The sequence below is a fragment of the Cynocephalus volans genome, chromosome 6 (assembly GCF_027409185.1).
Source record: "Cynocephalus volans isolate mCynVol1 chromosome 6, mCynVol1.pri, whole genome shotgun sequence".
In the NCBI taxonomy this organism is placed as follows: domain Eukaryota; kingdom Metazoa; phylum Chordata; class Mammalia; order Dermoptera; family Cynocephalidae; genus Cynocephalus; species Cynocephalus volans.
The window spans coordinates 134,795,241-134,939,419 of NC_084465.1; the positions used below are offsets into that span (position 1 = coordinate 134,795,241).

At 38.1% G+C, this 144,179-nt stretch overlaps 5 protein-coding genes across 10 annotated transcripts; 3 read left to right on the forward strand and 2 right to left on the reverse strand.

The window, feature by feature from the left end:
- Window positions 1–2,672: 2,672 nt before the first annotated feature.
- CDNF (cerebral dopamine neurotrophic factor) lies at window positions 2,673–27,952 on the reverse strand. Of its 3 annotated transcripts, none has more exons than XR_010023894.1 (5): window positions 27,725–27,952; window positions 12,761–12,888; window positions 11,390–11,531; window positions 8,342–8,573; window positions 2,673–2,838 (listed from the first exon to the last, which is right to left on the reverse strand). XR_010023894.1 is itself a non-coding variant. In XM_063100615.1 (4 exons), exons 1-4 carry the CDS (start codon window positions 27,819–27,821, stop codon window positions 8,395–8,397), a joined length of 546 nt encoding a protein of 181 aa, XP_062956685.1. In that variant the 5' UTR covers window positions 27,822–27,952; the 3' UTR covers window positions 7,932–8,394. The 3 variants fall into 3 exon arrangements, 1 of the variants encoding a protein (XP_062956685.1); XR_010023895.1 differs by lacking the exon at window positions 2,673–2,838 and adding an exon at window positions 7,932–8,202; XM_063100615.1 differs by lacking the exon at window positions 2,673–2,838 and having other exon boundaries at window positions 7,932–8,573.
- Window positions 27,953–28,197: 245 nt separating this feature from the next.
- HSPA14 (heat shock protein family A (Hsp70) member 14) lies at window positions 28,198–58,411 on the forward strand. 2 transcript variants are annotated; one of them, XM_063100166.1, is made up of 14 exons: window positions 28,198–28,360; window positions 29,640–29,720; window positions 29,795–29,877; window positions 38,500–38,548; window positions 38,683–38,788; window positions 39,610–39,700; window positions 40,917–41,021; window positions 42,430–42,591; window positions 43,844–43,999; window positions 46,333–46,435; window positions 54,479–54,691; window positions 55,029–55,202; window positions 57,275–57,345; window positions 58,195–58,411. In XM_063100166.1, exons 1-14 carry the CDS (start codon window positions 28,304–28,306, stop codon window positions 58,271–58,273), a joined length of 1,530 nt encoding a protein of 509 aa, XP_062956236.1. In that variant the 5' UTR covers window positions 28,198–28,303; the 3' UTR covers window positions 58,274–58,411. The 2 variants fall into 2 exon arrangements, with proteins under 2 accessions (XP_062956236.1, XP_062956237.1); XM_063100167.1 differs by lacking the exon at window positions 57,275–57,345.
- MSANTD7 (Myb/SANT DNA binding domain containing 7) lies at window positions 29,808–38,700 on the forward strand. Of its 2 annotated transcripts, XM_063100168.1 has the most exons (5): window positions 29,808–29,877; window positions 31,993–32,720; window positions 33,231–34,594; window positions 38,500–38,548; window positions 38,683–38,700. In XM_063100168.1, exons 2-3 carry the CDS (start codon window positions 32,159–32,161, stop codon window positions 33,752–33,754), a joined length of 1,086 nt encoding a protein of 361 aa, XP_062956238.1. In that variant the 5' UTR covers window positions 29,808–29,877; window positions 31,993–32,158; the 3' UTR covers window positions 33,755–34,594; window positions 38,500–38,548; window positions 38,683–38,700. The 2 variants fall into 2 exon arrangements, with proteins under 2 accessions (XP_062956238.1, XP_062956239.1); XM_063100169.1 differs by lacking the exon at window positions 31,993–32,720 and having other exon boundaries at window positions 29,810–29,877.
- A 4,799-nt stretch (window positions 58,412–63,210) lies between the features above and the next one.
- On the forward strand, window positions 63,211–85,448 carry SUV39H2 (SUV39H2 histone lysine methyltransferase). 2 transcript variants are annotated; one of them, XM_063100301.1, is made up of 6 exons: window positions 63,211–63,357; window positions 65,916–66,061; window positions 80,033–80,704; window positions 82,068–82,214; window positions 83,699–83,828; window positions 84,890–85,448. In XM_063100301.1, the coding sequence occupies exons 1-6, from the start codon at window positions 63,333–63,335 to the stop codon at window positions 84,994–84,996; spliced, it is 1,227 nt and encodes a 408-aa protein (XP_062956371.1). In that variant the 5' UTR covers window positions 63,211–63,332; the 3' UTR covers window positions 84,997–85,448. The 2 variants fall into 2 exon arrangements, with proteins under 2 accessions (XP_062956371.1, XP_062956372.1); XM_063100302.1 differs by lacking the exon at window positions 65,916–66,061.
- Window positions 85,449–89,495: 4,047 nt separating this feature from the next.
- DCLRE1C (DNA cross-link repair 1C) lies at window positions 89,496–135,764 on the reverse strand. The gene is made up of 14 exons (XM_063099122.1): window positions 135,641–135,764; window positions 130,978–131,029; window positions 128,675–128,759; window positions 124,714–124,773; window positions 122,313–122,368; window positions 121,671–121,772; window positions 121,187–121,259; window positions 120,878–121,018; window positions 118,144–118,245; window positions 115,650–115,786; window positions 115,064–115,118; window positions 112,374–112,462; window positions 109,997–110,091; window positions 89,496–90,666 (listed from the first exon to the last, which is right to left on the reverse strand). Exons 1-14 carry the CDS (start codon window positions 135,747–135,749, stop codon window positions 89,741–89,743), a joined length of 2,082 nt encoding a protein of 693 aa, XP_062955192.1. The 5' UTR covers window positions 135,750–135,764; the 3' UTR covers window positions 89,496–89,740.
- Window positions 135,765–144,179: the final 8,415 nt, after the last annotated feature.

Consider the following 144,179-nt stretch of genomic DNA (forward strand, 5'->3'; position numbering starts at 1 on the left):
TTGGAAAATTTACCCTTCTCCTATGGCTATGTATGTTTTACAGACTGCATGCACATGTAAAATTTTTCAGGCATATTCATAATCAGTAAAAACAGAATCAGAGGAAACAACTTTGTCCGTTGTACTTGCTGCTAAAGAACAATTCTCCCTTGACATCTCTATGGGACATAATTTTTAAATGTGTAAAACATAGTTGACATATTGGGAATAGCAAAGTTTCTGCATGTATGTTATTATTCTGTAATTAAAAGCTGGGAGTGGGAGAAGCATCCATAGAGAATTTAAGCGTTCCAAAGCAAGATAGGGCTGGGTCAGAGGTACAAGTGGCACCATCACCTGCCAACATCTCAGGCAGACATAAAGTGCAGAAGAAGCTGGGGCAGGACTCAAAGCCCTGGACATTTCTCTTGCAAAACTGACCTCCAAATCACCTGAGAATCACTGGAAATAGAAGGTATAATTTACAGGCATAAACAGAAAGTAAGCTTGTGTGTAGTTATTTTTTGTAAAGTTTTTGATTTTCTACAATGGGGCCAGTGAGGCTAAGAAAAAAGGTGTCCCAGGAGTCCTTCCTGAATATTTTCATATCCAGGAAAGTAACACAGTCACCAAAGTGTCAAGATCTTTGGAATGAAAAATTTATAAACGCCACGGCCACAATCATCCTTCCACGTAAACCATACGTGATGGTCACATTAAAAATACTAAATCATCAACTCATCATTATTCTTATAGCTGAGAAAAATTTCTGTTTGAGTTAACTACAATGATTAGTAAAATCATTTAAGTGGACTTTTGTTTTTTCAACATGGTATTTACTCATGAAGGCCTATGTTTAAAATTAATGTGTTAAGTAAGCTTTTAACCAAAGTATATCCATAGATACTCATTGATTTTTCCAAGCACTATATTACACATTTTCTCTTGTTCCAGAAGGGAGATTTATAATTTAGGGCATGTGCCAATAAGTATAGGTTAGATAAAAATGTTTGATAATACTATGAAAACAGGAAAAGAAAATCAACCCTTATATTTTTTAACAATTTAAACAAGTGAAAATGAACTCTTCAAAAAATGAACAATAGAGTAGCACATTCTAGTATATCACATTTTTTGCCTAATAGAAAAAGGAAGACAGATGGGAAAATTACTAATAGTCAAACTAGTTCAAACAAACCACAACTCACAAAGTGCTTCATTTTAGATTACTGAGTTTCAAGCATTTTCATAGGCATTCTAGAGACATGTGCTCTAGAATAAATAGAGGAATAAATGTCCCAGGTGTTTCCAGAGAACTGGTATATGGCTGTAATAAAAAGATCCATAAACATATTTATCGCTCTTTGTGTTGCTGAACCAAGCATTTGACCTCATTCTCCTGCACCTCACATGATGCAATAGCATCGTGGCGGTGTGTAGAATTAAAGGATGCACCAGAAATATTGAGTCACCCCAAATATAAGACCTAGCTCACTGCTAATCACAGCTGCCATTCCAGAACACATTATATTCACTCTTTATTGAATTCCAATCACCTTAGGTCATTTCTATTTGACTACTTTTTGAAGTCCCTTTAAGAACTCAAAAGCACGAAGTGGGAATGTGCCTGCCTCCCAAAGATCATTTTAACGTCCTAATTTCCAAATCATCCGACTGTCATCCTTGAATTTCTCAGTCTAAAAATTACATGTAATCCAGAAGTCAGGTGATCTGAATTCATTTCCTGGCCTTGGTGGACAAAGTACGAAATATGGCCTGCGCCTTACCATGTCATCTATATAAAGGGCTGTACTCTTCATGCCTTCGCTTAGAATGCTGTGCAAATAAATGAAATCTTTAAAAGTGTCATTCAGATTTACCTAGTATCTACTGACGGGTCTGCTGTATGCGAGGTGCTCTTTTACATACTTTACTTACATTTTTCCATTTAATCCTCATGGTAACCCTATTCGGTAGACATGAGCTACATTTTAAGGTGAAACACCAAGGGCCAGGAAAGTTGAATGATGCTTCTCCTCTGATAATACAACTAACCATAGGCAAACCTAGGATTCAAATATCAAATTCAGTGCTACTTTTGTCTTATTATTTCTACTTCAATCTTTACATATTTGAGATCCTATTAATGATTTTCCAATAAACTGAAACTTCTGGGAATAACCACCAACAAACCGTATTAGAAAAAGCAGACTACAAATGTAATTTTCAAAGTCTGGGTCTGAACCAGGCTTTGGAATACTTACTGTCCAACACCAAGGTGCCATGGCACTGTAAACATTCCAGGGAAGCAAAAATAGATACATGTATACATAATCTGGAAAGGAGAAAACTCTGGATTCCTTTCTGAAAGAAACGAGGAACCTCCTGCTAATTTAGGATTGAAGAAGAATAGAGATATCTGAGAAGTAAATGTTTAGCTGACAGTGGAAGACTTGAGAAGTGAAGGGAACAACTGAATTCCTGGGATATAAACACCTTTCTTAGACTATATTTAGCAGGCGAGCAAGTTTACTGCCTGCTAGAAACCGCACAGCCCAAGATCCCTTAGAATGTATTTATAGCTGCTCCATCACTAAGGAGCCAACGTTTGATCTGTTCTTTCCAAAATAAGTTTTAAAAAATTCAAAAGGAAAAAAGCCAAGGGCCCTGTAAACAACGTCTTCTGCAGCTGATTGTAAACATTGCAGCCTGAGACACTGACAGTCAGTTGCAAAATCTCAACAGAGTGGACTTTATTCTGCTGAGAGAGAAGTCTTGAGAGTGGGAGTTGCAGAAGGTGGGAGGGGGAGGAGATGCTCCTTTGGACTTCTTGGCTCTGCTGATCCCAAGAAGACGCACCTGTTTGAGGAAGAAAAACGCAGTGAGCGCGTTTCCTCGGTGGAGACCTACCTAATGCTTATCCCGCTCCATGCTCCGGGAAGGCAAGCAGGGCACCTTGAGTCCTGGTTTTTGGAGCCTGCTGGGTGCCAAGCTAATTCAGTCTAAATTTAAAAATTTTTAGTGGAATGTGGGTTACAGATTATCCAAACCCAAATGAAGAGCGACAACTTTTAAGTTGTGTTCTAAATGTTATATCTGGTCTCCCATGTTTATGTATGAACCAAATTAGAGAGTCTTCTGCTTGGAATTTTTGAAATCTACACAAGATCAGTAGTAATGTCTGTCCCCGGGTACTACTGTCTAGATGGAAGATTTTGGGCCCAGAGTTTTGTCACTTTTGTCAGAATATCTGATTTCTAAATCTTGTGTGCTTATGGATTTGGGGTAAAAACACACACGAGAAAATACGTACACACACGAACACATGCTCAATGAGAGAAGCAATTTAAGCCAAAAGTAAAATAGAAAAATAGTAGCCACTTCTTGTCAACCCCCCAAAAAGAAGGAAACACATAACTACCTACGTCTATGAAAGATGTAAATAGCAAGGGGGAAGAAGAGTTACTCAAGGTATGGTAACAAGAATTATGACTAAAATTCATGGTAAGAAAAAATGTACGCTGCTGGCAGAGATGGCGAGCATATTATATAGGAATAAGCAAAGTGTTTTTACTGTGTTATTACTCAGCAACAATCAACACAGAAGACTTCTGTGACCAAATGTCTGAGGATTTTTCTCCGCACCAGCAAGCAGGCAATTAATTCTGCAGCAGACACTAGTTGGGTGTCCTGCAATTAGATTCCGACTGTATCTACCTGGAGATAGCATCCGATCCCGCAGGGTGAGGGCTTAGTCCCCAAGACTGCCCCCCATTTCAGATGCCAGTTGCAAGTCCAGGCCTCTGGAACTTCTGACCAACCAGCTCTAAATGAGATTCCCTCAACCCCTACTTGGGTTTGATTAATTTGCTAGAGCAGCTCACAGAACTCAGGGAAACATGTTTACAAGTTTATTATTAAGGACTTTACAAAGGCCACAGATGAGATGAACAGGGCAAGGTACGGGGAAGGAGCACAGAGCTTCCATGCCCTCCTGGGGGGACCATTCTCCAAGAAACCACCATGTGTTCAGCTATCCAGGAGCTCTCTGAACCCGGTTCTTTTGAGTTTTTCTGGTGGCTTCATTTCATAGATGACCAATTAAATCATTGGCCACTAGTGATTAATGTAAACTTCAGCCTTTCTCCCTTCCCTGGAAGTTGGGGGAGTGGAGCCAAAAGTCCCAACCCTCTAATCTTTCCTTGGTCTTTCCTGTGACCAGACCCCCAATTCAGAAGCTACCTAGGGGCTGCCAGCCATCAGTCAACTCCTTAGCATACATAAAGATATATAAAAAGATACTCATCACATTGGAGATTCCAAGGATTTTAGGAATTGTATGCCAGGAGACAGGGACAAGACCAAATATATTTATTACATTTGTATATTTGGTCTTCTCATCCCTGTCTCCTGGTATAAAAACTATCTTCCCTTCTTCCTCAGTAAAAAAAAAATCCTTATCATATTTGGGCAGCAATGAACACAATGAAAGGTTATTTCCCAAACTCCCTTGCAGCCAAGTTTGGCACGTGATTAAGTTCTGGTCAATGGCACATAAGCAGAGTATTAAGTGGAGCACTGGGATCAGGATGAGGAGAGGAGAGGGAAGGGGAGGGAGGGGAGGGGAGACCGCTTTAAGGAAGCCGGCTCAGGTTAGAGACTGGTTCTTTCACGCCGTCCAGCAGCCAACTTGGATCATGGGTTAAGAATGGAACCCACCCTAGGATGTGAAGAAAAGGATTAGAGCTGAGTCTTAACCTGGTGGAGATTTCATATTTACTCTGGACTAGCTACCTCTGGAGTTCTCTTACATGAGAGAATACTTGCGTTTTTGTTGTTATTGTTATATTCAACTCTATCAGAAACCTAACTGATTGAGACTGGCAAAAGGAAAAAATACATTGTAGGGTAGATGCTGGACATAGCCCTAATCCCCCCTCCTTTGCATATCAGAGTTCCCCTCCCTCCTCCCTGTGGTGGGCTGCCCCTGGCCAAGGTGGTTACCCAAGGAAAGGCACATCTCCTTTAGATAAATAGGACGCTGAAAGAAGCAGGATGTTGAGTATGTGAAAATGATTTACATTAGCTTGTTGAGGGCCTGCACTTGATAGTGATTTACTTTGATCTGTTGGCTTTATAATTGCTCTGTGCACTCTGTGGTGAGGTGGACGTTTTACCTACCAGCCGCCATTGGGGTCTCTCATAAGTCTAACAAACCAATGTCTCTACCTGCTGGACCTCTGGGTGATTTCTTCGGAATAGGTAAACACTACACAAGTGTCCTCTCTGGTTTGGGGCTCCCACGTTACACACATTAATCGCAGGATCTGTAAAGTAGGCCCTTGCTAATCAAAGTGTGGTTCCTGGAAGAGCAGTGTGGAACTCCCCTAGGAGCTTGTTAGAAATGCAGACTCTCTGGCCCCACCCCAAACCTACTGGATCAGAACCACATTCAAACAAGACCTTCAGGTGATTTGTATGCAGTTTGAGAAGCTTGAGAAGCACTGACAGGGTAAATTCTCCTTTAAAAAAAACATACTAGGGCTGGCCCATGGCTCACTTGGGAGAGTGTGGTGCTGATAACACCAAGGCCACGGGTTCGGATCCCTATATAGGGATGGCCGGTTAGCTCACTTGGGAGAGCGTGGTGCTGACAGCACTAAGTCAAGGGTTAAGATCCCCTTACCGGTCATCTTCTTAAAAACAAACAAACAAAATAAAAAAACTAGACACCACTGATTTGAATAACCTGCCAAGCAGTGTTCCTGTTACCTAGATTTATATCCTGAAGAAATGACACAGAAATATGACCTATTTTGGGATCAGGCATCAAGCATACTATTTTTAGATGACAAGTTTCTTAAGGTTCAAAATGCAGAAAGAAAAACAGGTTATAAAAATTAAAAACAAAAAAAAGCCTTTGGGCTTTTTACACATATAATTCAAAATAAATGATGATCAAGCTGCCAAAACCCAGAAACAATAACCACTTTGAGCATTTATTACTGTCAAGCTAGGGCTAGGGCTCACAGATCCTTCTAGCCCATTGTACAGATTGGGTCACAAACCCTTCACATATGCAGGTCCACAAGCTAGGTAATAGAAAAAGATCCTGGGCACTGTGGGTAAAAAACTAGTAGACTTTATTCAGAGCTTGGAGCAGCCACCCTAGTAGCCTCCCAGAGCAGCTCCAAGAAGTGGAGGGGCAGCGGTGGCTTATATCAGAGCCGTTAGTCCTTTATACTCAAGTCCATAACCCAGGACACCTGAGTGCACATACGCAATTACATTAGATGATAACCAAGGAACAGCTGGGCGCATGTGGATATTTACATCAAAAGCTTGGCAAGATTCTGGACATCTGAAGGGCCCTGACCATTTCCCTATATTTTCTCTACAATTACACCAACCAAGGCTTTTTTATTCTTATTTTTAAGTTATATAATATACATATCTCTTTAGGAACCACTAATTCTCTGACAAATTTGGTCACATTCAAACTGCCCAGCTGAAAATTCACTTACTTAGTATTTAAGAGTGAAAATTATATTTTCGATGTATACTTCGGAAAATTTCTCTTCCACTCCCCAAAAGGACTCTCAGTCAGTAAATGCAACTTTTAAATGAACAAGGTGTTTTGAATCAATTAATTTTACTTAATTTTCAAATAATTTTTCTACAGTGTTTTTTATTTTTTATTTTCAGGTAATAAAGCCAAGAGAATCTACAGCACTTTTTTAGAAATAATTTACATACAATTAAATGCCCAGATCTTAATTGTACTACTGGATGAGCTTGATAATCACATTCACACATGTAACCACCACCTCAATCAAGATATAGGACACTCCCATCACCCCAGAAAGTTCCAAGGGAACACTGCTTCTCAATCATCCCCCACCTCCACCTTCCACACAGAGGCAACCACTTCTACTCTGGACTTATTATGTGCCCAGAAAATGGTACCAAAAATGAGGTTACAATTTAAAGCTGGTAAAATAGCATTAAGAACTATAAAGCTCTATATTGCCTGCAGGTGTTCTTCATATGCTTTAATTCTATATCAAGATCTTGTCTGATGTGTGATAGTGAAGAATAAAAAAAGACCTTGAGCTTGGTTCAGTAATCAATGAGAGTTTGGGGCTGTCCAGTTGGGTCAGTCAGTTAAAGCATGGTGTTCTAACAGCAAGGTCAAGGGTTTGGATTCCTGTACCGGCCAGCTGCTGAAAAAAGTGTTTATACAATTTGCCAAAACATTGGCTATGCAGTTGTCCATCAGTATGCTCAGAGGATTGGTTCCAGGACCTCCCATGGATACCCAAATCCAAGAATGTTCAGGTCCTTGATATAAAATTGTGTAGTATCTGCCTATAACCTATGCACACCCTTCCATATAGTTTTTAAATCCTATTTCTCTTTGTTTAATTGAAATGTATTGGTTCTACATATTTATGAGGTTATATTTCAATACATTTATACAATGTGTGATGAACAAGTCAGGGTAATTAGTGTATTCGTCATTGCAAAACTTATTTGTGATGTGACCATTTGATCTCTATTCTCGTCGTTTGATAACACCATATACTTTAAGTCATCTCTAGATTACTTGTAATACCTAATACAATGTGAATGCTGTGTTAATAGGTGTTGTATTGTTTAGGGAATAAACAAGAAAAAGAGACAAGACAATAAACAAGAAAAGTCTGTACATGTTCAGTACAGATTTTTTTTTCCAAATATTTTCTATAAGTTTGGCTTAACCCACGGATGGTGTGGAACTCATTGATATGGATGGCCAAATGTACGTATGTGGATTCTTGCTGTATTTCCTTTAAATATGTTTCCTTCAGATGGGAAACCACTAACTTCCAGTACACCTGACCATTTCTGATACTAAAGAGAGTAGAATGTAAAGTGATTTGCAGTTGAAAATAGAAATTTTTTTTCTAAAAAAAAAAAAAAAAAAAAAACGCTTTTGATTATGTTAGGTTATTATGTAGGGTTGAAGTTGTGCATTAGATAAGCTAACTACTGTTTTTGTCCTAATCCAATGTATTTCATTTAAAAACCATGTACAGAGAGGAGCCTCTGAACCCTCTTCCCTCGCAGAATCCACTTCATCAATTTTCAGTAGTTCACTTTTCCCAATTTTAGGAGACAGGCAATAACTTACATAGTCCTTCCAAGAAAACTACAGGAAAGGCACTTTATGGTTTTCGTACACTGCAAATATAAGATATCAGTAATATTAGTAGTTTTGCTCATAAACCCAGGTAACAGAATTCTGAAGTATATACCGGGACAAATGGATGGGACCAAACACATTGCAATTCCTGGTTTTCCTCAACCAGCGTGTCCATACCCCAGAGCGTCACTTCTTCTCCGGGCACAGCGCCGGTGGGCCCGCGCCCGCGGTCACAGCTCGGTGTTGGGGAGCGCGGCGGCATGCTGGGGGGCCAGCTCCCTGATCAGACGGACGAAGTCGGTTTTCTCCGCGCACGCCCTGCACTCTTCGCCCCAGCTCTGCAGGATCTGTTTCAGCTCCGCGACCCTCATCTTCGACAGGTCGACAGAGGCCAAGTCCAGTTTCTTTTCTAAACACCAGAACGGAAAAGCACGATTAAAAAAAAAAAAAAAAAAAAACCAAAACCCTAGGGAACACTTACGAGTTGCTTCTCTCGGTGCTGACTACTCTATGATCCAAAGCGAGCAAAAGTTCCAGTTTGCATGAAAAACAAGACAAACCTAAGGAAAATGTAGCGAACTCGTGCACAAAAGCTGCTGGGATCATTGGTGATCCATCTAACTTTCTCTCCGGGGGGTTATATTTGCTTCACAATGGATTCTCGAGATCAGCTTTCCCACAGCAAGTGGCACCGCATCATAATTGCTGCCCCTACAGGAGATTTATACAAGGCCGTGGCCTTGGCTGTGGACAACTGAAAGCCATAGATAGTAATTAACCAGCAAGTGACGGTTCACTTTATATATGAAGATATATCTTCAGTAAAACAGATGAGCATAACATTACAAAACACTATCAAGTTTTAAATAAAAATGTAAAGAAGCTTAAGCAGGTGAATAAAATTAGGAGCATTCTCACCGATCCTTAATTGTTTGGGATTTCTGCTTAAACTCAGATGCTCTGCTCCTACTGGGATTGCTAAATTATAGCAGGGTTCATTTAGAGCCCTTCCTGGTATGCCCACTTCTCTAATGCTAGTGCTTCAGTGCCAGCCAACCTGGCTCCTAAAATTCTTGCCAATAATACTTGTTACCAACATTTAATTCCTCCAGCAAGACTACTGATTCCCTGTTTACAGATTATCTGCAGAAAATATCAAGAACTCAGCTATTTCTCTATTGCCAAGCTCAAAAATAGAAAGAAAAAAAAAATAGCTCTTCTACAATACACTCATGGTTATAATTTTCCTTTCAGGAAGGGGTAATTTTCCTCTTTGAAAGGAAAGTCTCCCTTGTCCCTCCCCCACTGCCAGGTGTTTGCTTTGAACACGGATACAACATTTAAGTTTACTTATCAAACAACTAGTGGCAGCCAAGGACTTTTTCAGCTTGTCTTTAAAAGTCCTTTCCTTTTCCCCCCTGTGTAATAGAACATAACATTTAAAAACATTAAAAACCAAATAGTTGTCTAATGATTTGTCAAAACCTTTTAATTACTTTGTACTAATTAAAAAGTTGAATTTTAAAGACTTTTTATTTGGAGGGTCAGCTACATCCTGTGTTCCAGAGGACCCGTATATTTTTATAGTGATCCCATCCTTTTAAAAAACACCACCAGTAAATGAAAATATTCTTTCAAGTCAAAAAGAAAATGACACCTTTCTAATTGAAAACATACTACAACTTCACACTAACCTTATTTGATAATTTCATGGCTGGCTTGAAGAATACCTTCTAAAGTAGAAACGTTGATAGCCCAAATTAATATCCCACAGCACAAAGGCCCCTGTTCACAATAAGCTGAGGATTTAGAACTATTGAACTATTCAAGATAAGCGGTTGAAGGAGAAAAATACCTTCTTGCAAGTGTAAGTAGTTTCTCTGAGTTTTTCTAGAGAACTTGGCATCTGGTGTTAATTTTAAGAAGGGGAAAACCTCTGTGACACCCTAAAGCTATAAAGGAAAGGTCAATACAAAAATTAAAACTAGTTCATGGCTCCCCAGGGGCCTCTAGTGGCTAATGTTGCCAAAACATTAGTATTTATTTCTTCTCAATATCTGGTTAATTTTTCTATTCTTTAAGGAGCACTGTAAGATCCTTTGCATATAGCAGAAAGTATTCAAAATAAATTGTTGAATGAAAGAATCAGCACAGGTTTATCCCCTTTGTGAATACTGTTTATGGGGTCTCTGTGATTCCTGCCTCTTCCTCATTACTTTGAAGCCAATAAAAAGAAATGCCTACTCATAATAACTACCCTGGAAGTGAAGGCCTACACTTGGCAAATTGAGAAATAGGTTGTCCTTGGTACCTTCCAACCTTAAACCTATTTAAAGCTAGCTATGTAGCTGTGGCACGTAGGCATGTTGCCCAGCTGTGTTGGAAAACAAGACTAAAATAATTTAGTTAGATGCTTATCACTTAAGTAGTTTAAAATACTATACTGGGTATGTAACAAAACAATGACTGAAGCAAAAGGAAGGAGTCTCTGCTGGTAGAATTTCAGATCTCAAGGACAGATTGAGGAAGGAATTCCCAAGCCTTTTATCTTACCTTCTCAGTCTTCCCAAAAGGCTGGCCCAGATACAACAAATTCTCAGTGTAAGAACAGATCTGTCTATGTGAAACTTATAAGGCCAGGGATAAAGTTTTAAATAGGACCTTTCTTTCCTTTCCTTGTTACTTATTTTAGGCACCCTCTGATAAGATATTTCATCAGGCAAATCAGGCAAACCCTGATTTAATGTGTATAACCTATTTCCTAAAATTTAAAGCTGGCGGAATGGTATACATGCCTAGGAAGAAAGATATAGTCACATTTACAACTTCAAAGTCCTTGTATCATCTTTGAATAGAGACAACTTTTGTCTTAAATAGGTAAATCATCTAACACCTTCACAGCTAAATCACCATGAGTAGCTGCTCTCTTTACATTTTGAAGTTTTCCATGACCTATATAGCTGACATTGCCTTTAGTAAATGAGGAGTTTAAGCTTTGCAGTTTGGGTTGGTAGCTTTAACCTAACACTGATTATGCCAGTACTATTTATTTCTCTTCCCTCAAAGAAGCTCAGATGACAGGAGACACTGTTCTCAGTTCATAACCTACTGGTAAGTAGAGAATTCCTTTCCTTCTAGCGCTGACTTTTCAGAAAACATGGCCCTGCGTTTAGAGGTTTGGCAATATGCTAACCATATTGGGGAAAGCACTGGAGTATGTTATACCATATTTCAGTTCACAGATCTGGTTGTCTATCTTCTTCAGCTTCTCACAAATCTTTATTACAGGCATATGCACACTCATGGGACGAGTGACTTCACTTAGGATCTTTGTGGCTGCATCTTTTGTGGCTCCTAGATAATAGCACTGAAGGAAAATGAACAGAATTCAGTGTCTCAGACGGTGGAAAAAAACAAGGAATTATAGTATCGAGACATGACATTGAGGTTAACCTAGTTTTCATGGTCCAGCTATTAAATTTTAACCCCTGCTGACTAAGACATCAGCAAACAAGTGACTGCATTCTCTTGATCATCCTAATTAGAAGTGCCCTGCAACTCACATGATGTTAAAAGACTAATGAGAAGAGCAAGACTTACCGTTTTCTCTGTGCCAGGTGCTGCTCTCAATGCTTTAAAGGTATTAACTTATTTGGTTCTCACAAAAATCCCGTGAAGTAAGTACTATTATTATTCCCCCTTTCCCACCTAAGCCACCTGAAGGTCACCAGCTCGCAGGTAGGAGAGACGGAATTACAAAATCCAGCATTCAGGCTCTAGAGGCTATGCCCTTTTCCATCATGCAGTACTTACTGTACTGCCTTTCAAGCTACCTGATATAAGAATTTTAAATTTAAAAATGTAAAACTGAATGGCACAAATAAATGGCAAGAATTTTACAACGTGTCTGTGGTGAACAGTCTACAATGCAGATTTATCTGACAAATTCAACAGGACAATTTTAGGCAAAAAGGAATTGGCCTGAAATTGTTCTTCAGTGATGTAAAACAGTGTATTGAAACAAGCCATATATGCATACCCAGGAAACACCATGTAAATGCCATTATAAGAAAATACAAATGCTTTATTAGTTATGTTTCAATAAAATGTTTTGATAGGTTTGACTAATTGTCTTGATAATAAATGAAAAAGTCTATCCACTCTTAACTCAGGACAGTAAATTCTTTTTTTTTTTTTTTTTTTGTCGTTTTTTCGTGACCGGCACTCAGCCAGTGAGTGCACTGGTCAGTCCTATATAGGATCTGAACCCGCGGCGGGAGCGTCACTGTGCTGCTAGCACAGCACTCTACCAAGTGCGCCACAGGCTCGGCCCAGGACAGTAAATTCTTATTAAGAATTCAGTTTTATAATCTTATTTAAGAAAACATCGAATTGGTTGACTGTGGTTTACTCAGAAAGCAAAATGAAACTGGGTGTATTCTGGATGAAAATACATAGGACTGCATTTTACTGGAAGATTGATTTCTGCTTGCTGTCCGCAGTAAGCAGGAGAACATCAAGTCCAAGATGAGAAATAAAACTCTGGCAGTTTTCTTCAAGCACACAGGGAAAGTGAAAGGTAAAAATTTACCGTACCAGGCGGTTTTCTTTTCCTTTGACATCCAAGCAAAAGCTGATCAATTCTTTTTCTATGGTGTCCAGCGAAAAGTTAACTCCTCTGGCTACCAAGGAATTGTAGAATCGGCTCAAGAATTCTCTACACACTAGGAGGAATGAAGAAATATGTGTGTATACACAACTTAACCACTTCCACACCTATGTACATGACCCACTCACCAAATAAAAAAGCAGGTATGGTTCAATACATTGTGCCAATGGAATCAAATTCTAAGTAACAAAGATTTCAGGACAATTCCTCTTAGCTTTGTATGGGCCTTGAATGTAGCAGACACTTAATATGAGCTATTGAATCAATCAATCAATCAATCAATCTTTGTTCAACCTAAAATGAAAACTTTTCCACAAAATTTGGCTAACTGTAGAAGAAAATATAGCTTTCTCAATGAAATATCATCTCCCTCCAGTTAGTATGGCTATTATCAAAATTACAAAAAAATAAGTGCTGGCAAGGATGTAAAGAAAAGGGAACTCATATACTATTGGTGGTAATGTAAATTAGTGCAGCCATTATGAAAAACCATACGGAGGTTCCTCAAAAAACTAAAAATAGAACTAGCATATAGTCCAACAATCCCAGTTCTGGGCATATATACAAAGGAAAGAAAATTAGCATTACTAGAGAGATATCTTCACCCCCATGTTTATTCCAGCATTATTCAACATAGCCAAGATATGAAATCAATTTAGGTGTCCATCAATAGATGAATGGATAAAGAAAATGTGGTAATATACAGTGGAATACTACTCAGCCGTAAAAAAGAATGAAATTCTGCCATTTGCAGCAATGGGATGAGCCCAGAATACGTTATATTAAGAGAAAAAAGTCAGGCACAAAAAGATAAATACCACATGTTCTCACTCATATGTGAGGGCTAAAGAAAGGAAAGTTGAGTTTATAGAAGTAGAGAGTAGAACTGTGGTTACTAAAGGCTGGAAAGTGGGGAGGAAGGGAAGGAAGGAAGAGTGTGTTTAACAGACACAAAACACAGCTAGACAGGAAATACATATATATATTATATGTATTATATATATATATGTATATAGCTTTCTATAGGATATAATCTTGGGATGGCTTGGTTTTACGCACAGAGAAAAACCTAAATAAGCATCTTTTTTATTTTATTTTATTTTATTTTTTGCAGCTGGCCAGTGTGGGGTTCTAAACCCATGACCTTAGAGTTATAAGGCTGCACTCTAACTGAGTAAGTATCTTGAATGAAGCCCCTGGTAGTCTGCATAGGTTTTTATGTTGCATCGTCATGAGCCTGAGATGAAACCCCAATTTGAACAATCATAGTCAATCCCGGAGTCCAGAGGTGGTGGAAGAGATGGAGCTCAGAAGAGGTACAAGCAGCAAGAACCACATTTGTCAGTTGCTAACAGGTGCTGGCCCTGTTCTGAGCACTTTCTGTATTTAACTCATTCAACTCCTATAACAAAGCTGTGATGTAGATACCTTACTATCCTCATTTAATAGATAAAGAAACTGAGCCAAAGAGAGGTCAACTAACTTGCTCAGCAAGTGATAGAGAGGGCATTAGATCCCAGCTGGTCTGACTCTAGGCCCACACATGTATCCATCAGGTTATCCTGCTGTGGGAGAAGGCTGCCTTGCTTGGCTGTCTGGGCCAAGTAAGCCAAGAAGGAAACTAAGGCCAGAAGCTTATGCTGGAAAACAGTGGCCTTAATATTAGAGAGAGAATTCTGGGGAAACAGTAAGGAAGAGTGGAGAGTGCATAGGCCCTTTGTTCTCTCTATCCTTCCTCTTGATACAAGGTGCTAAAACCAGGTAACGTGCTCTGTCCCCCATGCCCCAGAGACCAGGTGTCTTATCTTAAATGAGGCAAGAGCTAATACACAAACTAGATGCCTCAAGTAGTTTTAACTGTGTTCATTCAATCAAATTTATTAATTCACTTAATAAACACACTGGGCACTTCCTATGTGTAAAGCACAATGGGAGAACTACTTCGGGAAGAAGGAGACAGAATCCAGAAAAAAGAATCAGGTTGTAAGAAGTAATGATGACAAAAGAAAATAGCAAACATAAGAAGAGATAAATAAAGATTAACCATATAAACAAAAATAATAAATATATAGGAGTATAAACATAAGGTAAAACCCAAATACAGTATAATCATAGCACATAAAATGAGAAATAGAGGAGAATTCAATTTAAACTTCTTGCGGTCTTTTATTATCTAGAAGAAAGGTAGAGAACTACTATTAGGTCATATTGATGTTTAGCCAACTAAGCATGCTAAAAATGTAAGGATAATAACTTTAAAAAATGAATAGATTACTTCTAAATCAGTATTGGTGTAGGGGACTGGGAAGGAATTTTTAAAAATTTGTCAGTCCAGTAGAAGACAGGAAAGAGAAAAAATAAAGAGAAAGCAAAATACTTTTAAAGAAAAAAAAACTTACAAAAAATTTTTTTAAATTTTATTAATATTATTTTTTTACATTCTATGATGTTGCAGAGCAGTTGGGAGGGAGAGGAAGAAGGGAAAGGGGAAGGAAATGGGATGGAAGAAGGAGGAAGTAGGAGGGGCAGGATTGAGACCTGTGGCACCCCCCACATTCCCACAGGGGACACAGAGGGCTTCCAGCAGTGGCTTGGTCATTGCCAGGCTAGGTGCAGATGTCAGGGGGGTGGGCCAAAAGCCCTCACCTCCTACCTCCCCAGCTTGGGAATCCAGGGCCCTTCTTACTACAGCTTGGTGGTCATTGCTGGGCTGGTTGCTTGTGTTGGGGGGGTGTGACTGAGGCCCTTGGCCTCCCACTGCCTCTGCTTGGGAGAGCCTGGGGCACTTCCTGTGGCAGCTCAGTGGTTGTCAACTGGGCTGGCTGTGGGTGTTGGGGGGTGTGTGGCCAAGGCCCTCGGCCCCCTACTGCCCTGGCTTGGGAGAGCCTGGGGTGCTTCCTACGGTGGCTCAGTGGTCATTGCTGGGCTGGTTGCTCATGTTGAAGGGGTGTGACTGAGGCCCTTGGCCCCCCATCACCCCAGCTTGAGAGAGCCCAGGGCACTTCCTGCAGCAGCTTGGTGGTCATCACTGGGGTGGTTGAGCTTGTTGGGGGGTGTGGCTGAGGCCTGAGTCCCCCATCCTGAGGACTGGTTGTAGGTGTCAGGGGGCATGGCTAAGGCCTCTGGCCCTCTCCATTTTCTAACTTGGTAGCTCAGGGGACTTCCAGTCCTTCTAGGTGTTAGAGGTGTTCTTTGGTGAAATGAGACCTTTACTAGTTAATAGCAAACTTTGTCTCTGGTTGTGGGTACTTTGTCTTTTCTTTCAGTTCTGTGTTGGATTATTTGCAGTTCCCAACACTTAAACTCTGTGCTGGAACTAACTTGTCCTTTGCTTAATTCTAAAAAGCGGGAACTTCCTGTGGGAACCAGTACTTGAGCTCTGTGGCTGAGGTAAAATGCTACTTTGCTACTGGTTCCATAGGGAAGGCTTTTTGTGCAGCTCAGATTTTAATGGTTGACTTTATAGATACTTCTGGATCTAGTGAAATCTGGTCCACCTGGATTGTGTAGAAACACTGGTCTGGGCCTGAATCTTTTCATCAAACTGTACCCCATGCAATTCTATATTCCTGACCATCTCCTCTGAGTGGTCCTGCACTGATTGAGGGGCAGATCAGTTGTCCTTTCTGTGCCCCAATGTTCTCCTAGTGGGCCTGTCTCTTCCACTGCCCATGCTCCAAACACTTCCCATGGGACGGGCCATGCTCCCATTCCTTGCAATCACTTACTGGCCTCTGAATGGCTCCTTTTCTTCAGTTGTTGTGGCTCTTTGGTCCTATGTGGTTCCACAGGAACCCTATTAATGGTATCGCTGGCCTTGTGGCCACCACCAAGGCCCTCTTCTCCCCTGCCACCTCCAAGCAACTTCATCCGAAAGGCACAGCTGTGGCTTTTTGCCAGCTCCTGCTCTGTGCACTCGGCAGCTCCAGCCTGGAAGTGGCTGAGATTCGAAATGGTCAGAGCAATTTTTTTTTTTCTCTCATCTTGGTTTCTCCCACCTTCATGTACTCCATAGGTCTCTCCTCCTTTTCCCCTGAGCTCCAGCAGCCCCAGCTTGGCTGTCATTGCTTTTTCATAGTTGTAAATTGGTTGATTTGTGGGAGAGAATGACGCTGGGGACGATCTATTCTGCTATCTTGACTGGAAGTTCAGGAGAGAAAATTGTTAAAGAAGCAATATGACAAATATTTCCATTACTGGAGGATGTGATGTCTCAATTGACAGACCCCAATAACTGAAAAAAATCTATACCAAGGTACAAAAATCAAGAAACTTTAGTACATTGCTGAAAAAGAAAGGATTCTACAATTCTGCAGGAAAATAAAAAAAAAACAGTTTTAATAACAATACTCGTAACATAGAGTGTCATTAGATTTCTTAACTCTGGAAACTAGAAAAAAATGGTCACCAAAGTTTTTAATTCTTTCACTTTTAAAATTCTACTTTTATGTTTCTTCTTTTACTTGAAAATGTCTTTTTTTCACTATTAATCTTTTACTGGCAGTTTTCTTTGAGCACATCGGAGATACCATTTCACTCTCTTCAGTCTTCCATTATTTTTATTGAGAAATAAGTTATCAACCTAAGCCATTTATTTATTTATTTTTCTCTAGTGTATTAACTTTTCTTTGTCTTTGGTTTTCTGTAGTTTCAATATAATATCTAGGTGTGGATGTTTCTGTTTTTTGTTTTAATCTGTCATTAGACCTGTTGAATCTACATTGGTGTCTTTCATCAGTTCTGACAAATCCTTAGTGTCTCTTCAAACGTTGCTTCTTCACCATTCTCTTTTTTCCTCTCCTTACAGAATTCCAATTAAACATATGTTGGATTTTCTCATTCTATTCTCCAGGTCTATTAATCGCTCTTCTTTATTTTTCATCTTTTTTTTTGCTCTGTGCTGCATTATGTATAATTTTTCTGCCCTATCTCATAGTTCTTTGGTACTCAGATGGTGGTTCTTGGCCCAACAGCATCAGCATCACCTAGGAGTTTGTTAAGAATGAGTTAATCTCATCCTTAGTTCAACTTTAATGTGCATATAAATTACCTAGAGATTTGTTAAAATTCAGATTCTAATTTGTAGTTCTGGGGTAGGACCCAAGAGTCTGCATTTTTGACAACTTATAAGGAAATGCCAATGCTGCTGATATAAGGACCACACTCTGAAGAGTAAGGTTCTAGTTCACCAACCCCATCATTAGCTTTCTACATTCTACTATTAAATCCATGCCTTAAATTTTCAATTTTGATTACTTTTTATTTCTAGAAGTTCTCTTTAGTTCTTCAAGTCTGCTAGGCCATTTCTTATAGCTTCCTATTTTCTGAAGATATTCAAGCTTGTCTTTTATATCTTTAATTATACTGAACGTATTTTATTTCTATTAGCTGTGTCTGATAATTCCATTAACTAAAGTCTTCATGAATGTGTTTCTATTTGTTGTTGTTTCTATAGGTTCTTATTTATGATGCCTCGTTTCTTTGTGTGCTTGCTTATTTTGTACTGCATGATACTCATAGTCCTTGAAACTTATTTGTGGAGATTGTTTGAGGCCTAAGATGAAAGTATCTTATTTCCAGAAAGAATTTGTGTTTGTATTTATCAGGGCCCTGGGGACTGCTTTAAACTAAATCCATAGCTTGAAGTTTTTTGGACCCCTGATGTAAATTTTGGCTGCAAGTCCAAGTGAGGGACATCTTGTGGTTATAGTCTCTTGGAGATCTTTTATTCTATTTTCTACCCTGCTGAGTGTCAAGGAAATTTCCCTATAGTTCTCTTTGGGTAGTGATGGGTTAGGTTTATTCCTTGTTAAACCTTACTCTAAGGGAGTAAAGCTTGGGAATCCCAGATTAATGAGGAAGAGTCTTCTAGTAGACAGACTCTCCCACTCCTCACCCCAATTAAAGCAAGTCCTAGACTTGATTTCTGTCTCCCTCATACCAATGGTCACCTACACTCTGATTGGTAAATGTCCTCAAGGCAAAAAGACTCTAAATTCAGTTTAACTCTCAGGATTGCTGCTTTCCTTTCATTTTTTCCCTGTTAAATCATCTTATCAGTTCTTAGATTCTTTTATGATGTTTTTATTGTTTTCCCCTGAATTTGTAGTATAATCTGATGCACTAAATTTCTAAAACTCTAACTAGTATGATTCTTTGAAAATGAAATTCAGATCATGCTACTTTATCTGCTCAAAAGCTTCCTGTGGTTTACCTTATCACTCACACTATAGTTCAAAGTCTTTACAGTGTTCTGCAAGGCCCTGAGTGACCTGGTTCTCCACTGCCTTTCTGACCTCAGCTTCTGTCATTCTCTCCCACTTCAGCCATACTGCTCTGTCCCCAGCTTGGCACCTAGATTAGGTGTGAAGATGTGGGGTTTTTTGTTTTTGTTTTTGATGAATTAACAAACTCCTGCATATATTTAAGAAAAACACGGTCCAACTTTTTAAAAAGTTCAGTTGAAAATGCACATATCCTATGACTAAGCAATTCCTGTTCTGTGACCTAGAGAAAATGTCACATACATATTCAAGGAGACAGGTATGAGAATATCCAGAGCAGCATTGTTTAAAATTACGCAAAAGTGGGAAAAATCTAAGTGCCCCCTCAAGGCAGAATGGATTAAAAAAAACTGTGCGTGGGGCGGGGGGGTGTCTTCAAAATGTTCATGGAAGGATGCGTATTATCTTTTATTTCAATTTTTCCACAAACCTTTTGAAGTACTCTTGTATATAATTCATAAAGTGGAATTCTGTAGACAAGTTGAAAAGAATGAACTATGTCTATATATACATCAATGTGCATAAATCCTCTAAACATAATGTAGAGTGAAAACAGTTGCAAATGAATATGAACAGTGTTCAGTTTATATACATCTAAGATCACAAAACAAATGCACACCTATGTATGAATACACACATTTATAGTAAAAGTTCTTAAAAATGGATGGGAATCACACATTAACATTAGAACTGAAATAGTCTCTGAAAACTGTGGGAAGGATAAGGAAAAAGAATTGGACTTAGCTGCAGCTGAGTCCATTTTAAGAGACAGAGAACTGCAGTAACTATAGAAAAATATTAACGTTTAATCTAGATGCTAGGTATATTTTATATTAACCTTTTCTGTATGTTTAAAATATTTTCTAATTTATTTTAAAAACTCGCCATATCTTTGATTATTACAAAAATCTCCAACATACTCAATAAAATACTTGGTAATATTAATGAAATTGAATTTAAAATTTTAAAGTAAAATCACAGTTCAACTAAGCAATTATTAGCCAGAGCCCAAAAGGAGAAAGTAGTATTTGAAAAATATAATAATGCCACCTGCAGGAAAAGAGCTATAATTTTGTCAAAAATATGATAAAATGCTTAAAATCAGGCTCTTGGAATTATTAAAACTATCAGTGTGGGCCAGGAACATTATGTTCAACGTTCCATTCCCACCTTCTAGAACTAGTCAGTCCCCCTTTATTTGCTCCAGTTTGATTTTGGGAAAACGAACAATCAAACAAACAAAAATACCAGATCAGTCTTTGTGGTACCAGGACTAGGGGCAGATTGCTTCCTAGAAATGTAACGTATAATGAGTTAAGATTTTAAGAACACTCAGAACTTCTTGAATAATTTGTATAACACTTCATTGTTCCAATTTCATTTTTAAGGTTTCTCTACATAAGTTAGTTCCCAACACAGCACTCAGAAGGCAGTATAGTTACTGATTCAGTGCTTGGGCTCTGAAGTCAAACTCTCTGGATACAAATCCTGGTTTTACTACTGACTAGCTGTGTTACTTTGGGTCTTGCATTGTTGTTTTAAAAAAATCCCCTGTTGGTTTAATTGCCATTTCTTTGAAGGTAATCAGTCTTTTTTCCTCTGGCTGTTTTTAAGATTTTTCTCTTTTTATCCCTTGTGTTCCACAATTTTTTAATGATATGATTAGGTGTGGAATTTTTTTTATTTATATTGTTTGGAAAATATTGGCCTTCCAAAGCTGTGGATTGATAACTTTCATCGGTTTTAAAAAGTGAGTTATTGTCTCTTTTGCTCTGCCATATCCTCTCTCCTTTCCTAGAAATCCAGTTAACATACATTGGAATTTTCTCTTTATCCTCATTATGCCTTTATCTCTTTTTTATTTTATCTCTTAATTTCTCAGTGATTCATTCTTGATAATTTCTTCAGATATTTTAATTCACAAATTTTTCTCAACTGTATCTAATCTACTGTTAATCTGACAAATTTTTATTTATAGAAGTTTATTTGGTTCTTTTCCAAATATGCTTGGACATTCTTAGTAGACACCTGCCCTTTATTCTTATTTTCAATCCCTTCCTATTTCTTTAAACATAAAAAAACATGTCTTATATTCTATGCCTGATAATTACAAAACATGTAGCCTTTGCAGGTATGCTTCTTTTGTCTCTTGTTCAACTGGCTGTCACCTATGGTGCCCTTCTTCCCTGGGGTTTGTGACTTTTTTGGGCAGGAGTTTTATTTCTTAGAACTTTGCTTGAAGTTTTTGAGGACTAGGTTGAATGTAGATTCCTTAGGTAAGATTGACATTTGCTGACACCTGAGGGTCCTGTCTACTTAAAATCACTTTAAACTAAATTCTCAGTTCAAGATATCTTGTATCATCAAAGTAGTGTGAATTTGGTCTTCAATCTATATTTGGGCTAGCTTGTAATTATGAATTATCAAAAAATATTTTTTTATTCTTAGTAAAAATTTCAAGTTATACAATTTCTTTTAGTCTCTAAAGATATAAGTAGGTTGTGGCTATTTCCAGTTCACTCTTATAACAAAGGGCTAGCTCTTTGGGGCTCCAAATGAATTGGGGGAGGATCTCCTATTATATCCCTACCTTGGGAATTCCTGGGCTTTGTCTTTATTCTCTTCATTTTGCCAAAGCCATGAAAGCCTAAGTTCAGATCACCTGGCTAGGAAATGCTCTCAAGCAAAAGCCAACATCAGTGCTTCTTTTACTCCTTTTGGCTCCCATTTAGTCTTTGTCTTTGTCTTCTACCTTCCAACTTACACTGGAAAATATTTTTAATTTTTATTTTATGCAGCATTTTTAGTTGTTTTCGGATGGAGGGCCAGTCATCTTATAGAGCTTGAAGTCATATACATTTATTTCTAATGTTTTAATAGAAACAGAACACTAACTATAATAGCCAGTCACTCATTTTTTAAAACAAATATTTATTGAGCAACTAGTAAGTACAAGACAGTATTCAATGTTCTTGAGATTCAGCAATGAAGAAAACAAAGTCCTTGCTGTCGAGGGTCACAGTCTACTGAATAAATAAAAATACCTGTGCTAAAAAGAAAAATAAACATGGTAAGGGAGATGGAAGGTGACAAGGTAGTAGTGTTATTCTAAATGGGGTGGTCAGGGAAGGCCTCTTGGATAAAGTGCTACTTGAGCAGACACCTGAAGGAAGTGAGAGGACAACCTAAGTGAATTGCTTGGGGAAGAATTCTCCAGGCAGAATAAACAGCAAGTGCAAAGGCTCTAATGCAGGAGTGGCCTTGGTGGGTCCAAGAAACAGTAAAGGGGTCAGCATGGCTAAAGTAGAGTAAGCAAGAGGAAGAAGAGTAGAAAATGAGGTCAACTGGCAGCAGTGTGCCAGGCTATGTAGGACCCTCAAACCATGATAAGGACTTTGGATATTACCCTGAGAAGGGAAGCCATTAAAGATTTTGAGTAGAGAAGTGCTATGGTCTGACATTATTTTGAAAGTATGCCTCTGAAGGCTGGGAGGAGAACGGACTACAAGGGAGCAAGAAGGAAAGCCAGGAGACCAGTTTGGAGGTTCTCAAATTAGCTGCATCTCTAATACCAGGGTGGTAGCACTGGAGAACTGGTTGGACTCTGGACATATTTTGAAGGAAGAGTCAAAAGAATTTGTTAATGGGTTCTATGTGTTGAGAGAGAGAGAGAGAGAAGTCAAGGATGATCCTAAGGATTTGGACCTAAAAAGCTGGAACTGTGGAGTTGCCATTTGCTGAAATGGGGAAGAATGCAGGAGAAATAAGCATGTGGACACAAGCAGGAATTCAGTCTTGACATATGAAGTTCGAGATACTTCTAGACACCTGTGATGGCTAATTTTATGTGTCAACTTGGAGGATGGTTTCAGATAAAATTAACGCTTAAATTGATAAACTTTGGATAAAGCAGATTACCCTCCCATGGATGGGCCTTATGCAATCGGTTGAAGGTCTGGATAGAACAAAATAGACCAGCTTCCCTGGCAAGAGGAAATTCTCCAGCAAACTGCCTTCAGATGTTATCTGCACTATCGGCTCTCCTGGACCTCCAGCCTGCTGGCCTACCCTCCAGATTTTGGACTTCCCAGACTTCATAATCATGTGAGCCAATTCCTTATGATAAATCTCTTTATATACATTATGGGGATCAAGGATTGATCTATCTGTCAATAGATATCCTGTTGATTCTGTTTCTCTGGAGAATCCTAACCAATACAACATCCACCTGGAAACAGCTGGATATAACAATCTGAAGATCAAGGATAAGGTCTAAAATACATAAATTTGCAAGTCATCAACATTCAAATTGTATTTATGAGATGAGACCACAGTGTAAGGAGAGATGGAGAAAAGACACTGTCCCAGTCTTAGCTTTGAGAAACTCCAATGTTTAGAAATTGGGAATATGGAAAAGAGCCAGAAAACACTGAAAGTAGCAGCCAGTGAGGTAGGATGAGAACAAAAGATAAGTGTTGTCTCAAAAGGCAAGTAAAGAAAGCATTAAAGGGAATGTCTAACTGATCAGTCATGTTAAATGCTACTGAGAGAAGGTGAAAAATGAGATCTTTCTCAACATGTATTATACATATTATATGTATTAGTCCATTTCTGTTGCTTATGACAAAATACCTGAAATTGGATGATTTATAAAGAAAAACAAAATTTATTGCTTATAGTTTTGGAGTTTGGGAAGTCCAAAGTCCAGGGAACACATCTGGTGAGGGTCTTGGTGGTGGCGACAGTGACACAGGATATCACATTGTGAAATGGTGGAGCAGAGGCAGCAGAGAGAGTAGAAAGAGATAGATTATCTTCTCTTTTTAAAGCCCTCAGAACCACGCCCCTGACCACCATTTTTAATCCATTCACTACTGCATGGTCCTACAGTCTAACCACCTCTTCAAGGTTCTGCCTTTCAATTACCATAATAGGATTTCCCACCCTCTTAACAGTCACAGTGGGAGCCAAGTTTCTAATACATAAAACTTGGGGGACACAATTCAAGCTTCAATGAGTTTGGGGGGAACATAATCCAATCCACTACATTACATTAAATATATATATCTTTCCCAACATGTAAGCATACTGAGTTTAATAGCAAATATATCAAGTATGCAAGGAAGACACGTGTTGTAATGATGAATGCTACAAGTCAGCAGAAACTATCGTAAAAGTCTCCCAGTGACCTAATTGTTGTCTTCCTACAAAGGAAACCCCATATTCCCAAGCCTCATAGCTCTTACCCTATTTTTCACAGTAGATGAGAAGATCTTTGTATGATTCGTATATTTCAACTATCATTCTGCCAATGTATCATCAAGATGATGAGTTAGGAATTCAATCTTGTACTTTTAGAGATATATATTTGACTCACTAAAAGATACAATATTTTTTCTTTTTTTTTTCTTGAATCATAATTGATTATACATATTTTTGGGATTCAATGTTGACATATGTTGATCAAATCAATATTATTAGTATGTATATGGTTACGAATTGTACTTATTCTTTATGCCCCTTGTCCAATCTCTCCCCATTCCCCTCTGTCTCCCCCCTCTCACCACTGATATCCCTAGATTTCTTCTCTCCCTCTGAAAGAGTAATGGTTACTCTGTTGGGTTTTTGCCTAGATAATCTGTCCAACAGGTCTCACATTATTTAATTGTTCTGCTCTCCATTGCAACTGTGCACTCATTGAAAGTTCCTCTCACCAGATCATTTCTAGTGGCTACACTATACAGTATATGGTACACACTCAAATTGTTGAACAAATGTATGCATATATGCTGATAAAAATTGTGTGTATTATCTGCTCTATGAGTGTACACAATTTTTATCACAGCATATAAAATATGGAGGTAGAAGCAATGGGAACAGTGATTGATTGGCTGCAAGGGATAAGGCAGAAAAAGAAGTCTAGAACCCATGCTGACACCATAAGCGTAACCATAAGCGTAACAGGTTTGGAGGACTGAGATATGATGACTTTGGTTTTTGACTGTGTTGAGTTGAAGGTACAGTATCTAAGAGAGGATGTTCAGTAGTCAATTGGATGCAAGGTCTGGAACTCTAGAAAGGAGATGGGTTGGATATAAAGGTTTGGGACTTATCAGACTGTAGGTAGGTTGATTTTAATTACACCAAAGAGTGTGTAGACAGAGATGAGAGAAGGGCAGAAGACAGAACCCTGGAAAATCTAATATTTAAGCCATGGCTAGAGAATGAGAAGCCCACAAAGATACTTTGAACAAGTGGGCACAGAGACAGGAAGCAAAGGCAAGGGAAAAAGCAGTATCACAGTCATCAATGGAAGAAAGTCATCGAAAGGAAAAGAAGTCAGTGGTGTCACATGCCACAGAGAAGTCAAGGTAAGAATACAAATTCATTCCTTGGACTTACACAAAGAGAATAATCTCACTGTAAATCACCTAACAAATTAATAACTTATGGTTCCTGGTATGTATTTATTGCTATAATAACCTCAGATAACCATATTCCTTTTATTTATGTTGCAGTTTTTGGTTTATTAATGATAGTCCCAAAGACAGTGAGAGGTTGATAAATGTACACAAAACAGCTAGATAGGAAAAATAAATAGTATTGGTGTACAGTGGAGCTAGGCACCTATAATTACCAATAATTTACTGCATGTTATTAAATGGCTAGGAGATCAAATGTCCTCATACCAAAGAAATGATTAAGTTTTGTAGTGATGAATATGCTAATCATCCTGATTTAATCATCACACATTGTATACATGTATTGAAATATAACTCTGTACATGACAAATATGTATAATCAATACATTTCAATAAAAATTTTAAAGTTAAAAAAAGTTCCAAAATGACTCTATAATTATAGTCCCATACCACACCAGCCAGCCTCCAAAATAACTAAATAAAGTAAAATAAAATAGTTCCATAATACAATCCTTTTAGAGATCTGAAAACCTTTACATTTTTGCAGTAAGCCTTATATTATCTAACACAAGGCTCACAAACTTAAATATCCACAGAGGCCAGGCAAGTAAAACAAGAATAAAGCAATTTGAGACTAGGGGGAAAAAAACACCCCAAAACCTGGAGAACACATGGTCTTTCTAAAAAGAGCAGCCATAGCCAATTCTCATCACATGGCCATATGGGCCAGTCTTGCCAGGTCATCTGGTTTTTCAAGAAAAGACAGAAATCTGAAATGTTTACAGGACATCTCCCAATTCTAAACTGTATCTGATTAATTTTTTAAAAAATTTCAAAATACTTTGTGAACTTAACAAGATGCATCAGTAGGTCCAAGGTGAACTATTGGTTTCTTATCTTTGCTCTAGAGTCTATAAAATATAGCATTTTAATCTTACACATCAAGGAGAATTTAAGTGGCTAATAAAGGCTCATGAACAGTAACAGAGCCAGATCTAGAATCTAGTTCTTATTGTTCCAAAACTAGTATTTCCTCCCTCTGTGATGATACAGTCTCTTTACCTAACAAATGAAATACATACACAGATTAGTCAGACATGCAAGTTAATAATCACAACATGCTGTAATAAATTTAGGAAAGATGGCATATGCTTCATATTTAATTAATCCACATCGTGTCTCATCTTAAATGTTTTTAGGTGAAAGATCCAGAAAGTAAATTACTGATGACTCATCAAATCAATTATCCGTACCTCACAAATTTTTGCTTTAAATGTATAGGACACAGTTCTCAGGGTTGATAGAAAGCTGGACTCCAATTATTAAGACTTTATTTATAGTACAGACTATACTCATGCATTCATTCAATATATATTGTGAGCCTACAATTTCCTGTTCGGTAGAGAGAGATTTTCAGGCTCGGGGGATATACGTTTAAACGATTTCAATGAATCATGGAGGTTAATGCCACAGTAGTCCAAGAGGAAGGGGCTAGCATCGCTATTATCTTCTTGGCTCTTGGTAACAGTCCTCTCCAGTGAAGAACGCTGATTTTGCAAGAACCAGGTACGACAGCCTCAGAGCTGGTGGACTTGGCGGGACAGATCCACGAGTTCTGACTCAAGTCCACAGCTGAAACACTGTGAACAAAAATGGAATCATTCTTTTGTATCCCCTTCCTTCCTAAGGAATTAATGTACTCCTCCGTAAAGGAACTTTTACCTGTAAAGTCCTAACAAATGTTAGCTATATCCTCTGATTTGAGCCACCCCAACTCAGTGTCATGTTTTATTTGCCTTTTGAGAGTCACAAACTAGTTTGAACTCGAAAGATGTCTTCTGTGCAAGGAGAGGCAAGTCTCGCCGGTTAGAAGCAGCAGAATCATCGTGGAGCCAGGGTCACCTAAGTCTAGCAGAGTTTGCACAAAATCTAATCCAAATCCAAATCCACCAGCTTTTACTGCAGCAGTTAAATATTCACAGCAAACCAGAACTTGGCCTCAAAGTGTCACTGGGCTTGGCTCGAGCTTTTGCCTAAGCTTGGGCAAAGGTGATCTACAACTAGGGACAGGGCCCGCATTTCCTGAGTGAACTGTTATTTATAGGCCGGATCCGGAGAAGCCAAAGCCGACAACAGCTGCACTGCCGCGCGGTGCCGCCACCATGCAAGGTCTCACACCGCTCACCTTCACAGTCGGCCCCCTCGCCCCGCGCTGGCACCGGGTTAGAGACCCAAAACCCGGCGCAAAAGGCCACCAAGGCAGCCGGGCTCGCGCACCACATGCTGAGCCAGCAGCTCCAATCGCCTGGGCCACCCTCACGCACACACAGCCGCGCTGCTACCGCCCTGGGCCGCTGCAGACGCAGGAGCACCAAGCGCAAGGTTGGAGTGAATCTGCCCGGAGTTGCTAGGATACATGACGCAAATCAACTGAGAGTTCCCATTGGTTCTCACGAAAGGAGGATTCGGAAGGGGGCGGAGCGAAGGAGCCTCTTCCTTTCCCTTCCAGGCTGGCGCATGCGCACTATCGCACGCGCGTACAGCTCGCGCGGAGCGAGGACAGGCTCACTAAAGCTATTCGCCGACTGCTCGGGACCTTCACGCTGATTGGTGGCGACGCTGGAGGCAGACGCGCGGAGTCGGCGCAGTGGGCGGTAGGAACGTGTTCTCCGCTGTGCCTGATGGGGCCAATCGGCTGCCAGTAGCTGTTGCCGCTGGGGGAATCTCTCGTTACCGCCGGCGCCGCTGTCGTCCCTGCCGCCTCATGGCGGCCATCGGAGTTCACCTGGGCTGCACATCAGCCTGTGTGGCCGTCTATAAGGTGAGGGACTGCTTCATGCCGGCCACCTAGTTCTCTGGGCGCATGGTCATCTACAGGCTTGAGAATGGCGTGTCGCCGGCCTAGGGATGTCGCGCGAGTGGCGTTGCTGCGGGGACATTTTCAGGCGAACGGCCGAGCTTCGTCCCCCGCGACTCCTCAGGAAAGCCCGCTGCGCCCCGATGGAGGCGTGTGGTCACCCCGGCGCGCGGCGTCCCGGGATGTCGTGACCTCAGGATGCCCAGAGTTGTCCCGAGGACGTCATGTCGCGAGGATTCACGGAGGTGTCTCGGGGACGTCAGGGCTGTAGGATGCCCGGAGGGGTTAGGAGGTCAAGGCCGCAGAATGCCCGGAGGGGTCCCGGGACGTCATGATCGTAGGATGCCGGGAGGGGTAACGGAGACGTCAGGGCCTCAGGATGCCCAGAGGGGTCCCGGGACGTCGTGGTCATAGGATGCCGGGAGGGGTCACGAGGACGTCTGGGCCGCAGTATGCCTGGAGGGGTCCCGGGGACTTCGTGGTCGCAGGATGTACGGAGGGATCCCGGGATGTCAGGGCCGCAGGATGCCCGGAGGGGTCCCAGAGGCTAGTACCCCAGGATACCCAGAGGCGGGCAGTCTCAGGGACGTCAGGGCTACAGGACGCGCTGAGCTGGGCCCAAACGTGCTATACCTGGAGGGGCGGGGTGGCCGAGATCGGGAAATGAAGCTGCTGATCCCGCGAAGCGTGGCTGGCTGTGAAGCCAGGTGATTGTGCCTGCTATACAGACTTGGCCGTTCTGGAAGTGAGAGAGCTTGACGAGGAGTTGTGGCCTTCCTCTCGTCGGTGGGAAGGCTGAAGGAACAATAGTAATGAACTCGCACGCTACTAACCCAGTGTTTAAATGTTAAATGATTTGTGAGGAAAAACCAAAGGGATTAGTGCCAGAAAAGGGAAGAAAGATGTATTTGTGGAGGAGGGAATAGAAGTAGAAAGGGTGATGTGCTAATAAATTTGTATTATTGTGTATAGAAAGATTGTTATGTTTGATCAAATTGTTGACTACGCAGAGCAGCCTGAAAAAGTGAGGCGGTTCTTCATTTTTCTACAGAAGGACTGGCCTTTTATAAAAACTAGGAAATTAGTGTTGGTAGTTAAATCTACAAGTTTAAAATATTGCCATAGCAATTTTTGTTTCTACATAGACGGCAAAGAAACACTGGCCCACATATGTCTGAATATGTCTAATGAGACTATATATTTTATTTCAAAAGAACTAATACAGTTGTGTGTTTTTCTCTAGGATGGCCGGGCTGATGTGGTTGCAAATGACGCAGGTGATAGAGTTACTCCAGCTGTTGTTGCTTACTCAGAAAATGAAGAGGTAGTGTTCCCCTCATTTTTGTACTTCGAAATAATTATGGGTTACGTGCATTGTAATGTGTTGCTTTTTTTCAGGTTGTTGGACTGGCAGCAAAACAAAGTAGAATAAGAAATATTTCAAATACCGTGATGAAAGTAAAGCAGATCCTTGGCAGAAGGTATGGAATAAAATGATACTTTTAAGTATGGTAATAAAAATGTGTTTATAAATTCTAAGCATAATATGAAATGAAACTAGAAACATCACAGTTTATTTTTGTTGTTGCTTTTTATACTGAGTCATTTGGAGAGTATCCCAGTAGGCTGTTACTTTTGATTATTAACGTTGGATCTTCTCAAGAATGGGATTCACTCACACATTCGCTTCTTGCTAAGAACTCTGTTAGTATTGATCAATGTCAACTTTCACTAATTTTGATAATTTGTGTCATTCCGAGGTAGTGATGGACTTTTCACATTTTTGTATTACCTTTTTAACTGAGGGAATGTGAAAGATTTTTTGGAAATTTGAAGACTTCTTTGCACTGTGGTTGAATTTTGCAAAATCTATTACAATTGGTCATAATTTATGTAGACCCTATCGATTTTCTTCCTCAGTGTCTTTTGTGACACTTTCTGGGAACTAACTTTTCCAGTAGGCTTACAAATTTAATCATTAGAGAAACAGCTTAATTACTGTCTTATGTAAGAATCAGGTTAATCATCTATTGTAACTTTAATTAGAAGATTAAAGAGGCTTGCTTCCCCAGACTTCCCCAGACTTCTGTCTCCTCAAATTATAGATTACCATAATAATTAGGGGTTTTAATTTTCACTAGAGAAGTAATACTTGATAGAGTGTTTTTAAATGTTCAAAGTGCTTTCACATCTATTATTTTATTTAATCCTCTCAACATCCCTGTAAAATTGGTAGGGCAGGTACTGTCCCTACCATTATAGATGAGAAAATCAAGACACATGGAAGTTGTGGCATTTCCAAATAAGGGGAGTGAACTAGATAAGACTGAAGTTCAGGTCTCCTAATTTTTAGCCCCAGGTTCTTTCTTTTCTACTTTGTTTAGTGAGAATTTAAGTAGAAATTTCCTTGTGTTGATTTTAAGATTTCAAGATTATTGATTAAATTTAATATTTATTTATTTTATACATAAAGGTTTTTTTTTTTTTTTTTTTTTTTTTTTATCTCTTACCTGTGTTTAGTTAAATTGAGCTTGATATTTTTCTCCTTGGGATATCTATGCACTAAGCTGAGAATTATTGTATTTTGCAGAGAATTCAAATTTTTGTTGTAATGTACATATTCCCATTTCCTTTTACCTGTTGACACAACTTAGTACTAGATGTATTAAAAATAAATTAGTGGTGTCAAATATTTTCAAATCATAAACTCTGGAAAAAAACAGGGAGTTGTAGATGGATCTGGAAGCCAGAATCACTGAGCAGCCAACAGTATGATTATTTGTTTGTTTCTTAATTAAGCCTTTTGTGTTGAGATAATTGTAGTTTCACATGCTGTTGTAAGATATAATACAGAGACATCAGTTATATTTATTGGAATTACCACTTCCCTGATGGTAACATCTTGCAAAACTGTAGTACAGTATCCCAACCAGGCTATTGACTTTGATACAGTCAAGATACAGAACATTTCCATAGATCTGTCCCCTGGTTGCCAGCAATATGCTTTTGCTCGTTTGTTTTATGCTGCTATTTGGGGACAGATGATCATGGTATTGATGTGGCTGTATTCTACTGTGTTATGCAAAAAGCTTTGCATTAGCAGAGAAACTTAAGTTCTCTTTTCTGGCCCTGGAAGTTACCTTTTAGCAAAGGAGTGCAATAATGACAGTCAGGTGGATAACTCATACGTACAGCATGTTACTTAGGGGGAGGTTAGTAAAGGAAGAGCGTCCTTCAGACATATTGCTACACCATCGTCCTGCTAGCACTTCTCCACAGTTAGATGCCTCGTAGTCCAGCTTATTTCCCCCCTAAGCCTGTCTACTCACCAGAAAATGGTGATTTTCACAGATGCATAGTTATACCAGGTCTCAGCCTTGGAAGCACTTGGCCCTTTGTGGAGTAGCCAGTCCTTTTGTTACGAAGCCAATGAGTCCCCATTCCAGTACACATCCTGGATGAACTCCGAAAGCTGGGCGTTCTCAGTCTTCGCCTCACTCCTATTTATGACCTACTCACAGGTAGCACCACTTAACTTGCTGCCGAAATTGTCCTTACACCCTCCCTGTAACTCTCATTCCCCTGTGGCCTTCCAGCCAGAAATGCGGTCCTTGGACCTGGCTTCTCAACAATTAGTCCTGAGCGGGAAGAATCGGCGGGCTTCTGGAAATACACTGAGAGCACACAGAGCTTCCCCACACCTTCAAACTTACACCTTGCTGCCTAGGAGCTTGCTTCCTTAGCCTTCCTTTTCAATCCACTATGGCCAGTACTAATAGCAGTGCCGGCATCCGGTGGTCCAGACAGGAGACACGAACTCTTCTCTCCATATTAGGAGAGGCAGAGTATATTCAGCGCCTCCAGACTGTGCATCATAATGCAGATGTCTACCAGGCTGTGTCTAAGCGAATGCAGCAGGAAGGCTTCCGCCGCACCGAACGTCAGTGCCGCTCCAAGTTTAAAGTCCTGAAGGCACTATATTTAAAGGCCTATGTTGCCCATGCCACAAGCATGGGTGATCCACCACATTGTCCATTTTATGATACGTTGGATCAACTTCTCCGAAATCAGATAGTGACTGACCCAGACAACTTAATGGAGGATACTGGTTGGGCCGAGCACTGTGATCAGAACTTAGTGGCCTCTGACACCCCAGGGAAAGAGGGAACCAGCATTCTGAAAGCAAAAAGGACTCAGGCAGCTGATCATCAGCCTATCTTGAAAACAGTTAAGGAATCAGATGAGGATTGTCACCTGAGAATCAGTGACCGGATACAAGAAACCAGTGACCTCGAGGACTCCTGGGATGAATCCTCGGGTGCAGGTAACTCCCAGGCATGTGAAAGATTGGGGTCACAGAGTCACTTGGCTCTAAACAGCAGTATATGTTGGATAGTGTCTTCTTCAGTATAGTCCCTAATTCTCCCCCACCCGGTTTTTAAAAACTTAATAGTAAGATAAAGGGCTCCAGATTTTAAAAAGCTATGACCCTAGGTATATGAGATGTTAGAACTCCTTAAACCTAGACGTGCTCTTTAGAGCCAAACTAGTTTTGGCCTTATTTATAATGGATACTTAGGAGTGTGTGGGTATAGAGCGTGTTGGATAGCTATGTGGGAACGGGTTAAGGAAGGCAAGAGGGAAGTTGTGGAGGAATGATTACAACAGGCCAAAATGTCCAGATTAAGAAAGTGAATTCTTCCCAGTCCCTTGTGGAAAGAGGCCTTCCCAGGAATTGCTGTAGTTTTATAATTGTCTCTCAACTCTGCTGCTGGCTCCAAGCATTTCCTTAGCAGGAATGTCCTCTTTGCAACATTGTTGCTTTGTTTTTCAGGGTGCTCTCAAGGGACCCCCAGCTACAGCAACTCCCACAACCTTTTCAGAGGTGCAGTTGCTCCATGTCAGAGCAGCCCCATGACCAGACTGGGTGTGTCCAGTGAGCCCAGTCCCTGCACCAGCAGCGGCCGAAACACTCCTGGTATAGCCTCCACACTGCGGCCTCCAGTCTCCTCCTCCAGAGCTGGTTTTGTTTCTGGTGGGGATAGGCCTGTGACCAGTGAGCCCCCTCCAAGGTGGGCAAGGCGAAGAAGGCGGTCAGTGGCCAGGACTATTGCAGCTGAGTTGGCAGAAAACAGGAGATTGGCACGAGAGCTTTCAAAGAGAGAGGAAGAAAAACTGGACAGGCTGATTGCTATTGGTGAGGAGGCCAGTGCTCAGCAGGACACTGCCAATGAGCTTCGCAGGGATGCTGTCATCGCGGTCAGACGATTGGCGACAGCAGTGGAAGAGGCAACTGGTGCTTTTCAGCTAGGGCTTGAGAAATTGCTTCAGAGGTTGATTTCAAATACCAAAAGCTAGGAACTGATTACAAAAGAGTATATTTCCTAAACTGGTACAAGTCTAGTTCCAACACCTGCCTTCTGGTACCCTGGCTCCTTTTCTGTGTCTACAGAGAAGAAAGAGTGGATGAACCATTAATATGCGGAGTAGTAGGAACATACTTGCTGGTTCCTTTTCCCAAGATTTTCCACTAATCGAAAGACCTTTCAGAAGTGTGAGGGGTGTCTTAGAATAGAGCCAAGTCCAAGAGAGCTAGTTTGTCCTGGCTTTATCACTGATGTAAGGCAATTTCATTTACCTCTCTACAACAATTTCCTCATCTGTAAAATGGGGATATAGATAATAATTCCTGCCCTGCCTACCTCACAGGGTTGTTGTGAGGATTAAATAGCTAATAGATGTGAAAGAGTTTAAAAGCACTATACACATTTAAGTTATTAATGCACACAACCTTGGCTGAAGTAAGGCTAGGGTGAGGCACATTAGTTTACAAGATATAGAAGTATGGTTGTATACCATGACCTCATTGCTTGAATCTTTCCTTTACTAGTTTAACTTGACTGTTTCATGGAGTTGGAGATCTTAAGTTTTTAAATCATTCTGTGGCTCGTTAGACTAGTATAAGCACAACATGTATTTGTACCTTTGTCTCTTAATATTTTCACTGCTGTGTCTCTGACTTATCCACTAGTAAGCACACCTAATAGTCAAACCATCTTTCTTTCCTTCACTTTACCAGCTCTTAATACTCCTACCAAATATAAGGATATAATTAAGAGGAGCCACAATAGTATGTTATGGCTCATATTGACAGTCTTTGATATAGTGAAATATTGGCTGTTTTATAAAATATTAAATGTGAGTACATTTTTTACATTTTATATTATTTGGGTCCCTTTATAGGCTTAAATTATGTCTTTAAATTTTGGTTGCCATTTGAACATTGTGGAAACAATTTCGATTATATCAGTTTCTGATGTGCTTTAAGCTAATTTCATTCCTTTTCTGTTAGTGTCTTTTTTTTGTTTTTTCTTGTCTAGTATATTATAGAGGACAAGCCCTAGAAAACATTCTTTCTAAGGAACTTTCCAAGGTCACTTTTTCTCATATGGTGTAGACAAAAGTTCACGGAGTTAATGGCATATGGTGGAAGAAAACAGCTTTGTTTTCCCTTCAGCTTTGAGGGCACTGGAGGATGGTGTGGATAAAGACAGTCTTCAGTGGTGAACTCCTTTTAAGCACAAGTCCTCAACAAATACACTCCCTGCACACACACAGACACAGTTCTTTGGGAGAGATGAAGGCAATAAGCCACACTTCCAATTTACTTTAGAAGGGAAGTCATTACTGGCTACTGCTAAACTAACTTAAACCTTCTAATGGTTTACTTAGTGCTTTCAGGAAATACAGATAGGAATCTTTGGGATTTAAAAAGCTTTCCTTCAATCTAGAAGCTGGGGGAAAAAAGTGGGCGTGTTGGGAAAGGTTTTGTTTTATATTTTGCAGGCATGGGTGCTTCATTAGCTACATGCTAGAATTACAAATGGGTGGAGCTGTGGTCAAAACAGCAGTGGGACCATACCTGGAACCCTGAATAGATGCACGCAAGCTGCTCTGATGAATGAGTGAGGGATGTGGGAGGCAGGTGGCGTGGTAGAATACACTGGAATCTAGTTATAACTCCGGGATTCTAATCCTGTCACAGTTGGTTTCATTAGGCAAATCACTTGTCCTTTTCATGCCTTAGTTTCTTTATTTCTAAATTCAGAGATTTGGTTTTTTTGTTGTTTGTTTTGGAGGCTGGTCAGTATGCAGATCTGAACCCTTGACCTTGGTGTTTAAATTGAGGGATTTGTGCTAGATGATTTTTTTCTAGTACTTTCCAGTTTTAAAATATTTTAAATAGCATAATTTAAAAAGGCAAAATGAAAATGGAAGTTTAATTGTAATATTTTCAATCACAGCAGCATATTAATGTATGTTTGAAATACTGGTAACAATTATAAGGAAGCATTCTATGGTATTAGTTTTATTAACATACTTACAAACTGAGTACCACACCAGACATACAGATTTCTTGCTTTAAAGGAGCAGATATTAAGACATTGAAATGGATACATATATATACGTTGTCGCAATTGTTTTAGGCCATTATATGGAAGGATATGTATCAGTTATTACTGGATAATGCTAATGTAGATAGTAGATTTTCTGGAAAAACAGAGAAGTACTTGAAGGAGAGTTAGACCTGTACTATATAAATCTATTAATGGTAGCAAAATACATAGGCAGGGATTTATTTGAGATGAGAGAAGTGCTAAGGAACAGAAGTTTGGAGGTAGTATTGTGAAAATCTAATGTGTAAAGTTACCTTAATATGGGGATAGAACTCCAGGGAAAGGTTCTGAAGAAGTGAACAGAAAAACAAGCCAAAAACATTAAGGGGAGGGAAGTTGCAACAAGTAGAGACTGTGTGCAAGAAAGCAAACCAGGAATCCTGCCTACGCCCAAGGTCCCACCGCTACTACCTGCACCACCTGAGACAAGTCTCGCCATTCTGTAACTCAGGCTCTTTATCTCTGCAGTGGGAAGCTGACCATTGTCCTACCTACCTCACAGGGCTGTTGTGAGGATCAAATGAGCAGGTGAATGTTAAAGTGCTTGTAGATGTGTAAGGCTCTATCATGTAACAGGAGTGGGGAAGAAGACCCTGTAGCACATGAGTACTGGCGTGTGCCAGGCACATGGGCCCGCTGACTGTGAGAGAGATTTGAGGAGGAGGAGAAAATGGCATTGCTGGCAAAGGTTGTGATACAGTCAACTCTGCCTCCTGAGGACCATGATGTAAATGAGGTGCTGTGTGTATCAGCCTCCCACCACCATCGTTTTTCTGTTAACTAATTTAATCCCTGTGTGGACAAATAAAGTTTCTATTTGTATGTAGTTGTGGGTCAGTTCACTACTTTCTGATGATATCTGTGATCCTTTGTTGCCTCCATACTCTGCTTCCTACTTCTCTGCTAACTACTCTCCAGTGTCTTCCCTATATGTGGCCCTAAGAGCTACATATGCTTTCTGTCCTCACATGAGAGAGGCCCTCTTTGCACGGCAATTGAGAAATAATTTTCTATTTCTATGAATTCTATAAATTCTGTACAACATCCTTCCTAGCAAATTACCTTGCCTGAGTGGTAAATAACCTACACATAATAGGATAAATTACCCTGGTTGACTTAAGTTCTATTCTAAAGAAAACTGAACCAGTAACTGTCATGCTGAAATCATAATATTGATGCAAAACCCACTATGGGCGTATGTTATCTTTTTTTCCTACTCTTAAAATATTTGTCTGGGATGTAGTCCAAATATTGGGTTTAGGAAAAGGTAGGAATGGAGGGTTTAGTAGAAAGGATAGTAAACTGTATGGAAGATCTGGATGCCAGCCAATTATGCCATTGACTGTGTGCCCTGGCATGTGACTTTGGACAAGCTGCTTACCTGTTTCTTCCGTTAATTGATTTTTTAAGTGGTAGAGGAAGAAGTTTGAAGAACCTGCAAGTATTCTAGAGTTCTAAACCAGAATTGAAACCCCTTTTGTCTTCTGCTTATTTACACAGGGTTAGGTCCTCAGCTGTTCTGTAACCCTTCAGCAATTAGCCACTGTTAATTTTCAGTTCCTCACATTAAACATTTAAGGCTGGTTTCTGAACCTAATAGCCACAATCCTTTGGAAGAAGGGTTTACTGGAAGGATACTAGTCGATTTCATCTTAATTTCTAGATGAAATTAAGCCAGGGATCAGAAATTCTTATCCCTGTTCAAGGGCAGAAGTACTATGGTCATTTACAGTTTTCCTGGGAAGCAGTATGGTAAAGTATAAACAATAGTAGCCTGATGGAGAAGACCTGGCTCTACCTCATATTAGCTTATTAGTCATTACCCCTCTCTGAACCTGTTTATCTTTAAAATAATACCTGCCAAACATATTCCACTTAGGTGTCGTGAGGATCAAGTCAGGTAATACCAGGGTACTTCAGAAAGTTCATGGAAAAATAGAATTGAAAGATAATACAAATCTTTCCTTGAATTTTTTGAAGTACCCTCGTATATGTGAAAACATTTGTAGTCACATAAATTGGTATTACTATTTTGAGCAGCATAACACCCATTGTTTTAACTTCTTCATTGCCACACACATTTATTTAGTACTTACTTTGTGTGGGACCTTATAGTTCTGTCTATATATGCTTATCTATAGTACTCTGCACCTTTCCATATACAACATTCATACTTTTGCTCAATCTTTTGGTTTTTGGTGTTGATTTATATTTAGAAACCAAGCAACAAAGATAGTGTTAGGTATTCTGGTTTGCCCTTAGTTTTGCAATCTTATGTCCTTTTCATCTCAGTGATTGGGTCTTCAGGATCATAGATGTGAAAAGATGTGATATCAAATAATTGATATGAAAAATCATCCCAAAATGTATAACATCTGTTAATAGCAAAGTCAAAACAAGAAAGAGCTGTTTACTTTCAAATGCGAAGATTAACACATTAGTAGAATTATTCTAACCATGGTAAATACTCCATTTAATTCTGTCTTCTGGAACATTTGAAGACTTTTTTAGTATTAAGCAGTTAATAATTTGGTTTATATTTTAATATTTGTTCAGTGGTATTGAAAAGTGCAGTCATCTTTAAACCTTATAAATCTGCAATACTGATTTTAATACTTAGCTCTCTTTATCTTTCTTTATGGACAGCTCCGATGATCCACAAGCTCAGAAATACATTACGGAAAGTAAATGTTTAGTGAGTATGGTTCTATTATTGCTTCCCTATTACACAAAGTAATTACCAAGGTCATGACATTTAATGTTGATTTGAAGCCTTGCATTTTAATTAAAATTATTCCTTATTTAGCACAATTATAATTTCTTTTATAGGTCATTGAAAAAAATGGGAAATTACGATTCAAAATAGATACTGGAGAAGAAACAAAATTTGTTAATCCAGAAGATGTTGCCAGACTGATATTTAGTAAAATGAAAGGTATTGAGCAAAAGAAATAACAATTAACTTTTAAAAAACTGACCTTAAAAAAAATGTTAGTGTTTTTGGATCTTGGGAGAAGCAGAGTTATTGAGTGGATAGCAGTAAGGAGACCTAAATTTTAGATCTGGATTGGCCGCTAATCGGCTGTGAGACCTTGGTTAAATGACTTACCTTCCTGACTTTGATTTCCCTATAAATAACATAAATGGATTGGGCCAGATTAGCATTTTCAAAACTTCTTAAGATTCAGCAGCCAAATAAATTTGGTAAATAGTGAATATTATATATATATATGTCTTCAAGGTTTACAGTGCACTCTCAATAGTAATTTAGGCAGATTAAGTAGGTCTGATTTTGTCATCACTTCATACAAAGGCTCTTGAGCTGATCAGTATTCTATGGAACAATTTGGGAAATTCCAAAGTAGATTATTTATGAGGCTTACTTCAATTTCCAGAATTACGTTATAAGTTTGTAGGATGGAAGGCAGACTTTTAATGTATTGAATTAACGTGATGTTGTGTCTTCCCATTGATGCGTTAGAAGCTCATTCTCTTTGGAACCAGTCTAATTTGGAAGGTGGTTGAAACTTTGAAGCCTAAGAACTACTTCTGTGTCTACAAGCTATCACCAAAACCACAAAAACTACTGCTTGATTTAAGAGCACAACAGAAGAAAATTGACAGGGTGGGGCAATCAAGCAAATTGGAAATTTTTTTTAGTGAAATCTTTGGCATAAATTAATAAACCTCAGAAGGTATCACTTGACATTTTTTCCTGTCATCAGAATTTATTTATTTATTTTTTTTAATATACAGAAACGGCACATTCTGTCTTGGGCTCAGATGCAAATGATGTAGTTATTACTGTTCCATTTGATTTTGGAGATAAGCAAAAACATGCTCTTGGGTAAGTATAATAAGGGGTTTATCTTATTTGCTTAATTAAAGGAAATACAAATTTCACAATATCACTAAATAATAAAAGGCAAAATTGTATTTGAAAATACCTTAGGCAATAAAATTGTATTTGTACATAACTTAGTATGGTAATGATCATTAACATTTCCTTTTATGAAATGTTTTGAGAACATAAAATTAGATGGGGTATAGCCTCTTAGCTGTTTTGATTGGAAGCATTTTTAATTTCAAGGTTAAATTTCTATGTATGAATCACTTTACCTTAGTTTTCTGTAATTACGTTTATGTGGGAACTGAATAAGAATATGCAATTTTAGAAAATATTTGTGATTATTTCTTCATCTTAGATCTTAACATCTAAACAATAAAAGTTGTATTTAGTTGTACAAGTTATTATGTCCATGTAATTGGTGAGCATGCAAGCCTTTGCTTTGCTGCATAGAGTTCCATACGGGGCTTTGGCCAAGCATCAAAGTTGTTTCTGAGGCAGAGAATTACCTTATTTACTTTTCTTTCTTTCTTTTTTTTTTTTTGCTACTGTAATAGTGAAATATATTGCCATATTTACTTTTTAAAATTGTGACTCTAGATTAAAGAAATTGAAAATTTCAAATTCCATATGTTTTATAAATTTGTCTTAATCTCTTTCTAAAGTATGTAAGCATGGACATTTTTTTTTTTCATTCAACAAATGTTTATTGATTACCTTTACTATTTAAGCCACACTGTATTCAGGGTTGAGTATATAGAGATAAGTAAGATATGGTTTCTGACCTCACAGAGTTAACAGGACAGTTAAGATAGAGTGTGGTAAGTGTTTTGAATGGGGAAGTTCTGGGCAGCATGAATGCAAGGGACTTCTCCTTGACTTTGAGAGCCCAAAAAGATTTCCCAGAGAAAACAAACTTTTTTTTTTTTAGCCTGGACATTTTTAAGTACTTTATTTTCCTTGTTCAGTATAAGCACATATTGTTTTCTTTGTCAACAAAATGGGCTCTGAAATTATACTTTTAATCAGAGTGTGAACTCTTATAGAGTCACATCTATTTCTTGTCTTCTATTTTTCTTGCTTCTAAAGATCATTACCATTCATGTTCTACTTGTGAAATCTTATTTTCTATTGCATAAAATCTTTAACAGAGCATTTCTAAAACTGTAGAATTGAACATGTGATATTAGATTCATTAAAAGCAAATTGTTCACAGAGAAGCAGCTGGAGCTGCTGGATTTAATGTTTTGCGGTTAATACATGAGCCATCTGCAGCTCTTCTTGCATATGGAATTGGACAAGATTCCCCTACTGGAAAAAGGTAAAAACCTTATTTGCAGTTTTAAGTTTTTTTAGTACAGACAACATTTTAGATTATAGCACTTATATGAATAGGGGTGGTTAAATAGTGCAGTGGTTCCCAACTTTATGGATGAAAAGACACTGAAGTTCTCACCCAGAGTTTTTCAAGTTGTTGAGCAAGAGGTCCTAGTAAAGCAGAGAAAAGACATAACAGGAGGGAAGATTGAGCTTTTCTTTCCTTCTCTTATCACCCTCATTTTATCCCTTTATTGGAAGAAGATTTGAAAATTATAGGCCCAGCTAAGTTCTAGCTCATGCTAGGGTACTGTTGATTTTACTACCTATTCCAATTACTGAACATATTTAGAAACAGTGGGTACTTCTATATAAATTTGACTTGGCAGGAGATGGGGAGAAATCCAGCATGAAGATTACAGACTTCTCTTGATGGTTCAGTAATAAGACATACTTACTCCTAACTTGGCTGTCAACACATTTTAATGGACCTGATGGTCTCATGCAATTTAGAGAAATTAATTAATTCAGATATAGTGTTAACTTTCCCTAATTGTTTCACTTCATTCACACCTCATAGTTAAGGAATAAATCACTAGGAAATTATTTTTAGGTAAACTAGATAAATGTAGAAATATCAAAAATTATGAATTTTGATACATGGGAAGTAGGGAATTAGCCCTTAGTCTTGCATAAGTTTTATATGTACAAAACATGTTATTGTAGTAGTAACCTGTGTAATATTAACACATAAATCATTCTACATTCAATCCACTTAAAATTCCCTATACAGTTGTCCCTTTGTATCCTCAGGTTCTGTATCCACAGATTCAACTAACTACAGATTGAAGACATTTGGAAAAAAATAAAATAAAACATAATACAACAATAAAAATTAATAAAGCTTAAAAAGCACAGTACAACAACTATTTATACAGTATTTACATTGTATTAGGTACTATAAGTAATCTAGAGATGATTTGTAGTATACAAGAGGATATGTGTAGGTTATATGCCAGTATTGTGCCATTTTATATCAGAGACTTGAGCATCCTTGGATTTTGGTATTTGCCGGGGGGAGGGGGGCACCTGGAACCAATCCCCCAAGGATACTGAGGGATGATTGTGATAACAAATCTCTTCTTGATTTACTTTAAAAAGTTAGTGTATTGAATTAAAAATATGGTTTTTACCATCATGACTAGGTAAAAAAGAACTTTGACTTGGATTCAGAAGATTTGTGTTCTAGACTAGATTCATCACTAAATGACTACAGACAATTTAATTTCTCATCTGAGATTTTCAATTTCCTTTTGTAATTTAAAGGGATTAAACTAAGTGACTTCTAATGTCCAACCTAGCTTTAAAATGTGATTCTCTGATAAGCTACTCACTGTACCTTTCTCTTGAAGCAATATTTTGGTATTTAAGCTTGGAGGAACATCCTTATCTCTCAGTGTCATGGAAGTTAACAGTGGAATATATCGGGTTCTTTCAACAAACACTGATGATAATATTGGTGGTGCACATTTCACGGAAACCTTAGCACAGTTTCTAGCTTCTGAGTTCCAGAGGTAAGTATTAATGGCCTGGATAGTACATTTTGATTGAGATTTCTCTTCAAGTTTTTTGAATTATTTCCTAACTTATTTTAAATTCCCTTGCTGCAAAGGAGGATGTGTTTTGTTTTTGTTTTTCATTGCTTGGAAACTGGATATTTCCTTATCTGGGGTTATTTCCTATTCAGCAATAGCAAGGAAGCAGACCAAGCTGCCCAGTGCACTGTGCTTGGATTTTTCACTTAGTGTAAAGGGACCACCAGACACTGAACTGCATGAATGTGTATCCCAGTTTCATTTTTTTAATTCTTCATGTGCTGCTCTTCTGTCTGGTTAAAGGAGGGTATAGGCAGTGAGGCCTCACTGCCTTCTGAACAGTTTTTAAAAGTTTAGATCTGGTGAAGATCGCATTATGTTATTGTCATATTCCAGTGAGTTAATGTCTTATGGAGTATTTATTTTAATTACTAATCTACCACAAGGTATATTTTAGTTTTAATACTGGATGTGATTACTCCATTCAAAGTTCTAATCCTATTTGGACATATCAAGAGTCAAATATATAAAGATTATCTTTTGGACATTGCTGCTCTTTAAAAAACTGTAATTGAAACAGTTACATTCACCAGTTTGACCAACTCATTCGTTGAAAAGACTTGAAAAAGTGGTAATTTCTCACATGTTTAGTAAAGACTTATACGGCTTTTTGTTATAATGGTGTTGTTTAGACAAAGCCATTGATCACTGCTTAGAAAACAATTTTAAAAAATTAACTCATGTTCGGAATAGAGGAACTGTAATTTTACATATTTGTGTATGTCAAATTTCTTTGAAGAAGCACTTTTATGTTTTTTTTTAATGCTTGACAGATAATTTTGTACCATTAAACAATGATTATGCTGTGATTATAAGGATGAGATAGGAGACTTTGACCCAGTTACATAAATCTTAAACCTCAGTTTCACCTGTAAAAAGATGATGTTTACTTTACTCTCATCAAAGTACAGTCTGCTATTATGGTTATATAATGGAGCAATTCAACATATTAGGTAAATGGGTTATTAATATTTTTTGAAGAGACTCCTTTTAATTGCAGAGAATGTTCTTAGGAAAGTTTAGAAGATTAGAAACCAAATACTAAAATCTGGTATGTAGTATTGATTCATGAATTTGTTATTGTTCTCATAGAGATTATCCAGATTTTAGTTACAATAAATTCTAAATGACCCAGTAATCTTAAACTTCAAAGGCTGTGTTTTTAATTTAGATCCTTCAAACATGATGTGAGAGGAAATGCCCGAGCCATGATGAAATTGATGAACAGTGCTGAAATTGCAAAACATTCCTTGTCAACCTTGGGGAGTGCCAACTGTTTTGTTGACTCATTGTATGAAGGTCAAGATTTTGATTGCAATGTGTCCAGGTAAAACTGAACTTCAAAAAGCAAAAATTTCCAAGAGCATTCTTATTTAGGTGTAATTTTTCTCACCTTGGGCTTTATCTTTGTTTGTTTGAGATTTATTAGCTGTCTATGTCTTTCTGTTTTTACTTTTGGGGTTTAATTTTTGTCAGACTAAATTGCTGTTCCCACAGTAATTACCTCCGTTGTGATTGCTTGTTCTGTTAATTTATAGCTACCATTAGCACTGTGTGAAAAAGGCATCCTAGAGCTTTTAAATAAAGAAAGGTGGAATGGGATTTGAAATTTGAGATATTTAGATTTCTCTTTCTAAATTGTGGTGCCACCTTCCTAGTCCCTAGTTTTTTGTTGCTTAAGTTTGATGTGGGGTGTGCTTATGTTTCAATATAACTTAATAGTTGACACATGTGGCAGGCTATATTCTAAGTACTTTATTTGTATTAACTCATTAAATCCACATAGCACCCCTATGAGGTAGATAATATGATTATCCTCACTTTACACATGAAGAAGCTGAAATTGGAGAGTTTCATTTTTGCCCATGGTCACACAGCTAGTAAGTGATGGACCTGGCATTCAACCCAAGAAGTTTGGCTCCCAAGTTCATACTCTAACAATTAAACTGCATCTACTGAAGATTGACATCTATCTGATTTGTATTTGCTCTGTCATCCTTCATCAGTATTTTACATTTTCATATTTTATGAAGTTTAGTAAGCACAGACTTAATGTGCATAAAATAGTTTTTAATATCCATGTCTTTTACATAATCCAAGACATTGGTTACAAGTGATTGCACCTTTACCTGGAAAGCACAGAGGGAGGATGTTGCGCTGGCCTTTCCTGTTGCATACAAGGGCACTTCCAGAAGCTCACAGAAAAATAGAATTGAAAAATTATGTGAATCTTTCCATGATCTCTTTGAAGTACACTCATGTTTACTGACAGTAATAATAGCTACCATTTGGTTAGCCTATTTAAACCTCTCAACAACCTGAGAAGTGACTTTGAAACAACAGTAAAAATGTTCAGAATTGCTGTACTATATTATTTTGGGGATTCTACTGACTGTATTTGCTTAAATTCTCTTTTCATCTGTAGCTTCCTCACTTTCCCTGGGTTTTCCTGAAGAATCTAGATCTGCCCTGCCCAAAACAATTGCCACTAGCCACCTATGGCTATTTACATTTAAATAAATTAGAATAACATTAAAAATTCATTTCCTCAGGTGCCCGTGGCTCACTCGGGAGAGTGTGGTGCTGATAACACTTCGGATCCCTATATAGGGATGGCCAGTTCGCTCACTTGGGTGAGCGTGCTGCTGACAACAGCAAGTCAAGGGTTAAGATCCCCTTACCGGTCATCGTTTAAGGAAAAGAAAAAAAAAAAAAAATTCATTTCCTTGGTAGCACTAGCTGCTGTTCAAGTGCTCAATAGTCTTATGTGGCTAGTGCCTAGCAGAAAGTTCTACTGGACAGCACTGCTCTAGGTATCTGAAGAAGGATTTTAAGCTACAACTCAAAAGGTAGAAAAGGTGTTGAATTGAAATGTCTTTGTGGGCAGAATATCTTTATATTTTTCTATTTCCAAAATTCCATAGTGCTAAGTTTGTCCAAGTATTTGCGCATGTTTGCTTATTACTGTTAGCAATTAAGACAGAAATGGAATTTGTAATTTTTCATTAAGGAAATTTTACCTTTATCACAAAGATTTTAACCATGAAAGTATGTTTTAATGTCTATAGACAACACAAATAAATTTTACAAGTACTCATCTGCATTTAAGAAGTTCAGTATGAAATTAAGGAGTACATTTTTCATGAACCTAAATCCTTCCTAAAACTTAGATGCCAGCATTAAAGCTTCTCAGGCAATGCAAAAGGACTAAACTTATGTACAACATAGTCTCAAACTGTCAAGAAAAATAATTAGAAATAATTTTTAAAGTTTTAACATATAAAAATAGCAAGAAGTTCCAAATTATGATTTGATTAAGGTCAATAGGTTTATTATTGGGAATGCCATATATTGGAAATATATTCTTAGATTTTTTTGAAAGCTTGTAAGTTGCCATGGGCAAACTAGGCTTCCACTCGAATTTGATATTAAATATCTCTGTACATGTGTAGATGAATAACTTAGACTCCTGTCCCCTGCCGTGATATTATACTGCTGATATTTAACACTCTGTTCTGATCATAAACCTATCATGCACAGAACTATCACATTAAGTTTTGGCATTACTCTTCGTAAGAAAAAGAAGTTTGTTTGTACTAAGCTTTTTCTCTATGCTTTTCTCTTCTGTGTATGTGTGTTTGTGTTTGTGGGTGTGTACAGAGCAAGATTTGAACTTCTTTGTTCTCCACTTTTTCATAAATGTATAGAAGCAATCAGAGAACTCTTAGATCAAAGTGGATTTACAGCAGATGATATCAACAAGGTAATGCTCTTATATTTTTCTTATTTTAGGAGTAGTTTCAGACTTGGAATATAGGAAATAGGTCTTGATACTGAAAGAATATTTTTATGCATTTAAGTATTTGCTGAGCTCGTATGAGTGAATAATGAAAAATGCTTAAGTTTTGATTAGTGGCTCTGGTGAACTCATATATATATATATATATATATATATATATATATATATATACACACACACACACACACACATATAAGTATACATATATATATATAAATATTCAGTTTCCTAGCAAAAAAGAATAATTCTTTTCCAGCATATTTTTTATATGTTAGCAAAGATGGACAGATATTTGAAGGCTTCCTACGTGCCAGGCATTGTTTTAAGTGCTTTATATGTATTAACTCATTGGATACTCATCAACACTCTTTGAGGTAGGCACTATTATTTATCCCTGTTTTATAAGTTAAGGCACCCAGGTACAGAGATCAAGTAACTCCCTGAAGATCACATGTTTCGTAGGTAGGAGAGCCAAGATTCAACTCAGTATCCTTCCCAAGTCTACCCTTAACCAGTATACCATACCACTTTTCTCTACTTGCTTAGGAAAGTATTCTGAGACTTTCAAAAATATTCAAATTCTTTAATGTTTCTTCTCCCCGCCAAAATTATTTCTACTCGTCGAATATACTCTTTTTACAAATTTAAAATATATATGATTCTTTTCATTTTCATTATTAAAGTAATAAGTATTCATATAAGAAAATTCAGAAAATATCAGAAGGCAAACAGTGTTATAGTCAAATTATTTCTAACTAGTCTAATTTATATGCATAGGTTCGTTTGCTAGCTGTAGTTTTATGGAGTTTTTTTAATAACAGTTCTAATTTTGTGTGTACAATTTTTAATTTTACTTTCTTTTATATTATAATAACCAATTCCTTTCGCCATATTACTGTATAGTTTTGGTAAGCACAGTTTTAAATAGATTATTAATATCCTAGAAAAGGAAAGGCACCATAGATTATTTCACTGTTCTGCTGTGGACACCCAGGTTGGGTTTTTTTCCTTTCCTATAACAGAATGATGCCTGTCTTTGGACATTGGCTTTTACCATACTTAGAATTGTTCCTTAGGGTAGATTCCCATAGTAAAATTACTGTCAAGAGTATAAATAGCTTAAGATTATTTTTACCTAAAAATACTTTACAAAAGAATTGAATTAACTAATACTCTCATTAGCAATACATGGGAGTATACATTTTAATATAACCTTGCTGACACTAAGTTTTATCGTTTAAAAGCAAATTTCCAATTGACTATTTAAAAAAAGATATTTTTCACTTTATATATCATTGGTTACTAGAGGATTATTTCTTAAGTGTTCAATTTTGTACTTCCTTGTGAATAAATATTTATTTCATATTGTTTGCCTATTTAATCATTTAAATCTGGTGTGAATACATCCTATAATCAGAATATTAACTGTCATTTACTATAATCTTCTTTTGAGGCATGTACTTTACTGTTTAATTTTGGTTCTGTTGGGGAAGAGGGTATTTGACATACAGAAGTTTCATTTAGTTATCTATTTAAATCTATTGAACTATCACTTTGATTTCTTCAGCTGCTTTGTCCAGATGTATGACAAGTGTTAAATACTACTTTTAACTTGTCTATAGCTTAGAAGTTTTTATATTTTTAACATTTTGGGTATACGCTATGTGACAGAAATAATTTTGAAGGTTTCTTTTGCAATTTAGTTCAATAAGTTTTTTCTTTTTTTTTTTTGACACTTGCAGTGTGCCAGGCATGGTGCTTAGTGCTTGAGTGCTAGGGGGTGGATCATGAAGAATGAGGCAGGTAGTATAAAGCAGTGGTGGAAAGTGAATGCACTCAGAGACAGACCCAACTGCATAGGAAGCCTTGCAGTGCTAATAGTTCCAGACTAGGCACATCGTTTAATTTCCTGACCCATACTTTTCTCATCTATAAGGGGGTGATAACACTTGCCTTGTAAGTAAGTATTATGATTATAACTTACTCTGTAGGTTTGTTCCAAGGATTAAGTGAAATATCATCTATGGCACAGTGTGTGGCATACTGTAGGTGATCACTTAGTTCCCTACCTTCATTCGCTGGTCATGGAGCCCTGACATTTAATTATCACTAACAGTACAACTCCCAGTTGTTTGAACTAAGGTGGAATATTCTTAGGACTAAGAATGTTGTTAAAGATTCCCTCTCCAGGTATTCCTAAAATATAGACTTTTGAGAACTTGAAAATGATTGTCTCTTTTAGTTTGTTGACCCTGCTGCAGTAACAAAACCACCGTCGGATCTCAGTGATTTTCTACAGCAAGCATTTTTTCCTCACTTATGCTGTGTGTGGCAGCTGCAGGTGGCTGTAGGTCTGCTGCTGTGGCTCTGTTCCTCTAGCTTCTCTTTCTAGGACCAGGTTGAAGGAGCTGTCTGAGACAGGCAGTTCTCATGGCAGAGGGAGAGGAGGAAGAAGAGCGCCTACAGAACATGCATGGCTTTTAGAGCTTCTGCTTAGATATGGTGTTCGTCAGTGTGTTCACGTTCAGTGTCATGGCCAGGCCTGACAGTGGGGCAGGGAAATACACTCCACTTACGAAGCCTGGGTGGTGGGTAGGGGTGGGTGATCCTCTTAATGAGAATGGAGAGTGAATGATTAGGATTTACATACATTAAGTCATTCAATCCCCACAAAAGCACCAGGAGGTAGATGCTATTATCTGCCTTTTCAGATGAGGAAACTAAGAGATGTCCAGAGAAATTAAGTAATTTGCTCACAGTCATAAGGCTGGCACGTAAGTGATGGAGCCAGCACTGGAACTCTGGCTCTTTAAGCTTGTGCCCACTCCCTTTCTAATTTTAATATCTGGAGGTCTAGGCTTAGGAGTATCTGGTTTTTATGGAAGAATCCTCAGTTCTTGCTGAGAAGGATAAGTCTGGTTTCTGGTCTTCTGAGAGCAGGGGGCTTCAGGGTTCCTACTCCTCAATATGCAGACTTTCCCTTGTTTTCAGCACCAAGTCCCATCCTGCCCCTGCTATGCGTGGGTATTTAAGTCCCATAACTCTGTGGCTTAACCTCCCTCCCTGAGAAGAGAGAAGGTGCATGGAGTCACCTGTCTGGGTCAGTGGAGGGGTCCCGGAGGGCCAGTCTCTATGTGTGCATTGATAAACCATAATTTATGACCTATTTTTTTATGTTGGATATGTAGGTTATTTTGGTTTATAAACAGCAGTATTTGTGACTTTGTGAATATTCTTAACTTCCTTAGAATAAAATTTAGGAGTAAAATCCAAGATTTTAAGACTTCTAATATTTACTATCAAATTGCTCACCAAAAAACAATTTGCTGTCTGGGTAGATGCGAACTTTCATTGCTAACATTGCAATTTTTAAATTCTCTTTATTACACTTCTCTTTTCAGAGATCTTTAGAATTGTTTTTTTGACTTTTTACCTAAAATCTCATTGTGATTTTGATACAAGTACATTAAGTCTACAAAATAATTTGGGATGATGTAAATAATTTTACAATATTTAGTTTTCCTAGCCAAGAAGTTTGTATCTCTCTCTATTCACATCTTCTTTAACACTTTTTAAAACTATGTGTTTTCTTAATATTTACCATTAAATTATTGCTAAGAGTAGAGTACTATGGGACTTATTGCCATTGTGAATGACATTTTTAAAATACTTTTATTTTCTAATTTGATTTTGCTGATAAATGGATTACCTATTGATTTCGCTTTCTTTAACATTTTGCCACTTTGTGAACTCTTTGAGTTAATGTTTTTTAATGCCTTCTTCTGAATTTCCTAGGCATACATTCAAATTTATTTACTAATTAACCCACAAGTAATTATTGAGCACAGCTGTTCTATGCTAGGCAGGTTCTAGACACCTGGGATACAGTAGTAAATATAACAAAGTCTTCGCCTTCATAGAACTGACATTCTAGTAAGATTATACAGGTAATAAACAGATAAAGAAAATAATTCCCGTTGTGACAAGTTTTATGAAGAAAGTAAAGCAGGAGAAGGACAAGCTAGTGACAGAGGGTGATTTTTCAGGTGAGATTCCCCTCTGAGGAGGTGGCTTTTGATCAGAGACCTGATTGAAGTGAAGGAACAAGCCGTGTGAAAATCTGCTGGTGTTCCCAGCAGAGGAACCATGGGAGCATGTGTCCTGTGTTTGAAGAGCAGCGGGGAGGGAGTGTGGGCAGACCTGAGTCAGCCACGCAGAGAATGGCAAGAGATGAGCTTGGCAGGGGAGCTGGGGACCAGATCACCCTAAGAAGGACTCAGCTGCAGTGTGAAGAGTACACTGTAGTTGCACAGTTGGATTTGGGGATAGAGAGAAATATTTGTTAGCACCTGTATGCTACTTCAAGCCATGAGACTGGTCAAGATCACCCAAGGAGTAAGTAGAGACACAATAGAGAAGAGACCCAGGACAAAGCTCAGGGACTTGGGACAATTACAAGCCAAAAGGGGAACTGGCAGAGGGGATCTAGGACCAGTGAGTGATAAGGAAAACCAGGAAGACAAGAAACAATGTGTCAGTAAGGGAAGGGAAGAGCGACTGTCCTATAGTGCTGGAGGTCCAGTCAGGTGAGGCTTGAGGATTGCCCCTTGGGCATGGCCATGTGCAGTGACTGGTAAGAGCAGTGGGGTGGAGCTGTGGAGATAAACGCCTTGCTGAAGCCAGTTTTATATGGACTAGATGGTAAGACTGTGGAGACAATGAGAACAGACAACTCTCTTAGAAGTTGTGTTCTAAGGGCAGCAGGAAAATGGGTGGCCTGGGAGTGCTGGGAGTGGGTTATGTTATATTGTACATTATGTCTGTACAATACATTCTGTATCTCTCAGTCTTCCTGTCACTGCGGCTAGATTGAGAGATGGGTTTAAGAGTTTAAGTAGTTTCATGTTTAACTCTGTGCTGTAAGACATGCAAGAGCACAAGTGTGATTATAAATGGCAAGTTACCACGAGCTGGTGCGAAGTTCCCAAGAGGTAGTGGGGGGCTTGTCCCAGACAGACAGGAGTGGTCCTCGTCCAAAAGGAACAGCTGCTGTCTATCCACCTGCAGATTACACCATTGAGGGAGGCAAGTCAGCGCTGCTGGAGTTCTGGACCTTTTAAGAGACTCTCTAAATAAGGACTTTATAGTAAAACTTTTTAATGTTTAAATGACAGTAACTAATTTTGAGCTTTTGAAAACAGTATATGGAAAGATAAAACATATCTTGCCTGATATAGTTTACAACTTACTACTTTGCAACCTCTGGTCCAGAAGTTTTGTTTTATTGCTATTTATTTTTATTTGTTTGTTGTTCCCTGTGTTGTCAGATGCTTAAAAACTTAATTAAACACCTTTTTATCTTTTTAAGTGTTCTAGATTAGTGCAAAATGCATGGGTGTTCTCAGTTCCTCAAAAATTCTAAAGATCTTACCTGTAAACCTGTTTTGTCTGAAACTGGTTTTTGAAGTATTTTTGCTAACTTCACAATTTCTCTATTTTTTATTGCTTATGTATTTTATAGATGTATTTCACAAAGATTTCTTAAATTTTTATCAAAACTTTGCATAATGTTCTTAAAAGTTTTAATTTTACGTATCTTTTGATCCTAACTTTGGAAGTTTAAAAAAGTTGTTTAAAACTGGCCAATTTCTCTCTCTTTTTTTTTTCTTTTTTTGAGTTCTTCTGGTTTTCCTTACCAAGATTTGGCAAGTATTTTTCTGTTTTATGGTTTGCTCCACTCCTGACACCACTATCTTGTACCCAAAAATTCTTAGATTTTTTTCAAGTTGTGTTTTTCTGTTCTAATTGTTTTTTTTTTTTTTTTTTTTTTTTCTGATTTTCTCTGTATTTTCTTCTTTTCAGTCTTTTCAGGACATTACTATTTTCTTTTTTTTTTTTTCTTTGTCATTTTTTCGTGACCGGCACTCAGCCAGTGAGTGCACCTGTCAGTCCTATATAGGATCCGAACCCGCGGCGGGAGCGTTGCTGCGCTCCCAGCGCAGCACTCTACCAAGTGCGCCCCGGGCTCGGCCCAGGACATTACTATTTTCTAATTTTTTTTTTTTGAATGCTAATTCATTAATTTTTTTCCTAATTAAAAAACAAAAAACAAAAAACCCTACAGTTATACCTTATTCGTAGCTTTGGTTTTATTCCAGAAGCTTTGATAAACTGTGTTCTCATTTTCTTTATTTTCAGAATTATCTGTGATATTTTTTATTTCCAAGTGGTTAAGGTAGTATTATGGACTGAATATTTGTGTCCTCCTGCACCAATTCGTATGTTCAAGCCCTAACCCCTAGTACGGCTGTATTTGGAAATGAGGCCTCTAAGGAAGTAATTAAGGTTAAATGGAGTCATAAGGGTGGGCTCCTGATCTGATAGAATTTGTGTCCTCATAAGAGACACCAAGAAAGCTGGCTCTTATTGCCTCCCTCACCCACCCAACCCTCCCAACACACAAAGAAAAAGTCATGTGAGGACACAGCAAGATGGTGGCCACCTACAAGCCAAAAGAAGAGGCCTCGGAATGTAACCTACCTTTCTGGCACCTTGACCTTGGACTTCCCAGTGTCCAGAACTGGGAGAAATGTTTCTGTTGTTTAAGCCACCCAGTCTATGGTATTTTGTTGTAGCTACCTGAGCAGACCAATCAGGTGGTTTGAATTTTTTTTTAATAGCAGTTTTGTTTATGAAATACTGTGAAAATTATATTTGAAAGACCTTGGTAAGAAAAGTTACTTATATTTGAAATAGGTACTTTCTAGTAAAATTTAAGTTTCTATAAGAAATCTTATACCGCAGACTAGATTTATTTAAATTAAAGAATTTATTTAAATTAAAACTTACTGGTTACTGTCAGCATTAACAGTAACACATGCTTTGTCCTTTTTGCCCTAAAATGAAAATACCTAAAGCCAAGATTTTCCAGGGTTTTTGTTTTTTTTGTTTTGCACAGTGCCACTTACTATTTGCTAATAAAGATTTTTTGATCTTGAATATGAGAAATTTGAAAAGGCATATTCTAGATTTTTGTTCTCTTGGTATTTACCTTGGATGATGATATATTAGAAAAGACTTTTCTTTTTACTTAATTCAAAACAGACCTTTTGAGGATCTCTGTCAAGGCAAACACACTTTTTTTTTCTAGATCCTTCAGCTGACATTCCTCATTCTTTCGAGAACCTGAAGGTTAATGTAATATTTCTCATCATTTCACACTGACTGTTAAAGAGGCCTAGTTTTCATCAGTTAGTCCTCTTCTCTGCCACACTGAGCTTTGAGAATATCCACAAAAAGACTGTGAAATAAGAAATGGTTATTGATGATTTCCCCTCTTGGGCTGTGTATTTATTCAGTATTCTGAATGCCTATGGAGTCATAAGTGCAAAAATGGATGAATCAGTGTAGAACTTAAGGGATTTATAAAGGAGCAATTTTATATGAAACTCTTCAGAGACAACAGATTTAATTAGGTGCTACCAAGAGCTTAAAATGTAGTTTTATAAAACATCTTTTCCTCGGGAAACTTAATATTCTTCCCATGGGGAAGGCTAAAAATCCTATGGCATTGTTTTCACATAGAGAAATTCGCAATATTTATTTTGTCACAAAATCCTGTAAGATTATTTCAACCTTTCTTTTAAAAGTGTGCAAACAGTACAAAATATTAATATATTTTCTATTCAAACAAATATTTGAGGCTAAGCCTCATGCACAGTATTATATGAGCCATGTATGAAGCTATATTGTATTTTTAAAAATGTGGTAAGATTTTCTCATTTTAAATTTTGTTGTGAGGAAAAAATGTTAAATATGTAGACTATATTAAATTTACATGTTTATATATTTACATGTTTCATAGAACATAAAATAATGTTAAAATATAGGGATTTTTTAATTTTTACAATTACATGTGATAAAGATGACTCAGCCTATTACACTTACTTGTGAGAAACAACCATTCTTCTAAAAGTAAAAAAACTGATCGTTATTTTTAATCTCTAGGTTGTCCTTTGTGGAGGGTCTTCTCGAATCCCAAGGCTACAGCAGCAGATTAAAGATCTTTTCCCGGCTGTTGAACTTCTCAATTCCATCCCTCCTGATGAGGTTATCCCTATTGGTGCAGCTATAGAAGCAGGAATTCTTATTGGGAAAGAAAACCTGTTAGTGGAAGACTCTCTTATGATAGAATGTTCAGCCAAAGATATTTTAGTTAAGGTATGTTTAGCTTTTCTATACTTTTCCATAAAAACAGTACAAATTAATTGCCATAAGTTTTCATACATACTATGATTTTACAATAAAACTTTGTGTACTGGTTAAAATTTTAAAATTAGGTTGGAAAACGAAAATGAACTATAATTTTAATCATAAACTTCTAATATAGATAGAGGTATGTTTCAATATATTTTAAAATAAAGTGGGGTGGGATTAAGGATCATTTCTATTTTCTTCTCTTTGTGTAGTTTCCAGATTATCCACAAAGACTGGGGTAATTTTTTTAATTGTGAAGATAAATGTCAAAGGATATGCATCTTATTTTCCTGCTTACTAGGGAGTGGATGAATCAGGGGTCAGCAGATTCACTGTACTATTTCCATCGGGCACTCCTTTACCAGCTCGAAGACAACACACATTACAAGCCCCTGGAAGTATTTCTTCAGTGTGCCTTGAACTCTATGAGTCTGAGGGGAAAAATTCTGCAAAAGAGGAAACCAAGTTTGCACAGGTGAATATGTAAAATTGGACTATGGTTTAGTCACATGAAACTAAATGTTTAGCTTTCTTCTGGATTAGATTCAGTTTAATGTCTCAATTAATACAGAATGGATATGGGACACCTACCACATTTTTATGAATGGGTCACTTCTACTCATTCATTTTTGAAAGAGGTAAGAAATTGGCAATTTTATTTTGAAAGCGTTATGGGAAAATAAAAACAAAATACAGTTTGTGTTAATACTGCTGCTCTTGGCCCGCCTTGGTAATTAGGTAAGTGGAAGCTAAGGAGAATACATTTTTTGTGTTTGCTAAATGCCAGATGCCTGGTATAGGCAATTTACAAACATAATTTCTAAATGTTGTGAGGTAAGACATTATTATGTGCATTTTATAGGTGATTAAGAAATTGGCTCATGGTAGTAAATAGCCTGTTATTTTCTTGGTCAAGCTAGGATTTCTCCTCATGTTATTTTTATTCCTGAGTCCATGCTCTTTCTATTACACCATGCTTCCTCTGACACCAGATAGGTTTACTTTTTCAAAATACCACATGCATATTTCATACTCTATGATCCTCTGCATCCTTTACAAACAGTGAGGAGGAGCCATGTTATTTACTTAGAAACATGTCCAACTACATGTATGTAAGCCATATTCCAGAAACATAACAGTGGTGGGTTGATAGGTTTGAGGGTAACAGGAAGGCTTTTTGGTTTTTTTTTTTTTTCACTTTTTAAGCTTTATACTGAAGTTTTTACCAACAGCACAGGATATGAGCATCAATTACTTTTATAGTAAAAATAAAATGTGTGTAAATAACAAGAGAATATATGATTGTATTTTTTTTTAAATATACACATTTAAAGAAAAGTCTAGAACCACACTCAGATGTCTAGTTATTTTGAGAATAGGGGTGTTTCTTAGTGACAAAACATATATTTGAGGGGTCTTCAAAAAGTTCATGGAAAAATTCATATTATCTTTTAATTCTATTTATCCATGAGCTTTTTGAAGGTGTGTGTGTGTGTGTGTGTGTGTGTGTGTGTGTGTGTGTGTGTGTGTGTGTGTTTCTCTTTAGCTTGATAATTTATTTTCTAATTCCAACAAAAGAATAATGAAAGCACACACATGCTTGGGCTGCACCTCACACTTACCAACTTGAAATCTGTTGGTGAAGTTTTAAAAGCTCCTCGAGATAATTCTTCTGTGTATATATTAGTATTTCCCATGCACCAGGTTTCTAAGCTCAGATGGCAGTCTTAGCATTCCCTTCGCTGCCCTCTCCCACATTTGTTGCCTTTTCTCTTTATACCCTACTCTGAAACTCCACAGCTGCTGCCACCATATCCTAATGTAAAGATGCCAGAGGAAGAGTTAGTCACATTACAGGAATTCGAAGAGAATCTTTCAGTGTTCCCATCCGTTCTAACTTCCTCATTTTACAAATGAGTAAATCAAGATACTTAGTGACTTGCTGAAGGTCATCCAACTTGATCTTGGCAAAGTGACTTTGAAAAGTCACTGCCAAACTCCAAATTTGGTTTATTGGTATATCTTTCTTTAGGAAACTGAGGGATTTTTATAGTAAATTCATTAACATCTATTACTTAGAAATATAATCTTAATTGTACAAAAAAGATTTCTACATGTTTCTTTTAAATAAGTGATCTTCCAAGTGTATTTAAAATACTTGACTTTTTAAAAGTATATATAGAAGACTTGTGAAAATATAATTTGCATGTTACTGGTAATGGCTTAATTACCAAAAATGAAAAGTAGTCTATTTTCTGAGACAAACAGTACTTCTCAGGAACAATCATTTAAATCTGGAACATGACATTTAAGAGGGACAAATACATTAGTTATCTTATATGCCCTCCTTCTAGAGGAGACATTTTCAGTTAATAAAGCTTAACACCTATTATCTGAATTCTGTTTAAATGGCAGGAGAACTGAAAACTGCCCTATTCTAAAAGGTTTATTTCAGTAATAAGTAAGACTTGGTCCTTAGCAATAATTGATACATCATTTCATATGTCAAAGTACTGAATTGTCTTTGTATTATTTTTGCATAAACAGGTTGTTCTCCAGGATTTAGATAAAAAAGAAAATGGATTACGTGATATATTAGCTGTTCTTACTATGAAAAGGTACAAAGTAAAACTACTTCTGATATTAAGAAAATTCACTTTGAAACTTGACCCTTTTTGTGAGTTTGATTTTTTACCCATAGTTATTCTAGGCAAGTCATTTGTTAAAAACTTACAAAGATTTTATCAGCAAATTATACTTTTTGCCCCGAAAAATTAGTATATTTTATAAAGAAGAGTATATCTCAAGTCACTTACATTCTGAATATTTTATAAACTCTTTATTTTGGGTATAGTCAACCTAAAAAACTGTTCCATGCTAACTAGAGATGTAATTTTTACCAATTTTCATTATAATTTTCTAAGGTTTATATAATTGATAATTGCCCTATGAAAGGGTAATTAATTACTGCTACAGAAAATCTCTAGGAAATAAATTACCAATTAAATTCAATGATTACCATTTCCCTAACAACAGGCCATCCATACCACTATGTATAGCAAGTAAATCCTTTCTGAAAAAACATTAGGGACAACTTACTCCATGAAACATACTTAGCAAGAATATCAAATTCATCAGGGTGGGTTTGCCTTGGCCTGGGCATGAAAACAGCCTGATGCATCTTGAGCTTACATAAAGTCTTAAACTTAAGATGTTTGTCATCATGAGTTTTCAAGGAATACAGCTATTGTCTCTGAGGTCTAGGAGGAAATTTCTAAGAACTACCTAAATATAGCATATGATACTAAATTTAAAGACTTTAAAATTGTGTTTATTCTTTATCTTAATACTCTTTTCAGAAATTAAAATTAACTCTTGTTTACTCAAAGTCCTCAAGTAATTTCTTAAAGACTTCCTGTGTTTATAAAATGAGCTTATGAAATATTATTTATTTTTTGTTTGTTTAGGGATGGATCCTTACATGTGACATGCACAGATCAAGAGTCTGGAAAATGTGAAGCAATCACTATTGAGGTGGCATCTTAGTGTTTTGGAGAAACCAAGAATGTTTTACAAATATAATGTCAACATTATTGGGTCTTGTGTATAAGTGGTGTTTATGTTAAAATACTTTTTCAATGAATTATATAAGCTATGTTTTATTAAACTACAATATATTGCTAAGTATTGCAGTCTTTTTTGTTCTTCATGTAAGTGGGAAATATAAGGAGTATTTTGTCATGAGGCTGTTTAGAATTAAATTGAGTTGGTTGAAGGAAATTTTACTGGAAACTTTACGTGTTTTAAATTTTTTCTGCTTCTATAATTCCCAATTTTAAAAAGTCTTTTATTGAGTCATGTTAGATAATTAACTAAGAGAATACTTAAAAGTCCTTGATATTAATTGAAAAAAATGCAGAACGTTATGCAAAGAAAGATACCATTTTTGTTTTTAAAAAAGTTCATAAGGTCCAGCCGTGGCTCACTTGGGAGAGTGTGGTGCTGATAATACCAAGGCCACCAGTTCAGATCCCTATATGGGGATAGCTGGTTAGCTCACTTGGGAGAGCGTGGTGCTGACAACACCAAGTCAACGGTTAAGATCCCCTTACCAGTCATCTTTAAAAAACAAACAAACAAAAAACTCATAAACTCAACAGCTGTGTATGTATGTGTGTATACAGGTGTGTGTATATCCAAATATGCATCCATCTACACATACACACATATAAAAAAGCCTAGAAGGCTAAACACCGTATTCTTAATGTGGCTTCTTTTCTGGAGGGAAATATGGAGGAGGGGCTTTTACAATTTTGCTTAGTTTGATTTTTTTTCCATCCAACAAACATGTTTTTCTTTTGAAATGAAGTGATATTTTTTTATTTTGAAGAGAAGGCTAGCCATATTCTGTTCATCAGAGAACATTCACTAGAACACAGATATCCTCAGTAGGCTCCCAGTGAAAAAGCTTATTCTCTAAGCAAAACAAGAGAACATATCTGCCTATTTTGGGGGAAGAGCTGGAAGATGAGCAGTGTACAGCAGATCTTGATTTTGTTCTCAAGACAGAATTTTCCATTCATTCCTTGGTTCCCAAAAGAACTGAGAAGATGAAAATACCTTCACTCAGATTAAAAAAATGAAATCTGTGCTGTTTTAATCTATTCAATCTTTATGGTTGTGCCTTATTATTAAAGGTGGTTTTTATGGAGATAGGTTGCAAGACTCTTCTAGAAGTTTCTAAAGATACAGAAACCAAACTTAAATTTTTCTTGATTATTCTGCATCAAATTATTGACAGAACCATGAAGATAATTCAGATGTTTCTAAATCCACAAAGTCTTTAAATACAGAAGCAGTCTCAAAGGTATGCTCTTTTGACTTAGGCTGAGTACTTAGTTACTTCTTAGGATCTTTTCCAAAGTTATAAAAAATTTGAAATAAAATTAATATATGTAATAAGCCATTAAGTGTCCTTAGAAAATAGGAAAATATCAACTGTTAAGTCTAAATGTTTTCAGTTATGCTTTGGAAAAGTGCTGTAGGATTTGGTATTGTTAGCTTTATAAAATAGACCCAAGGTTGGTAAACTGTGGCCAGTGGGTCAAATCTCTCCCATACCTGTTTTTGTAAAGTTGTATTAGAACATAGCCACACTTAATTGTATATGTATTGTCTATGGTTCTTTTCACATTACAATGGCAGAGTTGATAAATTCCCTCTTATCCCCAGGGGAAACGTTCTAAGGCTCCCAGTGGATGCCTGAAACCATGGATAGTAGCAAACCCTATATGAACTATGTTTTTTCCTGTACATACATATCTATGATAAAGTTTAATTTATAAATTAGGCATAGTGAGAGATTAACAACAATAATAAAATAGAACAGTTATAACAATATGCTGCATCACTACTCTTGCACTTTGGGTCCATTATTAAGTACAGTAAGGGTTTCTTGAACGCAGGCACTACAATATCACTACAGTTGATCTGATAACTTAGCTGGCTACTAAGTGACTAGAGGGCAGGAGCATCTACAGTGTAGGCACTCCACAAAGCCATGATTCTCATTGCCAGCAGGACAGAGCGGATGACGTGAGATTTTATCACGCTACTCAGCATAGGGCACAATTTAAAACTTATGAATTGTTTATTTCTGGAATTTCCCACATAATATTTTTGGACTGTGGTTGACCACAGGTAACTAAAATCATGGAAAGTGAAACCGTGGATAAGGAGGGACTACTGTAGTTGCAACAGAGACTATGTAATCCACAAAGCAAGAAATATTTATTTTCTGGCCCTTTACAGGAAAAATTTGTCAACCTCTGAAGTAGATTATTGAAACTTACAGAATAAAATCTTAGAGATGCCTTCAGTTATTTATTTACTTGCTTGTTTGTTATATGATCCTCCCACTGGGAAATAGGCTCCACGAATATAGGGTATTTGTCTTTCTTGTCCACTGTTATGTTCCCAGCACCTGGGAACATAATGATGCCTGGCACACAGGAGATGCACAATAAAAGATTTCTGAGAGTTGAAAAAATGTCCCAGAGAATAATGAGCAAAGGGGAAAGTGGCACAATGCGAGATTAGAGAGACAGGCTTCCAATCACAGGAGGCCCTGCAGGCTGTCAGAACGCTTGGACTAGTTGAGGTGTATTGGGACTTATTTAAAGCAGGAGAAGGGCATGTTCCACCTTAAGTTTTAAGGTCACTTTTTCAACTGCATGGAAAATGAGTTGGAGGGGAGCTACAGTGGAAGTGAAATCAGCTGGGCTTTTGCAGGACTTTAGTTGAGAAATGATGGCCTGGACTAAGGCAATAGCAGTGAAGATGGAAAGAAGAGGACAGAATACTTTGGGGATAGCATTAACACAACTTGCTAATGGAATTAATTTTCAGAACAAGGAGACGGAGAATCAAGACGATACCTAGATTTTCTTGAAAACCTGCGTGGATGACAGTCCAAAGTATTGAGATGAGAAAGGCTGTATGGCTTGGAGTAGAGGGGATGGGGTCTGGAGGCAAAAAACAAGAGTCCTTTTTTTAATACAGATGCTTCTTGACTTATGGTGGGGTTACATCCAATAAACGCGTAAATTGAAAATATAAGCCAAAAATGCATTTAATAACACCCACCAAACATTAGCCTAGCCTAGCCTTAGCCTACCCTACCTTAAATATGCTCAGAACACTTAGCCTACAGTTAGGCAAAATCATCTAACACAAAGCCCACTTTGTGTTGAATATCTCAATTTATTGAATGCTGTAGTGAAAATGAAAAGCAGAATGGTTGGGTACTCGAGGTATGGTTTCTACCGAAAGCTATTGCTTTTGCACCATTGTAAAGTGAAAAAATCGTAAGTAGAACCATCATAAGTTGGGGATCATCGATATGTTCAATTTGAGATGTTTGTGCAGCACCTAAGTGGCTATGTTGATTAGGCTCTGTGGGTATTCAAGTCTGAAATCCAGGCAGAGGTCAGGGCTGGAGACAAAATGTTGGGAATCTTCTGTGTCATAATACAAAGGCATGGTAATTAAGGCAGTCACACAGAGAGAGAGCATAAGAGAAATGTGGTTCCAGGGCCATGCTCTGAGGAACCCCGTTTAGGTTGGAGAGCAGAAAGGGAGCTAAAAGGGGAGTGAAGAGTGACCAGTGAGGTAGGAGGAAAACCAAGAAACAAACTGAGTAGCAATGGATGCCCGTGGTGTTCTGTGAGAGCATGCAGGAGGGACAATGGGTACACTTAGGGAGGAGAGAGGGAGAGAAGCCCTGGGAAGGTAGTGAGGCTCTATCCAAGTCTTAAAGGGCCTATAGGAGTAATCCTAGGAAAGATGTAAAAATGAAAAGTCAAAAAGAAAATTACTTCAAAAAGATATTTTTTATCTTCCTATATTTTTCTTACACAGTTGAAATTATATTTTAGAGGGATTTGTTTTGTTTTTGCTTAACATATTAAACATTTCCCACGATACTAAGAGCTTCATAAACGTCTTTTTTAGATGATTAGTATTTCATAGTGGAACCAAATAACCATTACTTTACTGTTCGGCATTTATGTCCAGTACTTCAAATTCGTACATGATGCTTTGAAACATGTACTTTTTTACATGAATCTTAGAATTCCTTGGTAGATGTCAAAGGGCTTCTTACCAAAGTTTTCGCAATTTGCTCTTCTAAGATTTATATTTTAGATTATTTAGGACAATCTCCATGGATGCGGTGTGACGAATGGATTGGGTGGGGAGTGGAGATCAGTTTGGAGGCCCCTGGAGTGGTCCTGCTCACAGGACTAGGGCGTCTTGTAGCCTTACTACCAAAGTGTGGCCCCTCAGGAGCAGGAGCAGCAGCAGCAGCAGGTAGAGCCAGGGATCTTGTCAGACAAGCAGCACCTCAGCTCCTGTCCCAGACTTACCTTATTCGAATCTGCATTTTAACAAGCTCCTTCCCCTTTAAAGTGTGGGAAGCACTGAATGAGACCGCTCATTTCAACCTGTGCGGAACATTAGAATCCCTGGGGAGCTTTAAAATGCCCACTGCCCGGGCCACACCCCATACCCAATAATCAGAATTAAACAAAACCTCTCCAGGTGATCCCAACGCGCGGCCAGTTTTGAGGACCTGTGCTGTAGAGGAGTCGTGGGAAAGGAAACGTAATGATGGCTAGTCGGGCTCAGGTGGCCGAGGGATAGGACTGGGAGGGAATCTTCCTCTGCACCGTACATCCCCGCCGCCCGTTCTGGATTTTGCCGAATGCACGTAGTGCCTACGGAAACAGACTGGAAGGCGCAGCGGGAAAAGGCCCGGCGGACATTCTCCTGAATGAAGACGCGGAGCTGCCAGGCGAGGGAGGGAGCCGCCAGCCTAGCGGAGAGCCCTTGAACCCGCGCCAGCCCCGCCCCGCCCCCTGCCCCGCCCCCGCCCGCCTGCTCCGTAGGGCGCAGGCGCACTGGCCGCCGCAGACGTCAGAGCGCCTCGTGGGTTCCAGCCCCCGGCCCCGGCCCCCGAGTCCCGCGCGGGCCGGGCAGGGGCGGGGCGTCGGGCCAGCTGAGCTATCCCGTCAGACCGCGCCAGTTTGAATGAAAGCTCCTCAAGATGGCGGCGGCCGAGGAGCGAGGAGGTGAGGCTGGAGCGCGGCCGCCCTCCGCCCTCCCCGTCCCCAGGCACACGCCCGAGGCCCCGGCCGCGGGGCTGGCCCGACGGCGACGTGGCGGGACGCCCCACGCCGCCCCGCTGACGCCCCCGACCCCCGCGATGCGCGCAGCGGGCCGCTGTCCCTCGCCCGGCCCGCTGCCCCCGCCGTCTCCCCTGCCCGCGCCCCGTGTCGCAGGTGGGCGCCCGCGCGAGTCCCGGATGCGCGGGGCTGCGGAGCGTCGCCTCCCCACCTCGAGCCCGGGCCCCCCGGTGTCCGTGTGGCGCCGGCGGTCTCCGGCCGGCCCCGGCGGCCCCGGGCGCGCGGTCCTGTGGGCACGGCTGCGGCTGGACTCCTTTGTGGTGGTTTGAGCGGGGCGTGTGGCGTTCGCTGTGGCTTTGAACTGGGAAGAGGGAAACAACCCCCGCTGGTGGAAACATGACCTTAGTGTCGGGGGGAAAAGAAATTGGGGCCAGAGTGTGATAAGAAAGCGAGGATCCCCCAATGCGGACACACTAGGAGGTTAGGTGTCTGGTTGGAGAATCTCCCAGAAAGTGGATATTTGACGGTGAAGCTGTGGCTTACGGTAACTTTTCTACCCACCAGGAACGTGCGTATTATTTTTGTGGACGCTGAAGAGTTAGGTACTGAGCGTGTGTGTGTGTCCGTGTCCCCGTGTCGCGCGCGCTTTGCACGTCAGGGACTTTGATTGCATTCTGGAATTTAAAGGTGTTTTCGAGCTCTGCTTCTCTCCACATGGATTATGACCTCAAGATCCCTGAACTTTAACAATGGCAGGGGTTAGTGTGAGCTAGTGGAGGGTTATTGTGGTGGTAATGAAATATTTCATCTTGCCAATGAAATCCTTTTCTACGTTGTTACAGACTGTCGGGTTTTTGAGTTTTTTCCCCCAAGTGTTTGCAGTTTATAATATACAAATTTTTGTTACTCTCAAAGACAGCATTTCCATTGAGGGTTGTGTTTTGAACCCTCAACGAGATGAAAATGTTTAGGAACAGCAGACAAACACACCTTGGGTAAATACTCAAGAGGAACCTTCTTTGCACGTGATCCGTATAATGAGGTTAACTTTACACAAAACATTCTCACTTTTTTTTAGGCGGAAGGGACTTATGGGATCATTTCTCTTCCACCGTTGCTCCAGTCCCCAAGCCGCCAGCCCAAAGCAATCAACCTCTTTTCCAAATTTTGGGGGGAAAATACGTTCCCTTTCTTGATTTAGAATGATGAGTCGTTTGCAGCGATTGGGGTAGTGGAAACTGTGCCTAAGGGTTTGTGGCAATGGAGTCCCTGTGTGAGCTGGGGAACGTGAGGAAAGGATGTAGTAAAATTAGAGCAGCTGTGTTCTCTTTTCTCTGGAAATTACCTCAAAACACAAAAGGTTATGGCAACTACCTTGGAGAGCTACCAAGTAAAGCTTGAGTTTACTGATAGATTTTGTTTGTTAACCCCAATTTTTTCCAACTCTCACATTTTTCTCAGTGAATCTGACACCCAGAAAGATTGAGACCTCACTACAGTCAAGTTGCTAGGTGGCCCAGCCAGGACTAGGGCGGAGGACAAGTGTGCTTACCATGACACTAGCCATAAAACCGTTTATTACATTTTTCTAAAGATCAGGTTTTGTTCATTTCTATTTTAAATTCAGTCTGTGGTAGCATACTGTTTACAGAAATTTGAGGGTAAAATCTTCTGCAACAAAATTTCTGGCTTCTGTAAGATTTTGAGTATGATTATAAGTATGGCTGAATTTCTTCAAGTTTGGTATATAGGTTATGTAAATTGAACATTTCGATTTGTAAATCTTGGTTTTAGAAATAGTGCAGGAAATGAGTATTACAAAAATAAATCTACTCTCCATTTTTTATTACAGCTTTTTGTTCACCTTGCTAATACATTGCAGCATGGGCAAAATAATAAATGGAGTTAAAATTTCATGCAACATCCCAAAGTGGGAAAACTAGGACATATGATGAGTGTGCAACTATAGAACTATATTTCAATTAGATTTCAGTTCATATTGTCTAATTAAAAGAAATGAAAAAAGTAACTTTTAAACAAATTAAAAGATTGTGTTTTAAAATATATTTTAGATATTTTTCTAACCGTAAGTATGTGCTAGAGATCTACATTTTATTAAAACAGCAATTTATTCTATGTAGGATATAATGGGGAAAGTCAAAAACATTACCTCGGTTAACCTGTGCGTTTATAAATGTAATCTAAGAAAGCTTACAGACATGATACATTTGGTTTAAGTCTATTAGTAGAAATTAATATCAGTTAAACATAGTAGGATAGAAATCCATGAGAAAATCCAAGAAGACCAATTTACCAAAAGGTCTTTTAAGGTCTTCAGTGCTCAACTTTTTCTTGAACACACATAACTGGTTTCTTGTCACATGAATTTTTATTCCTGTAAAATTGCTAGTTGAAGGGTGGGGATTTAGAGGTTTTAAGTTTCTCTTTTTTGTTTTAACTGAGTAGCTATTTCATTAGTAAAGAATTCTATTTTCTTATTGTAGCTTGGTGTGTGCCTTGCCTAGTTTCAATTGATACTCTTCAGGAATTATGTAGAAAAGAAAAGCTCACATGTAAATCGATTGGAATCACCAAAAGGAATCTAAACAATTATGAGGTGGAATACTTGTGTGACTACAAGGTAGTAAAGGTAAGGCAAATATCTAGCCCCTTAAAAGAGACCCAATCAGACTTGAGTATTTCATATTTCTGTAACATAGAAAGAACCTTAAAAGTAAGCAAAGCTTTTCTTAATGTTTAAAATTCTAAACCATGATAAATTTATATGTCCTATCATCTATATGGCCAAATAACATTAACAGAATTTTAAAGCATAACATGTTCTTGCATTAGAATATTTTAAGGTACTTATATCATTCTACATCCAACTCTTGATTATCTCCGTGTGGATTACCAGAGCAAATGTTTGATCTCAGATTGGCTTCTCCTGTCACTCATTTTGTTTCTGGATCATATTTCCCCACTATCACATGAAATGAACCTAGAGTTTCAAACCAATTTTAGTGTTGCTAAATTTCCTCAAGAAGCATCACCATTTGTTTTTCCTGCCATCATGTCAAACTCTAGGTATTAGTGATGTTCTTTCATGTAGTAGAATGGCCTGCATTTCAAGGTAATTTCTAGCCTTCATTTCATACCTATGACTTCAGCAAACTCATTTAATTTCTCCGGGCCACCCTTTATTCCTCTTAAAAATAACAGGGTGGTGGTTCTTTTTGTTGTTGTTGTAGTTGTTGTTTCTTTTTATTCTCTTTTTTTGTTTGTTTTTTCCTTTAATTAAAAAAAATTTTTTTTTAATTTTTAAAAAAATTTTTGTAGGTTTGTTCTTCTAAGCTTTTTTGATCCAAATCTTACAGTTATATTTTTGAGTAATTCATCTATTGATAGCCTTCCTCCCTCTGCAAAAACTATGTTTTGGTCATTAATCTGTCAGTTTTTTCAGATAAGTGAGTCAGGAATCCTATCTAATTTTTTGTTTTTCTTCTCCTTCATCTTCTATATTGAATCATTCACTAAATCCTATTCTTCCTTTGAAATGTCATCTTCCTTTGGTACCACTGCCTTCCCCACGCAAGCATTTTACCTACACTCAGCATCCTTCAGTCCCTGAAATACCCCAGTCATCTCCATTTGCAAGCCTGGGACTGACCACTCTAGCTAAGAATATATAATCATGCATATGGGTTCCATTAAAACTTATTTCTATTCTCACACTGCTCAATTCTACTTGACAAGCTTTTTATCTATTGCTTTCTCTACTTGACAAGCTTTTTATCTATTGCTTTCTTTTCCCATTCTTGTCAGCAGTTTTTCCAGCTTTTATTACTGTTCTGGACTTCTGACTCTACCCCTTACTCTCTCATATTCTGCTGAAGACGTCCTTTTCTACCTCAGTGAAAAATAGGATGCTTCAGGTATGAACTCTCAGTTTACCTTCACCACCAGTTATCTGTATCTTCAGTCATTCTTTCAGAGGTGACACCATTTTTCTTTTTTCTTTCTGTCCACTCCCTCTGGGACTTTGCTTAATCTGTGGTGTCTTTTTTTATTTCAAGCTTGCTTTTTTCACTGATTTATTTTAATCATAAACATATTCAGATCTTCCCTAGACTTCAAAAATCTTCCTTTGACCTTCCCCACTCATGTAAGTATTTGCTGTATTTTACTTCACTTCCCATTAACTTTTTTAACAGCTTTATTAAGATATAATTTACATATCTTCATACAATTTACCTATTTAAAGTGTACAGTGAAGCATACTTTCAGAGGCAATCAATTTTAGAACATTTTTCATTACTCTCAAACCCCTTAGCCATCACCCCCTAGCAAACCTCCTCAGTCACTTTCCATCTTCAACCCTAGCCAAATGCTAAATTTACTTTCCGTGTCTATAGATTTGCCTATTTGCATGTTTATGTAAAATGAATCATGCAATATGTGGTACTTTGTGATTGGCTTCTTTCGTTTAGTATAATGTTTTCAAGGTTCATTCATGTTGTGGCATATATCAGTACTTCATTTCTTTTTATTGTCGAATAATATTCCATTGCATGGATATATCACATTTAGTTTATCCATTCATCATTTGAAGGATGTTTGGGTTGTTTCCATTTGGGGGCTATTATAAATAATGCTGTTACAAATGTCCACATACAAGTTTCTATGTGGACATAAGTTTTCATTTTCTCCTTGGGTATATATCTAGGAGTGGAATTACTGGGTAATATGGTATCTCTACGTTTAACCATTTGAGAAACTGCCAGGTTATCTTCCCAAGTGCTGTACCATTTTACATTCCCACCAGTAGTGTATGAGAGTTTCAGTGTCCCTACATCCTGGCCAATACTTATCATTCTCTGACTTTTCGATTATAGCTATCCTAATGGCTGTGAAGTAGAATCTTATTGTGGATTTAATTTGCATTTCTTTGATGGTTAATGATGTTGAGCATCTATTCATGTGTTTATTGGCCATTTGTATATCTTTGGAGAACTGTCTATTCAGATCCTTTGCCTGTTGTTTTTTTTTTTTTTTTTTTTTTTTTTGGTTGTTTTGAAGGAGGGGAGTTGTTCGCCTTTTTAATTACTCAGTTGTACTGGTTCTTCATATATTCTGGATACAGGTCCTTTATCAGATATATGCTTTGCAGAAAATTTTCTCCCATTCTGTGGGTTGTCTTTTCACTTCCTATTAACTTTTTTAACCCATTATATTCTTTATTTTATTTTATTATTTGTTATGAATATTCATGGGGTACAAAGCAAATTGTCACCACTCATGCCTAAGATAAGCTGTCCAGATCCATACTGGCAGCATGTCCATTAATACAAATTGTGATTATACTGCATGTCCCCCACCCAATTATCCCTGACCTCCCTTCCCATCCCCCTTTCCCCATTCCACTTTGTGTCCCTAGGTATGTTTTCTCCCTCTGCAAGTCCAGTGCACCATTGTGGTCTTTCTTTCCTTTCTTCCTCATCTCTTAGCTCCCATTTATGAGAGAGTACATATGATATTTATCCCTCTGTGCTTTGCTTATTTCACTCAACATAAGTTTCTCCAAGCTCATCCATGTTGTTGCAAATGGGAGAATTTCATTCTTTTTATGGCAGAGTAGTCCATGGTGTATAAATACCATAGTTTCCTTATCCAATCATCCACCGATGGACATTTAGGTTGCTTCCATATCTTGGCTATTGTGAACAAAGCTGCGATGAACATGGGAGTGCAGGTATCCCTTCAACATGATGATTTCCATTCCTTTGGGTCTATACCCAGAAGTGGGATTGCTGGATAATATGCAGGATCTATCTGTAGTTGTTTGAGAAAGCTCCATACTGTTTTCCATAGTGGTTGTACTAATTTACAGTCCCACCAACAGTGTAGGAGCATTCCCTTCTCTCCACATCCTTGCCAGCATTTGTTATTCTCATTCTTTTTGATTATAGCCAGTCTAACTGGGGTGAGATGGTATCTCAGTGTGGTTTTAATTTGCATTTCCCTGATGACTAGTGATGTTGAGCATTTTTTCATGTACCTGTTGGCCATTTGTTTGCCTTCCTTTGAAAAATGTCTATTCAGTTCCTTTGCCCATTTTTTAATTGGGTTATTTGTTTTTTTACTGTATAATTGTTTGAGTTCCTTGTATATTTTGGATGTTAATCCCTTGTTGGATGCTCCTACTCTATAGGTTGTCATTTCACTTTCAATTGTTTCCTTTGCTGTGCAGAAGCTTTTTAGTTTGATGTAGTCCCATTTGTTTATTTTTTCTTTTGTTGCTTGTGCTTTCGGGCTCATGTTTATAAAGTCTGTGCCCAAACCTAGTTCCTGAAGTGTTTCACCTATATTTTCCCTTAGTAATTTTACAGTTTCAGGTCTTATACTTAAGTTTTTAATCCATTTTGAGTTGATTTTAGTATGGGGTGATAGGTGCATGTCTAGTTTCATTCTTCTACATACGGATATCCAAGTTTCCCAGCACCATTTATTGAAGAGGCAGTCTTTTCCCCAATGTATGTTTTTGTTCCCTTTGTCCAATATCAGATGGCTGTAAGCCTGAGGGGTGATTTTTGGGTTCTGTATTCTGCTCTACTGGTCTGAGTGTCTATTTTTATGCCAGTACCATGCTGTTTTGGTTACTATAGCTTTGTAGTATAATTTGAAGTTGGGTAGTGTTATGCCTCTGGCTTTATGTTTTTTGCTCAGGATTGCTTTAGCTATTCGGGGTCTTTTGTTGTTCCATGCAAATACTGAGATTGTTTTTTCCATTTCTGTGAAGAACGTCATTGGTATTTTTGATTAGGATTATATTGAATCTGTAGATCACTTTGGGTAGTATAGACATTTTCACAATGTTAATTCTTCCAATCCAAGAGTATGGAATGTCTTTCCATCGTTTTGTGTCTTCTTTAATTTCTTTCAATCGTAGTTTATAGTTCTCATTGTAGAAATCTTTCACCTCCTTATCAACCCATTTTATTCTGAATTGTGCCCCTATCAGTGACCTTCTAATTGCCAAATTCAAAGACCTCAGATCTTACTCTACTCCTTTGCCATATTTAACACTGTAGGCTACCTCTTCTTTGAAAACTCTCTTGTCTAGGGACAGACTGCCCAGGTTCAAATTCTGGCTCTATCGTTTATTAGTTATGTGACCTTCAGCAAGTAACTTAGCTTCTCTGTCCTTCCTGTTCTTCATCTATGAAATGAGGATAGTTATAGTACCCATCTCAGAGGGTATTATTAGCAATAAATGAATTAATATAGATAGGATGCTTAGAACAAAGGCTGACATGTGGTAGTACTATATCAGTGTTTACTCTCATTATTGTTACTTAGCTATATCTTCATTCCTTTTTCCCATCTATTTTCCTTACTGTTCTTTATGAATCATTTTTACTGTCTTCTATTCTTCTTTTTTTGAAATGTAAATAATCTCCAGGCAATGTCCTTGTCTCTCTTCTCACTTTATAGTTGCTCTGTAAGTAACCTCTTTCCCAGTGGTTTCTATTTACATATGTTCAGGTCATGACTCCCAAATCTTTCTGAGGCCTTAACCTCTTTATGGGCTTCATTCTCACTGGATACCCAGGTACCAAAGTTCAACACATTCAGAATTGCATGCATTTTCTTCCCTCAAATCTTTATTCTTTGCTAGTGTTCCCTATTTTGGTTAACAGAATCACAGTACTCCCAGTTACCTAACCTTATCATTTCATACATCTTTAATTCTTCCTTCCTTCTTTACCCTCTAAATCTAATAAGTGATCACATTGTGTTACCTGTACCTCTCTATTTGTCTCTTCCTGTTCATTCCTATTATACTTTCCCAGAGAATTAGTTACCTAGGGTCTGTGCTTATATCGAGGGAGCTACCAATATTTTTCTTATACAGAAATCTGAGGGTTGTGGTTCAGTTTCAGACAGTTTTTGCTGGTTAGTGTCTCCTTTGTCTTTCTCATCCGTCTGTGTGGTTTCTGGCTTTGGAATAAGCAGCCTTACTTTTTCTCACTTATGCCCTCAACACCCTACGAATATCCTCCAGCAGAAGTGGAAGATCTTATGACCTTGTCCTTTTCCTGTGCAGCCCCTCTCTACTTAGCTTAGAAGACACTGTCTTTGTACGTTATTCTACAGTGTTATTACAGTTGTTTCTCAGACCCAGCTCTGATTGCATGGGGCCTTGCTTAGGACTTTTAATGGTTCCCTTGTCTCCCAGTCTAAAGTGAGACACTTTAGCATGGGACTGAGGTTCTTTATCATCTGGCCACCAACTACCTTTCCAGCCTCATCTTTTGTCACATATGCTACTCTCTGTCCATAATGAAGTACTTGTAATGTTTTTCATTTAGTAAGATCTACTGAGTACCTACTGTGAGCCAGGCACTGTTCTAAGCACTGGAAACATAGCTTGAAAACAGGCGTGGTTTATATCCTAATTCCTTTGTGCCCTTTTGCATTTCTTACCCATTTCCCTCTTTGGAATACTATTGTGTCCCTTCTCTGCCTGGCAAAATTCTACATAGCCTTTAAGATTTGGCACAGAGGTTACCACCTGTTGTGGATTCTTCTTCCTTTCCTCACCTCCAGCAAAATTAGTTGCCTCATGTTCAGGACTTAGAAAGCACTGTTCTTGTCATTATTCTAGACCTTGTTACATTTGTAGTTTGGTTTGTGTCATACCTTTCGTGCTAAATTGTCAGCCATTTGAAGGCCAGGACTGAGTCTCACGGTAGTCCCTAGTATGGAATGGGCATTTAGTTAGTGGTTAGTGGGTTGAAATGTCTTTTACTGTAGTCATTTCTCCAGTCCCCACAATCACTACTGGACTAGACCTTTCCATCTTCAAGCTTAGAGTATAGTAGCACTCTATTGACTAATATCTCCTGTTCTTCCTTCCCAGACGCACTCATCAGGTATTTGCGTTTCTTCTGTGTGTCAGGGACAATGTTAGGCACTGGGAATATAAAGATCGATAAGAAACAATCCCTCCCTATAAAAAACTCACAGCCTAGTGAGAAAAATTGACAAGTAAATAATGCATTGTAATATACCATATATCATAAGTGCTGTGACAAACATCATTACAAGATCTGGGGGAGGCATACCTAGGATAGCTCACCAAAAGCTTCCCAGAAGAGCTGATGTCCAACTGGGGCCTGAAAAGACATGTATTGTAATTCATTCTGGCTTCTGTTTAGAGAATGAGGTGGTAGGAGATGGGAGTGGGAAAGAATGAGTGAAAGATCTTCCGGCCATCCTAAGGCAATGGGGAGTCAGCTGCAAGGTTCTGTAAAGACGGACACATCAGATTTGTATTTCAGAGAATTTTCTCTGCAGTGAGGAAAGTGAATCGGCAGGGAAGGGAATGACACACACGACTACACGTTCTGAAAGACTGTTGGAGTAACCTAGGCAAGAAATGAATGTGCTGGAACTAATGTATTAACAGTGGCCATGAAGAGAAGTAGGTGAATTTTTAAAAAATTATTAAGGATGTAAAATTTTCAAGTCTGTGGTTTGTGGTCAGGACAAGGTTGATTGGGGGTCTGGCAGAGACGGAGCCACATCTAGGGAAATACGGGTTTTTAATTTGAGCATTGGTAAAGATAATAATACTGTTCACCAAGATCTGGAAATACAGGAGGAGGAACTAGACTGGGTTTGGGGAAGACAGTTGAGTACATTTTAAGTAGGAGGTTGGAGATGTGGCTCTAAATCAAAGTGAGGTATAACTGGAAACACAGATCTTGAAGTAATTGGGAAAAAGATAGTGATAGCACTAGGAGTGGATACAGTTACCCATTCATTAACTCAGCACATATTTATTGGCCATCTACCATTTCCTGTGCTAGGCACTAGGAATCTCGGCAATTAAAGACATGGGATGATCCCTGATATCATGGAGTTTACCTTTTAATGAGGGTAAAAATACCTTAAATACAATTGTACAAGTACGTAATTACAGTTGAGGTAAGTGCTAATGTAAGAAAAGGATCTAACTTATCCTGGAGAGACTGGGCACGTATCCCCGAGGAACTGATGTTTAAGCTTAGTATTAAAGGATGAAAAGATAAATTAGGGAAGGTCTTGAGTTAGAAGACAGCCTGACTTCTTCATGGGATAGAAAGAAGGCTTTCAAGGAACAGAAGTTGGGAGGAGAACATAGTCAGCAAGAGGCAGTGAGAGGAGGCTGAGAAGATGGGCAGGATCCAGAAAGTGCAGCTCATTATAGGCCAAGAAAAGGATTTAAGGGCAGTAGGGAAACATTTAGTAGTTTTAAGCAGGAGAGTGGCACGATGAGATGTATGTGTTGAAAACATTACCCTGGCTGTTGTGCCTTGAATGGATTGAAGGGGGCAAGAGGCTTTTGCAGTAGTCCAAGCAGAGCAAATACAAGAAAAGAACAGGACTGAGAATGAGCCCTGAGGAATAGTTAAGGGGTGCTCATAGGAAGAACTGTCAAAGACACTGAGACAAACTGTCAAGAAAGGTAGTAAGAAAACCAGACAAGTGAAACACGGGAGCCTGAGGAAGAAGTAATGTCAACAAGAGAGTAGTGAACAGAGGGTCAAGGAAGAACTGCGAAGAATCCGTGGATTTAGCAGTGGAAGGGCTGTTAATGCCCTTAGAGCAGCTTCTTTGGCATGGATGGAAGAGCCAAAAGAATGAAGGAAAGAATAAATTCAAGGTAAGAAAGCAGTGTCTAGTATGGACAATTCTTCCAAGATGACTATCTTTGAAGAAAAGGAGAGGGAGAGGGCTACATGGGTTGTAAGCGTGTTTATAATTTTAAAAATTTTACTTAAAAAAATGGATAGGTAATATATGCATGTGCTTTAAAAAACTGAATGTTATTAAAAGGCCATATACTGAAATCTATCCTGTGACCTGGTTTTAGTCTCTCACTCTTGAAATGTCATATCTTTTAGGGATTCTTTACCTATATAAGTATTTAGATTTCAAAAAAGGTTTAGTTTTATATTGCTTTTAAAAATGAGGGAGATTTAAATGTGAGAACCAGTAGAGGTGTAGAAACTGAAGAGACTGGAGGAAAGAGGAATAATTGGTACAGGAAGTACATCTCTTCTGTTGTATCTGCATCTACTGTACATCTCTTCTGTTGTATCTGCATCCACCTTCTCTTGACATCATATACTGGAGCTTTCTGTTTTCTCTCTGCATTAGGAACAAAGGTTATATGCTGCTAAAGATAGTGGAGGAGGTAGTGGGACAGGGACCTTGAGCTAAGTGGAGGAGGTATGAAATAGCCAACTTGGGAAATGGAAGGAATGCTGTCTGGGGGAACAAAAGGGTTGTTACCATCATGAATTAATGTTGGGGGTCTAGCTGAATTTAAAGGATGTAAATTATAGTATTAGTCTTAGTGCTACGTGATTTTTCTGCAGCAGTGTTCTTGCCATATCACCCCTTCATACTGAGCGGTTTCTGACAAAACTTTGGGTACTTAACATGCTCAGCTCAACAGTGAAGAACAAGAGCCCCCAGGCACACTGGTGAGGTTTCTGCCTTAGTAAGCTAAGCTAAGTAAGAAGTATTACCTACAACTTTGACTTCTGAAAGTATCCAGGTACTTCTGTGTCTCTAGAACCTTGACTGTACTGAATGGCACAAACAGAATAGTTCAGATCTAACAATAGATTAATATTTCTAGAAGACTGCACCTAGAGTAGTTTTTTAAGAACCAGGATAACACAGAAATCATTAAACTACCACCCAGATTTTAGAGATCAGGAAAACAGAGCTCCAAGAAAGGACTTTTCCAAGGTCACATGGCTCATTTTGTTTCATTGCTGGATCTCTAAGCCAGGTCTCACAATTCCTACTGTCAGTTACTGGCGTGAAAATCCAGTGACTTTCTTTTGACCATAATAGTTCTCAGACTATGTTTCTGTGGAACCACTGGTATTTTCATAATCAGATGCAGGCTTTTCTACCACTAGTAGTGAATATGATGATTAGTTCAGAATTGGCAGAAAAAATAGCTAATGGAAAATTAGGAAATTGTTTTGCTGTTTGCTACCACTGGTTGGCTGTAGACAGTTAGCAAATAACAAAACAGATATTGAGAAACCATGAATTGCTTTCTCCAGGTTAAGTTTAACAGCTTGCATTTCTTTTAAAAATTCATATAGTTACTGTTGTGATTTTTATATTAATTCATGTTGGTAGTCATATTTTTTGTTAAATATTCAGAAACATTTAATAAAAACCCAAGACATGGTGGGCAGTTATGCTCCGTTCTGGGGCTATGAAGAATAGATTCCATCCCTTCCCACAAATAGCTTATAGTTTAAATTAGAAATGGGAACAAAGGGAGTTGACAGTGATCAGTTCTTCTTGGGCAAGAAAGGCAGGAAAGACTTCATAAGAGAGGTGACATATGAGCTATTTTAAAATATCTGTAGGGTTCTCTACACATAAAAAGATAAGACTGAAATAAGGAAGTGTTCATTAGGCAAATGGAGAGGCCATTCTAATTAGGGAGAACTTTGTGAAGAAGGCAGCGAAAAGGTATGAAAAGGCCTGCATGTCAAAGTACTAGGAGTAAGTAGTTTGGTATGGCTAGAAGATGGTGTGTGAATGGGATCATAATGAGAGATTGAGCCAGAGAGGCATTGGGACCAATTCAAGAATGGCTTTCCTTGTTATAATAGGAAATTTGGACTTTATTCTGTAGACGGTGGGGGAACCATTAATATTTTTTAAGCAAGAAAACAATGGAATGACTGGTTCTGTGGATTTTTTGTTTTTAAAAGAAAACTCTACACTTTATTAAAAAAGGATAGATTGGAGTGTTGTCAGTCTTAATGCAGGGAAACTAGTTGGGGGATTAATGTAATAATCCAGGCAGGAATTGAGGCCCTGAAGTAAATAAAGCTGTAATAATAGAGATGGACAGGAAGAAGTCCATCTCTAAAGAAACTTGGTGATGGATTGAATTGAGAAGAAGGAATTGAGATTGACCTCCTGGTTCATGGCTCGTGTGAGTAGGTAGATGGGTAAGATTCACCATGATGAGGAATAAAGAATCGGTTTAGGAAAGACAGTGGTGAGTTCCGTATGGATAGATTGCTTTAAGAACCTGTTGGACATCCAGTAGGTTATTGGATATATGGGGTTGTAGATACAGTTTTGGGAGCCATCAGTATACAATTAATAGTTAAAATCATTGGAATGATAAGGTTGCCCAGAGAGCGCATCTACGGCAGGAATTCTTAACCTGCAATCCATATATCCTGAGATTATCCAAAATGTTACATGTGTGACTTTTGTTATGGAAAGGTCCGTAGCTTTTATCAGATTCTTAAAAGGCAGAAACACTGGTTTAGTGTGAAAATGGGCCAAGGACAGAGTCCTGAGTATCTGCGTTGTTTAAGTGATGGACAGGAGAAGCAGTCTCAGTGAGGAAAGCAGAGAAAGAGTAAGAATGAAGAGAGAATCATGATATTGAAGCCTAAGGAATGGGGTCAGGCAGTGGACGCTGCTATGGAGAGGTCAACAAAGATGAGGACTGAAGAGATCATTGGTTTGACAGAAGATTAGTAAACTTGTTCCTAATTAACAAGATGCAGTTAACTGTGTTTGCATTTAATGAAAATCCCTACAGAAGCACCATGGTTTCCAGGAAATGTAACAACCATTGACCTACAGTAAAGTTCTAATACCTCAGCCAAGTGTTCAAGGTTGTTTGAAATTTGCTCTTGCCTTACCATTACAGTTTTATTTTCACTTCAGCATTCTGACCTTTAAAGCTAGACAAATCCATCTCTTCACTGTTTTCTAGATACTTCATGTAAATCTTAGCTCCAAGCTTCTGCTCACGTTTTTCATCCTGCCTACCACGTTTACTACCCAACAAATTCTATCAGTCTTTCACAGAGTAATTTGTTCTGCTTCCTCTGCTCCCTTTTCTGATTGTCTGACCAATATTGACTTCACTAAATATTCTAATGGTATTGATTGTTTTATTTGTTTTGGCATTTAAAATTATATTGCATTGCTACTTATTACGCATATTATTGCCTTTTCCCAATGATATTTCACTCCTGAACGCTTGTGGTATCTTATATTTCATCACACCCCTTAGTAACTGAACTTTCATCTGCTTATTATACATACTAAAATATTTGAAAGAATTTAACTTAAGCCATAGTGGGGGAATGTCTAAAAGGAAAAATTCATATGCTGCATTCCAAATTGCATAGGAGTGATTTATGGATTGTTTTTACCATTGTACTCCATTTCTATAGGTAATCAAGAGTTGATTACATATCAGAATAACAGTGCATATAAGCTTATGAACTTTTTGGCTTTTTATATGGAATTTTAGGTTATTAAATTAGTTTGTTTCTTAAGTCAGTGTAAAAATTATCTTATTTTTCAAAATAGAAACATCTTTTTTGGATTTTAAAAGTAATATATGTTTATAAAATTTTTTAATAAGTCTACAAAGAAGTGAAGGATTACTAATATTTCTACACTATTTTGCCAATGGCAGTCATGTTTTTTTTATAAGCATATTTACTGTCCATAAATTAAGTAGGTACCACTGCAATTAACATGCAAGTGATTCATCCAAGATTTAATAATACGATAAAGTATTTTGGAAGTAAACTTCAGTGGCAGATGTTAGTTTTGCTGGATGATAATTTAATCATTTTACTTAAAGCCAATATTTCTATTCATTGTTTGCTGGAAACATTTTGGTATAACGCAGAGCTATGGTAGGAAAAACTGTCAGAAAAAAACAGGACTAGGGTTGCATTGCGTTATTCTGACATCAGAAAAATTAAAAACTTTTAGAATTAAGGGGAGTAGATATGTTATATACTACCAATTGGATCTCAAATTTGCTTCTGTGTGAACAGATATCTGCTAACAACAATCTCCAATTGTAGTAGTAAACTGACAAGAGGGAAAAATCCTTAGACCTTAGTGAGGCTCAGTTTGACAGATACTTAAATGTATGTCTAGGCTTTTTTTTTTTCTGGAACATAATATATATTTTCATGGAAGTATAATTTTTGTGCATATCCTTACATCATAATTTAATCACATTTTTAACAGGAAAAAAAATTTTTTTGACCAGCTTTCAAAGAGAAGCAAAGTTCTTTTAATTCACAAGAATTACTGCTTGTTGAGTAATATGTAATAAAACATTAAGATGCAAATAATGGAGGTAAATAGGCTCACTCATGCATAGGTGACTTGTCACTGCACAGCTGCCTCACAGTGATCCTCAGTCCAATTTATGCCTCAGCAATGTGTCAAATACCACATGGCTTAGACCTTTCAGGTCATTTGTCATTAATAAATTATGAATATTAAAACAGCTATTATGGGCATCCTTTATAATAAAAACTATTAAAATTTTTAGGGGAAAACAAATGTATCCCAGTTTTTTCAGTATCTGTAAATTAAAATGGTAAAAACTGTCAAGTGAAGTTTAATTACTTTCATATTTCAGAAGCATTTTATGATCTTATTTTACCCCAGGGCATGTGGATATATGTTAGTTTTTCAGAGGACCAAAAAAATTGAGAGACTTCACTTCAGAATGTGTTAATTATACACACTTCACTGCCTTTTTAAAGAGAAACTTAATGAACATGGCATTGCCTGACTTTAAGGAAAGAAAACATAGTTAAGTCACTGACGTGGAAAGGCAAGATTCCAGGTCCCATGGTAGCCAACAAAAGTCTGAAGGATAAGTCAAAATATTTGATCTTCCGTGGCTTGAGTGCCTGCTCCCTAGTCCACTCATGGGTGAGTCTAAATGAGTCAGCATTCTCCAGAATAGTGCTGTCCAATAGAAATATAACGTGAACTGCAAATGTCATTTTAAATTTTCTGGTAACCACATTAAACAACATAAAAGGAAACAGGTAAAATTGCTTTCAATAATGTATTTAATCCAATATATCCAAAATATTATTTCAACATGTAATCAATATTTTTAGAAAGTTAGAGATGTTTTATATTCTATTTTTGTACTAAGTCTTTGAAATTCAGTTTGTATTATACTTAAAGCAGATCTCAATTTAGACTAGCCACATTTCAGGTTCTCAGTAGCTTCATTTGGCTAGTCATGACTGTATTGGACAGTGTATCTCTAGAACATTGAGGGGGATGTGCGCCCATGACATTGACAATGGGACAGTGTTAAATTATAGACCTTAGCGAATGCCTACATGTAAGTATGTCGGCCAAGTTAAGCCACTAACCTAGGTCATAACTAGTTAGCTTTGGGACCATCTATTTCCATGATCAAGATAAATACTTTTTTGTTTAATCACTATTTAGTAAAATATTCCTAAGTTTCAGTACCTTTATCTTTCTCCAGTTAAGACTCTTAGCCTATTGTTGAACATGTTATGCCACATCTAAATTCTACATTTTATGTAATACAAAGAAAGAGTTTTATTTGTATGATTTGTACTTCATCTGTTAGGAACATGTGACTCTTTACATATTCCGAATTGTTGCTAAGAAAAATGAAAATTGATACCTTTCTCTTTAAGATATTTAATTATTTTACATAATATAATCTGATTTGCATTTTCTTTTGTATTTTAAGGATATGGAATATTATCTTGTAAAATGGAAAGGATGGCCAGATTCTACAAATACTTGGGAACCTTTGCAAAATCTCAAGTGCCCATTATTGCTTCAGCAATTCTCTAATGACAAGCATAATTATTTATCTCAGGTAAAGAAAGGCAAAGCAGTAACTCCAAAAAATAATAACAAAGCTTTGAAACCTGCCCTTGCTGAGTACATTGTAAAGAAAGCTAAACAAAGGATAGCTCTACAGAGATGGCAAGATGAACTCAACAGAAGAAAGAATCATAAAGGAATGATATTTGTTGAAAATACTGTTGACTTAGAGGGCCCACCTTCAGACTTCTTCTACATTAATGAATACAGACCAGCTCCTGGAATCAGCTTAGTAAATGAAGCTACCTTTGGTTGTTCCTGCACAGATTGCTTCTTTGAGAAATGTTGTCCTGCTGAAGCTGGAGTTCTTTTGGCTTATAATAAAAACCAGCAAATTAAAATCCCACCTGGTACCCCCATCTATGAATGCAACTCAAGGTGTCAGTGTGGACCTGATTGTCCCAATAGGATTGTACAAAAAGGTACACAATATTCACTTTGCATCTTTCGAACTAGCAATGGCTGTGGCTGGGGTGTAAAAACCCTTGTGAAGATTAAAAGAATGAGTTTTGTCATGGAATATGTTGGAGAGGTATGTGCAACTTACCACATAGCAAGTAATGTGCATGTAAGGTTTACACTTTTGAAAAGTTCCCTTTTTACTTCAGTCACATAAATATTTGGTGCATTTTAGTATTATCATTTGGAAATATGTAGAAATTCGTTTTCAGGTTTAGGAGAAGGGTTCACTGGCATAGTTAGGAATATAAACTTTTATTAAATAACAAATATATATAATAATAAATTAAATTGATATAGTCAACTTTCAACACACTCATAGTCATGAACCTAGAATTTGTAAATTTCAAAATATGACAACGATTTTTTACATAAAAGTCTTAATATGAAAATCAGATCTAAACATGCTGACTTTCAAATTTCAGGTTATGATTTACTTCATCCATTTTGCCAAAAATGGTTAAGTGTAGTTGGCAAAACTCTTTTGTATGAACATGAAAGACATTATAGAGAGATCAAAATCACACAGGTCCCAAAGTAAACAAGAGCCAGGATTCAAAACTACAAAATCAATGCTCTTCAGCACTGCACTGCACCACACTGCCTCAAACTGAATGGTGGCTTCAGCTGGAAAGATGAGTGTGACTGCATACTGGGCCTTGTCAAATCTGACTGGTTTTTTGGGATTATCTATAATTGTCTATATTCTTCTAGAATTCTGAAATTAAATGAGATTCCTGTATTGATCTTTATACTTATAGGCAGTGGCATATTATTATAAATCACTATTTGGAATACTAGATCATATACAAATTATTGTTTTTTTGGCTTAATGCAGCAGCCAAATGTGGTTGATAGCATGAATCACTTTAGATGTTTTTGTTTTGAGCTAGCATGTGATAAAGTTGTGTTCTTAAGGGAAGACTGTAGATAATGGTTCTGAACTATGGAATTTCATGAAAACAATCTGTTCTACAAAACAAAACTTTCCATACAGTTGACTTCAAATATAACATATCTTCTTCCCTGCATTTAATAAGTTGCCATTTATAACTGCACAAAGATTCATTATGGGAAAAGTGTGTCTTTGGAGCATATTTACAGCATATATACTTGTAAATTTAGTCCTTTACCTTCAGTTATGTCCTATAGAGAGCTATAGTTGCACAGCTTTTTGAACATCCTAATTATAATGAAAGTAGTGCAGTGATGCAACTTGTTAATTGTCTCAAATTCTATTTAAGAAATTGTAATTCTTTTTTTCTTCCCTTCATTTCTTCATCTCTTTCCATCAAGCTTCTAGTTTGTGTGAATGTGTGAATGACACTTGAATTTCATACTTTTTAAACATTTGTAGGCATTTATATAAATAGATTTATGGATGAGTGTTTCTTTGGTTCAGCAATAGCTACATAATATACTGTATTTCTGTTTAGGTAATCACAAGTGAAGAAGCTGAAAGACGAGGGCAGTTATATGACAACAAAGGCATCACATATCTCTTTGATCTGGACTATGAATCTGATGAATTCACAGTGGATGCAGCTCGATTTGGAAATGTGTCTCATTTTGTGAATCACAGTGTAAGAAAAAATACTTAAACTGTAGACAAGACTAGTAATACAACTTAGTACTGTTTTTAATGAGTTTCTATGGTTGAAGGACAGTTATCTTTAAACTACATACCTTTTTAACATTTCTGAAGTATTTTAATATGAGGGACATTTCTGTTAAGTAATAGTATTTTTATTACTAGGCAAATAAACATTGAGGTGCCTGCAGAACACCATGCATTTTGCAAGGGTCTTTACATATGCTATTTTATTTAACCAATAACAACTTTTCAATAACCTTATAGGATAGGTATTATCTTCATATCAAAGGAGGAAATTCATGAGAGGCGTTAATATACATACAACTATACAGGTGTCTTACAGAAGTTAACTAAATTTTAGAATGTACAACTAAAGATAAATGTATTTTTTTCAAAATGTAAACGTTAACTTTTTTTTTAAGGATTTGTAGAATATTGAAATATTTAGGGCTGTTTTTCTAAGTTATAAATCAGTATTCTTCCTTAATTTTTAATTCATGTTTGAAAGAACTTAGAATACATTTGGAATCTTAACTCCAGAATCTTACAACCTACAAACACTATTTCCAAAAATAAGGGAAGTTAATTTTAGGCACCTCCTAAGTGTCAGGTGGAAACATAACATTAGGCTTGTGAGTTGACATTATCTCCATTTTATAGATAATATTTTATAAATAATAAGAAAAATATGTCTCAGACAGTAAGTTATATAGCTGACCATACAAGGAAGTAGACCATGTTAAACTTCTGATGGATTTCATACTAAGAAACTAGTGTATGATTAGCAGTTAAATGTCAGAGACCTTCTGACTCCCTTATTAGTTTTCTGATTTACTTAAACTTTTACGATGAAGAATTTTTTTCTTAACGATAAATTTGAGATACTCCTTAAATATATTCTAAGTACAATTAAACACTTATTTAATAGTATGATTCTCTAGATCTCTCTTCTTGCATATTCCATAATTTAGTGGAGAGTTCTCAAAATATCAAATACTTCTGAGCAAGAATTTTACCAATGAAACTCCATGCAATATGCAATTTGAGTTCTGTGGTGCTGATTTGATTTTTAAATAATTATTCTACTTTTTTAAAGTATATGCCTTACTGAAATAGTTATAGGTGAAATGATAATGTCATCTGGAATTTGCATTGCATTAAAATTTCCAGAAAAAAGAGTTGGGACTAGATGAACAAAATTGGCAAACATGTTGATTATTGTTGAAGCTACATGGTAGATATGTGCAGATTTACTATATTGTTTTCTCTGCTTTTACGTATGTCTGAAATTTTTTATAAGTGAAAACAGTATTTTTAAATGTGCATGCTTCAAAGACCTCTAAACAATAAGCAACTTAATTTCCACTGGTATTTAAAAAATGAATACCCTGGGAAATTAGAGATTTTATATGGCATGGTGAAGAGCTCATTCACATCACTTTTACCTAAATGGGTTCTAATGTTCCTTTTTAGTGTGACCCAAATCTTCAGGTGTTCAACGTTTTCATTGATAACCTCGATACTCGTCTTCCCAGAATAGCGTTATTTTCCACAAGAACCATAAATCCTGGAGAAGAGCTGACTTTTGATTATCAAATGAAAGGTATGGTTTTCAAGTATAGTTTCCTTGGTGTTTGTTTTAATATGAAGAATCAAATCAGAGTAGGAAAAGATGTTAGATCATCTGAACCAAACTAATATTAAAGATGAAAAAATTGAGGTTATGTTTGTCGTCTTAAGATCCAAAGCTAATTTGACAGCTAAAGCTAGAACCCAGATCTGCCTGACCTTGGGCTGGAGGAATGGTCTTTCTTCTTTCTACATCACATTACCTCCTGACTTTTTTCAGAATTTCCATTCTGGAAGCTGATTTATTATAATATCTTTTCTCAGTACTATACTACTTGCATTAAAAAAAATTGTAAGCCTACTTTTCTGAATCTTTACTAAGATGTATATATTTAAGAGATTGAAAATATGACTTAAGGGCCGGCCCATGGCTCACTTGGGAGAGTGTGGTGCTGACAACACCAAGGCCGTGGGTTTGGATCCCTATTTAGGGATGGCCGGTTGGCTCACTTGGAAGAGCATGGTGGTGACAACACCAACTCAAGGGTTTAAGATCCCCTTACCGGACATCTTTAAAAAAAAAAGAAAAAAAGGAAAAAAAAAAAAAGTCACATGTGAAATTATTCCATTTCTACCTGAATATGGCTTTTAAAAAGAACATTTAATTGTTTGCTTTATTGTGACAATAGAAATGTTTTCATTTCTTTGTTTTTCTAAGAATGATGCCCTTTATATGTTGTTATTGCTCTACCTCACTTTATGTGCTCTTATGTAATGAATGAAGTGAATTTGGATTTTCTTAGTAAGTTTCATCATTTCAGAAATCCATTCTCACAAATATGGGCTAATAACATAAGCTTTACCTATTATTAGCCCACACTGTCCTTTCAAGACAATACATAATGCTTTGTCTCAGAATATTCACGTTTATTTATAAATACAAAGGGAACTTACATTTCCTTGGGAGATAACTTAATATTATTGGTCTTGGATATGTAAGCACCCTTGCTAGCTACTTTAAGACTAAAAAAAAATTTGAAATTCATTCTAAATTGTCTTAACTCTTTCTCCTGTATTTCTTTTCTATGTATTCAGGTTCTGGAGATATATCTTCAGATTCTATTGACCATAGTCCAAACAAAAAGAGGGTGAGAACTGTATGCAAATGTGGAGCTGTGACTTGCAGAGGTTACCTCAACTGAATTTTTGGAAAATAGAGCTGATGATAATTGTAGTTTTGGTTTTTTCTAATTGTTAAAATTTTTTAAAAAATAAGTATTTGGGACTAATTTTTGTATTATCAAGAGTATACCTAAGTTAATTTCCAGTTCATGCTTCAAGACATTTGCCAAATGCATTACTGATGCTTCTGAAGAGAGACACAGGGTCACGTAGACTGATGTGAGTATGTGTATTTAGTGGTCAGACACCAAACATGGAAGGTGAGCTAATTACCTATCAGCATATGCATACTTAAGAAATCTATGTGAATAGAGAAATGCCTCCTTCAGTGTTTGAAAAGTGTTAAACTGGTAACGTAACAGTTGCTGGAATCAAACATTCAACTTGCCATACACCTTGAATTTGGAGAAATAATTCAATTTGGGCAAATATACAAGTTCTATTTTTGTTACTATATTGTTATTTTTGTTTAATACTCACTGTACTTGTGTTTGAGACAAATCGGTGATACTGAATTTTATACTCTATTTTCTACTTTTTCATTAAAACATTGGCATTAATGTAGATATTTAAGGCATAAAATTAAATGTGAAAAATTTAATTTCAGCTTGATTTCATATTTCGAAGCAGTCTAGACCATAATGAGGGGGTGTATGTCTGAACTTGTAATTCTTAAAGATTTTTTAATTCTGTAGAAGAAAAATCTCTAAAAAGCTCTCTCTGAAAGCCCAGAATGGCTGGGCCTTACGCTTCTTTGAAATGACAGGACAGTGGAACCATGAGGGTTTTTTTGAAGCGCCAGACAGGGGAAATAGGGCACCTCTTAGTAACATGAATTAGGAGATCTATGTTGAGTACCTCTCGTCTAAACTGTAAAACATGATATCTGGAGAGCAGCTGTACCTGATGATAATGTAATGTACATAAACATTTCATTCTCTCAATTTCAGGCAGTTTTAACATTTCTTTTCCACCAAATTTAATTATTTTTATATTTCTTACAGCCTCTTAAAAAGTAATCTATATTTTGAACTGATACTTGTTTTATATGTGAATTTTTTAGACATGATAAAGCTAAACTTGGCCAAAGTATGTGACTGAATTGTGACCTTTTATTAGTTGACCTATGAAGACTGAAATGGAATATATTCTTTTTTTGTTGTTTTTTCATTTCATTTTTTTTTCCTGCATAGTATAAAACCTCAGTCAGGAAAAACTGCATTTTCATCTGTTTCTGATTTTAGGATTTCTGATTGTGTCCAACAAGAAGATAAATGCAGCAGATAAATCCAGCTTTCAGTATTCCTAAATAAATTCTACCTAAGCTCATTGCTCTAGGCCTTAATGGCCTAAAATAAGCTTGGGTAAAATTGAACTGACTTCAAGAATGTAGCACTTCAAGTATCTTCTTAATCCTTAACCTCTTTTGGGAGCAAGTATACTTTATTATTCATTATATTGCCATCACGACTTTTCTCTTTCATAATATAGGATAAATTGTTTTCATGTTTGGAGTCTCAGAGTATATATCTGCTAATCAAAATTTACAGAATGTGTCAAGGGAAAAATTCACCTTAATAGCATTTCCTGTGTTTTCTTTATGAAAAATTAGTCACATAGGGTCAGTGGTGAGAAAGGATTGCAAGGTTTACAGGATGCCCTAGAGAACAAGCTTACCTGGAACTATAATTCACATGGTTTAAAGATGTAATTTTTAAAAATAAGTGTTTTACTGTCTATTTGAACTTATCTACTTTTTATGTTAAAAAATCTCAAACTGGAGGGCAAAGGAAAGAAGACTGTTTTCAGTAAACTTGTACTTTTGTCCTTATTAATAGAAATTTAATGGGCCTTTGAGATCTTAAATACTTATGTTACCTTTGTTATTAAAAGCTGAACTTAAGCAGTAAAATAATATAAACTATTTAAATGAAGCTGTTAGGGACTTTAGCTATTTTAAGTCAATAGCTTCTTCAAATTAGTTTCCTGAAGATGTCAGAATTTGTTCTCTCAGTATCAAGCAAGTATTCAAGAGCAATAGACCAAGTTTAAAATGTAAATCTACTGTACAGATATTAATACTGTTGTTTTTAGTATCTACCTAAGAGGACTATGATACACAGTTCATAATCTCAGGGTTTTCCACCATATATGCAAAATCTAGACTGCACTTATTTCTCTTTAAGTTTCTCCTTAGCAAAATAAATTTAGTTTGGCATTTGCTGTTTTATTTACCATGGCTTAGCTTTGTTTCAGAATATTTTAGTCCTTTTCAGTAAGGCTAGAAAAAGGGCAGAAAAATATTGATGTATTCCTGACTGCGTGCTGACAAGATTAACCAAAGGTTTATATACAGTTCCTTTAAATGTTACTTTCTTTTTAAGAAAGCTTGTTATCATGGTTCATATATTTGAATATTAAAAGTACAATTGTACATTTAGTTAGCATGATGTGGAGGGATACTTCTGAAGTTTTTTGAGCATTACTAGTCACTGGGTACTTAAACACACAGTGCTAAATACTCCCAGGAAAGTCAAAGGAATTTTGGAATTCAGAGCTAATATTCATTGAGCAAGTCATAGGGCCTTTATTCATAAGGTTGGTGCTGTTGTCCCCTATATTGCACCTAAAGTAAAAGGCTTAGACTAATTAAGTAATGTTAGCATTATTACCCAGCTAATAGACCATAAACTATACTTGACTATTTTAAAGGATTTAATCTTCAACTTCAGGCAGATGTCCAAAAAAAATCAATTTTTAGTATTTAAACATGTAAGTCCTGGGACTCCTCTTTAAGGTAAATGTGATTAGCCACTTGTTTTCTTCTGTGATATATCCTGGCATTTTGAAACTTCACTTTTCCTTTTATAATTTATGGTTCTTGAAGTAAAAATCAAGTAGCCACTACAATTAGTTCTGCCCATTTTCATGCTTTTTTTGAGAGGCATCATAGCATAGTGGTTATAACCAGGAACTCTGAAGCCAAATTGCCTGTTTGAATCTGGTTTTGCCCCTTATTAGCTATGGGAACTAACCTCTGTGCCTTGCTCTCCTCATCTGTACATGGGGATAATAAATGTATCTACCTCAAAGGGTGGCTATGAAGATTAAAAGAGTTAATATACAGTGTGTAAAAAACTTACAGCATTATCACAGAGTAAGCACCATATATTAGTATTATTACACTGTACTGTAAACCTGTGCTTTATAATCTCTGGTGATCACTACAAGTTTGTTCATCAGTGTCTGTTCTAGTGCTCTTATCCCTTAAATTGATTCAGCCAGCGTTTATAATTCCAGACTCACACATAAAAGAATGAAAATGTGGCAATATGTAATATTAAATTGATGGTGTGATTATAAATGCTAGGAATATATTCAGAGGAACATTTACAAGCATCTTCTGTAATACCCACCTTGGGCCATAATGTGTACTATTAAAACTAAGTCTTAATTGTCAGTGAATATATACAAATGTACATAGCTACATATACACTGACCCTGAGTCTTGTTAGCTTAATTAGTCTGGTGGGCCCAATACTTCTTTTTGGTCTAATTACCATGTGGTATGGTGATAACGCATATCATTGTTAGTTTAATTGATCTACAAAGTGTGTTTTAGAGACTCCACTTAAACTTGTTTTAAGGGATATCTCTGCTTTTGCTTCCTTAATCTATGAAATGTCAGCCTACCAAAGTGTTTATAAGTATTTAATAAAACTTTGTTAAATCTTCATATTTAACACAAAAGCATAACTTACTGATGGATTTTATGGGAACTGAATGACTCACAGAATACACACATGCTTTAGCCATTTAATTCTTAATTATTTTCTTTCATGTCCTAATTAGTTTTAACTGTACCACTGTACTCGCACCAAGGTTCTTAAGTGATATAACATCTTTTGAGATAAGTTGCTGATTTTTCCTGTAACCATCAGTTTATTGTAAAAGATCAAGTTTATTCTTTCAATTTAAATGAAGTGTTTTTATGATCCAGGTGTTTTTATGACACTTGAAGGAGATGTATTCAGCTGCTATTGGGTAGAATATAAATGTCAGTTAGATCCAGTTGGCTGATGATGATGTTCAGTTCTTCTATATTCTTGCTGTTTTTCTGTATGGATATACTAGTTCTATTATTGGGAGAGGGAAATTAAAGCCCCTAACTATAATTGTGCATTAGTTTGTCTCTCTCCTTTCAGTTGTTTTTGCTTCATGTATTTTGAAGCTGTTGTTAGGTACATACACATTTAGGATCCTTGTGTCTTCTTGGTGAACTGGACTTTCATCATTAGGAAATTGTTGGATATTAATACATGGGTACTGGAAAAAGTTTCTCAAACAGATTTAAAAGATAATGCAAACCTTTCTGTAAACTTTTTAAGGTAACTTCATATAGCTACTCCTGCTTTCTTTTAATTGGTCTTTTTTACATCCCTTTGTTTTTAACCTACTTCTGCATTTGAACTGACTTTCTTGTAGACAGCACATAGGTAGGTGGGTTATTCTTCCCTTGTCTTTTCATTGATGTGTTTAGACCATTTACATTTAATGTAATTATTGGTATGTTTACATTTAGTTCTACCATCTTATTTATGTTGTTCCCTCTTTTTTATTCTTCTATTTCCCTTTTACTGCCTTCTCTTAGGTTATATGAGCATTTTTAAGTATTCCATGTTAAATTATCTATTATGATATTGACTATTATCTCTTTATACAGGTTTTTTTAGTGATACCTCCAGGATGAAATGTTTTAAATTCTTAAATATCTAAGGATGAGCATTTTCTTTTTTCAACTACTATACTCTCACCTGCTGCCAGCTTCTCATATAAATATTGTAAATGTTCTCGTTTAGGTAGCTCAGCTTCTGGAGTTGAGGGAATTTCAAAATCAGAGGAGCTCTGTGAATCTGCATTTGTGCTAAAATTTAGCAACCTTTTTTCCTCAAGTACATGTTTCCCACCACTTATAATAGTTGGTTCTCCAACACTAGGAACTATAGTTACATCTTGATCTCTGTTTTTTGAATCAGAGTAAGTATCCTTTGGGCAAAGGACATTTTGTTCCATCTGAGAAGCAGGAATATTCTCTTTGATCTTTGGTCTGTATTCATCTTTGTTCAAGGAGCTAATATCCCTACTGTTTCTCTCTTGGGAAGATAACAAAACAGTATCAGGCTGGCTGTCACAGCCTTGACTTCCTTGTTCTGTTATGTGTGTTGACTGAGAAGAATTCTGGGAGGAGATGTGGGTTGAATCTCCATCTGAGTCACTGAAAAGCTTTGGTGACTGAGATACCCCTGCCTCTGTGGAGGAAGGGAAGTTTTCCAAACCCTCATCTGTGATTTCATCATTTCTTTTAAAAAATACTTCCCACTGTGGTACATCTGTATCAGCCTTTTGCTGGTGAAGTGTTATAGGGCCCAGATCTCCTTGCAGTGAAGCTGAAACTTCTAATTCTTCTTCACTTTCACTATTGGATTCTTCACAGTCTACAAAGTTGGTCAAAAGAGAGCTCTGCATACTCTCTGCTTTGCAGAAGCCTTGGCTTTGTCTCAGCTCTTCAGGCTGGTTTTGTGACACTGTAGTCATTGAAAATACCTCAGAGTGAAGAGTTTCCTGGTATGGAACCTTGTGCCTTAAAGGTACTGGCAGAGGGTCATCAAAGAGATCATCATCTTCCTCCTCTGTGGGACAAACAAAACAGGTTTATAAGAAGCCAATTTATGCTTTCAGTGAAAGTCCAATTTGTAGCATTTACCTACATTTTTAATTCTTGGAATTGCAAAGAATACAGAGGTCTTTCTTCTTCAAAGAGAAATTAAAAGGCCCCTTATTCTTGGGATATTCTGAACAATTTAATTACCATCCTTCAAGTTTTTATAATGCCAAACTATCAGTTGAGAATATGGACCGGTGGTTCTTAAACCTGGCTGATCATTAGGATAATACGAAGAGCTTTTTTAAAAACAGTTTTCTACATCTCATTCCAGATCTACTGAATCCCTAAAGAAGGTAGGACCAAATAATTTGATATTTGCTTTACTTTTTAAGTTCTGCATGGATTCTATTCATCAGCCAGGTTTACAAACCAACCAAAAGGGAAACCAACCCAAAGTAAGGTTTGCAAACCCTTGTGCTCTGCAAATAGTACATGCTCCATGCTGACTTAATAAAAAAGAAACAGTTCATTTGTTCTGAAAGTTGTCCTTCTGTGAACATTTTATTGATACCTACATTGTGCATAAGGCTGTGATAAATACTGGGGGAACACATACAGGTTAAATCAACTTTAACCAAAATACTGAATAAGCCACATTGCCAAGAGCTAGGTCAACAAAATTCATTTTACTGATTTTTACACATGCTGTATCTGCATATTGTAAGACCAGTCCAATTAAATTCTTGAAGTGAGGAAACATCAGTTGGACAATGAAATTCTCATAAATAAATATAAAAGTTTTCCATATATTAAAATGTGAAGGCACGGAATTGGGGGGAAACAAATATTTTCCTGCCTTATAATGGCACCTAACCTGGGAAGTAAAATAAATGCCCATGAAACTACTATATATGGCAGCTTCTTGTTACTTTTGAATCTGGCATTAACTTATAATAACCTACTTCTTTAAAAGGAAACTGCTTTCCCAGTGATAAAGGATGAAGCTAAACACTGCATTTTTAAAAACTACTAAAATAATGGACAATAAAGACTCATCCAGCTCCCAATTTATCAATGAGGAGGCAGGCCCAGAGAAGGGGCATGCCAATATATAGGCCAAATTTTTTTTTTTTAAAGATGACTGGTAAGAGGATCTTAACCCTTGACTTAGTGTTGTCAGCACCACACTCTCCCAAGTGAGCTAACTAGCTATCCCTATATAGGGACCTGAACCCTTGGCCTTGGTGTTATCAGCACCACATTCTCCCAAGTGAACCACGGGCTGGCCCTCCAAACTTAATTCTTTTTTGGGGGGGGGGACCAGTAAGGGGAGCGTAACCCTTGGCTTGGTGTCGTCCGCACCACACTCAGCCAGTGAGCGCACCGGCCATCCCCACATAGGATCTGAACCCACAGCCTGGGCGCTCCCAGCGCCGCACTCTCCCGAGTGAGTTGGCCCCAAACTTAATTCTTAAAGTAACTGTTCTATTGTGATTCATAATTAATCTTACCCTTCATTCCTAAAGGATTTAAGGTGACTAAGATGTCTAGCTACTCTCCTGTATTTAGAATCATCCTATTCTCCAGGACATGGCTTTATTTTAAGCCACTGATTATATAATTGTTTTAGTTCTATCAGTAGTATGCCAAAGTTATCTTTTTATGAAATGTTTTTGTATTATCTCCAAGTTGAACAGTTCTATGTTCTGGATTGATGACTCTATCATTATCATTGTACGTTTCAACTGTACCATCCTTCCTCTGTCAAAATGTTTTCACATCATCTCACCTTTATGTATCTGAAAAACAAGTAAAGTTTCTCCACTCTTGGAATTTACTCTGACGTACCACAATTGTTTCTTTGTTATGACCAAAATTTTTAAACTTTATGAAAACGGAAAGGCATAGAACACTGAGAAAATGTCACAATAAATAGTAAAGTGTTTGCAAACTGATAATAAAATATCAGGAGTATGCAAACTGATAATAAAAATACCTAAGCTCAATGCAAACAGGGATGATGTCATAAATCATAGATACTTTCCACCACTGTGCATTGTTGATGTCTGTAAAAATCATACTGGAAAGCAATTTGGCAATATGTATTAAGCACCTTAATTTCTATAATTTAACCAAACAATAATGAGAAATGTGGTATAGACTTACATGTAATGATGTTCATCACATTATCTATAAAACTGAAAAGTTCAGAATAACCTAAATGTGTGACAAAGATTAAATATACCACTGTACAGTCATAATGAAAAGTATGCAGTGATTAAATTGATGTTTTTGAAGAATAACACAAAAATTTTCCAGTGAAATGTTTGAAGTGAAAAAAGTATATATATATATATATATATATATGTATATATGACCTAAGCTGCTTTTCAGTCTGTATGCACCTACACAGTCTTACAGTTGTGATACTACTGAAATACTTTCACCCTTGCCTTACCCCCTCCCCCCACAAGCATCCTTCTTGCTTGCTGGGCCCTACCCTACAGACTCCAGTCCTCTCCACAACCCAACTAGAAGAGACTTACACAAAATAGTTTTAGGACATCGCTCTAGCACTACAGTTACTATTCTCATTGATGGGTGCCTATGCCGATGTTGCTTTTTAAACAGTTTCATCATCACCTTTGAGTTTTGTAAATATTTATATAAATGAATAGAAAAAAAACAAAAATACGTTAAAATAACTGAAATAATTTGGGTTTGTGTGGTTTTATACACCTTTTATTTTTTAAGTTATCTACAGTGAGTACACTATTATAAGAGGAACAAAAACTAATTTTATAAAAGTGATCTATGAGGGTATTTATTAACAGTAGTAAACTAATTATGTAAAGATAAAACATCCTAGAGCACCAAGAGCTTTTTAAAAGAGGAAGAATTACTTCTGAACTTGCCCCTCAGATTCTTAAAGCAACTGATTTAATACTGCATGTATATTGACACTGACTTGAAATCTTCAGAACATTTTAAGAACTAAAGGATCTTAAAGACTGGTCAACAAACTTGTAGAGATCACCACAGAGATTTTAAAGCACACTCACAGGACAGAATGGTAGTTAAAAAGGCAATGAGATATATGGACTAAAATATGATGACACCAGTTTCTTGCAAAATACATATAAAAACATCTATTAGAGGGATTAATACTGAAGTGCTGCTTAAAGATCTATACCTGTACAAATATAAGAAAAGCTATTAAAATTATTACTATATAGATGGTCCCCAACTTACAATAGTTCAACTTAAGATTTTTCAACTTTATGATTGGTTTAGTGGGGTATTAAATGCATTTAATACCACCATAAGTTGAGAAGCATCTGTAATACATAAATTAGTAAGGAATAAAAAGCCTAAAAAATCTAGAAGGAACAAAATAACATCAAAACCAACAGAAAAAAAGTTGTTTTGAAGTAAGAATAAACAAAATGGAAATGAGGATGAATTCGAAAAAACTTAAACCAGTGGCCTGATCCAAAAATATTCATCATCAGAAACGAAGTGTGAATTGGGTAGAGACACATAAAAGGTACAAAAGAAGAGAAAGTGGGGGAGGGGGAAGGAAAGGAGGTAAAAGGAAAAGACTTCTGCTTCCGGGTAAGATGTAACAGGGACTAAATTTAACTCCCACCCAAAACAACTAAAAATCAGGGAAACTGTAAAAAACAGTGGCTCTCAGGAAATTGGACATCAGGCAATGAAGGACAGTGACACATGAGAAATGGGAAACAAATGAGGTGATCCCTATGACTGTTCAGCTCACTGCTTGGTGACAGATTCCAGTCAGGGATGGGACATCCAGGTAGAGCCTGTCAACAGCCCTGAGTTGAGGAGAGAAATGGGAGTTTGAGGAAGTCACGGTGGCTGGAGTTTACAGAGCAGAGAGCAGAGTGCTGCATGGAGAGGACCCCCTCAAGTGTTCAGTGCACCAAGCAGTGCATACTTGTCAGGAAACTACCTGAAGCCAGGGAAAGAATCACTGAAAAGAATGAGATGAAACAGTGCCCAGAACTCACCCAGTGCCAGGAACACTTCCTGTTCCCAACAGCCAGAGAGGAGGACCTCATAATCCACAAGCATTTGTAAGAGTACTAAGAAGGGGCTTGCCTCCTAGTGGGGAAAGTTAACCTTAGGCTAAATGTTGCTCTGGTCCTGCCTAATGAAGATAAAAAGCAAAACAAAAGGATCAAACTGTAAACATGTTAAGTACATACCAAGACTAAAATCAAAAATATCTTCAGAAATTCAAAATCATGCAGGACCTAACAAGGTAAGATTCAGGACATGGCATCCCCCTAAAAAATTACTAGACATTTAAAGAAGCAGGAAAATACAACCTATAACAAGTAAAAAAAAATCAGAACTAACCTAGAAATGACAAAATACGGGAGTCAATTTTCATGATCTTGGATCAAGCAATGGTTTCTTAGATATGACACCAAAAGCAGAAGCAATAAAAGAAAAGATAGGCAAATTGGACTTAAAAGCTTTACACTTCAAAAGTCACCAACAAAAATGAAAAGCTGTAGACTGAGAAAATATTTGCTAATCATGTCTGATAAAAGCACTTATACCAGACTTATATAAACAACACTTACAACTCAATAAGATCAATAATTCAATTAAAATATGAGCAAAAGATTTGAATAGATATTTCACCAAAGAAGTTATATAAATGGCCAATAAGCACATAAAGCTCAACATCATTAGTCATTAGAGAAATGCAAATCAAAACCACTGTACACCCACTAGAAAGGCTATAATCAAAAGACAGAAAATAAAAAGTGTTAGCTAGTATGTGAAGGAATTGGAATATATATTGCTGGTGGGAATGTAAAATGATGTACTCAGTTTGGAAAACAATTTGGCAGTTTCTTAAAATGTTAAATTAGCCATATTTTAAGGACTGAATGTTTGTGTTCCCTCAAAATTTATACATTGAAGCCCTAGCCCCCAGAGTAGCTGTTATCTGGAGATGGGGGCTCTGTAAGGAAGTAAGGTTAAATGGAGTCATAAGGGTGGGGCCCTGATCTGACTATTGTTCTTATAAGAACAGACAACAGTTACCTCCAGCTCTCTTGTGCATGCTTTCGCCCCCACCCCCCATCCCCCACCCCCCATGTACACACACCAAGGAAAGGCCATGTGAGCACGTGAGAGAGAAAAGAGAAATTTTAAGCCACTGAGTCTGTGGTGTTTTATTATGGCACCCTGAGCAGACTAAGACCCCATATGACCCAGAAATTCTACTCCTAGATATCAACCCAAGAGCAATAACATGTCCACATAAAGATTTGTACACAAATTTTCATAGCATTAAAAAAAAAATAAAATGTAGAAGCAACCCAAATTCAATCAATTGGTGAATAGATCAATAAAATGTGGTATACCCACAAAATAGAATATTGATTGGCAATAAAAAGGACTGAAGTTACCAATATGTTCCACAGCATGAATGAACCTTGAAAACATTAAGCTGAGTGAAAGAAGCCAGGCACAAAAAACCATGTATTATATGATTCTATTTATACAAAATGTTCAGAAAAGGCAGATATTTAGAGACAGACCATAGGTTAATGGTTGCCTGGTGGTAATGGGGAGTGACTTGAAATGGACACAAAGTTCCTTTTGGGGGTAATGGAAATGTTCTGAGAGTGGTGATGGTTGCACAACTCTGTTATATTAACAACAGAGTTGCACAAGGCCACAATTATAATTGGAGACTTCAACAACCCTCTCTCAATAATTGATAGAACAAGTAAATCCGCAAGGATATAGAAAACTTGAACAACATTATAAACTAATAACCTGACTGACATTTGTAGAACACTTCACCCAAAAGAAGCACTGCACATATTTCTTTCAAGTACACATGAAACATTTACCAAGATGAATCATATTCTGAACCACAAATCTGAGTAAAAGTCATATAAAATATGATATCTGACCATAATAAAATTAAGTTAGATAACAACAGAATGATCTCTGGAAAATCCCTCAAAATTCAGAAACTAATAAATTTGTTTTAGGGGGTTTTTTTTGTTTTGTTTTGTTTTGTTTTTGGTGGCTGGCTGGTAGGGCGATCCAAACCCCTGACCTTTGGTGTTATAACACTTTGCTCTAACTAACGGAGCTAACCAGCCCGCCCACAAATTTCTAAATAACCCATGTATAAAAGAAAAAAACATCAAAAGAAAACTTAGAAAATATTTTGAACGGAATGAAAATGAAAACAAGACATTTTACAGATGCTGCTAAAGAGGGAAATTTATAGCACTAAATGCCCTTATTAGAAAAAAAAGGTCTCAAGTCCATGATCTCAGCTTCCACATTAAGAAATTTAAAAATGAGATTTTGAGTTTAAAAACTTAAAAATTAAATCAGAAGTAAGCAGATGAAAAGAAATAAAGATTGGAAAGGAAATCGATGAAAAAGAAAACAAAACCAAAAAGAGAGAGAAAGAGAAAATTAATGAAACTAAAAGCTCATTCTTTGTGAAGATCAGTAAAATTGGTAAACTTCTAGTCAGACTGATTGAGAGAAAAGACACAAATTACTAACACCAGGAGTGAAAGAGTTGATATTACTAGATTCTACAGATATTGAAAGAACAATAAGTGAATATTACGAACAAGTTTATGGCAAAAAATTCAGCAACTTGAATGAGATGGACAAATTCTTGGAAAGATTCAAATTACCAAAGCTTACTCAAGAAAAACCGAATAAACTGAATAGCCCTATATACCTATTAAAGAAACCAAATTTGTAGCTTAAAACCTCCCACAAAGAAAACTATTAGCTGAGATGGCTTCACTGGTGAATTCTACCAATCATTTAAGAAAGATGTAATGCTAATCCTTCACAAACATTTTGCAGAGAATAGAAGATAAAGGAACACTTCACAGCAATGACACCAGCAGTATCCTGATACCAAAACCACACAAAGATATTACAAGAAAAAAAAAAAAAAAAAGAGACAAAACAATGTTGGATCAATATCCCTCCTAAACAGATGAAAAAATTCTTAAATTTAGCAAATCAAGTCCAATAATATCTAAAAAGGATAATACATCACAAACAAATGGGATTTATTCCAGAAATGCAAGGTTGGTTAAATACTCAAAAATCAGTGTAATATTAACAGACTAAAAAGAAAAACTAAATGATCATCTCAATAAATGCAAAAAAAAGTATTTAACAAAATCCAGTATCCATTACTGATAAAAACTCTTAGCATATGAGAAATAGAAGTGAACTTTTTCCACTTGATGAAAAGCACCAATGAAAAGCCTGTAGCTAACATCATACTTAATGGTGAAAGAGTGAATGCTTTCCCAAGAAGATTGGGAACCAGACAATGATGTCCTCTCTTGCCTCTTCTATTCCACATTGTAGTGGGAGTCTAGGCATGTCAATAAAAAAAAAAAAAGACATAAAAGCATTCTAATTGGAAAGGAAGAAGTGAAATTGTCTATATTCATAAAAAATGTGATAATCTATGTAGAAAATACAATGGAATCTACAAAAGAAGCTACTAGAACTAGTAAGTGAGGTTAGCAAGGCTGCAGGATACAAGATCAAAATTTAAAAATTAATTATATTTCTATATAATAGGAACAAACAATTAGGAATTAAAACTTTAAAAAATACCACATGCAGAAGTATCTCAACAAATGAAATACTTAGGTAATGATCTAGCAAAGGATGTGCAAGACCTACTAAGAGAAATTAAAGGGGACTTAAATGGAAAGATAAACCGTGTTCATGGATCTGAAAATTGAATATTGTTAAGATGTTAATTCTTCCCAACTTGGTCAGTAGATTTAATAAAGTCCCCATCAAAAGTCCCAGGAGAGGACATTTTTATACAAATTGTCAAGATAATTCTAAAATTCATATGGAGATGCAAAGAACACAGGATAACCAAAACAACTTTGAGAAAGAACAAAGTTGGAGAACCTACATCACCTGACTTCAAGACTTACAAAGATACAATAATCAAAATAGTGTCAAGATAGAAATCATGGAACATAACAGAAAGACCCCCACATATATGGTCAACTGATTTTCAACAAAGGTGCAAAGGCAATTCAGTGGAGAAAAGACAGTCATTTCAACAAATAATTCAAGAATGTTTGGATGTCTATATGAAAAAAAAAGTTACCTTGGATTTGTACTTGCACCATATGCAAAAATATAACTCAAGAATGAATCACAGATATAAATGTAAAACCTAAAACTAACAATTTCTAGCAGAAAATACAGAAGAAAATCTTTGTGACCCTGGGTCAAGCAAAGGTGTTTTTAGTTATACTACTTGCCCCCCCCCAAAAAAGTAACAGTTGAGAAATTTGACTTGATCAAAATTTAAAATTTCTGTTCTTCAGAAGACTATCTTAAAAAGACTACAAACAACAGCCAGAGATGGGGAGAAAATCTTTGCAAAGCATGTATCCGATTAAAAAAAAACAAACAAACAAAACTTGTATCCAGAAACTCTGAAAACTCAACAAGAAAGCAAATAAACAAAAAATGGGTAAGAAAGGTTTGAATAGACACTTCACCAATGAAGATACATGGATGGCAAATAAGTCATTGAAAGATGCTCGACATTGCTAGTCATTAGATAAATGCAAAGTAAAACCACAACAAAATATCACTACACACTGATTAGGGTACTAAAAATTAAAAAGTTTAACCATACCAATTATCGGCAACAGTGAAGAGCAACCGGAACTCTGATACGTTTCTGGTGGGTATGTAAAATGGTCCGGCCACTTTGGAAAACAATTTGGCAGTTTCATAAAGATACAACTACCATATGGCCCACTTGTAGGTATAAAAACCTATGTCCATACAAAAGTTTGCACATGAATGTTCATAACAGCTTTCTTTGTAATAACTGAACACTGGAAGTAACCCTAATGTAAGGTAAATGGATCAGCAAATTGTACTATGAGTGTATGCCAAAAAGTTCATGGAAAAATGTAATTAAAATATAATATGGGCCGAGCCCGTGGCGCACTTGGGAGAGTGTGGCACTGGAAGCGCAAGCGACGCTCCCACCGCGGGTTTGGATCCTATATAGGAATGGCCAGTGCACTCACTGGCTGAGTACCGGTCATGAAAAAGACAAAAAAAAAAAAAATATATATATATATATATATATATATATAAAAAATATGAATCTATGAACTTTTTATTTTTAATATATGTATTTTTTACTTTTTCAAAATAACACTTATGCATTTCAGAAATTACATGTACATTGTAGTATTAGATGTAGGAATAAATTGTATGTGTATTAATGTACAGTGTCAAAAATTTAGAAAATATGAAGGAACAAAAAGAAGAAGAAAATAAATTCTATTATTCAAGGAATACCACCAGCAATATTTTGGCATATATTCTGCCATTTTTTTTTTTTTCTTTAAAAAGATCAACAAGGAGTTTCAAGATGGCGGCGGCTGCGGCAGCTGGCGCGGAGTAGCTGAGGTGTAAAAGGCGGCCACTGGGCCTCAGGCAGCCGGGAAACTTATGGACCTTCCTCTCACCATCTCTTCAGGGAGGACTACAGCTGCTGGCCGGTCGTGGGGGCTCAACACCACTTTGCCCCCGGCAGGAGAGGCTGCCTCATTTACAGGCAACAGCTTTGAAGTGTGGAGCAGGAAAAGAACTGATTCTTAGCTGCAAAAGCGAGTCTTGAAACAGGGAACACGGCGCCAGGGCTGCTGTGGATGCAGACAGGATCCCGGAGGCCGGGGCCGCGCTGAAGGTGGCCAGCTGCCCTATTCAGGATTCGAGGTTTCAGACCGGCATTAAAGAAGACTCCTGGGAGCGCCCGAGCCGCGCCGCGACTGAATAGCCCGAGGAGGCAGTGCGGAGAACACGGAAGGCGACAAACCAGAGACAGAGAGCGAACACCCGACCTGGCACAGCACTGTGAGTGATCCCTGGCACAGCTCTGTTCGGGGGGTGGATGCCCACGCGGCTCCCGCCTGCACCACCAGGCCACTCACCGCCCCGGTGCTGCCTCCATTTTCCCAGGTGCGGGCAGCTCCGCCCTGCTCGGCCATCACTGAGCCCATTTGCTTGGCCTGGCGCGGGGCTTTCCGAAGGCTGCGGGCCGGCCTCCTCTCCCACTCCCTCCGCGGTTCTCTGGCGGGGCTGGGGGCGTGGGGCGTCCCGACCAGTGTTGGGAGGGCAAGGAAGTACGGGCGGGCCGACTGTCACTCCACCACACCCTGGACTCCGGCCCCGGTAAACTTCCTGTTACTGGAAGGCAGATACCATCTCTGCGACCACCAGTTTGGAAAAAAGCCTAACGAATTTCTGGTTGGGAATAGTGTGGTAGGAGAGTTCCCAGGTCTGCTTGAACCTGCCGGAGAGCAGGCTGCAGGCGGGCACTAGACTCGGTTTATACCGGGGGGATACAAAGGTGAACAAGACCCGAGAAAGATCTACACAGTGCTACAAAGGCACCCAGAGAGACCGGTCGTCTGTGCCTAGCAGAAACCTGGTAGACTTCCTGGGCGAGGCGGTGCTGAGCAGGGTCTTGAAGGCCCAGCTGATAGACGAGGGGTGCAGAAGACACACCCCAGCCCAGCACAGTGTGCACAGAGGGGGGAGACGTGCGGCCAGGGAGGCAGAGACTCGACAGAAACCACACGCCCGGTGGGGTCGCCACTGCACGATCTAACAGCCTGGGCCAGAGCACACGGAACGGGGAGAAGTCCTGTACAGGAAGTGAAAGCTCAACAGAGATCACACACCCTGTGGTACGTGATCCACCAGCCCAGCAGAGTCCAAGCTGACCAGAAAGGTGGATCCCCGGAGAAGCCCAAGACCCGAGGCAACCACACACACAAGACACTAGAGGCCAACTGAGCAGTCACAGCAGGAGCCATACCAAATTGGCAACCACAGCAACATCCTAGTTAGTCATTAGTCTCAAACCGGTGGACTGTGAAACCCCCTGCCACAATGAATAAACACCAAAAAACAGACACCAGAAATACAAAAAATCAAGAAAGTACACCACCAAAAGTTAATAAATCTCATACTCTAGATCCTATAGAACAAGAAGCCCTTGAAATAACTGACAAGGAATTTCGAGTGATAATTCTAAGGAAACTGAATGAGATACAAGAAAACTCAGCTAGACATCATGATGAAATGAGGAAAAGTATACAGGATCTGAAAGAGGAAATATACAAGGAAATCAATGTCCTGAAAAAAAATGTAGCAGAACTTGCTGAACTGAAGAAGTTATTCAGCGAAATAAAAAACACAACGGAGAGTTTAACCAGCAGGCTTGTCGAAGTTGAAGAGAGAACCTCTGAACTTGAAGATGGGCTGTTTGAAATAACACAAGCAGACAAAAAGAAAGAAAAAAGAATCAAGGACATGGAAGAAAATCTGAGAGAGATATCAGACAACCTCAAGCGCTCAAATATCCGAGTCATGGGTATTCCAGAAGGGGAGGAAAATGGAGATTCCATTGAAAACATATTCAACAAAATAGTGGCAGAAAACTTCCCAGGTATAGGAAAAATCACAGATCTTCAGATCCAGGAAGCTCAACGATCTCCAAACGTATTCAACGCAAAAAGGCCTTCTCCAAGACATGTCATAGTCAAATTGGCAAAACTCAGAGACAAAGAGAGAATCTTAAAAGCTGCAAGAGAGAAGCGTCAAATCACCTATAAGGGAGCCCCAATCAGGTTAACATCAGACTTTTCATCACAAACCCTAAAAGCTAGAAAGGAATGGGATGATATTTTCAAAATACTAAAAGACAGAGATTGCCAGCCAAGAATACTCTAACCTGCAAGGCTATCCTTCCGAAATGAGGGGCAAATAGTATATTTCTCAGACAAACAAAAACTGCGGGAGTTCACTACCACACGACCACCCTTACAAGAAATCCTCAAGGGAGTACTGGGTTTGGTTCCTGAAAAATAACTACCACTGCCATAAAAACCCAAGCAAAATCTAAACCCGCTAGTACAATAAAAATGGCATTCATGAAGAGAAAACAAGCTAACAAGAACACTATCTACAACCTAAGGAACCAACAAACAAAGAAACCAAACAGGAAATCAGAAAGCAAGGAACAAAAGACACCTAAGACAACCAAACAACCAATAAAATGCTAGGAATAAATCAACACCTTTCAATAACAACTCTTAATGTTAAAGGCTTAAATTCCCCAATTAAAAGACACAGACTGGCTGACTGGATCAAAAAGCAGGACCCAACTATATGCTGCCTACAAGAGACCCACCTCACCCATAAAGATTCACACAGACTAAGAGTGAAAGGATGGAAAAAGATTTACCATGCAAACAGAAAAGAAAAACGAGCTGGAGTAGCTATTCTTATATCTGACAAAATAGACTTTAAACTAAAAACCATAAAAAGAGACAATGAGGGACACTACTTAATGATAAAAGGACTGATCCATCAAGAAGACATAACAATCATAAATATGTACGCACCCAATGTTGGAGCAGCCAGATTTATAAAACAAACTCTATTAGACCTAAAGAAGGAAATAGACACTAATACCATAATAGCAGGGGACCTGAACACTCCACTGTCAATATTAGACAGATCATCTAGGCAAAGAATCAGTAGAGAAACAAAAGATCTAAACAAGACTCTAGACCAATTGGAATTGGCAGATATCTACAGTACATTCCACCCAACAACCTCAGAATATTCATTCTTCTCATCAGCACATGGATCATTCTCCAGGATAGATCACATATTAGGTCACAAATCAAGTCTCAATAAATTCAAAAAAATTGCAATTATCCCATGTATCTTCTCAGACCACAATGGATTAAAACTAGAAATTAATAACAAACGAAACTCTGGAAAATATACAAACACATGGAAATTAAACAGCATTCTACTTAATGACATATGGGTCCAAGAAGAAATCAAGCAGGAAATCAAAAAGTTTATTGAAACTAATGAAAACAATGATACATCATACCAAAACCTGTGGGATACTGCAAAAGCAGTATTGAGGGGAAAATTTATTGCATTAAATGCTCACTTCAGAAGAATAGAAAGATGGCAAGTGAACAACCTAACACTTCACCTTAAGGAACTAGAAAAACAAGAACAATCCAAACCTAAAGTTAGCAGACGGAAAGAAATCATTAAGATCAGAGCAGAACTGAATGAAATTGAAAACCAAAAAACAATTCAAAAGATCAACGAATCAAAAAGTTGGTTTTTTGAAAAGATAAGTAAAATAGACAAACCATTAGCATGGCTAACAAAAAAAAGAAGAAAGAAGACTCAAATAACAAAAATTAGAAATGAAAAAGGCGATATTACAACTGATTCATCTGAAATACAAGGAATCATTCAAGACTACTATAAACAACTATACGCCAACAAATTTGAAAATCTGGAGGAAATGGATAAATTTCTGGACACACACAAGCTCCCAAAACTGAACCGTGAAGACGTAGAAAATTTGAACAGACCAATAACAATAAAGGAGATTGAAGCTGTTATCAGAAGGCTCCCAACAAAGAAAAGCCCAGGACCAGATGGATTCACAGCAGAATTTTACCAAACATTCAAAGAGGAATTGACACCGATTCTTTACAAACTATTCCAAAAGATTGAAACGGACGCAAATCTCCCAAACTCATTCTATGAAGCAAACATCATCCTGATACCAAAACCAGGTAAAGATATAACCAAAAAAGAAAACTACAGGCCGATATCCTTGATGAATATAGATGCAAAAATCCTCACTAAAATACTAGCAAACAGAATACAGCAACACATACAAAAAATTATTCATCACGATCAAGTGGGATTCATCCCAGGGATGCAAGGTTGGTTCAACATACGCAAATCAATAAATGTGATACACCATATTAATAAACTCAAACACAAGGACCATATGATCATCTCTATAGATGCTGAAAAAGCATTTGATAAAGTTCAGCACTCATTCATGACAAAGACCCTCTATAAGTTAGGTATAGAGGGAAAGTATCTCAACATAATTAAAGCCATATATGCCAAACCCACTGCCAATATCATCCTGAATGGGGAAAAGCTGAAAACTTTTCCTTTAAGAACAGGAACTAGACAAGGATGCCCACTCTCACCACTCCTATTCAACATAGTGTTGGAAGTACTAGCCAGAGCAATCAGAGAAGAGAAGGAAATAAAGGGCATCCAGATTGGAAAAGATGAAGTCAAACTGTCCCTGTTTGCAGATGACATGATCCTATATATTGAACAGCCTAAAACCTCTACAAAAAAACTCTTGGAATTGATAAATGATTTCAGCACAGTAGCAGGATACAAAGTCAACACACAAAAATCAGTAGCATTTCTTTTCTCCAATAGTGAACATGCAGAACGAGAAATCAAGAAAGCCTGCCCATTTACAATAGCCACCAAAAAAATAAAATACTTAGGAATTGAGTTAACCAAGGATGTGAAAAATCTCTATAAGGAGAACTACAAACCACTGCTGAGAGAAATTAGAGAGGATAAAAGAAGATGGAAAGATATTCCATGCTCTTGGATTGGAAGAATCAACATAGTGAAAATGTCCATACTACCCAAAGTGATATACAAATTCAATGCAATCCCCATCAAAATTCCAAAGACATTTTTCTCAGAAATGGAAAAAACTATTCAGACATTTATATGGAACAATAAAAGACCACGAATAGCCGAAGCAATGCTCAGCAAAAAAAATAAAGCTGGAGGCATAACACTACCTGACTTTAAGCTATACTACAAAGCTATAATAACCAAAACAGTATGGTACTGGCATAAAAACAGACACACTGATCGATGGAATAGAATAGAGAATCCAGAAATCAACCCACACACTTACTGCCATCTGATCTTTGACAAAGGCACCAAGCCTATTCACTGGGGAAGGGACTGCCTCTTCAGCAAGTGGTGCTGGGATAACTGGATATCGATATGCAGGAGAATGAAACTAGATCCATACCTCTCACCGTATACTAAAATCAACTCAAAATGGATTAAGGATTTAAATATACACCCTGAGACAATAAAACTTCTTAAAGAAAACATAGGAGAAACACTTCAGGAAATAGGACTGGACACAGACTTCATGAATACGACCCCAAAAGCACGGGCAACCAAAGGAAAAATAAACAAATGGGATTATATCAAACTAAAAAGCTCTGCACAGCAAAAGAAACAATTAAAAGAGTTAAAAGACAACCAACAGAGTGGGAGAAAATATTTGCAAAATATACATCTGACAAAGGATTAATATCCAGAATATATAAGGAACTCAAACAACTTTACAAGAAGAAAACAAGCAACCCAATTAAAAAATGGGCAAAAGAGCTAAGTAGGCATTTCTCTAAGGAAGATATCCAAATGGCCAACAGACATATGAAAAAATGCTCAACATCACTCAGCATCCGGGAAATGCAAATCAAAACCACATTGAGATACCATCTAACCCCAGTTAGGATGGCTAAAATCCAAAAGACTCTGAACGATAAATGCTGGCGAGGCTGCGGAGAAAAAGGAACTCTCATACATTGTTGGTGGGACTGCAAAATGGTGCAGCCTCTATGGAAAATGGTATGGAGGTTCCTTAAACAATTGCAAATAGATCTACCATACGACCCAGCCATCCCACTGTTGGGAATATACCCAGAGGAATGGAAATCATCAAGTCGAAGGTATACCTGTTCCCCAATGTTCATCGCAGCACTCTTTACAATAGCCAAGAGTTGGAACCAGCCCAAATGCCCATCATCAGATGAGTGGATACGGAAAATGTGGTACATCTACACAATGGAATACTACTCAGCTATAAAAACGAATGAAATACTGCCATTTGCAACAACATGGATGGACCTTGAGAGAATTATATTAAGTGAAACAAGTCAGGCACAGAAAGAGAAATACCACATGTTCTCACTTATTGGAGGGAGCTAAAAATTAATATATAAATTCCCACACACACACACACACACACACACACACACACAAACCGGGGGGGGAGGGAAGAAGATATAACAACCACAATTATTTGAAGTTGATACGACAAGCAAACAGAAAGGACATTGTTGGGGGGCAGGGGGGGAGGGAGAAGGGAGGGAGGTTTTGGTGATGGGGAGCAATAATCAGCTACAATGTATATCTACAAAATAAAATTTTTTAAAAAATAAATAAATAAAATAATAAATAAATAAAATAAAAATAAAAATAAAAATAAAGAAAAAGATCAACAAAATTTGCAAACCTTTATCCCGCCTGACCAAGAAAAAAAGAAAGAAGACTGAAATTACTAAAATCAAAAATAAAGCAGGGGCATTATTACATTGTCATTATGGGGTTTTTTGGCTGGTAAGATTTAGATTCTCTTTCTCATTTGCATTTTTGTGCTACCAGTGGGTTCTGTTCTGGTGTATTGGTGGTAGTGATTATTGTTTTTTAGATTCCAGATGCAGGACTCCCTTCAGGATTTCTTGTAGTACTGCTGATGTAGTGGTGAGCTCTGCAGTTTTTGTCCATCTGGAAAATACACTATTTTTCCCTCATTTCTGGAGGATAGCTTTGCTGGGTAATATTCTTGACTGGAATACTATTTTTTTTTCTTTTGGTATTTTGAGTTTATCATCCCATTTTAGTATTTTTTTTTTCTTTTTTTTGTATTTTGAATATATCATCCCATTTTCTTCTGACCTGTAGAGTTTCTACTGAGAAGTCTGTTAGTCTGATTAGGGCTCCCTTATAGATAAGTGACTTAGTGCTTTTCTCTTGCTTCTTGATATTCTCTCTTTGTCTTTGAGCTATGCCAGTTTGACTATAATGTGTCTCAGAGGATCTTTTTGGGTTGAATCTGTTTGGGGATCTTTGAACCTCCTGGATCTGAAGATACATGTCTCCCAACACCTGTGAACTTTTCCATTATTATTTCATTGAATAGTTTTTCCATGCCTTTTCCTTTCCCCTCCCCTTCTGGAAAACCCATGATTCAAATTTTTGTGCACCTAAGGTTGTCTGCTAGCTCTCTTAGATTCTCTTCATTTTTTAAATTTTTTTTTCTTTTTTTTTTTTTTTTTGTCTGTCTGGTTAATTTTGAAAAGACTACCTTCAAGATCAGAAATTCTTTCTTCTGCCTGTTCTAGCCTGTTGCTTATGCTATTGGTTGTTTTTTATTTCTTTGACTGAATCTTTCAGTTCCATGAGTTGTGCTACATTCTTTTTTAAGGTGTTAATCTCTTTGTATATTTCCTCCTTCATATCCTGGATTTTTTTTCTAGTTGTCTAACTGAGTCTGAGTCTTCTCATGAGTTTCCTTAAGATTGTTGCTTGGAATTCCTTTTCAGTCATTTCAAGGATGTGGTATTTGAGAATTACTATATTACTAATAATTACCACTTACTATAGGGTCTGGTATTTGAGAATTACTGTATTCTTTTGGTGGTGTAGTACTTTCTTGGTTTTTCATATTTCTAGTATCTCTATGTTGATGTCTGGTCATCTGGTAGAGCAGTTGCTTCTTCTGTTACTCTGGAGCAGGCTTTGAGGAGAGAGACTTCCTTTTCTTTTTCCAGTCTCCACTGTTGACTCTCCTTGTGTCAATGCAGTCAATTGCCTGGCAGGCTGCCTGCATGGTGGCTGTGGCTATTGCCATGGGCATCAAGCCACTTTTGCAGCAGCCATGGCTGTGGTGGGCTACCTGCACAGAAGTGGTGTTTTTGGCATGTTCTCTTGCCTGCTTCCTGGGGGGTGGGGGGGGGCGGAAGGCTGCCCTCAGCTCCTGCCTAGGACCCTGGGTGTGCTCTCTTGCCTGCTTCTGGGTGGAGGGAGCTGCCCTTGGCTCCATGAACTTTTTGAAGTATCCTTATATATTCATGCAGTGGACTACTACTCATCAATAAAAAAGAATGAACTATTCATGCATGCCGCATGAGTCAATCTCAAAATAAATATGCTGAGTGAGTGAAATAAGCCAGCCATACTATATGATTCTATTTATGTTAAATTTGAAAATCCACACTAATCTATAGTGACAGAAAGCAGACCAGTTGTTGCCTTGGCATGGGTGAGGAAGGGAGGAAATTACAAAATGGCATAAGGAAATGCAGGATGATGGATATTTTTAGTATCTTAATTATAGTCATGGTTTCTCAAGTGTAAGCACATGTAAAAATTTATCAAATCATACACCTTAAGCATGTGTAATTTATAGTATATCCATTACACCTCAGTAAAGTTGTTTTTAAAAAACATAAAACTAAGTTTGTATATTATAAGCATTAGAAGGAGCATTACGTGATAGGCAACATTTGAAATTAAGGGAACTGTTTTTCTAGAACCTTTTAATTATTGAAACAAAAAAAATGTGCGTTTTTTCAGACACCAGTAATAGGCTTACTGTATCAATCCTGGAACTGGCATCTAAATGTTTTTAAATTAGATTGTAAGTGAGCAGAAATGCAGAAGCAGAGATGGGAGAGACAGACCTGGGTTAGAATACCAGCCCCTTCACTTACTTCCTGCTAGGTCTTGGGGGATTTACTTAACTCTCTAAACTTCAGTTTCCTCATTGGTAAAATTGTGATAGTACCCCATGTAAGTTTAGAGGTTTAGCTATAATATGTGTTAAGAACCTAGCACAACGCCTGCTACATAGTACGTGTTCAATAAACAGTATCATTATCATCTAGTGTGTTTTGGTCATGTACTCACTATATGATACAGTAACTGGCTCTCCACCAAAGGAATGAAAATCCAGAATTCTAACCACTAAATCTGGCTGCAGATTTAAAGCAGCAGAGCTTTGCTCAGAATCTAACATTCTGATTTCTACTTCAGAGCTTATACCTCTGACCTTGACTAAAAACCAAAAGTAGCCATGAAAGAAGGTAGGAAAGTATGGAGAAAATCCATTTGTATAAACACTACTGATCAATCTGATCAGAAATGATGACAAGAAGAGTCTGCATTACCAGAATTTACTAGTATCTTAAAGGAAACATTCAAGGATAACAACACAGCCTCTCCTATGGCCTATGCAAGTCATAGGGCATGCTTCCAGAAAGCTGAGAACACCATACAATAGGGCACCATTTTCACCACCTGTTTTTAACCTTCAAAGGAGATCAGACTCCCAATTTCACATGCTGAAGACAGGAAAGCAAAGCACTTCCTGAAACCATGCAACAAGTCTGAGCTACAGTGGGTCCCAGGGTCACTCTTCCCAAGGCCACTTTCATCAGACCACAGCATCCTGAAAAGCGGTCTCTGCAGAAAGCCCACACTTCTGAACCCAGGACCATTCTTACCTGAGTCTAGGTGGACTCTTCTAGCTCTCTTCAGTTTTCCAAGTGGTTTATACTTTGGCTCAGTACTTTGGGAAGATCGGCATAAAGGCTTTAAGCTGGAATGAATCAGAATATTTAATTTTTCCTTTTGAGAAAGCTGCTGGCATATAAGCATCATTTATAGAGATAACAAAAATGCAACCATAGGGAAAATCACACAACTATGTTTAAGACCTGAGAAGCAATGTTTAATAACTAAAAATCACTTTATATAACAAAGTGGGAAATATATGCACTTAAATACAACCTGGTAGATATCTAATTATTAGAATAGAGTAAACTTAGATCTTTGCTCTTCCAACGCAGAAAAGCAGGAAAAACTAGAAGGTAATACAGTGACACCTTCTGGTGTTCAGGGAATATAGTATAGCTAGCTGCTTCCGCTTCCCTGTTTTTATTTCTGTTTTTGTGGCTGGCCGGTAAGGGGATCTGAATCCTTCACCTTGGTGTTATCAACACCATGCTCTAATCAACTGAACTAACCAGCCAGCTCCTGCTTCCCATTTTAATCAGCACTATGCTGTAACCAACAGAGCTAACCAGCCAGCTCCCTTCCCTATTAATGAGGTTTTCTTCTGTCTTGCAAGAATCTCACAAATTTGATCTCTTCATTCTAGGTCTGAAAGTTAAGACACAGTGGAGATAAAATACAACAGGGCACAAAATAAGATGTGAAATTGCCCTACCCCTTTTGGAGGGCCATATGGCCAAATGCTTCCTTCTGCCAGATTCCCAGAAGCCTTTAGGATAAAATATAACATACCACTTGAAGAGAGCCATTAAGCTCCCAGCCTGACAATTATTTATAACTACACCCATTTTATGTCTTCGCTCCTATTCTCAGGTCCACAACTATTTTCTGCATCCATTCCTGTGCAACCCCTCTAGAATCTCTACTCCTATATTTTCTGGATCCATTCCTGTTCCACCCCTCTAGAATCTGCTCCTTTACCACTTCTCTCTGCAGTCATTTCAACTATTCTCCTTGGGTAACTTTTTCAAAGTGAGGTCGTCCTCTTCCACCTATTCACAATAGAATTCCCTGATAAAAATGCAAGGGGGGAATATGCATTTTAACAAGCTACAGCATTTTAAACTGCCTCCAGTTACCATCTTGTCTGTAACTTTCCCTTCACTGCCAACTTTTGGAAGAATAGCCTGTCCTCCATATTCTTAATTTCCTCACTTGTTACTCATTTCTCAAACAGCTGAAATCTGGCCTCTAATTCACAAGTCTACTGAAACTGCTCTCACTGAGCACCCACAAACAGCCTAATTATCAAGGTAACAGGTTCGCAGTGCCTTTATTATTTGACTGACATTGACCCCCTCTGCTTTCCCTTTCATTTGCCTCCACCACATGATTATCTTCACCTGGCTCTACTCCCACTGTCTGGGCCACTCTGTCTATATTTCATTCCAGCTCCTCTTCCTCCACTCCTCACTTAAATGTGCTGCCCAGAATCCTGGCCTCAGCTGGTGACCCCTCCTCACACCCTCCCAGTGACCTCATCTGTATTCATGGTATCAGTTATCACCTGCACAGCCAACTCCAAATCTGTCTCCAACCTAGACCTCCCTCCAGAGCTCCTGCATCCCACTTTCCATCAACATCGGCAAGACTGGTCCTGTAAGTCCTCCTGAGAGTCTTTGGGACAGATTCCCTGACACCTGGGCCTAATTCCTTCATGCACCCATAGTGGCTTGTGTAAAGTATGCTTCCATTTACACCCATCCTCCCCATGAGACTAGAGCTCTGTTGGGACAGAGTGTTATCTTAGTCAACTTGCTCCCAAGCACAGTGTCTAACATATAGTTGGTACTAAAGAAATCTTTAACGAATGGATAAATAAAACTCAAAGAGGTGAAGAAAACAGTAATAGTAAAAGATATCTATTATACTGTTTCATCTTTCCTCTAGGTTTTATTTATTCGTTCAATAGATATCTTTAACTGTCCACCTACTTGGCACTGTGCTAGGTGCTTTTCATATGTCATATGCAAACCTCTGAGAAAGCCACTGAATAGACATAAATATTCCTATTTTGATGACTCAAAATGACTAGCTCAGAGAAGTGATCTGGCCAAGATCACACTGCTAGGAAAAGGTAGAACCAGGACTCAACGAAGGCCAAATGACAAACACTACCTGTGCATCCTGCCTCACTGTGAACTAAAGGAAACGCTGAAAGCAAAAAGTGGAAATGAATATAAATTCAAAAATGTCACAACAGAAGCCAGTTCTAGATTTGCAAACATTCATGCAAAACTATTCTTTGTCCCCTAGCTAAGAGCCACAATGGAAACAATACAAGTTCTGCAAGTAGCAACTACTCACATTTCTATAACTTTATCCATAGTTGTGCCTACTGGAATGACATTCGGATATGCATTCACAGGACAGATGTAGCTCAAGAAATCTTTAATCTAGAAGAAGGAAAATAAAATGGATCAGTTATCTCTATAATGAAAGACTGCGGTGTTAGAGGAGATAAGGGGAGGCCAGGGTAAAGAGAAGCAGAAATCTCTTACAGCCCTGGTTCCCAGTGCCCACCGCACATGGGGATCACCTGGGAACTTCTTAGGATAAAGAAATACCCAATGCCCAGACTTCACTCCCAAAGATCCTTTGAACACTGAACTATACTCAGTACATTTAAACGTTCCCCAGATGATTCTGTTCCATGGTAAGAGCTTAAGATCACTGATTAATGGGATTCAAAGACTCTAGTTTTTTAATAGGACATTTGTTTCCTTGTCTAAGATGGTCCTTCGCCCATATTTAACAAATCCTCTTTCAAGTGAGTTAGAACTTAGCTATCAACTATAATACGCACAAGACAACAAGGTATTAAAACTGCATATCTTTCCTCCTACAAACAGTCATTAGCAACATCAAGGGAGCTGCATCTTCGGGGTTACTTGACTTGTTCTAATGGTCTATTCTCCTCGAGCAGAACACCATGCACTGGCGCAGGACTCCAAATGCTTCTGCTCATTGCATCTTGATATCGGAATTGCCAAGGAAAACACAACGCAGTCAAGCACTGGAAGGAACGAGGCTTTACTTCCAGAGGACAGACAGCACAAGATCAGCTCCAATAGTGTGCACCAGTCCCCCATGGCCGGTGGTCCTCTCTCTCCCGCAGCCATGCAAGGCAATTTGCCTACATGCACCCTACCGCACAGGAAGTACCCTACCTTCCCTCTCCTCTGCCCTGTGGTGTCTGAAACATTGAAAGCTGAGATAAGCCTGAGGGCTGTTGACACAGAGGCAGAGTTTGTGAGACTCAAACAGAGAAAGATGCTCCTACACAGGGTGATAAGCCAACAGAGGTGTGTGCACTCTTTATCTCTTGGTTAAGGAAGTTTCCAGGGCCAAGACATGTTCTTATGTGGCCAAGTAGGGGTTGAAAGACTGTGCACGTGTAGACTGCCTTTCCCAACAATTCTAAACAAGCACAATTACATGGAAAAATTTCACAAATGACTTAATTTTTTGTGAAGTTCAGACTGCTAAACAGAGGAACTGTGTCACTGTTCCTCAAAACCTATCTACAACCCAGACCAATTTCAGCTTTGTCGCTTATTAGATCTTAGTGAACTTGTGATCTTGGTCAAGTTACCTTAAGTCTTTAAGTCTTAGATTCTTCATCTAAAAGTATAAAGCAGATAACACATGTACAGTGCTTCGCCCAGTACCTTGTGAAACATTTATTAAAATTATCCATTACAAAGTTGATAATGACAACACAAAAACCTTTATTCCCTTCTGCAAATGGAAAGTCTTAGCACAAAATAATTATTAGTATCCAAATTCCCAAATAAAGGACCAAATTAAAAGAGACAGGAACCCAGGAATTACCAATAACTCTAAATTAAAGTAAAATGGCTACTTTAGTTAGGACAGTGGGAAGGCAAGAAGATCTATTCTTTAGATATCTTTCATAAACAATTTCTTTTGTACCTTCAAAGTAGGCGTGCAAATAGAAACCATTACTTGCCTGCCCACCACCTATTTGATTTGCACAATCAATCAGAGTTGAGGCTGGTAGAAATCTAAGGCTTCTTAAGGGAATCAGGATAAAGTAAGATCAAGCCTATAGCAGAAAAGATTCATTACTACTCAGAGATGAAATGGCCACAAGGAGTCAAGAGACACCTAACAGAGAAGCACCCTCTCTCACTTGTACAAGTTTACACCCTTTCATCAAATGCCTGCCTTAAAACAATATATTAATACAGTCAGTTCTCACTATTCGCAGTAGTTATGGTCTGTAAAGTCACTGTGAACACTGAATTAGTGAATACTGAACCACTGCTCCTAGGGGAAATACAGAGTAAATTCCTGCGAGCCTCTGGTGACATCGTTTTTTTCAAGCAATCAATACATAACCTTGTTTTATGTATGTTTCTGTTTAAAGATGCCTCATTTAATATATGTTGTTGATTCTTTAACACTGAACTCACAACCAACAGCACTGTAACTCATGCCTGAACAAAGCTTATCTGACGTGTATTTTCTCCATAAGGCACATCATAACCTCCTTGGACTTATAAACACTAGATTGAACTTCAGCACTATGCTTGGGCACCATTGTAAATAGAGAAATCACCAAGAAAAAGCATAGAAATGCAAAAAACATGGCACACAATAGACCACAAAAGGGACACTTGTTTACAGTGTGAAATTGAAACTAAAAGGCAGAGTGTCCCCTTGTTGGACCTGAGCTGGGCACGCGCATGTTGGTGACTCAACTTTTTTACCACACTATACATGTCTACAAATGACCACAAAAGCACTGTGATCATGGATATTGGAGTTACAGATAAATTTCACCCAGTAGGCAAACATGGAAATATGGAATCTGCAAATAATGAGGACTGACTGTATTTAGAAAAAAACTGAAAGAAAATGAGATTTGAATAGATAAAGAGATCCCTCTGGAAATCAAGGGGTGTGCTGTCAACCATGAAGGTTTTGGAACTGTCAGCAACCAGGGTTACGGGTACATGAGATCCTCTTACCTCACTGAAGGAGGAATGAAAAGAAAAACAAGCTCTGTATGAACACTCTCCAGTCCTAAAGGGAAGTGAAAATAGAAAATAAAAAGGCCAGTTAGCAAAACTAAGCTATGTTCTAAACTTCCACCCTTCCCATTTAGGCTATTTCAGTATGCAATCACCCTTCAATCAGGAATTTCTTCTTGGGGTAGGAATGAACTTCTTCCAGAAATGGAAATCTGGTGTAGACGTTCTAAATAGCCAAAGTCAAGGAATGTTGCTAAGATATCATGGTCATATGGTAACTCCTCTACTCTGCCAAGGGCATCTATTCTCTATAACTCTTAGCCAAGCACTCGGATACCCTCCGTCGCCAACCATCTTATCTAACGCACTACAGTAGACCTCAGGATTTGTTGGCTAATGGTATTGCGATAGGTTTAAAGGCAGCATACCTTCAATTTAAATAAAGTTTAAGTTTAAGAAGTTATTTCCCACAGTTATATCCTCTTCTTGGACTTAGGCTTAACTGCATTTAAGCTAAATTAAATCAGATAACTTACCTTTAAACATGGTTTCTCTCAGAAGTCTTACGACATTGCTTTCTTACCTCACAATGACATTTGTTTTTCTGGTTCTTTCACCAAACCACATGGTAGATGGCTTAATACTAATTGTTTGGAGTGGAATTCTATTTTTGGAAGTAATTCCACAGGGTAATTTGTTCCACTGAAAATATTCCTCTGCCTAAAAAAGATAAAAAATATAGAAAAACAATTCTACATTTTCAACATATCTGCGTGTTGGTAGGGTCTCAAAAATAAATATAAATAAGTTTCAAACATGAAAAATAAAATGTAGACATGAGGAAAAAAATCAGATAATTCCAAATTGATGAACATTCTGCAAAACAACCATCAGTATGAAGAAAAAGAAATGAAAGGCTGGAGACAAGATCTACATCAACAGAGACTCCAGGCCTGAGTGGATGCAACACATGATCCTTAATTAAATCTCACATGTCCCTCCTCCTCTGTCCCCACAAGCTATAAAGGACACTATTGGTACAACTGAGGAAATTTGAATACAGACTGTATCCTAGCTAATCGCATTGTATCAACATTGAATTTCCTGAGTGAAAAAACTATATTGTGGTTACATAGGAATCTGCTCTTGTTCTCAAAACACATGTGCTCAAGGATTTGTGGTAAAGTGCCATGAAGTTTGAACTTACTCTCAAATGGTTTGGGGTGGAGGTTGGCTACAGAGAGAGAGAGACTGAGACAAATTGTTAACAAATTGGCAGATCCAGATAATCCAGATGAAGGGGTATATGGTGTTCTTTGTACTAGCCTAACACCTTTTCTGTTTTAAAATTTTTCAAAACAAAGTTGGAGGAAAAAAAAGTTAACAAATAAAAGTGTTTTCAACGGGTTGAAAAATGATGATTTTTCCAAAGACATCATTTTTAGATATAGATCCTTCAAAACCATTAATACTCCATCCCAATCAAATTTTTTCCAGGATGCCTTTGGTGCTGTTTCTACTGAAGTTGTGAATGAGATAGCAACAGGACCCTACAAGCTCTGGACCCAGCAGTCTAAATTTTGTTGTTAATGTTGTTTGTTTGTTTGTTTATTTTTGGGCAGTCAGCATTTTTAAAGGCTACGTGATCTAAGAAATACCTTAAGCCACTAGAAGTAGTGTCTCAAGAAAAGTAGCCATGTGGAAAATGACAGCAGTAGTGATTACAAATTAAGGTGCTTGGTCAGATGTGAGAAAATTCAGAGCAAAAGGAAATTTTCCAAGTAAGAGATTTATGGGGCACAGGGTCAAAGACTACAAGTCCAACAGAAAAAAGGACAAAATGGTTTATATTTTGTATCTACATTACTTTTATCCATCCAAGAATCCACCAGATGTGTGTGTATATATAAGCATTTATATATATGTATACACACCCGACATGATGGAAGAAATTCATGAATGCAAATTATAATATGCAGCTTACCAATCATCAAAAGTAATTTCTTACCTTGCAGCTCTCTTACAGTGGCATGAAGGAGAACATTCCATGCTATAGATAAGAATTCTTTTTTTGTTTAAAATTATGCTTTATTATTAGAGCTGAGCAACTTTTTTTTTTTTTTAAAGATGACCAGTAAGGGGATCTTATTAACCCTTGACTTGGTGTTGTCAGCACCACGCTCTCTCAAGTGAGCTAACTGGCCATCCCTATATAGAGATATGAACTCTTGGCCTTGGTGTTATCAGCACCACAGTCTCCCAAGTGAGCCATGGGCCAGCCCTGGCTGAGCAACTTTATTTTAGGTTTTTGACTGATGGAGCCAATATAGTACTATGATGGAGATCTAAATGTGTAAATGCACTGCTTACTAAAACAATTTCTCAGCATTTGAATGCTTTTTAAAATTCAGAGGAAAATTATGATCAGTCATACCACTGCATTTGAAGAATACTAATTAGTATTAACAATTAAAATGAAAAAAACATTTTAAAGGCAAATTCAAAATGAAAGCCTTATACCTGGCATTTAATAACAAGTTCTATGGAGGCATTAGGAAACAACTTACGAGTTGCAAAGATATTGGAAACATTCCTTTAAATATGGACCTTTAAAATTCCTTTAAAATTAATACATGTAACTATTTCAAAGTCTGAAGTTATATCTAGATATTCATCTCAAACGAGTAGAAGAAAAATAAAGTGTATAAATATGCACGTCACGAGTCTCAAAAATAAATAGCAGTGGATCATGAATATGTTTCCTTTAGTTATAAGCTATAGCATATCACTAAATTCGTTACAAATAAATTTGTATTCTCAAATGTGTAGGAACAGATTTCACTTAAAAGATGTAAGAATCTGCATCTATTTACTAATTATGTCATGTACTGTAATGGAATACAGTGATATATAGTTGCATGTCCTTGAGTTAACAACTTAGGATCAGTTATCACCTCAGGTTTTACATTTGTGAAGTAAGGACCCTAAAAATGGAATTTCTGAGGTTCATTCTTGACCTAAAATTCTGTTTTTATGGATCAGACAAACAATATGAGAAAAGTCACTTCCACATGTACCTTTGGGTGCCGGCATGCGTGGATGGGAGTGCTACGGTCTGTTGTAAGATGATGAAGAATGTCAGGCATGTTTCTAAACATATCCAGTTTATCCACATGAACCTAAAAAAAATAACAGAGATAAGCAAATCACTTGAAATGTGTCTCCTGTATACAAATTGTTCCAGGGTAATTATTCAGGGGCCAAACATCCAGTTAGTGAATTAACCCTCTCTTCTTTCTTGAAACCTACTTTATGGCTATTTCTGTGCACATGAGAATCCTGCCAAGGTGTCAATAGGCAAAGGGCTGACCAGTCAAGGTTACTGCCTGTTGCTGGTGGTAAAAAATTATGGAGACGTGGCTCATGGATATCATTTGATCGTGCTAATACTGTCCTTCAGTCCTTCAAGAGTCATTCAATTGATATTTATTGTGTACCTACTACATGTCAAGCTTTATTCTAAACACTGGGTATATAGCAATGAACAGAGCAGACAAAAACAATCAAAAATCACCTACTCTTAAAGACATACACACAAGGTGTCACAGAGGGGCAGTTGGTAGGGGGAAAACTGGACTAGAAAGCAGAGAACCCAGATCCCCTCACTTCACTGGGCTAAAAGGGGGAGAGCTCATGCAGAAAAGGAATTATTCAAACTTTTAAAATTTAAGGCTAATTCATTTTAAAGTGTTAAAACCAATGTGTCAGTTTTACTTAAAGCTTATCTTCTAGCTACTTCAAAGTAAATAAGTACCAAAATTCATATTAGCATTCTGAAATGGCAAAAAAAAAAAAAAGTAGTGTTCCCATTTTGATGTCTGAATAACAGATTAGAATAATGTCAAGTTGCCATGGTAATTGATACCAAGACAGGTATAAAAAGAATACAGTATAATTATGTCCTTATTCTGTGGCCTACTCTGCTCATTACCCATCTACTAGTGACCAATAAGTAACAATGAATTTGATTTTCTGCTCTCTCTGAGGAGGGGGGAAAAGGAGGTAAATTCTGAGATGTACAAAGAGAGCTATAGAAACATTCACTCTCACAAAATTGAAGACTGAAAAAATTGCCATAGATCACCACTAAAGTCCCTTACTTAGTCAAAAACCTCACTGTTCTCCCTTTTTAAAATTGTTCCTATGCCCTGCAAAAGGATTATTAGACTTAAGATAGGGTTCACGCTGGAGGCAGTTTGCTTAGAGGAAACTCTGAGGTCACCACCAAAGGCCTGTTTCCTGCCACCCCTGAGCGCCCTCCTCAGCCCACAGCTTTTTCCTGCAAGGGCCCTGGAACGGTAGCTCCCAGTCTTTTCCATACCACACACCACTAAAATTGACAAAGCAAATCTGAGACTGACAAATGGTTGCTTCATTTATATTTTGTCAAAAGAGAGCATGAGGGAAAAAAAAAAGTACAGGTAGTACATATTAAGCGTATGAGTGTGTGATAACACACGATCTATTATCACTGTGATTTTTTAACTTAAAGGGCCATTTTAACACCAAAAAACAAAGGAAGGGCAATCTCGGAATGAAAGCAATCCTTCCCAAAATGGAGAGCTGGCAACTTTACACATTTGGACAGAAGGACTTAAGGAAGGAAGAAACTGAGGAAAGAAGGACTTAGGAAGTAAAAACTCATGAAGGAGGGAGGGACAGAGAAGCGAGGGATTTTTGAAATTTCAAATGCAGAAAAACAAGATCATTTAACTCTACTAAAGTTCTTGGTACAAGTTTGTTAGCTGGGTGATCTACCAGGAGTCTTCAAAAAATTCACGCAAGGATTCATACTATCTTTTAATTCCATTTTCCCACAACTTTTTGATGTACCCTCGTATATTAAAAGCTACAAAATGAAGTAGAATTTAGAAGGCCAGTTAGTTCCAGTACTTCATTTTGTTCAGAGTCATCAAAACTCCATCTTCTCTTAGGGACAAGAGCACAAGCCTTACTCTTCATGTGAGTGCTGCTGGAAGGGGGCTCCCTGCAACCCGCCCACACCCTGGGCTCTGCTGCTCAGGGTTTGGGAGCCCATTAGGGAGCAGTGGGGAAGGAACCATCCGGATGGGATGGGGGAAAACTCCCTCTCAGCCTGAGACTGACCCATCAATGCAGCTCAGGAACCAGTGCTCCAGGACAGTGTTCACACGTTGTTGACCATGACCCTCAGTAAGAGATACGATTTCCATGGCAACCCGGCACACATATACATCCATGTGTGTTTTTTCATGTATGTGTCTGATTCCCTAGGTAAATTTTCCCAAAATGATGATTATTCCGACAGCAAGTTACACAGTCAGATGTCTCCTAGTTCAAATTTATTTTCAATGCTGATCACAATCACTAAATTTATTTCATGACCGACAGTTTGGAAAAAAATACTCCCTCTGTCGGGCATTTCATTGAAGGCTCTTCTAAGCCACTTAGGCTTCTGTCCCTTCCCTCCAATGAGGACGTGAGTAAACAAAGATGATGTAAGGGGGCTGGCTGGTTAGCTCAGTTGGTTAGAGCGTAGTGTTATAACACCAAGGTCAAGGGTTTAGATCTCCGTATAGGCCAGCTACCAAAAAATAAAAATAAAAATAAATAGATAAATAGATGATACACATTACTTCAGAGGCTCTGCTGCAGACCCATTTTCACAGGTTGCTGCCACTGTTTTGGGTTATTTGCGGAGTGGGAGGGGAAGGAAAAGTGAAGTTGGGAGGATATAAAAAGGAGCGAGAGAAAAGAAGGAATGCACCTTACCTGGACTCCGAGCTCCTCGCTGAGGTTGGTGAATAAGTATTCGTAGCCATAAGCTGCTTTGCAGTTCAGCCACACCACATGGTACGGGCTCCGAGTGATCCAGCTTCGAACCAGCTCTAGAATTCCATTTAAACACTCCCCCTGGGCAGGATTTTTAAAAGACTTTTAACACTCTGAGGAGCCTCACTTGCCCTTTTCATTCCCAACATCCACAGGTATTTGTGCCAAGTGGGCCATTTATCCAACCAACTTTATACTAGAAATGTGGCCGTGGCCAGATGATCATACAGTTTCTCCAGGTGGACTTACCCGACTTGGAATTTCATAAAATCTTGGATCACAGAAAGTAGTATCTAAATATACACTTTGGATGTCTTTTACTCTGAAAGAAAGAAAAATTGGTGTTAGCCATCTAACGTGACATAAATTATGTGTAAAATTTAAACTCTCAGTTATTTTACAGGGTATTCCATTCCATTTGGAATTTGGTGGGGGGTTGTTCGTTTTTGGAATTTTCTTGTTAAATTGACTTTGTTGGAAATGATTTCCATACCATAAAATACACAGATTTTGCATAAATGATACAATGGATTTTGACAAATTCATGTATCCAATCAGCATACAGAATATTCCATTACCCCATTTCAAGGAGAAAAATTTGCTCTCCTGATACAAATATTATAAACAAATTTGATTTCTAATAGAAACAAAGGCTTATGTTTGGTGGGAAAAGAGCAATAAAACTTTTTTAACTATGTGGGCTTACATTCAAGAATTGCATGAGGCCCACTACCTGTCCCCAGAGTGCAGAAGCTCCATTCTGGCAGCTTCTCCTTTCGCCAGTCTGAAGTCTCCTGTGTACAAGACAGTTCCATTATCGCCCTGAAATAAAAACCTGACAAGGAAATATATCACTGACTTCTAAATCTCATATGAAATCTTAATAAAGCAAATACATGCTAAATCCACAGCAAATGCTTCCTGCCAAACATATCCATTATGATACAATGTTAATGGAATTTCAATAGCTTTAAACCTCACCAGGCACTTAACTGCCCCTCTTTCCTAGAGTAGAAAAAAACAACAGAATGGAGATACTACTGAGTTTGTAAGAGATGTTCCATGAAATATGTTTATACTCTCAATTACATATTGAGATCATTTCTGTTCATGAAAAGAAAGATCTGTATGATGAGAAAATGCAGTCATTGGAGAAACAGCTATTGAAGACTTCCACGATAAGAAAGCCAAGTTTCAAATCTGATCCTTATCTCAGTCCCCCAAATTCGATTTGGAAACAAAGATTAAAGAAACTGCCAGAAAAATAGTCCATTCTGCCTATACATATTATTTTTTAGACCCTAAAATTTTATTTCTACAAATATAATACATATCTACATATAGTAAAACGGCAAAAATAGATGAGCACCCTTACATAACTGATCCTGGGCAGTGACCAGCTGGTAAGAGAGTCACAACAATCTCTTCCTTCTAAAAAGAAAATAAAGAAAAAATAATAACAGAAGAAGTTATCATTAAAACCTAGCTAAATACAACCCTCCTTAATAAAATACATTCAAGCACCTCTCAAGAACTTGCCAGTCCTCCCCAAATTCCTCTTTCTCCAAATCCTCCAAATAAGTAGAATCTTTATCCAACTCAACAATTAAACACAGAGTTACCACAAGACTTGGTGATTCCACCTTCTAGTTACATACCCAAGAGAAATGAAAATGTCTATTCACACAAAAATTTGTTTATGAATGTTTATAGCAGAATTCTTCACACTAGCATAAAAGTGGAAACAGCCCAAATGTCAGTCAACTGATGAACGAATAAACAAAATGTGGTATAGCCATGCAATGGAATATTATTTGGCCATAAAAAGGAATGAAATACCAGCATATGCACTACATGGATGACCCTTGAAAACGTTACGCTCAGTGAAAGAAGCCAGTCACAAAAGATCATGTTGTATGATCACGAAATGTTCAGAATAGGCAAATCCATACAGACAGAAAGTAGAGTAGTGGTTGCCAGGGGCTGGGGAGAAGGGAGGTAAGGAGTGACAGCAGGGGGTACAGGGTTTCTCTTTTGGGGTGATGAAAATATTCTAACATTGATTATGGTGATGGATACACAACTCTGTGACTATACTAAAAGCAACTGAGTTGTATGCTTTAAATGGTAAATTGTATGGTATATGAATTATATCTCAATAAAGCTGTCTGGATGTACCCCAGTCCCAATTCACCACATTGCATATCACACTGTCCTATTAGGGCAGAGGCTGCCGGGCAGTGCTGTCTCTCCAGCCATCAGCAAGTGGGGACAGAGCTCTGGACACGCCAAGAATGGTGGCTCCTCATGGAAGGCTAATATTATTCATTCTGAAGACCCCTTTCAAATGGAGTCTTCCATTGGCTGGTGCTGGATAAACAATGCACAAAAGCCAGGGCGCACAAGAAGACACATAAAAGATGAGAGTGGGACAGCAACACTCTGCTCAATAAGAGCCTGCCTACTGTTCGCTGCCCAGTTTTGAGAAAGCCTTTCACCAACATACCTGTCTGCGGCAAAGGCTGCAAACAAATTATAGTATTCCCTGCACCGGCGGTTAACTAACTGAGCCCAAGATGACATTTAGAAAGGCTCAGGCCGTCCATTTTTTTTCTCCTTTTTAACCCACCCAAAACTGGGTCTGTAATCCTCCCTTAGGATGATAACTTTATGAGAGGAATACTTCAACTGTCTGATCTTCTCCAAAGAAATATCTGAAAAAGTCAGTCTCTGTTCTGATCACATTTGCACAATACAAGACACTTTCAGAATTAAACATGTTAAAGCCACATATTATAATCAGGTTACAGAACAAATATTAACTAGATTGCCAGAAAATAGGAAACTACCTCCTAGTCATAGGTATAATTTAAGGTATTTTTTTAAAAAGAAGGTAGGTCCATATTCCTACTTACTATTAAAACAATACAAAACGATACAAAAAGTTCATGGAAAGATTTGTACCATCTTTAGATTCTATTTTTCCATAAACTTTTTGAAGTACCCTTGTACATTTATAAAAGTACTTACTTCCAAATTTAAGAATAAAAAATATGTTTTATGCATTTGGGCAATGACTTTATTTTGAATAAGAAAATGATTTGAAAAAAAATTATACATAAATTTGCTACAAAAATATTAACCATTTCATATCCTGAATGTTATAATAAACTTAATAAATGTGACAATGACATCATGTAGTAGTAATATCAACACCTGGTGTTCCCATCATTAGCATGTATTACTAAAAAAGAGCAACTTTGACAAAAAATAAGCTACATCCAATCCTTTCAGTATAGGAAATAAATACAACACTGTTATGAATTGAATGTTAGTGTCCCTCCAAAATTCACATGTTGAAATCCTAACCCCCAACATGATTTCATTAGGAGGCCTTTGGAAGGTAATTAGTTCCTAAGGGTGGAGCCTGAGGCCCGAGGGAGCTTGTCTGCCACTCCTTCCAGGGGAGGACATATTTAAGCCAGGAAGCAGACCCCACTAGATGCCTAACCTGCGAGAGCCTTAATCTTGGACTTCCAGCCTCTAAAACTGTAAGGGATGAATGTCTGTTTAAGCCACCCAGTCTATGGTATTTTGTTATGGCAGCCCAAATGGACTAAGACAATCACAAATGTTTTGCTTTTTTGTTTTCCTAAAAACTCACACAATTACTAAGTTTTTATTTATGGCTAAATGAGCATTCAAAATCATGGAGAAAGACAATCATTTTAGCACAAATTTTTTAAAAAATCATACAATATTTAATATTTAGTTACCTCACCCGATGCTTCATCAATTAAAGATATCTGGGTAGGAGTTTCTACTTCAATTGATATCTATTAAAATAAAAGAAGAGATCATGTATATATCAGTTTTTCATGGCTCTACACGCCTTTGCCATTTTGAACGTAAGGGACAAATAGATGAAGTTACAGACTCTTTCTATATGACAGTTTCTGAATTCACTATAAAAAATATTTTAACAGTTTGAAAAAATGGTAAAACAAAAATAATACCTTTCTTGGGATGGATTTGGCAGTATGTATTAAATGCCTTATACATGTATGTATCCTTTGACACAGCAATTCTATTTCCATCTCCCCATCCCTACCACTCACATTCCCCTCTCCCTCTGGATTTGAGTCTTTGTAAAAACATGTAGACATGTGTTCTATGTGTTCAGGTTTCCTGCTACAGGACAGTCAATCAGCCCAGGACACATATGCCTCATTCACCAATTCTAACTGCTGCAGAGCGCTCCCTGGTGTACTTGCCCATTTTAGTAGAACACTGCTAGCACAGAAGAAGCATTCAATCAGTATGTGATGAATGAACATTTTTTATCTTTTTCATCCACTAATGTCATAGAATTTACAGTGACTAAGGCGTGGGTGTTAAAATATCCTTGCATTTCTAGAATAAAACATCTTATTCATGATGCACTATTTAATACTGTTAGATTCAATTAGCTACTATCTTAATTCAAATTTTCATGTGTGTTCATATATGAAATAGTTCTTTTTTCCCCCACATGCTATCATTATCTATTTTGCTAGCAAGGTTGAACAGCTTATCTTATTTCCTGTAACAACTCTTCTAATATAGGAATTATTTATTCTTTGAACATTTGGTAAAATGCACCTATAAAACCATCTGGGCCTAAGGCTTTTTTAGAGAAGAGATCTTTGATAATTGTTTAAATTTTTTGCTGATGTTTATTCAAGTTTCCCACTTTTCTTGCCTTAACTTGGTATTTTTCTGTTTTTCCAGATATTTACCTACTTTGTCTAAATTATCAAATACACTTGCATATTAATTTTCAGGAAAATATGTTCTTGTTATTATTAGTACAGTAGTTATTTTCCTTTTTATCATTCTGTATTTTTACATGCATCTTTTTTTTTGTAAATCCATCTTGGCAGAAATTACCCTCTATTCCTTTCTAGAACCAGCTTTTAGTTTTGTTAATCCTCCCATTTATTTCCTGCTGTATTTGTTAATCTCTATATCATAAACTTTTGCTTTTCTCTTTATTATTTCCTTCTTTCACACTTGGTTAGGTTTGCTTTGTTGCTCCTTTTCCATCTTATTAAGTTGAAGATTATATCATTTATTTTTAGGTCTTTTTCCTAAGAAACCTATTTAATGCCATCAATTTCCCTTCAACTACTAACTTAGCTCTGTTCCACACATTTTGACATGTCATATTTCCATTGTCCATCAGTTCTAAGTACTGTATGTTTATTTTTACAATTTCCTCTTTAACCTAAGGGTATTTATTGTATGCATTTAATTTCCATACATATGGGATGATTTTAGCAGTCCTTTTATTTCTGATCTCCAGCATCATTGCATTATGGTCAGAGAACCAAGAGCACCAGGATTTCTTAAGAATTCTTTTGTGACATGGTCAATTTTTGTAAATGTTCCATAGATACCCCCAAAATATTGTTTTCTCTGTTGGGTTTGAAGCTCTTTTTTTTTTTTATTAGTTCACATTTATTACGTCATTCAAATTTTCTTTTTCTTCACTCATTTCCTGCCTCCTTTATCTTTCAGTATCTGAGAGGGGTATGTTAAGCTCTTCAGGGACAATTGTGGATTTGTATATTTCTCCCTTACATTATGTGGTGGCCTTGTATTACATCAACTTATCTAAGCTGAAACTGTTCTAGAAGTCCCTTCCATGTTAGAGTTGGCCACAGGAAACACTTGGAAGGCAGAAGTGAACTAGCAGCCATTTTTTAACACTCTGAAGGGCACCAGAAGTTCTAACAGTGTATGTACACTGTTGATCTTCTGGTTCAAGTCACTGAAACAGGACAGAACCACACAATTCCAGCTGCTGCTGGGCATCTCTCCCAGCTTTCCTTCCTGATTAGTGGCCAGGCCTAACACCAGAGGGAAAGGGTACAGCCTTGCTGTTGTGGTTGCTCTGCAGAGATGAGATGGGCGCCCCTCCCAATCAACAGGTCAGATGTTGAAATGGATGGTGCCACACGCACATAGAGAGGGTATGAGAAAAATGTATGACTCACATCATGTGACTTTCTGGGAGGGCAGCGCAGTATCCAAGCCTGGGATGACAGTGGCTTCTGTGGCTTGAGAGAGAACAGGAGGAAGAGGCCCTGGTTTTTATTGTGGTGAAGGGGTGGGCTTGGGCATGCCTGGTTTGAACTTCACGCCAGTGCCAAGCAGGGGCAGGCTTTCATCAGCTTGCCCAAATGTGGGGCAGAAAGGGGAGGAGGAGGCAGGACTTGAAGGCTGCCGGCAGTCAAACATCAAACAGAATCTTTATGACACCTGCACAGACTTCTCTGCCAGCTCCCCAATTATTTAACGTCTAATTGACATAGTAAAGCCTAATTCTATTCACTCGTTGTGGTTCTCCTTGTCTGATGAAGCACTGGGTAATAAAAGTTCTAGCAGTTATCACTTTATCCAGTTGGAGTCTACTTTGTCCACTGCATATATGTTCACATCTTCTTGATCCATTGTTCCTTTTAACAGTAAATAACAACCTCTTTGACTTTCGTTTTTCAATTCTACCCTGTATGATATGAAAATTGCCAGTCTGGAATTTTTGGCTACTGTCTTTTTTTCTTTTTCTTTTCCCCCATTTCAACCCATATTAATCCTTTTGTTTTAGCTATGTCTCTTTTAGACTACTACTTGTAGATCTTCCTTATTTTTTTAATCTAAACTGCGAATTTGTCTTTTGATCATGAGTTGAATTAGATCCATTCATATTTTTTAAATTGAAACATAATTGATTATACATATCTGTGGGGTAAAATCCATTCATATTTCTAGTAATTACTGTTACAAGAGGACTTTTTCTGCCACCTTTGCACTTTCTATGCACCAGTCTTTCGTTTTTCTTCCCTTGACTACTTTACATTGGATAGATCCATTTTATTCTGCCAGACTAAAAGTTATCCAATCTATTTTTATCCTTCTGGTTGTTACCCCTTTCTTTTATTTTTGTTTCTTTTTGTTGCTGTTGTTGTTTTATTTTTTTATTTCTTTTCTTTTTTTTTGTTACCCCTTTCTTTTGTAACACATAAATTATGTTTATTTCTGTATTCTATCCCATGATTTAAATAAAAGGATCTAGCAATTATGTTAATGAACATTTTACACTTTAAAAAATATTAAAATGCATCTTAGCTAGAGGGTCAATCAGTTTAAACCAACAAAACTAAAGACCTGGATTACGCTCTTGAGGAACAAGAAAAACAAATCAACAACAACAACAAAATTTCAACCTCTTTTTAATTGCTGAATTACAAAAGACTAAATATCAATATTCCAATTAACATGGATAACTATAGTATACAAAGAATAAGGTTTTGAATAATTCTAATGCCTTTTTCAATCTACCTCTAAAGATATTTCTCACTTAAAAAAGGAATTAGGAGGCAGAGGCTGTAGACCACCCCACCCCTGCCCACAAGAAGATCTTAGGATGCATCTATTAGCCACGTGGGTATCTTTGGAGTATGTGACTTGTCTGCTCATGTCCTTTTCCAAACTTCTGTTAAGATGTTTCTGATCCATTTTTAAGAGTTCTTTATGCATTGAGGATGTTAATCTTTGTGTGTTAAATTTGTAACTTATCAATTGACTTTAAATTCAATTTGTGATGTTTTCCTTCACTTGAATGTTGAGAAAATAATTTTCTATATAAACATTAAAAAAAAAAAGAATCTGTGTTATTCAAAAAATAAAACTTACAATTCGTTTCTCCCAAAATCTGTATTTCGGGTTGGTTAATAACAGCTCCTTAGTAACAGGAGAACAGTACAGGTAAACCTTCAAGCTGAAAGGAAAAGACAAAAATAAATAAATAAATAAAAGGCTGCTTCATTCCAATCCAAAACCACCTTGGTGACCAGGAAGCACAATTCATCATACATCAGTATTCTCTAATAATCTGGAAACTGCACTGGCTCAAAAAGTGTTACGGGAGTTCTCAGTACCCTATGTCCCACTGACTACTTCAGTCCCACCAAGAGCAGAAGGGAGGGGAAAATACTGTGTTCTCTAACCTCCTCAAAAAGTTCTCCCTTACCACTCTTATGTTAAAAATACATGTTCTTATGTGTCAGGTATGTATGGAAAGATATCACCCAATGTTAAGCTACTTCTGGAGAACAGGAAAGGGGTGTCAGGAACAGAGACTCCTGCTTTTTCCTTCATATAAATCTATTCCTTTTTTTTTTTTTTTTTAGTGAACAGAAGTTAATTTCATAATAAACTTTAAAAATTCAATAGTATAGTTTAGAGGTTAGGAATATAGTCCATGGCTGACTGTATTTTCTAAAGATGGCCACACTACTATATTTCCCATCTATATATAAGCTTCTCAGTTTTTTCTGGTGTTTCAGGCTTGGTCTGTGTCACTGTCAATATTGTGTTCCCTAGGATCTTGCCATTCAAGCAAATGTGTCTATGAAATAGACATCGAAATTCTTCCATTGACAGAAGGGGTCTATGTTCCCGCCCCTTGAACCTGGGCAGACCTTTGTAATTGCCTAACCACACAATGGGGTGGAAGTAACCACATGGCTTCCTAAGTCAGATCTCCAGGCAATATGGCTTCCTCCTGACTCTCTTCTGAGACACATGCAGTTTAACCCTGAGTCTCCATTTAGGTCAGGTTATCCTGAAACCATCATGCAAAGGAGATTTTTTAGAGAGAAAGTGAGAGAGATGCCCAAGGAGCCCCAAATGTTCTAGCCCCTAGCTGTTTGAGTCTTCCCAGCCCAGGTGTCAGATACTGAGTGTGTATTCAGATAATATCAGCCCTATATGAGGCCCAGTCAGGCAGAAACCAGCCATCTCCATTGTACTGGCAGAATTCCTGACCCACAGAAATTGAGATATAAGATGTGATTAGTGTTGTTTCACATCACTCAGTTTGGGGGTAGTTGTTATGCAGCAATAGATAACTGATACATGGGCTCTAAAATCAGACAGACCTGGTTGAAATCCGGGTCCTTCCATTTACTGGCTGAGTGACATTGGGCAACTAATATAACCTCTCTGGTTCCTCAGTTTCCTCATCTGTAAAATAGAAATAATAATAATATCTACAAAAGGTTATCAAGAGGCTCTAATAAGAATGTAAACTCCAAGAAGGCAGGGATTTTAGTCTGTGTTGCTCACTAATGTATTCTCAACCTCCAGTATAATGCCTGCCTCACTGTAAGCACTCGAAAAAACTGTTGAACTCAAAAATAGGTACCGCCAAGAATACAGTAAGTATTCAATAAAGATTAGCTATCATTATCAAGAACACTGACTATTGCTATCAGTTAAAAGAAAAGCCTGACATCCACTGTTTCAAAGGTCAAAAGGGCATTTTCAAAACATATATCTTGAGAATTTAGAATTTAGATTTATGCAATGACTACAGGAAAAGAATCCAATAGTTCAGCTTTAAGAAAAGATCCAACAATACTACATGATTCTTAACAACAGAACAATCATTCATTCACTCACTCACATACTTACAGAAATAAAAATGAATGAATTATGGGGCTGGCTATTTAGCTCAGTTGGTTAGAGTATGGTACTGTTAACACCAAGGTCCAGGGTTCGATCCCTGCACCTGCCAGCCACCAAAACAAAACAAACAAACATAAATGAATGCACTATTGATGCACCCATAGCAAGGATGAATCACACAAATATAATGTTAAGGTAGAAAAAACAAATATCATAGAGTCTATTCAGTATGATTCTATTTATATAAAGTTCAAAAACAACCAAAGCTAACCCAGGATGACAAAAGTCAAAATAGAGGTTACTTCTGAAGGAAGGAAATGACTGGGAAGAGATAGGGGGTCTGGGATAATGTTATGTTCAATTTCTTCATATGGATGGAAGCTACACAGATGTGCTCACTTTGTAAAAGTTCACTACACTGTACCCTTATGATGTTATGTACTTTTCTGTATAGATGTTATTTTTCACTTAAGATATTTACTTAAAAAACACAACTACAACCACAAATAAGTACCAAAATAAATTACCTGCACTCCAATCTTCTTTTCAAGGTGGGGGCTCTTAACCCTTTCATGTGATCTAAAAACAAAAGAATCAAAAATCATAAACACATTCTTTTTTCAGAGGATTCTTTAGCCCAAAGAAACTGAGCTGTTTTCTTTCTAAGCTTCCTTTTAAGAGAAAACACATGAGGTTCACTTTTATAACACAACTGATTCACAATCCTTCTAACAAGGACAGGAACCACTAAAAGCTGCCCGTCCCTTAGCCATCAAAAGCAATTTACAAGGAGAGTGATCCCCTGCATCACAGAGCAGAGTTTAAATCTCTCTGAGCAGCTACAGAGGAATGAGAACTGCTTCCAGTCCTTCTCTTTACTCTCTTCTTTCATTTCCATCCAACCATCGTTCACCTCGCCCTACATGACCCATTCAATCCTGCCACTCAAGCTAGTCCATCTAGAAATTTGAGCTTGCTTCCATGGCATCTGCTAGGAAATCACACAGACTAAGGCTGGAATAAGAAGCGTTTCATCATCTTCTCAGCCCACCGTGACTGCTGGGTTGAAAGGTGGGATATTACTATCCACATAGGGCTTGCTCTGCAGCCCTCCAAGTTAATGGACACAGACAACAAAGAAAGGAAACAATTAAACCAAAGAGTACATTAAACATATTGTGCATTCTGATATATTCTGAATATTTAGCATGTGAAGGCCTAGACAACAATGACCCAACTCTTCTAAATGGTTTAGCTAAATCAAACCAATTCTAACTATTCTAATGGCCACCACCACCACACACACACATGCCCTCAATCTGTATGTGGTGATCGGTAAAACCAGTAAACCTAGTTCCTGAAGTGTTTCACCTATATTTTCCCTTAGTAATTTTACAGTTTCAGGTCTTATACTTAAGTCTTTAATCCATTTTGAATTAATTTTAGGGTATGGTGAGAGGTGCACATCTAGTTTCATTCTTCTGCAAATAGATATCCAGTTTTCCCAGCACCATGCTGTTTGGGTAACAATAGCTTTGTAGTATAATTTGAAGTCAGGTAGTGTTATGCCTCTGGCTTTATTATTATTATTATTATTATTTCTGCTCAGGATTGCTTTGGCTATTTGGGGTCTTTTGTTGTTCTATATGAAAGGTAAGATTGTTTTTTTCATTTCCATGAAGAATGTTATTGGCATTATGATGGGGATTGCACTGAATTTGTAGATCACTTTAGGTAGTACAGACATTTTCACAATGTTAATTCTTCCAATCCAAGAGCATGGAATATCTTTCATATTTTTGTGTCTTCTCTAATTTCTTTCAGAAGTGGTTTGTAGTTCTCATTGTAAAGATCTTTCACTTCCTTGGTTAAATTAATCCCTAGATATTTTAATTTTTTGTGTGACAACTGTAAATGGGCTTACTTTATTTCTCTTTCTGTTAGTTCATTATTTGAGTATATAAATGCAACTGATTTGGGAGCGTTTATTTTGTATCCTGCAACATTAGCAGACTTTATGAACATAAGCCTGAAAGCACAAGCAGCAAAAGAAAAAATAAACAAATGGGACTATATCAAACTAAAAAGCTTCTGCACAGCAAAGGAAACAATCAAAAGAGTGAAATGACAACCTAAAGAGTGGGAGAAAATTTTTGTTAACTATGTATCTGACAAGGGATTAATATCCATAATATACAAGGAACTCAAGCAAAAAAACAAATAACCCAATTAAAAAATGGGCACAGGAGCTGAATAGACATATTTCAAAGGAAGACATACAAATGGCCAACATGTACATGAAAATATGCTCAACATCACTAGTCATCAGGGAAATGCAAATTAAAACTACATTGAGGGCTGAGCCCGTGGCTCATTCGGGAGAGTGTGGCTCTGGGAGCGCCGAGGCCGCGGGTTCGGATCCCATATAGGGATGGCCGGTTTGCTCACTGGGTGAGCGTGGTGCTGACAACACCAAGTCAAGGGTTAAGATCCCCTTACCGGTCATCTTTTAAAAAAAAAAAAAAAAAAAAAAAAAAAAAAAACTACATTGAGATACCACCTCACTCCAGTTAGACTGGCTATAATCAAAAAGACGGTGAATAACAAATGCTGGTGAGGGTGTGGAGAGAAGGGAACACTCCTGCACTGTTGGTGGGACTGTAAATTAGTACAACCACTATGGAAAACAGTATGGAAGTTTCTCAGACAACTACAGATAGATCCTCCATATGATCCAGCAATCCCACTTCTAGGTATATACCCAGAAGAATGGAAATCATCATGTCAAAGGGATACCTGCACTCCCATGTTCATCACAGCTCTGTTTACAATAGCCAAGACACGGAACCAACCTAAATGTCCATTGGTGGATGATTGGATAAGGAAATTGTGGGATGTATATACCGTGGAATACTACTCTGCCTTAAAAAGAATGAAATTCTCCCATTTGCAACAACATGGATGCGCCTGGAGAAACTTATGTTGAGTGAAATAAGCAAAGCACAGAGGGATAAATACCACATGCACTCACTCATATGTGGGAGCTAAGTGAGAAAGAAGGAAGGAAAGAAAGACAACAGTGGTGGGTTGGACTTGCAGAGGGAGAGAACATACCTTGGGCTACAAAGTGGAGTAGGGGGAATGGGGGAAGGGCAGGGAGGTTGGAGATAATTGGGTGGGGGACACAGGATACAAACAGAATTTGTGGTAATGTGTATGCTGCCAGTATAAATCTGGCCTTCACTTCTTGGGCACGAGGGGTGACAATCAGCTTTGTATCTCATGAATATTCATAACCAATAAAACATAAAATAAAATAAAAATAAATTCTGTAAAAACTAGGCGTCCATCACACCTCATTGGGCAGCCCTTGACTGGATACTTGCCCCTCACCCCAGGACAGTCCACATGTCCCCTCAGAGGGTGAATACCCTCAGGTCACACCTGGTCCAGTCTTTTAGGGCCTATGGGTACGTTTCAGGGCAGGATTCTCTGTAATGGGGATTTCCAAAGAGTTTGTGCCATGGCAAAAAGAAGGCTAAATCAGAACGCTGCTCCATGTTCCCAAACTAACTCAGCAGGCAGCACCTTATAGCCATTGTATCATGCCACCCACTTCCCCACCACCCTTAGATCCCTTCCTAACTGGTAGTCAAGAGAACCTGGGTGACTTGACTTTGTACTACTGGAATTGCATCCAGAGTCTACTTTCTAGGGCTGTTTTCCTTTTCCTTGACCTGAATAAATTATCTAAAGGTGGCCCCTCAAGGGGTCTTCCCCAACCCTGGGCCACTATCTAAGGCCATGGGTTTACCCTGGTCCTCCATATCTTTCTGATGGTTAGTAAAGCCTACCCTGAGCACAGGGTTAGGTTCTAGATGGTCCACTCCAAATTGCATCAAAATATGATGCTGATGTGTTTATATGCATTTCTTCTAGCAAAGGAGTCCATAGATTTGTTAAATATTCTGCATAGGCTGCTCAGGCTGCCATTACAAAATACCAACGGGGTAGTCGAGAGCCTCCTACTCAAGCTACTCTGGAAGGCCACACCACAAGAGGTAGCTCCTGGGGTGTTTCAGTTTATCTTTACCTAGGATCAATGCCAAGGGCTCTGCTAATTAGCGCAATGAGCGTTAAAACTGGTTTTCACTGGTAAAGTTAAAACTGTTTTCACCAGTAAAGTTAGTGACTAATTAGCCAACATAACAGACGTTAAAAATGGACAACAGTTGTGAAATTATTGGTATTCAAACTCTGGGGATAAGCTCTATGGTTGCCTGGAGCCTAGTTTAGAAAGTGACATTCTCAATCCCTTGTGCTGGCTGGTTAGCTCAGCTGTTTAGAGCGGAGTGTTGTAACACTAAAGTCTCGGGTTCAGATCTCCACACCTGCCAGCCGTCCCCCCGTTCTCCCCCCCCACCCCCAAAAAGGACTAAATTTAATCCCTAAACGCGTCTACCTGTGAAATCACAGTATTCTGGTTGCCTGATGCTAGCTGTAAGGTAAACCTCATCCTGGCATCCAAGACTAGAATGAACCTTTCACACTGGATGTGCTTTCACAGAACATCTGAAAGGAGGGGGAGGTTGCACCTCATCCTGCTTTCAGACAGGCTGTTTGATTTGACAGTGTGTATGTATCCCAGTGTGCCTGCTTGCTAATCAATGTTTGAGGCTGTGGCAGAATTTGATAGGAGACTTGTTTTCTTTATATATGATAACGAGTCTGTGGAAGAAAGAGCTAACTAGTCCTCGCCAGACTCCAGTTGTCGGCCACTAGGAGAGCTATTTAAAGAGCTTGGGCCGAGCCCGTGGCGCACTGGGGAGAGTGCGGCGCTGGGAGCACAGCGACGCTCCCGCCGCGGGTTCGGATCCTATATGGGAATGGCCGGTGCACTCACTGGCTGAGTGCCGGTCACGAAAAAAAAAAAAAAAGAGCCTGATAACAGAGCACGACCAAGCGGGCGGGGCAGCTTGCAACTGGCAGTCGCTGTTATGCCGGGTTGTATATATAGATCCGGAAATAAAGTCTTTGAGAGGCTGAAGAGCCCGCCTGGACGAAATGTGCCTGCCAGTCCCTCTCCGGCCTCCCACAGCCTCTAACCCCCTTACTCCAGGGCCGCAAAACATCCTGTCCTCTCTCCGGTCCGCTGGCTCAGACAATGGGCGGTGTGTAGCTCTCACTCACCCTTGTGGCAGTGGGATAGGAAGTAGGCGCGGGCCCTCAGGTTCTCCCTGTCGAAGCGGTCTATGGAAATGGTTGGATACTCGGCCATCTGTCCCTCGAAGGAACTCATAGCGCCGCCGATCGCGGCCGACGGGACTCCAAGACGGTCGCGGAAGCTTATCCCGACCACCACGGTGCCGCCACTTCCGGGAACCCGTGCGCCGCCTCGCCATTGGCCGGCCGAGCGTAGCCACGTCCAATCAGAGGGGCTCGGCGTCCGGGGGCGGAGCCAAGGCGCTTCGGGTCGGGTTCCCGCCACCTCCCAGCTGAGCTGCAAGCTGTGAGCCCGCAGCTTTGTCTAGTGCCGTATGGAGGGAAGAGTCTCGTTCCTGCCAGAAATTAACAAACAAGACGTGGGTGAAGCGCTGGTGGAGTTGCCGGTGTCTGCGCAGTTACAGTAGCGCGAAGGGAAACAAACATCCACCGCAGGCGGCCGCACCCAGGGAGGCCAAGCGGGCTGCAGAGCTGCGCTCGGAAACAGAGCAGCCGACACCCGCCCCCACTCCTTTTGATTAAGACCTACCCTTCATTCCCTCCTCACCCTAACAAGTTGTTCTCCTCTCCTTCCTTTCATCCAACTATTCTGATAGGGCGAAGCAGTCTCCGGTTGATGACCACCGACGGCATATTCCCCATTAGCTCTTAGCAATTTGGGCCCGATCAGGGAATGTGCACGGAAGTCTCAAGTTTGCCCGAAATTTCACCTTTTGACGGCACAAGGCCATCCCTCCCTCATTTTAATGTTTAAATCTCCACCCGCAAGAGAACAGGGTTGGCGTGTAATATCCATGACCCCGCACTGCACCTGCACGCTCATCCCTACTTGAATATGTATAGCAATAACCCAGCCCTTGTTGTATATGTATGAGCTCCTGTAGCTGGATTATTTAAAACATGCTCAGGGAGCTTGGTTTATTTTAGGGTGAGACCTACCTGGCTTGCGGCAACATAAATAAAATACCCTTCTGCTTGCTCGAACTGACCATTCGTTGCGATTCTTTCCGCATTCACAATAGACAAGGACTCTGCGGGTGTTTACCCATGACAATAAAATCAGACTGCGTGCGGCTCCTGCTTTTCAACTAATAGCCTGAAAGCCAAGCTCGGTCTTCTTTTCCCAGTTTCCACCTTATGAGATAACCATGAGGATTGCATGAGAAATTGTATCTGATTCACGGTAGATTCAATAACTCTTTGTTCCCTCTTCCATTTGTATAATATACAAACTGATTGAATAAACCGTGACCACAACTCAGATGCATGATCTTAGGGCAAATAAGATCCCAATAATGTCGTTCCTGATAGAATCTTCCTTCCCCCCCCCCCCCCCGCCCCGAGCTATATTTTTAGGAAGTTAGAAGGATGTATAAAAGAAAAAAATGGATAATGGGGGAAAGGTATGAAAGGATTTGTTAAAGTATTAAAATTCACTAGATAGTCACGATGACATTTATTGTGCCCCCACAGTATTATTAATCACAAACAATTGGAACACTTGAAATCCTGCTTGTGCTCTCAAGTAGTGTTCAATCTGTTTGGATATGACACCTTTGCAGAACATAGTAAATAAATGTTTGCACAGAGACACAAATTGATATGGGAGTAAATTCAGAACAAAAATTTCTGACCAGGGAAACAAGAATCAGAATGCTCCCTTTACCTGGCAGCCACACACACACACACAAAGGATCAGAATGCCACCCTCAGGAAATATCAGCTTCTTTCCGCAGCCATGATATTGAAGTTGGAGGAGAGGGTCTGGCAGGCCCAAAAGTCAGCCTCAGCCCACCCTGTCCTCTTACCAGGATCTTGTCCTCTTACCAGGTTCTTGACTCTGCCACAGGAAAGAATTCAAGAGCAGAGTCACAGTAGAAAGTGAGAACAGGTTTAAGATAATGAAGAGATACAGAGAGAGTGCAACATAGCTCCAGAGACTGAGAGGCCCACGCCTAGTTCAACAAAAAAAGTAAGAAATACATACTTAAAGTTCAATACAAAATGCAGCCTGGCTCAAGGGAGTGAGCAGCCACTTGCTGAAAGTAAGTTTGATACAAAAAGAAAGAAAGAAGAGTGCTGGCTGGCTTCATGATAATGAGCCACAGTCCCGACTTCTGCTGGGACTTGGCTTTTATAGTTTTGCTGTCTAATGAATATTCAATTAAGGGGGTGGTTCCCAGTAGTCTTGCACATGCTTAGTTGGTCCCCTGTTGGAGCATGTTCTTTGGGCAAATCTTATCATATGTACCAGGCATATTCAGGAATATTCTGTGCTCTCTAGCACCCCTAGTGGAAGGTTGTTCAGAGGATAAACTCCACTTCACTGAGCGTGCTGGCTAGCCCTCTCTACTGAGCATGCCAAACCACTGGATTTGCATAAGCCAGCCCCCTGAGGTCTCATTTTCCCACTTTTGTGATGAAAATAGGCCTAACCAGCAACAGTAACTTCTCTCTAGGGGAGGGCCTAGAAGAGGGGCCTGAAACCTTGCAGAAGGGCTTGTAACCCAGAGGTGTATCCTGTAACCTGAGCCCAGGGGAAACTGAGCCCCTCCTATCTCAATATTCAGAGTTCTATTCAAGTACAGATGCTTGCGAAATCTTTTTTAAAAATAAAGGGGTGGTGTAGTAGAGAGGAAAAGACACCATAATCACTAATTTAAGTAAAATAATCTGCGGATATACTGCTGGTAACACCTTTGATTTGGTGTAAGACGGTTTGTCTTAGAATAAAGGGGAGCTATCACTGTGGCTTGGTTGTTGATCCCTAACAGCAAATGCTGCTGTGAGTCTGGCATTTGGAGAATCTCAAAGAATTTGGAGCTCCTGGAAATGTAAGACAAGATAGTGCTCATACTCTTATTTTTTTGCTCACTTATTTATCTTCTCTTCTTTCCACAGTGGATATGGTATAAAAAAAATAAAAGGAAATAGTGAGAGAGTCAAGACAGGGGAAGATAGGAGAGAAAATAGCCAAGATGGGCCAGCCTAGCCCACAGACATACACACATGAATCCTTAAGAGAGGCAGCCATATATTTTGGCTCTTTTATAGGTCAAAGTAAAGAGGGAGACAATCACTTACTAGTTTTTTGGCATCCTTAACATAAAAATAAGTTTTTCAGAAGAAACCCAGTCTTCTGGATACTGAATCCCAAGAGAAATTCCACCCATGGGTGCTTGTAAAGAAAACTGTGAGGTGTGGTCAACAGTGTCATCTACTGATCTCTGTTCCCTCAGTCAGTTATCTCTGTCTTTCAGCAATCCCAAAGCTCTTTGAACTTTCAAATTCCTTGATTCATTCTATCCCAGCAAGACTGAAAACTACTAATAAGTTTATGCTGAATCTCTAAGTTATTGTGGTTAGATATAAGTCTTTGTTGGGAAATCACTATAGCATATATTTTTCTTAATTTTATATACTTATAAATTGTCAATATAAATAACTTGCATTATAAATTTACTGTAATTTAGGGCTGGCTATTTAGCTCAATTGATTAGAGCATGATGCTGATAACACCAAGATCCAGGGTTCAATCCCTGCTCTAACCAACCATAATAAATAAATGTTTACTGTATTTTATATTGTTCTAGAATAAATAAAGTGTTATGTTAGGAAGTATTCAGTGAGCTAGTATATGTTAAAAAGTGTATTAGTTTGCTAGGGCTGCCATCATATAAGTAGCACAAACGAGGTGGCTTAAACAACAGAAACTTATTGTCTGAGTTCTGGAGGCTACAAGTCCAAGATCAAGCTGTTGGGAGGTTGGTTCCTTCAGAGGGCTGAGAAGAAGAATCTGTTGCATCTCTCTCCCATAGCTTCTGGTGGTTTGCTTGTAATCTTTGACAATCCTTGACTTAGTAGAAGCATTACCCCAAGTCTGCCTTCTTCCTCACATGACATTCTCCTGGTGTGTGTGCCTGTGTCCAAATTTCTCCTTCTTAGAAGGACACCAACCACATTTAGTTAGGGGCTCATACTACTCCAGTATGACCTTATCTTAACTAATTACATCTGCAATAACCCTATTCGATATAAGGTCACATTCAGAGGTACTGAGCATGAGGACTTCAACATTTGAATACGAGGGGAAACACAACTCAACTATAACAAAAGCAATATAAAATATTTATGTTACTCAATTGTACTTATCACACGAGGGTTAACAATTTTAAAATTTAAGATGTCCTAATTTATAAGATTTAGCTGCAGACAGCTTATCTTTAGTTTTTGTGATTTTTGTTAAAATTCTAATTTCAGTTTTTAAAAAAAGAGAGAGGAAATTTGGCTTAGAACCAGGCAGAGAAATGTGTGGATTAATTCAAGTTAAATATTCTAAAATAGATAGCTCAGGAGTTAAGGGTTACTTATTAGATTTTGGAGGCTTTGGTTAGAATCTCATCTAAGCCATTACTATTTGTGTGATATTGGTTAAGTTACTTAATCTCTCTGAAACTCAGTTATTCTCATCTGTAAAATGGTGGTAACAATAAAGCCTACCCACAACGAAAGAAAATGGTGAGTACTCAATAAATATTACCTGTTACTACTTACTTGGCATCTATTATGTGTCGAGTCTTGGGCTTGAACCTGGAGGCCCATGAAAAAAAATCGGTCCTGGCCTGTCAAGAGCTTACAGTCTGGCAGAAGGAGAAACCCATGGAAACAAATAAATGCAAAAGTCTTTAGAGGATCTTTGATGGAAGAGTGCTCAGGTATAGTTTGGGGACTAAAGAAAGACCTCAATTTTGCAAGGAGAAACGGGCTGTCAGAAAAACTGAGTAGAGAACGTGAATATGAACTCGGCTTCCAGGCCCAAGAACAGGTGAAGTCCCGGAAATGAGCTTTTATTCAGTCTGGGCACTGCAATTAGAGCTTTAGTATTGCGCTCAAAAGGGGCAAGATATTGGGGGCTTGACGGGGAAGTCAAGGCTGCACCAGCTATGTAGGGACCAGACCATGAGGGACCTTGTACACCAAGCCAAGGAGTTTAACCTTTAACTTGAATGGCTTTTGGAAGCCCGGGTGGTTTTAAACAAGGGTGACAGTGATAGGTGAGAATAGGACAGTATTTCTCAAAGTGTGGACCCTGGAATAGCATCACCAGCAATATTTGCTAACTTGTTAGAAATAAAAATTCTCTGCCCTGGCCTAGATCTACTGGGTGGGGCCCAGCTGTCCATGTCTTAACACACCCTCCTGGTGACTCTTACAGATGCTAAAATTTGAGAATCACTGGGTTAGAGTGTAGAAAGAATACCTCAGGCAGCCTGGGAAGGGGATCTTAGTAAGAAGCTATTGCAATATTTCAGGAAATGTGATGGTGAGGATTAATTTATTTATTCAACAAATTTATTCATTCATCCACCATCTACTATGTGTCCAACACTGTTGTAGATACTAAAGACACAGCAGTCAGCAAGGCAGACAAAAATCCCTGTGGCAATGGAGTGCACGTTCTATTGGAAATAATTACTATTTACCATTTATGTAGCTCCAGATGCTGTCCGAATTGTTTTATATTTGCTATTTTCATCCTCATAACAAACCCATCACATAGGTACAGTGTTTGTTGTCATTTTAAAGTTGAGGAAACAGGTTAAGTAACTTGCACAAGGATGTGTTGCTATTAAGTAGAACCCAGATTAAAATGCAAGAAGGCCGTCATGCTCTAGACACCACATGCCTAGCTACCATGCCATACTGCTTCCACTACATCAGAGTGCTAGCAGCTGCAGCAGCGGTGGTGGTGCTGAAATATATTCATTCAAAATATATTACTTTAGCATCTACTATGTGTTAAGCTGGTGTGGCCAAAGCAGAGTAATCGAGGGCTATGGGGAGAGTGAGTAGAAGGTTGTGTGCAAATCTTGTAGGGATTTGCTGGCCTTGTAAAGCCTCTGGTTTTTACTCTGGATAAGAGGGGAAGCCGTTGAGGGTTGTGAGCTATTGAATTGAGTGACATAACCTGGATTGTACCGACTGTTGTGCTGAGAATAGAGTACAGGCGGTCAAGAAAGACCTTTTGAGGGCCATTGCAATAACCAGAAGAAGGAGAGAAATGATGGTGGCTTAAACTTAGGTGGGAGCTGTAAAGCCAACAGGTTTTACTGGTGGATGGATATGGAAGGTAAGAGAGAGGGCTCTAGGTATCATCTCCTGATGGGGGAAGACGTGAAGGAGCAAGGGTGTTTTGAAGGAAACGATGTTTGGGGAGATTGTTTTGGGTGACCAATTAGATGTTGAATATACATTGTGTATACAAGTCTAAAGTTCAGAGAAAGATCTGGGCTGAGGAAATAAATTCGGAAGGTGTAAATAAATAGATGGTACTTCTTTTTTGAATTTTTAGTACTTATTACCTTTGCTTTAATATGACATTTAATTAGAAGTTTATAGAATTTAATCTGTAATACGGCTTGTGTTTAACAACCGGCTCAAAAAATTCCAGAGAATTCAACCATCAGTTCCCATGAGCTCTAATGAACTGGGTCCTGCACGCACTGCCTGTTTCTCTTTCACTCTCCAATTTATTAGCAAATCCTAATGGTTCTACATTCAAAATATGTATCCTGAATCTGATCATTTTTCACTAAAATAGATGGTATTTAAAATATAATAATAAAGATAATGTTAGCCAAAAAATTAATGCTATAGGTAACATGTGTTATAGGTTTACTAATTGTCAGGCACCATGCTCGACCCTATGGACTGGTTCATTTAATCTCCACAGATTAACAGGAGATACATACTATCAGGAACTAGAAACGTCAGTGGTCTCCATTCTCTGATCCGCTTTCTTAGGGAATTCTGTCTGGGATTCAGGAAACAGCAAATAGCACGCTTCACTCTCCAATTCTGCTCAGGGCTAAACCCTCGCAGCACTCCCGTCCTGGGATCTATACTGATTTAGCAAACTGCGCCCGCCACCGGTCAAGCCCCTGCGCATGCGCACCAAGGTCCACTCGCGGAGGGCGTGGCCCGAGTGAGGGCGGTGTTCCAGCGGCGTCTTCGGGTTGCTAGGAGACGCGAGGGGCGAAGACGCCGCGACAGTTGGCCTGTCGCTGGCCCAGTCCACGGATCCCGAGTGGAGATCGCGACACTGCAGCGCCCGCCTGCGAGCTCCCCGGCGGGGCGCCCCCGGCCTCTCCTGCTCGGCCGAGCGAGGGTAACCACGGAGAGCAGGACCCAGGGGTGGGTGGACGCGTCGCTGAGCCCCGGCCCCGCCCTTGAAGCCCAGGCTCCGCCCCTTCCGCCCCGCTGCTCCCTCGTGCCTGTGGCGGTTCGTCCAGCTGGCCCTTGTGTACAAGTCTCCTTCGTCTTTCTTAGGGAGGGTCTTTATTTGGCGCATTCTGAGTTTCAGAGTCTGACTGCCCCGTAAGTTTCCCGCCCGACCTGCTCCCACTTTGGCTGTAGAGGTCGCGAGTCTGAGGGCTTAAACATTTGATCCCGTTTTTAGAATACTTTCTCATCCCCGCCTTCTCTGGCAGTTTTACCTGAGAGACACAGTTGGTGATTTCTGACAGAGAGAAAGGAAGGCATGTTAGCTGTGGGGACCCGAAATTAGTGGCCAAAGCCACTTATTTAATGACTGCATAGTGCATATTACACACCTGGACCGTGGACCACCAAGGCTTATTTTGGGAACTGCTTTCTCTTTTTACCCAACGACATTGGAACGGGGAATGTGAGGACTTTACAGACTGTCTAATGCTCCACCTTTTACAGTTGAGGAAACTGAGGCACAGGAATGTGCACTGTCTTGGCCAAGGTTACATGCTAGTTAAAGGAATTTTCGGCCATACCCTGCTGCTTCTTAGGAACAGAAATAATAAAAAGGGGAAAGAAGTGGAAGATTAGAGAGGCTAATGGCCCTGGGGTTTTAATACCAGGAAAATTAAAAACATTTTTCAGAGAGAAATGGAGATTAAAAGGGTTTGGAGGTGGCTGGTTACATCAGAGGCTCTTACATCTTTAGATTGTCAGGGATTTGAGATTGGTGGGGTTTTTTAAATACTGTTACAAACCCTAATAGTATTTAATAAAATTCAGTTTTTGCAAACTGGAAACCCAGGCATTGATTGCTATTTCCTGTTTGTGGAGATACAGTTTTACAATTTAGTATTATAGAGGTCAAATGTATTTTATATCAATTCTTTTTTTTGCCACAACTGTCAGTAAATAAACCACTGTTTGAAAGTGCTGAATGTTACTAGGTGAATTAGTACTGCAGCTGAATGTCCCAGAATAACTGAAATATTTAATCAAGAAATTGTAAGTTGATCTTTTCTAATTTTAGTTTGTATTTTTCATAAATTGACTGATCAAAAATATGAAATTTGCACCACCACATTATATTATAGTTTTGCCACCACTGTATATTTATAGAAAGTTTGCTCAACTGTAATTTTTCAGTCAGAATTGTGTAAGCTGAACCAGTTGAGATGTCTATGGTGTTGGATATTGTTTCGGTTGTTAATCTTCTGTCCTCTTCAACTATGGCATG

Coding starts and splice junctions, on each gene's coding strand:
- CDNF (XM_063100615.1), bottom strand. CDS start 27,821: ATGTGGTGCGCGAGCCCGGCTGCCTTGGTGGCCTTTTGCGCCGGGTTT. Junction 12,889..27,724: donor CGAGGGGGCCGACTGTGAAG/GTGAGCGGTGTG, acceptor CATTCCTCCTAG/TGTGTAGAGAATTCTTGAGC. Junction 11,532..12,760: donor AAGGAAAAGAAAACCGCCTG/GTACGGTAAATT, acceptor ATTTTCCTTCAG/TGCTATTATCTAGGAGCCAC.
- HSPA14 (XM_063100166.1), top strand. CDS start 28,304: ATGGCGGCCATCGGAGTTCACCTGGGCTGCACATCAGCCTGTGTGGCC. Junction 28,361..29,639: donor CCTGTGTGGCCGTCTATAAG/GTGAGGGACTGC, acceptor GTTTTTCTCTAG/GATGGCCGGGCTGATGTGGT. Junction 29,721..29,794: donor CTTACTCAGAAAATGAAGAG/GTAGTGTTCCCC, acceptor GCTTTTTTTCAG/GTTGTTGGACTGGCAGCAAA.
- MSANTD7 (XM_063100168.1), top strand. CDS start 32,159: ATGGCCAGTACTAATAGCAGTGCCGGCATCCGGTGGTCCAGACAGGAG. Junction 32,721..33,230: donor GGATGAATCCTCGGGTGCAG/GTAACTCCCAGG, acceptor TTTGTTTTTCAG/GGTGCTCTCAAGGGACCCCC.
- SUV39H2 (XM_063100301.1), top strand. CDS start 63,333: ATGGCGGCGGCCGAGGAGCGAGGAG. Junction 82,215..83,698: donor CTCATTTTGTGAATCACAGT/GTAAGAAAAAAT, acceptor GTTCCTTTTTAG/TGTGACCCAAATCTTCAGGT. Junction 83,829..84,889: donor TTTTGATTATCAAATGAAAG/GTATGGTTTTCA, acceptor CTATGTATTCAG/GTTCTGGAGATATATCTTCA.
- DCLRE1C (XM_063099122.1), bottom strand. CDS start 135,749: ATGAGTTCCTTCGAGGGACAGATGGCCGAGTATCCAACCATTTCCATA. Junction 122,369..124,713: donor TTGATGAAGCATCGGGTGAG/GTAACTAAATAT, acceptor TTTTCTTTTTAG/AAGGAAGAGATTGTTGTGAC. Junction 110,092..112,373: donor ATGGATAAAGTTATAGAAAT/GTGAGTAGTTGC, acceptor GATTCATTCCAG/CTTAAAGCCTTTATGCCGAT.